General features: G+C 39.5%; 1 protein-coding gene across 1 annotated transcript; it reads right to left on the reverse strand.

Moving 5' to 3' along the window:
* Window positions 1-52342: 52342 nt before the first annotated feature.
* On the reverse strand, window positions 52343-112612 carry LOC142107440 (IgGFc-binding protein-like). Its single transcript, XM_075190874.1, has 33 exons — window positions 112526-112612; window positions 109700-110273; window positions 105733-106328; window positions 102307-102874; window positions 101622-102217; window positions 97966-98530; window positions 97248-97447; window positions 96063-96204; window positions 94521-94852; window positions 91726-92299; window positions 88964-89559; window positions 87621-88188; window positions 86936-87531; window positions 84702-84987; window positions 83705-83904; window positions 82516-82657; window positions 80972-81303; window positions 78009-78582; window positions 75390-75985; window positions 71967-72534; window positions 71282-71877; window positions 68592-68877; window positions 67544-67743; window positions 66615-66756; window positions 63644-63972; window positions 62964-63534; window positions 62224-62822; window positions 59668-60229; window positions 58403-58998; window positions 57377-57947; window positions 56293-56492; window positions 53477-53845; window positions 52343-52633 (listed from the first exon to the last, which is right to left on the reverse strand). The coding sequence occupies exons 1-33, from the start codon at window positions 112610-112612 to the stop codon at window positions 52343-52345; spliced, it is 14004 nt and encodes a 4667-aa protein (XP_075046975.1).
* Window positions 112613-123254: the final 10642 nt, after the last annotated feature.

Consider the following 123254-nt stretch of genomic DNA (forward strand, 5'->3'; position numbering starts at 1 on the left):
ACCAGAGTCAATCTCTGTTGACATCACTGGGAATTAATTGCAATATCAATGTGTAGAAGTACCTCGTCTGTAATGGGGAACATTGTATGAACTTTATAATGAATACTGAGTTAAGATCTTCTTGACTGGAAACTGTTCAATGTCTTCTGCAATCTGCACAACCAACAACGTATTGCAGTTAGCCGTACTTTCCTGCTCTCCTGAATGTCCTGGAGATTCCCAAAATTTGGAAGTCTCCTGGACTACTGGACAACCGGGCCTCCCTCCCGGATCACACCCAAGTCACTATTGAAGTGCGTGAAGGTGGGATTTGATGATGAAAGCATCATGATAGCAAGTCAGGTTTTGGTCAGTAGTCATTTTGGGCCCTAAAAATAGTCTTTTCGAATTCAAGCATGTCTGGGCATCTTTAGTTGAGAGACTGAGGAAATAAGTAAGGACTACAGCTGACCACAAACTGTGCCCAAGAGCAAAACAATATGATCCTGCCATTTGAGTGGATCAACATAGAGCATAGTTGAGCAGAACACCATATACATAGGCAGATAGTGGTTATCTAGATTCGATTTAGATATATGGGCATGCCTGATAATGACTGAAATTTATTTTAAGCCCATCGCTCTTGGACACCAAACGCATTTTTGTTCCCCATGCACAGTAATATCAGGTCAGTTTGATGATATCTCTGCAAGTGTCGCCAAACTTTGGAAGAAAGAATAAGTGGAGTAACGTGAATCCGTGGGCTGTAAACAAGCTGAGGTTCATCTCAAAATATATGATCTTGCATAGAGGCAGAAATAGTGAGCTGTGGGCCTCGGTGCAGGGAGGTGGGGAGGAGGGAACTGGGGCCCACTTAAAACTTTTGACCAATTAGAAAATGATCCATTTATCACAACTCTCTGTTCCCTATTCTCTAACCAGTTTTTGATCCAAGTACAAATGTTGTTTCCTAGACCCAGTTCCTTTATTTTGTAAACAAACCTCTTGTGTGCCACTGTATCAAAGGCCTTTGCAAAATCTAAGTAGACCACATCTACTGTGCTGCCCTGGTCTAAGTTCCCACTAACTTCCTCGTAGAAACTAATTCGATTAGTTTGACATGACCTATCCCTCCCAAATCCATACTGATTCCTACTAACAATCTTATGGTGCATCAAGTAATCATGAATACTATCCCTAAATATACCTTCCAGTAGTTTCCCCACGATTGATGTCAGGCTTACTGGTCTATAATTCCCTGGTTGTGATCTCGTCCCCTTTTTAAACAACGGCGCCACATCTGCTATTCACCAATCCTTTGGTACTGAGCTTGATGAGATTGAAGTTATGAAAAATTAAGAATAGCGATCTAGCTATTTCCGAGTTTAGCTCCCTAAGGACCCCTGGGTGTATGCCATTTGGAGCTGGAGCTTTATTTATCTTAATATTCTTCAGTCGCCTTTGGACTTCTTCCTCTGTCAGCCAAGTATTAATTTATGGTACGGTTTCATTTCCATTTTTAGTTATTATTCCTACAATTTGTTCTTCTCTAGTAAATACTGAAGAAATGAAAGTGTTTAATACCTCTGCTTTCTCCTTCGTATCATTTATCAATTCTCCCATCTCTCTTCTTAGGGGTTCTATATTGTCTTTTTTAATCCTTTTGCCATTTATATACTTAAAATACTTTTTGGGGTTTGCCTTACTTTCTTTTGCAACTTGTTTTTCATTTTCTAATTTAGACAATCTAATTTCCTTTTTGCATGTTTTATTACATTCCTTGTACCTACGGAAGGACTCCACAGACCCTTCAGATTTAAACAATTTAAATACACGCTTGTTACTTTGCATTTCTTCCCATACCTTTTTATTTAGCCACATTGGTTTAGACTTAATTCTTTTACATTTATTTCCCATAGGAATGACCTTATACGTGTATGTTTCCAAGAATATTTTAAAGACAGCCCACTTTTCTTCTGTATTTTTTACTTCAAAAATTTTGTCCCAGTCTATGCACTTTATTGACTCCTTTAGCATATTAAAATTTGCCTTTCTAAAGTTTAAAGTCCTAATTGATCCCTTATACCATTGCTTCTGGAAACTAATTTCAAATGAGACCATATTATGATCACTGTTTCCCAAGTGTTCCCTTACTTGAATATTTGATATTACGTCTACATTATTTGTTATTACTAGGTCCAGTATAGTCCGGTTCCTAGGTGGTTCCTCTACGAATTGGGACATGTAATGGTCTTTTAGCATGCTCAGAAACCTATTTCCCCTAGCAGGTCTCAGTACTCCAATCAATGTCCGGATAATTAAAATCCCCCATAATTAAAATTTGTCCTAGTTGTGTAGCCTTTTCAATTTGCTGTAGAAGTTGGGCTTTCTCAATCATACTAATATCTGGCAGTTTATAGCATATCCTTATCAGCAACTTCCCTGAACTTTTTCCTCTCCTGGATATTTCCACCCACAATTCCCCTATATTATCACCAATATTCTCGTAAATAACTTCCTGAATACTTGGTTTTAATTCTGGCTTAATATAAAGACATACTCCTCCTCCCCTTTTATTTACCCTATTCCTGCTGAAGAGAGTATGCCCCTCCAAGTTGACTGTCCAGTCGTGTGTATTATCCCACCAGGTCTCCGTAATACCTATAATATTATACTGCTCATTCATTGATACTAGTTCTAACTCCCCCATTTTACCTGTCAGGCTTCTTGCATTTGCAACCATACACATAAGTCTATTGCCTCCCTTAGGTATTTCTTTTTGCTTTGAAAAGGGCCTCTCCTTATCGGCTATGATTCCCTGTCCCCCCTCTCCACCCCCTTGACTCTTGTTAAATTCCTCCTTACTACTCACAATATCCAGCCCATAAATACTTGCTTCCCCCCCCCCCCCGAAGCCTAGTTTAAAATCTCCTCCAACCTTCTAACCATCGTCTCCCCTACCACTGCAGCCCCCTCCTCATTCAGGTGCAATCCATCACGACAATAAAGATAGGTCCCTGTGTATCACATGTCCGGCCTCACTCTCTTCAAGAGAAACCTCCCACCCACTATTGTTTATGATCAATCTGCCCTGTGCCCGAAGAGTTTTAAGCAAATTCTTTCCCCATCGCCACAGAGCAGGCACAGTTGGTAGGAAGGCACTGCGATCAGCGGCTGGGTCATACGGTTGTTATCACTGATTGGCCGTAGGGCACTGCCCCCTTTGAGGAATACGACTCTTGATCCTTTATAGGGAGAATCCCTTGGCTTTCTATAAGGCTCGCCACTGTGAGTCTAAAGGGGGTGTAGGTACCTGATGCCAGATTTAACACCGGCCAGGCGGTTAATAATTTCTTCCGTGTTAAGTGGAGTTAGGCCATTAGCCGTCCATGCTTGGTTCAGACTCCACTTGGTTTAGCTGTCCCATAGTGCACTTTCTCCGCCACATTATAATCTTAATAAACTGTGAGCTTCTTTGCCACCCATACAAGTCTCTGTGTATTTATTATGAATTGTGTTAAGTTAAGTTTAGAGATGAGCGGGTTTGGATTATCGCAATCCGAGCCCACCCGAACAGTGCGGATCCGACAGTGATCCGAGCACTGTTCGGGTATTTCCGGCGGTAAGAAACACTGAAAGTGATGCTCTGACTCCAAATCCCGCCGTCGGATCTCGCGACACTCGGATTCTATAAATTCCCCGCTTGCCGCCGCCATCTTCAGTCGGGCTAAGATCAGGGAAGAGGGAGGTTGGTTTTTTTTAGTGCTGCTGTGTCCTGTCACTCTGTCCTGCTGAGTCCAGTGGTGCTTTGTCCTGTGCTTTGTCCTGCTGAGTCCAGTGGTGCTTTGTCCTGTGCTCTGTCCTGCTGAGTCCAGTGGTGCTTTGTCCAGTGCTCTGTCCTGCTGAGTCCAGTGGTGCTGTGTCCTGTGCTCTGTCCTGCTGAGTCCAGTGGTGCTGTGTCCTGTGCTTTGTCCTGCTAAGTCCATTGTTATTAAAAATTTATAAAAAAATTATAAAAAAATAAAAAAAAAATATAAAAAAATTATACAAAAATAATAAAAAAAATTATAAAAAAAACTCTAAAAAAAATTCTACTGCAATATATAAATACGTTCACTATTCCTGCTGTCCAGAAATATTAGTACTGCAATATTTAACTACGTTCACTGTTCCTGCAGTCCAGAAATATTAGTACCAGAGATTAAACTACGTTCACTGTTACTGCAGTCCAGAAATATTAGTACCAGAGATTAAACTACGTTCACTGTTCCTGCAGTCCAGAAATATTAGTACCAGAGATTAAACTACGTTCACTGTTCCTGATTGGTTTGTTAAAGTGCGAATGTCCTATTTCAACAACATCAGGGTGGGTGGGAGGGCCCAAGGACAATTCCATCTTGCACCTCTAGCAAACTCTTGCAAACTGCCATCCTGTCTGCCACTGCAGTGCCACTCCTAGATGGGCCACGTGTTTGTGCCGCCCACTTGTGTCGCTTAGCTTAGACATCCAGCTACCTCGGTGCAACCTTTTGGACTAAAAACAATATTGTGAGGTGTGAGGTGTTCAGAATAGACTGGAAATTAGTGGAAATGAATGTTATTGAGGTTAATAATAGTGTAGGAGTAAAAAAAAAAAAAAAAATATGGATTTTAGCACTTTTTATGCTTTTTTTTTTTAAAAAAAAAACAGAACCCAAAACCCAAAATCAGAACCAAAACCTTTAGTGGGGTGTTTTGGCAAAACCAATCAGAACCCAAAACCTCAAGCTCATCAGAACCCAAAACCCAAAACATGAAAAGTGGCCGGTGCACACCCCTAGTTAAGTGTAAAAAAGTAAATGCGATAAAAGAAAAATGTTGAATTTTTGGTATAAAAGTAAACAGAAAAACAAGTCTACAACCTTCTAAAATACTGTATGTTATATAATGTATAACAATCTTGCATAAAGCTGCATTTGATATATTTGGTCATACAGTCCCACAATCTCTTAAAAAAATAAAGTGATTGCAGAGGTCAGTTTATTATTAGCAAATATATTATTTGTGCTTATTGATCACTGGTTCGCTCTTGCACTTACACAGGTCAAAAGAATCATCATTTATCCTGGGGCTGAGAGGAAAGAATACATCATTTATAAAAGTGCGGCACAGCTTTCACCATTACTAGCCAACTTTTTATGTTTGGTTGGGCAGCTAGATGAGCACAAACAATTCAAAGTCATCTACTTGTGGTTCAATATCTGATGAGAAACAAGAACGAGTGAAAGGTCTTTCCCATGATTCCATTATATGAAGACACATGGGCCTGATTAGGACGTAAATTGCTTGCACGAAAGCCCGGGTCTCAGGAAACATTTCCAGTTCAATCTGGGTATCAGAACGCTGTGACTATACTTAAGGTGGTGCATGCAGACAGAATAGTCTGCAGGATATGCGCCATGCATGCTGCCATATGTGCAATATAAAGGCACATCAGAATGCATGGAAAAAAAATATTAACTACATTAACAACTCATAATACTATAATAGAAATAAATTTATATATATATAAAAAAAAATTAAATACATATATCAGGATGTTCCTAATGCGTACTGTACATAAAATGCATTTTAGAGTTTCTCTTACTTGCAAACACATGTTCTGGCCTGCGCACACTCCAGTCATCACTATCAGCCTGTAGCTGCCACAAGTGATACGGATAAAAACAGTTGCCCAGAGTTTGAATTGATGAATGTGCGCGCGACTAACCTTGGCGCACCCTTACTGTACATTGTCTATGAGCGTCCGCCACTTCCCTCCCCCCATTGCGCCCTTCAAGTCGTAGGCAGTTGAAACCGTCATTGCGTTTGTACATGAGCTTCGTGCAATTGCGTTCACTGATCGTAGATTTAGTTTTTGAGCACGGGCAGAGCCATTTCAAGCAAGATACGACAAGTTGCTTACGTCCGAAAGATGAATCAGGCCCTCAATGTACAGTGAAACAGGGGACACTTGAATGGTTTTAAAGATAAACAGTTTTACAACCTTTATAGCACACGCATGGTTAGTAGTCATATGTTGCTCTTGTTTTCTGCAATTCTTTTTACTATTCTATTGATGATGTTAGCAACTAACTCCTAATTACTAATAATGAATATTAATCTCAACTCAATACTGACAAATCTCTGAATTATTTGAAATAAAAAATCTAGTGTATATATATATATACAAGTTAACCCGTGCATGATACTCATGCATTCTAGTCAAATCAAGCTACTTGAGGTCTTAAAAAGGTTCTTGTCATGCATTTGGGCCTAGCCCAGGCCTCCTCAGGGGAAGAGCGTTACTTCCCGACGCAAGCGGCCTTTTTAATGTGTGTTCATGAGGTAAAATTACCTCACGAAAATGAGTTTGAGCCCTCAACTCGTAAATTTAGCCTTTACTACCCCTCCCACGGGGGGAAGGGGGGATGATGGAAGTTAACTGACTTGACTATTCTAATTTTTTTGTCAAATAATGTCAGTATACCAATTTTCAGGTCAATTGGATGAGCCCTTTCTGAGAAAATAGTTTTTTCCACACACACACACACACACTAACGCACGCCTCTACACATGTGTGTTCATGAGGTAAAATTACCGCACGAAAATGAGTTTGAGCCCTACCAAATTTCAGCCCTTTTTGAATTTTTTTCCCCACACACACTAAGAATTTAGTAGGTCAGTGTATAACTCCGCCCAGCAGGTGGCGCTGCAACTTGGTTTTTTTTCCACACACACACAGACAGACGCCACTAAGCATTTATATATTAGATATATATATATATATATATATATTTATTTATATATAACAGTAACTGTCAGGCATAAACTTTCAGTAAACACCTTATTGTTAATATTAGCCTTTATTTATAGGGAGCCAAAAATCTTCCGCAGCGCCGTACAGAGACAGACATAAGACCATACAGGGTAGAAACAGTACCGAATATTAAACAAATACTACCAGAATTTCAAACACTCCAAACATAGCTTGAATAGTGAAGTAGGAGCAGAAGACGGGGTAGAGAAACCAGAGGGAAGAGGGCCCTGTTCATAAAAGCTTACATCCTAGAGGGAGGGCAAACAGACAGGAGGCACCAAGGGAGTTAGAGGAGGGGATCAAGTGCAAGAGAGGGGTGGGGGGAGAGAGGTTAAGGTAATCAAGTATGGATAGAAGATTATTTGGATGATTGGTAGGCTTCAAGGAAGAGATGAGTTTTGAGTGCCTGTTTGAATGAGCCCAAATTAGATGACAGTCAGTTGGAGCAAGGGAGTTTGTTCCAATGAAGAGGGGCAGCCTGAGAGAAGTCTTGGATTCTGGAGTGGAATGAGTTGATCAGGGTGGAGGAGAGGCGGCGGTCATTGGCAGACCACTGGGAACGAGATGGAGTGTGAATGGTGAGGTTAGAAATGTAAGTGGCAGCGGAGTAGAAGAGGGCCTTGTAGGTGAGTGTGAGGAGTTTGAAAAGGAATCTGGGAAAGAGAGCCAGTGAAGGGCGAGACAGAGAGAGGCGGCAGAAGAGGAATGGCGGAAGAGCAAGATGAGTCTTGCAACCTCGTTGAGTATAGACCTGAGGGGTGAGGTGGGAGCGGGGAAGGTCAGTGAGAAGAAGATTACAGTAATCAGTAAGGAAAATGATGAGAGCATGGATGATGTTTTTGGTGGCATACTGGGATAGGAAGCGTCAGATGCGGGCGATGTTACGAAGTTGGAAGCGACATGTTTAACACATATAAGGATGAAGAAAATACACTTAGTCCCACTGTTCTTATTATTACTTTTAAGTCATGTCAACGATATGGAGTCTTACAAATTTTACTGTGTAAACAGATAACAGCTAAACTGATCAATATGCTGCATGTTATCCAGTGAACTTAAGCTATTTTCCACATTGAAATCATACTCTAGGGCAGTCATGGCCATACTGGCATATTTTAAGGGCCGCACATTACCTTTACTTTCAAAAATTCAAAAACACCCACAAAATGACCTTGTCACATCCATCATTCATCCCAAAATGCCCCCCGATGCCCCTCACTTTTCCCAAAATTTCACCACATGCCACAAAACGCTCCCACAAGCACTCAAAGCTCCACTTCCAATAACATACCCGAACATGCCACTCAGACCTCTCCATATGCCAGTCAGACCACTTCCCGTGCCACTCATAACTTCCCAGATGCCCCACACATGCCACTCAGACCTCTGGTGGTGTTGTGTCAAATTTCTTTTTATCTTTCATTTATAAGGCACCACAAAGGCTCCGCAGCACCGCACATGACATATACAGAAAACTGTGACCCATGATACAGAAAGAACAAAACATAAAGAATAAAAAACACAAAAACACACACAGGTATCATGGTAATGCAAATCAAATTATTTCTGGGACTATGTGTGAAAGTGATTGTAGAAATCAGCCAGAAGTATGCTGAAGCTAAGAAAACAGGGCTAGGGAAGTAGGCCAAGAGGTACAGAGGGTGATGGAATAGTAGAAGGAGAACACAAGCAAAGAGGGCCCTGCTCTTGAGAGCTGACATCCTAAAGAAAAGGGGGAGACACAAATAGGGTGGTACTAACTGTGGGAGAGAGCCGGGACAAGGGAGTTAGGAGGAGGACTGATAGACTTGAATAAAGAAATGAGTCTTGAGGGCACGCTTGAAGCCTTTGAGAGTAGATGCTAACCTGAGGGAACATGGAAGATAGCTCCACAGCTGAGGAGCAGCCCGGGCAAAATCCTGGAGACGGGAGTGAGAAGAGGTGATCAGTGAAGTAGTGAGGCGGCGGTCACACGCAAAGCAGAGGGGGTGGCTAGGAGTGTAGGTAGAGATGAGATTGGAGATGTAGGGAGAGGAGTATTGTATAAGAGCTTTAAAGGTGAGGGTAAGGAGTTTAAATTTAATTCTGTAGGCCATGGGGAGCCAATGTAGTGACTGTTGGAGGGAGACAGCAGAGATAGAGTGGCGGGAGAGAAAAATTAGTTGGTCTTGGGTCCTGTGGGCAAATGGAGGGGGGTGAGGAAAAGTGAAGGTTATGGACTTCATCTGCAGACACCGGAGTGATTGAAGAGAAGAAGGGTGAGCTAGCAAGAGGGGAGGGAAGGGAGGGGAGAGAAGAGATAGCAGCCGCAGAGGAGGATGGTAAGGAGGACAGAGTGGGCAGGTAAGAGGGAGAGGGTGGGGTAATAACGGACTGCTGGGAGATGTCATGACGTATAGACTCAATCTTGGAGGTGAAGTTGGTAACAATGTCGACAGCAGAGAGCGTGGGGAGGGGAAGTGGGAGAGGGGGAGGGGAGAGGAGGGAGTGGAAGGTGACAACAAACCGATGGCCGTTGGAGGATTGGGAAGAAATGAGAGCTTTAAAGAAGAATTTTTGGAGAGAGATAGGGCCGAACTGTAAGAGGCAAGTATGAACTTGAAGTGGAGGAAGTCAGCATGAGTGCGTGATTTTCTCCAGGGCCGTTCTGCACTGCGGGAGCATGTTTGAATCGGGTAAGTTTTGAGTGCCACGGTTGTGGCAGGGACCGACGAAGCTTGATGGTGACAGCCATGGCGACAGAGTCAAGTGCAGTGGTAAAATGAGACAGCCTCATTGGGGCAAGAAAGAGTGGTGATGGGGGAGAGGAGCGAGCCCAGGGAGGAGGAGCTAGTGGTAGGATCAACTGTGTCAAGATTACGCCTGGTGAGAATAACCTTATGGGATGGGGACGGTGAGAGGGGCGGAGAGACGCAAAAAGAGAGGAAATGGTGGTCAGAGAGAGGAAAAGGTGAATTAATGAGGTCGACATAGTACCGACGTCTCAAAAACCAGATCAACGGAGTGGCCAATGCGGTGGGAAGGAGAGGAGGTCCATTGAGAGAGACCTTGGGAGGAGGAGAGTGAGAGAAGTTTAGAGGCAGCATGGTCTGAGGGATTGTCTATAGGGATATTAAAGTCCCCCAAGATGAGGGAGGGAAGGTCAAAGGAGAAAAAGTGAGGGAGCCAGGTGGCAATGTGATCAAGTAATTTGGAGACAGGACCAGGAGGACATAGATAACAGCAACACGGAGGTGGACTGGGGGCAATAGGTGGATAGAGTGTACCTCAAAGGAGGAAAAAGAGAGAGAGGGTTCAGGGGGAAGAACCCGAAAAGAGCAGCAGAAGGAGAGAAATATGCCGACACCACCACCTTGCCGGTCCCCAGGTCTGGGTGTGTGGGAGAAGGACAAGCCCCTGAAAGAGAGAACAGCAGGAAAGGTAGTGTCTTCAGGGGATAGCCAGATTTCAGCGATGGCAAGCAGGTTGAAGGATCTAGTGATAAAGAGATAGAGGTCAATTTGTTACAAACTGACCTGGCTTTCCAGAGACCACAGGATAGAGGAAGAGAGGGAAGAGAAGAGATGTGGAAGAGATTGTTGGGGTTGCTCAACTGCAAGTGTTAATATGTTATGGAGCGATGGGCATGAAAGGGAGAGAGGGTTGGAGCAGAAATAAGAGTGGACTTGTTCGCAGACAGGAAACAAGAGGCAGGGGAGCAAGGGGTGGGGGAGAAGTGGAGATGGGGCAGATAAAGGGGTTTATGAATGGGAGAGGTAGAAGGTAGAAGTGACGGGGGAGATGGAAGGTAGGAGCAGACTGACACTGAGAGAAAAGCAGTGGAGGGGACGAGAGGGAAAGAGTGTGAGTGGGGAACAGGAGGAGAGAGGGAAAGATGGTGGAGTCAGATCAGGGGCACAGAGGGGGGAGTGAGGAGGAGAAGGAATAGTTTTCTTTGCCCTCCTTTAAAATGATGCCACAATTAGTTTTAGATACTTCCCACTCATACAGTCTTGAATCAGGCTGCACAAACCTCTGGTCACCTTCTCTGAGCAGTCACATGAACCGTCTCTAACTATTGATACTAATTCTTCAAGGAAACATAGTGCAACAATCAGTATGTGAAAAAGAGAATATGACTGTGTTTTGGCACCACTAAGACATGAGTTGCGGGTGGTTATTGTAAATGTAAGCAATGTATTAATACATAAAACATCTTGGCTCACAGTTTCCAGATATAAATTGGTTTATACTGTGAATTCAGTCCATTGTTCAATTGCAATAAAGTAACATGTTCTATTCATGATTGCTTGCACCTGTTCCTGCTTTGTATTTCTGTGTCTGATTAAGTAAACACTTACACAAAGACGTCTGCACTAATTATTATGCCTCGCCCCTGCTTTTTTTCATAACTATAAGAGAAAAAGTCCTATACTCCTGATTTCACTACAGTTATAACAAAATATATTGAGGTAGTAGAGGATAGGGTTGCAGAAAAATCTGCTATCATCCATATCTATTACGGGACCTTGAATCCAAGTCGAATCAGTTAGACATAAACCCTTGCGCTCAATCAGTCTCTACACACAAAAGAAAATTTTGAAGCAATTTTTCGCTGCAACAGATTGAATGAAGAGTCTGTAGAGGAATGCAATCTCCACAATATATCATTAGACCAGTACACCGATGACATGGAAAAAATATTTATTGTAGACACATTAAAAAAAGAAAAGAGAGCTACGCACTTGCGCTATCCTTGAAGAAGCCCCTCTTTGTGGGGTGAAACGCGTAGATTATTGGAAACTACTACGTGAACCCTTTGAGAATACTTTCAGATGCAAGAAATGGCTTGAAATACTAATTACCACATCAGCTTAGCTAATTACTACAGCAGCTGAGAAATCTATGTTGCTGAACTTCCTTCTGGCTAGATACAATCTAAGGAACGGGAGATGGAGTAGCATCGACACAAGTGCCGACACTGTAAAGAAGACCAGGAGAAAAGAACTGCCCCGTCTGCCTGTGAACAATCCACAGGAAAAGCCACTGATGGGATGCCAAAACTGTGTGATATCCTTTATGCATTCTGGGCCTGATTCATCAAGAAACGTAAGTGCTGTTACGTGCCGTATGTTGAGTGAAATTGCGCTGTGCAAACTCAGAAATGAACATTATGTCAGTGAACACAAGGACGTGCATTTCAAGTTTGAACACAAATGACACTTTCGACAGCCTATAATTTAAAGGGCAGAACGGGGGAGGGAAGGTGCGTATGCACATAGGCAATGACCAGTAAGGGGGTGCTAAGTTCGATCGTACACACACATTCATCCGATTCAAGCTCTGGACATCTCTCAGGTACAAGTTACAGGGCAGATGCCAGAACATGTGTTTGCAATTAAAAAAAATGGTAAGAAATTTTTCTTGTAATGTATTTTAACAATGATTACAGTATAAAAATGTGTTAATGTATTTAATATTTATTTTCTATGCATTCTGATGGGATATACATATATGCATTGCGCGTATCCTGCAGTGCGCTGTCTGTCTACATGCGGAAAGCACCTTATAGCCAGAATGTACTTATACCGTATTCAAATGGAAACGTTTCTTGAGATGCACTTGTACTTAAATATGGGCGTACAGCCATGCAATGTCCATCCGTTTTTTTTTTTAGAAAACGCAAATCGCATTAACTTGCGTTCCTTGATGAATTCGGCCCTCTATGTCTAAGTGCAACACCCATAAGTATCAATATTTTTGAAATATTGATAGACCTTTTACCATGATTGATTGGATCTAAAATACCACTAATACTTCACTAGGACTACACACTTATGTATACATGATTGAACTGATTGTCAGACCCATGCTGTCACATTTTGGAACCTTTTCTAGGATTGCAATCAGTCTTCGTGATTCTCTGATATACATATGATCATATTGCGATTTTTTTTATGTGATATCTTTTGATCTTGTATTTTTATACTGTTTATTGCAATTAATTACAAAGCCAATTAAACCTTTGTTTGACCTGGTGCCCATCAGGGGCTGGCTGGGCTGTGGAGCTGCTGAGTCGAGTCTTGCCCACCAGGCTAAAATTTGCCAGCCCTCCCCTGGTGTCCATGCAAAGAACTGTATGTCAGGGGCTACTGTCATTTTCTTATACCATTGACAAGGCGGTTTACTACTAATTTCTTAATTGGGCTGTCCTTGTTAAAGGAGAAATTAATCTATTTCGGCCATATGAAACTAGTACAGCTCAGTCCTACTGTCCTTGTCACCCAAAACTTGTGGCTCAATTCACTTTCTGAGCCAAGGGAGCAGGAGTGAGGAGCAATTTGACATTTTATAACGCTCATAGGACTAGACCTCAATCTTATTCTAGCTTCTGTTTTGCCCAAAATCTGAAGTTGCGGTTAAAACTTTTAAAAAAAAAAAGAAAAAAGAAAAAAAATAGGGCAATGGAATTGCTCAAAGTAATTTGAGAAAACACAAGGAAGAAAAACGGTGATAAGCATAATGTTCTCAGGATTACTTGTCTTTAATTCTGTGCATTGATTTAGCTTCAAGCTCCGATAAAGACCAGGTCAGGAAACAATTAACAAAAGCTTCATATATCATGCGGCGCTATTGAAATTAATTAAACAATCAATTAAAAAGTTCAGTGAAAGGAATATCTGCGCTGTGACAAAGAGGGTGTAGCTGGAACTTCAAGAATGTATTCTTAACACTAGGAAACCTATTGGTTGAAGCTGTCTATATAATAAAACTACAGAGAGGAAAGTATATTCTGAGGACGCAGCTAGTGCTGGTAAGTTCCAAAATAATTCTACTGCAATGCTCTTCGTAGCATGATGGTTATATTCTCCAGTAAACTTAATGCACATGTACAATTTAAACACTGATTCCGAGAGCAAAAAACTTGCATCGATTTATCTATCTATCTATCTATCTATCTATCTCATATCTATCTATCTATCTATCTATCTATCTATCTATCTATCTATCTATCTTTCTCATATCTATCTATCTATCTATCTATCTATCTATCTATCTATCTATCTATCTCATGTATATATATTTATCTGATATCTTTCTTTCTTTCTATTTATCTATCTCATATCTATCTATCTATCTCATATCTATCTATCTATCTATCTATCTATCTATGTATCCATCTATCTATCTCATATATATATGTCTATCTATCTATCTATCTATCTATCTATCTATCTATCTATCTATCTATCTATCTCATATCTAGCTATCTATCTATCTCATGTATATCTATTTATCTGATATCTATCTATCTGTCTATCTATATATCTATCTATCTTACTATCTATCTATCTATCTTTCTATCTATCTCATGTATATCTATTTATCTCATGTATATCTATTTATCTGATATCTATCTATCTATCTATCTATCTATCTATCTATCTCATGTATATCTATTTATCTGATATCTATATATCTATTTATCTGATATCTATCTATCTATCTATCTATCCATCTATCTATCTCATATCTATCTATCTATCTATCTATCTATCTATCTATCTATCTATCTATATATCCATCTCATATCTATCTATCAATCTATCTATCTCATATCTATCTATCTATCTATCTATCTATCTCATATCTATCTATCTATATATCTATCTCATATCTATCTATCTGTCTATCTCATATCTATATGTCTATCTCATATCTATCTATCTCATATCTATCTATCTATCTTATATCTATCTATCTATCTATCTATCTATCTATCTCATATCTATCTATCTATCTATCTATCTATCTATCTGTCTATCTATCTATCTATCTATCTATCTATCTATCTATCTATCTATCTATCCATCTCATGTCTATCTATCTATCTATCTATCTATCTATCTATCTATCTATCTATCTATCTATCTATCTCATGTATATCTATTTATCTGATATCTATCTATCTATCTATCTATCTATCTATATAATAATAATAATAATAATAATAATAATAATAATAATAATAATAAAGGCACATTTTCTTTACCACATATATTTTATTCCCTCTGGATAATGTAGTTATTTTTCCTTGTAGGTCCCTAGACTAATAGTTTCCACTATAACTTTGTAACTTTACTTTAATCAGACCGTTACTTTAGTTCTGTGTCTAATTCTACAATGATATAGAGCAATATAATTATAAAGTCTTGCACAATTCCCACAAGTGCCTGCTTGAACTTAAAAGATATAAACCGAGACGTAAATCTAAAAATAAAAACCTACAGTTTAAACAATGGTTCAATCTCTCCTTTTATTTGCTGGAGGTTGTATCTATTGTTTTACTACTTTTTCATTTATGTCAGGTTTTTATTGTGTTTTGTGTTTCGCTATGTGACCTAATTTATTTCTCTCTTTCCTATTCCCTCTGTTTTATTTTGCCTCTCTTCTTAGCAATAATAATCTATATATTCTTCTTAAAGTTGACCCAAGCTTTGCTTCTTTCAATATTAGGTGTTATTTCCAAAATGACACCCAGCACCTTGTCTCCTCTTCTGATTTGCGCAGTGTACATAGCAGGTGAGTCCTTTACTTCTTATTATAGAACAAATGCTGCTTTTACATTTTATGCAACCATGTTTATTGTTGTTTATTGCAGAAAACTAATTAATTTCCTTAGAAGGTAAAGTTGAGGAGTCCTCATACTTAGACTAAAGAAATATTTGCAACTAGCTTTAGATCCACTCAAAAAAATGCAAGTATCACAAATTTAATTAATCCCTTTGGCAACTGAAAAATCCTCTTAAATACATTTTAGTAAAGGTCATATTTATTGTTATTCACAAAAACAAGGTCCATTGTCTACCAGTAAAAAAAAGAAAATCGCCAAGCCAATGTGTGATGGGTAGAACAAGCTTGTTTTTCAACGACCGCACATTTAAGTAATATTCTCATCCATCCAGCTCAATGTCGCTTTCGGACACTTTTTCTACGTGGGAGGTCATTATAGTCACTAAATAGCTGTAAATTTAATGGGATGAATTCTAATGTAGGAACATAGATTACATTTACATGATTTTTGAGCTGTTAACTATTTTGTATCAAATAATTTTTTTTTTTTATAAAATTCAAAACTAAAACACAGTAATGGTTTTAGAACCAAAACCGATACATGGGAAACATGGGAGCATCTCTTTTAAAGAAACATCTGTGTTTTGTACGTCGGTCGAAATGGGTGAAGGAATTGACTTTGATGCAGTATTCCGGCAAAAAGTTTGCAAGTACACTATTGTACTTATGGTAAAGTTTACATTTTCAAGTTGTTTTTTTAACCAAAAAATATTCAAAATAGATGTAAATTAATCACGGCAGAATAAAGTATTATAGATATTTGTATGCATGGCATTAATATATTGAAAAATACCAAATAATTATTTCCTTCCTGCTATAGTTAATAAGTAGATTAAAAAGGTAAATTCTGAAACAATTTTGAAGTAGCAATGCCTGTCAAAGCAATTAAGATACATTCCAATATTGAAATCAAACCGTTTTAATGTACTCATTTTATGAATCCATCTGACTTCATTTAAACAAATACTTTTAAGCAAATTATCCCCATTTCTTCCCCATGTGTGTGTGAAATATAAAAAAAAGAACTAAAAAAATTTAAAGATCCCAATTTAAAAAAGATCTTTTCGAAATGTCACAAGATAAGTTGGAAAATTTTGGTTGGCCAGGACAATTGTATCGACGTGTGTGTGGACGACTGAATGATCTTAATTAAGCAATCTTTTTTCTAAGTGCGCTCAATATACCAAGCTTATCCAATGCTTCAAAAGAAAAAAAGATAATTAGATAGTTTAGCTTCGTGAGTTAGAGTTGAGCAAAATCACGCCGGAATTTATAACGAACTAAGTTTCGCAGCAGAGGGGGTCGTTTCGTACATCTACAAAGTCCTAGATGTGTAATCTTTGAGTTTACGCTTTTTTATGTCATCCCTCACTCTATTTGTAAATTTGTGTTTCAAGGAATTTATAGCCTATGAATATAGCTGGGATGACGATGGTTAATTCACACCAATTGTTAGGGCTGGGATAAAGCTGGGAACACTTATCGCCAAATTCTGCGGTGAAACATGCAAAATTTTGTGTACAAATGCAGCGTATCAAATAAGCAAAGAACCTGCTTCAAATCTAGTCTTCAAATTTAGTCCTCGAAATATACTTATTTTCATCACTCTTCATTGCTATATAAGCATTCCTAATTAGCTGATTCCTAAGCTTGGCGTAGAGGCATAACAAAGTATAAAACCCCCAATCGGACACTTACAAACCCATGCTGGGTTCTGGGGCTATCAATAAATATTCTGCAAATAGGCAATAAACTCTTAGCATGTAATTACATTCAAATGTTATTTATATTTATTCTTATAATACATTTATATTTATAAAGTAATACATTATAATATAACATAATATACATTAAGATATAATGATTACGCTATGATAAAAATGAAGTGGTGTTTTCTGCTTAAAAGCATCATCCATAATCTGATCTCATTTTTATACCTGTAATGTGACTTATTTTTGTTGCGTGCCTGCCTATACTACAAGACATATGCAGGCCTCAATAAAACCAAAAACTTGGATACAATTGTTAAACATGGTATAAAAGTGCGTCAAAAAAAATAAAAAATGTTAAACCTTCCGCGGACTTTGGATTACTGAGAAAAACTGAAAAGCAGTAGTTTAGCTAAAAATATTCCACAAAATAAAATAAAATTTTAGACAGAGCGCCTCATGTAGAACTGAAAGCATTTGACGTAAGAAACTTTTTTGGGGGGACCCTACTCTTTTCTTCTGTTCTTCCCCACCAAAATTTCTGCTTTCAATCTAGACTATGAGTGCTTTTTTTTTGGTGTTGGGGGGAAGGCACATTATTTTTTTTTTCATTTTTATTTTCATTTTTTAAACACTAGCAAGGTCATCATCAGCAGCACATATCTTGCACCAGGAGTCGAACAACCGCAACTTATACTCCTCCTGACAGGTGTTATCTAAGTGTTATTCCACCTCTGAATGTCCCGTAATCACGTTAACACGCAATTTCTGTACTTGTCCTATGCTCGTCCGCCTCTTCACTTCTTGTTCCCCCCTCTGTAAGCGCACACGGTAGTTAATCTAAGATACGCCAATATCTGCATTAGGACTTACGCATTGTTGTGCACATGCGCAGTATGTAAATGCGTATTTTATACAATGTTTCCAACTCCAACTTCCCAGAAGTGACATAGGAAACCTCTTGGGTCATTTAATTAATAGTGTCAATATTCTCTTTTTTACTTTTCCAAGTCAACTATTATTGCTGTGTCATGACTGAATTAGATTTATTGGGGTATATTGTAATATATCTTTATGTTTTATAAAGCTATAGTTTTTAATATGTATTTTAATACATTAATGTAAATAGCAAATAAAGCTCAATAAACCATTTTAGAGAGCAAAGGTTGCCTGGTCCAAAGCAGGACCCACAGTCACAATAAACAGTGTGTACCTCCAATATACGTTATACATTAACATATCCTTAGACTTTAGAACAAAAATAAATAGTTTTTGGATAATTCCAAATCCAGATGTGATTTATATCCCTGGACTAGGACCAAATGTAATTACGTGTGGATAGTTTAATATATTCTAACTTTATAACATACCGCCATATGTGATAGTAAATATTTACAAAGAAAAGTCTAAATTATACTTGTTTATAACATGCAGCCCCTAATTTGTGTAAATGTATTCAAATCATGCCCTAATCTAAATCACCTATGTCAAATTTCCACTTATGCATTTAAATGTTGAAAAACGTCTGATTAGTTTTAGATGTTTTCTTTATTTAGTAATACGTGTTACTTTGAGTCATAGTTCAGAGGCTGAAGTAGATTATATTATTGATATCTACAACATATATATATATATATATATATATCATAAATATAAATATCTTAACTACTTTAAACACTTAAATAACTTATACACATGGGGCCTGATTCATTAAGGATCTTAAATTCAGAAGTTTCTTATTTAAGTCTCCGGGACAAAACCATGTTACAATGCAAGGGGTGCAAATTAGTATTCTGTTTTGCACATAAGTTAAATACTGTCTGTTTTTTCATGTAGCACACAAATACTTGATAGCTTATTTGTACACTGAAATTTAAAGTTGATATTTGTGTGCTACATGAAAAAACAGTCAGTATTTAACTTATGTGCAAAACAGAATACTAATTTGCACCCCTTGGATTGTAACATGGTTTTGTCCAGGAGACTTAAATAAGAAACTAAGAAACTTATTAATTTAAGTTCCTTAATGAATCAGGCCCATGTACTGTAAAGTATTAAAAGGGATATAGTCATACTTTGTAAAATGATTGTTAATCAAGGTCATATAAACTCAAAGCTGTTAATTTGTTTCGTAGGTATTACTTTTTCCCAACAAACTGGCCAGGAATTCATTACTGCTTTCCTTCAAAACTCAGATTCTTCCTTGACTAATGATGGCCACTTTCAACTTGTTATCACTGCTTACGCCCAAACCTCTGCCAAAGTGTCGCTGAATAAGAGAGGCGCCAAATGGTCTTTCAAACTTAAAAATGGTGAATCACGTACAGTAAATTTGCCTGCAGATATTGAAATGATTGGTTCTGGTTACTTTGATTCCTCCATCCTAGTAAACTCTACCCATGATATCTCGGTAACGGCTATCAGTTCAAAAACAAATTCTGCTGCTCGCATTTTGGTGCTTCCAGTAGACCAGTTGGACAGTGACTACTACATTGTAACTCCAAGTGAAGAAACTAATCAAAACTTGAAGGAATTTGCAGTAGTAAATTATGACTTGCCATCTAAAGTTCATATCCATGTAAAAGACTGGGTCACATATAATGGAATTAACTACACATCCAATTATCCACTTACTGTAGATCTCAGCCCCTTTCAGATCTTTCAGTTGCAAAGCCCAACAGATCTATCAGGAACGAGGGTGTTCTCAAAGAATCTGATAGCTGTGCTGAGTGGAAACACTTGCTCTTGGAAAAACAATCGGTGTGGCCATATCTATGAACAGCTACTTCCTGTGTCCAGCTGGGGAAAAGAATTTTATGTGTCTCCGATACCCTTCCAGTATGGTGCCGATACTGCGTATGTAACAGCTTCCCAAAACACACAAGTCAATTACATGTCACGCATTAAAAATGGCACCGCAGTAATTCGTAGAGGGCAATTTTTAATCTTTCGTGTCCGCCATAATTCACCATTGAAAATCTCGGCAAATGCTCCTGTCCAAGTTATGTTTTATTGCACTGGGGGCACCACTCAGCAATTTCTTTTTGATCCTTTTTTTGTTGAGCTTCCAGACACTTCTAAATATTGCACCAAGTACCAAGTCCATGGCCTTGAAGGCTTCACTAATGCAGTGCTGATTACAGCCAAGACAGCTTTTACTGCTGGTATTAAATTCAATAAGATGAGTCTTCAAAATATTCAGTGGAAAAATATTTATGGAACAAAATACTCCTATGCTCTGTATCGCTATCGGCAACAATCCAGATATCACATTGTAAGTCATCCCAGATCCATGCTCTCGGTGTTAAGTGTTGGAGTTTCACACCAAAATAGCTACGGACTATCTGGAGTTTGTTTGACACGTAAGTTACTTAGTTTTTATCTTTGAATTAAAAGTAAAAGCGGTTAAGGGTATAAGTAATATAGACCCAACATCTTGCTCCCATGATTAACGTGGTACATAAATGTAGTAGAACAAGATATTAGGAGAAAGGATTGCATTAATGAAGAGGGTCATACTAGTGGAAGTAGGTTGGACTTTGTAATGACTTTTTACTGTTTAAAGCATGTACATTTCATGGAGAATCAACTAACCCGCACATAAACTGTATGTATGTACATATTTGTTTTATGACGCTGTTTTAAAGACTGAAAAGTAGACATGCACCTTGAGATGGGCTTTGCTGGACAATTTCGGCCCATGGCATGTTTTTAAAATAGAAAGAACTCATAAATAATCACATATTCACTTTCTACAATGTGAGAAATTAAGTGATGCCTGGAAAGTGGACAATAATCATGAAAATGTGCTGTACACTAATATGACCATTTGGCTATAGCGTTTCATGATCATGTGAAGAATGGTGGTGAAGTAAAGAAAGCAAAGGAATAACTGATTATTGAAGCTGTAATGACAATAAACAATTACTATAATATGACGTCAAAATTGGTGTTGGATAAGATCAATAATTCTATTAAACTTTTTTTCTGTAAATCAGGTAATAGCTCTTGTGCAAATAAGAATTGTAGGCAACAAGAATCTTGCCAAATGATCCACGGAAAGGCAGCATGTATACCCGACAGTGAAGCTATCTGCCAAGTTTGGGGTGACTCACATTACCAAACCTTTGATAGACTCAGCTTTGATTTTCAAGGAACTTGTTCTTACACGGTAGCCAAAACTTGTGCGAGAATCGGAGTCGGGCCTGATCCTTCATTACCAGAGTTTATTGTTGAGGCAAACTATGAAAATCGCGGATCTCACCAAAGTTCTTATATTGGAATGGTGACTGTGCACATAAATGATTACAACATCACCATGGTACAGTCTGAATTTGGCTATGTCAGGGTGAGTAATCTTCTACATTCAGAAAAGATCATACAAAATATCTAAAAACAGATTGCTTTTATCAACCAACCAAACCTGACTGTCACTGTTGCATAATTCCATGATCAGTTGTATAAAAGAAATCACAGTCACCTGTTCTTTATAGGTAATGTATTTTTTTTTTTTAAATCCTTTTAGGTAAACAATGTCCGATGGGCACTTCCCATTTTATTAGATAATGGAATGACAATCATCACAATGACAGGTTTTCATGCATTGCTAGAGACCAGCTTCATTCGAATTCGATACGACTGGAACATGTTCCTGTTCATCAAGATTCCCAGCAGCTTCTCCGACAATGTCTGCGGTTTATGTGGCAACTACAATGGTAACAAAGACGATGACTGGGAGGGGATCGATGGAACACAGGTCACTGATTTGGTGCAATTCGCTCAAAGTTGGAAAGTCTCGGATGAGTACCCCACTTGTTGTGATGACTGCTGTGGAGTGTGTAACCCTGGTCCCCCTGATGTTGGTGAACAATATAACGATACTGGATCATGTGGAATTATAAGGTAAAAGACAACTTAGAGCTACGTTGATCCTCCAAATATTCTCTGTGGTCCCCTAATCCCTGATTACTTTGGCGATATATTTACTTAAAGCTGTCCACATGCAATGATATATTGTTGGAGATTATTGGCCAGTCCATAGCTCAATAACAGTCGATCAGATAATTACTTTGCATGTTCGCAAATGAGGATATAAGATACCAGCTAATGACCTTTATGTCCAGTCACCTGTTGTCTACACTAACTGGTCTCAGGAATGGTCCAAACACTCAATCTGGGTGACGAACGACTCTTCGTTGATTACAGACGTATGAGATTTTATAAATGAATTTCACTTCCTGTCAGGCCTTTATTTAAACTTTAAAATTTAATCGAAGCAGCTTTTGCAAATGTCATCCTAATAATTCACCATGGGATAGCTGATCCTCTAAACAATAGGCTTTGAAAGTACAGTAGAGAGACCATTGCTGAGGGATAATTAAGACCATTGACTTACAAACAAATGTCATCAACATTAGCCATGATGATATGGTGAAATTAAGGAAAGCAGGTTACATTTTTTATTGCATAGAGGAAAAGACCAGAAATATAATTCTCCAGCAATTTGTCCTAGAACCCTTAAAAATGTTACAAGGTTAAGGACGTGAGTCATGTTGTAGACTCAACCTGGAAAACTTATTTCATTGTATTTCTCTGTGCTCAGAACAGTTTTTTTTATACTAAATGTAAATTAGTTTTTTTTTTTTTTTGTGCAGCAGTGGTTCAGGGGGAGAGAAGTTGTCACTTTTTAGAGATATGAAATAAATATTAGTTCGTTCACCTTCATATGATGCAAAAATAAGTACATATATTTATTTTGTTTATTGAAAAATTATTAAAATCATTCCATTATGTCACATTTTTATTATTATTATACCTTATATATAAGGCGCATCAAATGCTCCACCATGCCGTAAAAATGGGTATACACAATCACAATCTTACACGATACACAAGCAGCTATGAATATTACGCTAACTACACACTACATAATTACACAATGCATTACGTGCATTACGACTGAGTGAATTCCAACAGGTACCATGCTTTGTGCACAAAACTTGGTTGTTCCGAATTCTTAAAAAATGAGAGGTTGGTGCAGGAGATGCTGTCTGTCGCCAGTAAAATTTCTGGGCTTTTTCGGCATTCAACTGCATGTAGATCATCATGGCAGCTACTAAGAAAATGTCACCAACTGAAGCAAGAGGGTATGTGGTCGACGGCTAGACATTCATTTTGTTGACATTGATAAAGTTGAGAACATTAGGTTGACAATTCACATGCAGACAGTATTATATGGTTAGGGTTAGAGTTAGGGTACGGGTTAGGGATATTATTGTCAACCAAAATATACTGTCTACATTAGAATCGTCAACCTAACATTAATGCCTATATTTGAATTGTCAACCTAATAATACCGTCAATGTCCTTATTGTCAACTTTTCAACCCTGTCTATATTATGGTATATAAATATGACCATATAAATGTTGATCATGTAACTGTCAAACACATGTTTCACACCCAGCAAGAGGTAGTAACGAGGTGAATTCCACACTTTATGTGCTTCTGCTATTTTCCAAAACTATTTCAGTTGTGGGGTTGGAAATCTTCTTTTCTAAAATTACCATCAGTCATTGTTCTGCCTTTATGTTTTAAAAGTATCCTTTACCTTATTAAACAGCCATCCTGTCTGCCACTGCTGTGTCACAATGTTTCATAGGGGTTGTATCTTGTATTGAACTACTCTGTCACTAACTTTAGCCAGCCAGCCAGCTCGCTGCAGTCTGTGGCCAAAATTGGTGAAAATTTTGATAGCTGTGAAGTGATCATTAGAAAATAGATGGTAAATGACTGTAAATGAATGTTAATGATATAAATACTAATGTAGGAACAAAAACAGCTCAAAATTGCATGATTTTACCCATTTATCATAATTTTTAACGGAACCCAGATCCAAGACCAAAACCTAAACATGAGGTACTGCGCATATCTCTAAGTTCCACTACTGGTCCCAGCTATCTGTGCCAGTCCATTGCTACATGTGCTATTATTATTATTATTATTATTATTATTATTACATTATTATAATAATAATAATTTATTATTAATAATAATATTATCCTTTTCTATATAGCACCAATCACATTATGCAGCACTGTACAGAGAACATGTTTCATTCAGATCAGTCCTTGTTCCATTGGAGCTTACATTCTAAATTCTATACCACACACACTCTAGGGTCCATTTTTCAGAAGCCAATTAACCTGCCAGTATGTTTTTGGACTGTGGGATAAAACAGAATCGCATGATCACCCAGAGGAAATCCATATTCATGGCTGCCAGGGCATCCTAGTGCTTGTAGAACTACAAGCGCCAGCATGCCCTGGCATCTAAGGACCCCTAGAACCTAGAGTGCCACTTAGGAAAATACACACACACCTTAGAAAAAGACCTTTAATTTAAATAAATATATCCCGCCAATCCCTCATTCTCCACTTTATTATGCTCCAAAATCAAAATGCAGTTTCTTATTTGTCCTTCTTTTATCTTTTCCATAGGTTAAAAAAATAAAAATAACACTGTAAGATGAAGAGAACTTACTCCTTGAGGTGCCTGTTCAATGCTTGTTGTAGGTAGAATTGATAACCACTAGGTGAGCATAGAATCCTACTATTTGCATGGCTGATCAAGTGGAATTATTGCAGACACATACCAAAAATAAACAAAAAGCGATATTGCAACCAAATCATCATCATCATCACCATTTATTTATATAGCACCACTGATTCCGCAGCGTTGTACAGAGAACTCAGTCACATCAGTCCCTGCCCCATTGGAGCTAACAGTCTAAATCCCCTAACACACACACACACACAGACAGAGAGAGAGACAGACTAGGGTCAATTTTGATAGCAGCCAATTAACCTACTAGTATGTTTTTGGAGTGTGGGAGGAAACCAGAGCACCCGGAGGAAACCTACACAAACACGGGGAGAACATACAAACTCCACACAGATAAGGCCATGGTCAGAATTGACCCATGACCCTAGCGCTGTGAGGCAGAAGTGCTAACCACTAAGCCACCGTGTTCTTGGCTTGCAGCGGTTAACAAAGGGAACTATCAATCACCAAATACAATGAGGCATATAAACAGAATAAAATGACTGTCATTTGTAATGATGACTAGGGTTGGTCACCGTGAGCGTCGTCCATAGATATTATGTTCTCCTAATAGCTTTGTAAATCCCCTTATTCATTGATAAACCTACATTATTTTTTTATATATATTGCACAAGGCAATGGCCTAGGACTTAGACAAAGAATAAGACCACAGCAAGCACAGTTAAATAAAACAAAGAGTGACTAAACTCAAGGTCAGTCCACAAAATGCCCCAGCAACCTCAAATCTATTAACAGGTCTTATTAAACTCCTGGGGGTAAATGTATCAAGCTGAGAGTTTTCCGGCAGGTTTGATAAACCAATCAGATTCTAGCTATCATTTATGTAGTACATTCTACAAAATGATAGCTAGAATCTGATTGGTTTCTATAGGCAACATCTCAACTTTTCAAACCCTTTGGAAAACTCTCAGCTTGATACATTTACCCCCTGGTGGTTGGGAGCACACTATTGCTGGGCTTGTCAGGTTGTGGAAGACAGACACAGAATAGAGAGACATTGCACATAACAATAGAACAGGGAAAGAGCCAAGCCTAAGGAGCAACCACTAACGCCCATAGGCCCTGGGCTCGATCCGAACCAGGACTTTAGAGTAGAAAAGCATGGTGTTGAGTAAGATGTATCTATTTGCTACTATCTTTATGTTTTATGCCTTACAAGAGCATAGAGATATGTATTGCCAATGTTAGTTGGACATTCTAAAGTCACCGTATTTGCACACAATGTATAAATGTAATCAAGAATAGAATGTGAAAGGAGCATTTTCCATATAAAATGTAATCCTGGGGGTGTAAATATATCTGTTGTTTAACCCTTTACAAATCCAATGGTCTTAATGGAATTGGTCTTAATGGAAATAACAAATAAGTCATGTGAATAGATGGCTGCAACTTGATATAATATAGATACAATACTAATGAATTGAGTGCTATCAGCTGGAGAGGTCAATGCACAAACAGCTAAGCCGAAGCGGCTAGTTTGGGCTGCCGATGGTCATCATCATCATCAACATCTATATGTGCTATAGCTCACCAGTACCTGCAAGAGATACACCTCCTAAGAGGTGTAGCTGGAGATATATAAACAACTAATTATGTAGCACTTACATAAACCCTGACTTCCTCTTCTCTGCCCACGCCTGACGCCTTCTGTTCAGTATCTACAGAAAAATGTATGATAAGCAAAAACCTATATATGGATGGACACATTATTGGTGCACAGGTTTGGTAAGAAATTGTGTATCATATGAAAAAAATAAATTAAATTGGAATACTGTAAGTGAGGTCCAAATTCTGGACACCTTTAGTTCTACACGTAATTTAGAGTTATGCTTGGACTTATCCCGCTCTCAATTCTAAATAGATTTACATATTTGAAATTTGCCCCCCAACCCCGCAGTGCAAAAAGGTTCAAAATTTCACCCTCTAGATGCATTTACTATTAACTCTCTATGGAGCACATAAGTACTTTTAGCCAAACAATTTTGGAATGAGAGGTTCTTATCCATGAGGGCGGTAAACCAATGCATCTAAAATAGATACAAAAGATTAGATTTAATAATGATGTGGAGAGGAGAACGATTGGATTCATGGTGTTAGCTAATTGTTATGTTTTGAAAGTAATAATAATAATAATAATAATAATAATAATTATATACAGGTATGAGATTCATTATCAGGAATGTTTTATATGTTTTATATATTTGTTTTATTTTGTTGTTTTGAACAGCCAGGACTATGGACCCTTCCATATGTGTTACTTGTCCACTGATCCCACAATATTTTTGCAAAACTGTGTCAATGACATGCTCAAAATTGGAGGGTACAAGAAAGTTCTATGCGAGGACGTGTCTGTGTACTTACTGGCATGTCAGATCCAAGGGGTTCAAGTGGAAGGCTGGAGATCAAGCGTTGGCTGTGGTATGTCTGCAAAAATATATAAAAACTAGAATGAAGCACAGTCGCATGGGTTATGGTTATGGTGATATTCAAACACACAAAAATAACATATTTCCTAAAGATAGTCCTGGTGTTGACTCCCAGTCATGATAAATGCATGACAAAAGTTCGGCTGAAACAAGCAGGACTTAGGATGAAAGAATTTAGCTTTAAAAGGCCAGAAAGTCATTTTTTTTTAACTCTTTTCATCATGTGCATTTTGAACTGGACCCCCAAAACGTAGGTGTCTCCCTATTTCTAGGATCAGTTTCCAGCTTCTGCATATGCACCTATGTGTGCAGCAGGACTACAAAAGTCAATGCATGCCCAGATATTTGCACTTTTGCAAATGTTCTTCTTCTGGGCCTAAGTTGGTGCTTTGCAAATAGTTGGGTGTGAGAAGATGGGAGTTATGTAACGGGAAAAAAAGCAGTGTTGTGGGAGAACGTCAAATTTAGGCAATCAGCAGGTCTTGGGGGCTCACTTGTGTAACAAAGTAGGATTAATTTCTATTCTTTATTCAGAGACAAAATAAAATGCACAATATTGTACAACTAATATCGTACCCAAATAGAGGGTTGCAAATGTATTAAGCTAACTTATGTGGGGGAAGATAAGTGGGGTTGTATGGAATAGGTAAGATAGCAACAACTATAACACTAGCAATAAATATTAAAATTATTGAAAACAAAAAAAATAATTAACATAGACAGGTGCTGGAAAAAGGGGGAAGTTGTGTACACACCTCTTAAATTTGCTAGAGGGAAATTCAGCCAAGTCACAAAGAGTTGGAGTCAGAAGCAACAATTGCAATCTTTGTACATGTTGGGGATCTATTCCCTGCCTTTCTATTGGTTATACTGGATAGAAGTGCAGGTACATGGCATTATTTCCCGATTACTGTTCCATCCAATAGAAACACCAACATACTCATCCAATCAAATGGCTGACACTGTATCTTCTGTTTAACTTTCTATATATAATAAACTAAAATTACCTCAATAACACATAGACAACATCAATATCATGTTTTTGATTCTACAGTATATATATATATATATATATATATATATATCTACTATATAAATGCCTAGTGGCATGTGTGGAAAAAAAAACAAGCTGCAGCGCCACCTGCTGGGCAGAGTTATACACTGACCTATATATTTCTTGAAGGAGAAGTGACAGTTGGGAGTGGTTGGTGGTTGCCAGGAGTGACAGTGGGGAGTTTTTAACACCTTAAGCAGCTTGATGAAGGATGTGGCGATGAAGATGAAGGATGAGGTGATGGAGAAAAATGATGAGGTGGTGACATGTGGACAAAACCACGTTAAAAAAGGGCGCTTGCGTCGGGAAGTAACGCTCTTCCCCTGAGGAGGCCTGGGCTAGGCCCAAATGCATGACAAAAACCTTTTTAACACCTTAAGTAGCTTGATTTGACTAGAATGCATGAGTATCATGCACGGGTTAACTTGTATATATATTTATATATATATATATATATATATATATATATATATATATATATATATAGCGTTGTTCCACTTTTACTGCTACACCTTAAAGATCTGCAACCTCAGAGGGATCCTGCCTAAAAAAAACAAAGAGAAAGATTAGAGTATAAATAGAGGAGTGCATTTGAGGAAATATTGAGTGCTTCTCAAATTTTAGTGGTGCATATATTACATAACAAAGGCAACATTTTTGAAATAAGGATTCAATTCAGAAAAGTCCAACTGTTATTCCAAAAGAAGATATCCCCCATATGAGTATAGTCTAAGAATAGCGACAAATCCATAGAAACTAGAATGGAGTAGTATTTTCGATAACTCTGGTTTAATAATATAAGTTAAAAAGCCTTTAGAATGAATAAAAGTGTATAGCTTAAAATACAGCAATGACTCGCGAAGGTTAAAGCTGAAGTCAATGCAGTAGCTGAACGTTGAGTCAATAATACGTCTTTCTCAGTATCGGTACAGGAAGCCCTCTGTGTTTCATATGTGCTATAATCCTTTGGCAGTATTATAGAGAGGAAGAAGGCTGAAAGGCGCGTAATCTATTCATTTACATGTATAGCAGATGAAATTATTAAGTGCTGGTCAAGGACCGGTTTACATCGGGACTTGACCTGGCTTTTCAGCATTGGGTATAAAAAGTAATCCTCACCGTTATTATGATCATGGCAGTTGGAAAATTTGGTGATATGCAGAGTATATTCATCATCATCATCATCATTTATTTAAATTGAATAAATAACAGGTTCTGGGCGCTGATCAGTGTGAGATATATGGCAGGATGGATGAGTGAATTAGGATATAATAGATGTTTATTGTAACATGGTTTGCATGAAACACATTCCGGCCGGAAAAAATATTGTGCATGCAATGCACTACATAGTGTAATAAAGGCACATGGTAACACAAATGTATCACAAAAATTGAATAAAATATTGATATATATCACAAAAAAGGAGGTCACAAAAATGGTATATTTGTGTGTATACAGGAGCTCAAAAGTAACGGATAACAGTGGAAAAACAAATGAAGGTAAAATCACGGAGAAAAGACAGTCCTGGCTTAACATAAAGCCCGCTATGTAGGCAATGAGCCCTTGTGGATATAGCGTTAATGATTGAGAATGTTGTCCAAAGAACCAATGTGTATCCAAAGGGTTAAACAAAAGTCCAGGGTGACTTACATATTTTCGTTCAACAGAGAAGGTTTGTTCGCGGGGCGAGGATTCCTCCTAGGATGCGGCAGCGTCTCTTGTCCCTCGGTTGTGGATTTGAGAGAATCGCAGGCACGCAGCCTGTGTATACAACGGAGGTGGCGTGTGTAACGTATGCACGCTCTCTTTGATTCGCGCCCAACAAAAACCTGATAAGATGATTCAGATGAATGAATGAAAATCTAGCATGCTAGATGATCCTTAGCTGGAAGAGTGATGTCGCTATGTATCCAACGCGTTTCGCTCGTGGCTAGAATGCCGGTGAGCTTCCTCAGGGACACACCATCCCTGAGGAAGCTCACCGGCATTCTAGCCACGAGCGAAACGCGTTGGATACATAGCGACATCACTCTTCCAGCTAAGGATCATCTAGCATGCTAGATTTTCATTCATTCATCTGAATCATCTTATCAGGTTTTTGTTGGGCGCGAATCAAAGAGAGCGTGCATACGTTACACACGCCACCTCCGTTGTATACACAGGCTGCGTGCCTGCGATTCTCTCAAATCCACAACCGAGGGACAAGAGACGCTGCCGCATCCTAGGAGGAATCCTCGCCCCGCGAACAAACCTTCTCTGTTGAACGAAAATATGTAAGTCACCCTGGACTTTTGTTTAACCCTTTGGATACACATTGGTTCTTTGGACAACATTCTCAATCATTAACGCTATATCCACAAGGGCTCATTGCCTACATAGCGGGCTTTATGTTAAGCCAGGACTGTCTTTTCTCCGTGATTTTACCTTCATTTGTTTTTCCACTGTTATCCGTTACTTTTGAGCTCCTGTATACACACAAATATACCATTTTTGTGACCTCCTTTTTTGTGATATATATCAATATTTTATTCAATTTTTGTGATACATTTGTGTTACCATGTGCCTTTATTACACTATGTAGTGCATTGCATGCACAATATTTTTTCCGGCCGGAATGTGTTTCATGCAAACCATGTTACAATAAACATCTATTATATCCTAATTCACTCATCCATCCTGCCATATATCTCACACTGATCAGCGCCCAGAACCTGTTATTTATTCAATTTAAACCCTGTTTCCCCTTGGGAGGGTAGGGATTCCCTCCTACACATTTTCAGGTTCGTCTATTGGCTGCTTCACATATCTAGAGGTAGCGCAACCCACCCTATCTGTCTATCATCATTTATTTATTTATATAGCGCCAGCAGATTCCGTAGCGCTTTACCATTAGGAATAAACAGTAATATAACAATACTGGGTAATACATACAGACAGAGCCGTAAGAGGGCCCTGCTCGCAAGCTTACAATCTTTGGGATAAAAAGAACATCAACAACTTGAACGCTCCTGGACAAGAATATATATGAAAAATTATATGTAAAAAATTAATAATGAAAAGATCTGTAGTTCGTCGAGACCCTACTCAAGGGTGCCAGCCTTGTATAGGATCAAAAAAAGAAAGTACAATGTGGATGCGCTAAACATAACAGATCACATATAAGAAATATTTTATAATAACCTTGATTATAGTAGCAGTAATAGCAAAAAGATCTCACCCCACTGTTTGCACCTCTGTGAACCAGAGGCGTATGACGTCCATCTAATACTTATTTGGGACCCCCGTCTCCAGCATCACACAGAGGTGCAAACAGTGGGGTGAGATCTTTTTGCTATTACCGCTATTATATTTATTTCAATTCTTACTTTATGCACATGTGCAGGATTGGAGACATTTATACAAGGTGTACTGGTCATACACCTTGTCACTTTTTTTTTTATTATGATAATATCCCATTACAGTTGATACACTGCTTAATCGGATATTTTACTTTTTTAGAGTTTGTATATACAACTGCATTAAGTGCATTAAGTATATGCGATACAGTTTTATATTGTGCATATTGTATATATATTTTATTCCTATATTGCAATAAACTGATTCGGATACAACCAAGCCCGCTATCAATCATGGTTATTATTATAAAATATTTCTTATATATGATCTATTACGTTTGGCACACCCACATTGTTCTTTCTTTTTTACAATCTATGGGACAATGGGTTGATACATGAGGGTAAGTGCTACATCATATTGAATATTTGTCCAGGTAGAATGCAAAGGATGCAAAGCATTTAGTGGGCTGTGTGATCAGTCGCACAACAATGTCGTTCAAAGGGTTGTTGTCTTGTGTTAGCTGTGAAGAGGGCAATAATAGGGTAACCTAGGGAGATTAAGAGGGTGGTAGAGGAATATTATAAGTTTGCTGAAGAGGTGGGTTTTCAGAGAATGCTTGAAATATATACCTTAATTGTGTGGTTCAAAACCTGCCCCCCCCACCCAAAAAAACAGATCCCATAACAGAAAAGTCTTGGACCAACTGAGGAATGGGCTGTAATTGGAGAGCTAGGCCGCTTTGGTTTGAATGCAGTGTTGTTATAAATATTCAGGAATATGTCTTGCTAAACAAAACTTATTCCAGCTATTGAATCACTCCTTTAATATAACGCAAGGCAAATTGTCATTTTGAAGGTTAAAAAAAAAAAGATTTGTAGCGTAAATATGTTTAATTATGTTTAATCTCATTTTAATGTTTTATTTCTTTTTTTTTTCTAAGATATTGAATGTCCAGAAAATAGCCGATATAATCCATGTGGAGATCCATGCCCTGAAACCTGTGGCGGGACCTCACCATCATGTGACCAGCAGCTGCCATGCATAGAGAGCTGTGAGTGTAACCCTGGTTTTGTGTTACATGAAGATAAGTGTATCAATCAGACAAACTGTGGAAGCTTCTGCGACGGTCGCTACTACCCTTCCAGTGAGACATTTTGGGCGGACGAGAGTTGTACACAGAAGTGCAGCTGTGATCCAGACTCGGAGACAGTCCAGTGTGTGGACTACACGTGCCAAGCAGGGGAAGCTTGTGAAGTAAGAAACGGTATTATAGACTGTTATCCAGTTGACTACAAGCAATGCTCTCTATTTGGAGAATCACACTACACTACATTTGACAGCCTACAGTACGACTTCCACGGCACATGCAGATATCAGCTATCGGGTTTATGCGATCAGAGTCGTGGACTAATAGATTTCAGCGTCGAGGTCTCCATCTTGAGCCGAGGTAACCGAGATATCTCCTACACCAGATCTGTGTTGGTAACAGTGTACGGCATTGAGATCCTGCTCACCAGAGAGGAGCCAAGCAAAGCTATGGTAAACATATTTCTCCACATTCCTGTATTTAAAGCTTATGTTTCCACAATAGCCCTTAAAGAAGAGACTCTAGAACAATTATTATCAAATCTGCCCCAGGCCTCACCAGCAGGCCATTTATCATTGACGTCTTCTTCTTCCACATCGGAATGTTGGAGGAGATCCACAAACCAAAGGATAGGTTTAAGAACTAAAGTTAAATTATTAATTGTGAGCCATGAATTGGGAAATAAAGATGGGTTGATCCATTCAACCAATTATGAAATTAGGACAAATTTAAAACCAGCCACCCAAGGCTATCACCACGGCTAACCATCACTGATGGAAGTTTTAAAGAGAACAAGTACAACAGGTCATCGAGCCCTTTCCTAAAGTGTGCTCTTAGCAAAAATGATAGCTGTAGAAATGATGCCTTTCAAGTTTGTTTAATCGCCATGATGGCTTGCGCAGAAACGAGCTGGCAAATGCATAGTCCCTATTAGTTTTCAAACATAACTCTATATGACAACACTAAATAACCCCAAAAGCTGTAACTTTAATCACTCTGCCTAGCTTTCAGATTGTAGATGAATGATTGGAAGGAGTCATTCAGTAAAACATTTTTACTCTAATTTGCAAATTTTGAGCAGAAATTTGTACAAAATCACAATAAAAAAGAATTTCTGATCCCTCATATAATCCTATCTTGAAGCTTAATTATCTAACACAACCTTTTCCATGATTAAGAATAGATCAATAGTCAAAAAAGTATAAAGATGATTACAGACACACCGATGACTTACACGTAGGCAAGGACAGGGGTTTTACCTTGTACTTTTTTTTATTTTTTAAATTCCTTAAATACGTAGCTTAAAAAGGACATGTCTATTTTTTAAAAATGGTTTGACATTGGACCTTGTGTACTATGGGGCTAATTTACAGTTTTTTTGATTCCCATACTGTGCATGCCTCCCTCAAATGAGTAAACCATACTTTCAAACTTTTTATACCTACCCTCCGGGAGTTCGTGGGGAGGCAAACTGTGAGGATGGAAGGGAATGGGATGCGGGGAATCCCATCCTTTTGGCCCCAACTCTGCAACGCAATGATGATAAAACATCATTTTGACTCAGGGGAGGGGGCAAAAATGAAGCAATTCACTGCAAATTAAGTCATAGATGCTCCCACCCTCCCCGCTTCACTAGGAAGTCAGCAGGATGGGAGAGAATGGCCAACTCTCCCAGGAGTTCGGGAGACCACCCTAGAATTCGGGAGTCTCCTGGAAATTCCGGGAGAGTGGGCAAGTATGGTGTACGCATACGTCCATAAAAATATTTCTGCATATCACTGACTTCACATGCTTGGAGAGGGGCAACAAGGGTGGGAAGGGGCAACCGGTGCCTCAGTACAGTAAGAGTGTGTACCCCTAATTGCGTGCAACAATACCCAGTGATGCAGGCAGCTACCCCTTACAATCCCTCTGTGTTCATGAGACAGGTTGTAAAATAGGAGAAAGCTACCCAGAATTGATCAGGACGGTCATAACCGGACCAAAACTGGAAACATCACCGTCTATTTTGGGCCCTGGCCAAGATGTTAGCTTCAAACATAAAAATAAACATGTTAGTTTTACATTATTGTCCTTCATGATGAAGGTGATGATGATGACCATGTTAATTATCCTGAAACTTAAGCTGCCCCTGATGATAATTAAAAAGTGCAAACTGTAAATTATAATTCATTGTCACTTAATGTTTTTAATAATTCCACTGGAAATTACAGACAGAAAGATTAGGCAAGAACAGAAGAGGATTTAGGACTTTAAAGGACTTGTTTTTTCTCTTCTTCAGAATTAGAAGAAATGGAACCAGAGATATATTATTTCTTATTCTTCCATTTCAGTTACTGGTGGAAAAAAATTCAAAATAGTCCGTTTGGGCATATAACTAAATCTAATTCAGAGGGAAAATGTTAACAAACGATCTTTAAATAGAAGAAAACAGAATCTCAAGCAATTTTTTCTCTTTTTTCTTAAATGGCCCCAGATTGGAAGGATCTTCAGTAGGATCTGATTATTTATAACACAATGAAATACTTAGTATTCCTTAAAGATTAAAAATATATAGCTATATTAAAACATGGTTTTAAGCAATGAGGTGGCAGCAAAAGAACAGACATTCTTTATGATGCCAATTATATTATTAACACTACTTCGTAAAATCATTCCAGGGCCAATCTTGCCATCATAGGGACCAAGAATTTTCAGATGAAGAGTCTTTATTTTGGATACATGGTGCAATTTTGAGGTTCCTAAGTACATTAACCCGCCAACTTTATCGTATTACAGTGGTAGCACAGCAGGGTTAAGAGAAAATTACAATATTGGTGGGTCATGCGACCGGCATTCGATAACACCAGAGTGGGGAAAAAATCAGGATGCTTGCTTGTTTTTCTAACAGATTTTAACTTTTATTTTCTGTTTCTCAAATTTTTGTTCCAGGTAAATGACATGTTAGTCAACCTTCCCTACAATTGGAATGTGGACCAAGTTCAACTATTTGTGCAGGGGTGGGACGTAGTCATTCTGACAAACTTTAGTCTTAAGGTGACGTTTGACAGGGACAGTCGAATCACGGTTACACTTCCACAGTCTTACACTGGCGCTGTTTGCGGGCTCTGTGGCAATTATAATGGCATCAAGACGGATGAAATGACGACTAAGAATGGTGCAATCGCAAGAAAAATTACTGCTTTTGGAAACAGTTGGAGAACGGCGGACAAACCTGCAGGGTGTAGAGAAGAGGAGCCCGTTGCTTGTCCAACGTTAAAAACGTTGGAACAAAATCAAAGGAGAAGCTTGGCTGATTGTGGGATTATTCTAAAAAGGGATGGCCCTTTCCGAGATTGTCATAGTTTTGTAAACCCCGAGCCCTACTTCCAGGACTGCCTGCACGATTTCTGTGTTTTCTTTGCAAGGGAAGATGTCTTCTGCAAAGTCATTGAAGCCTATGCTGCTGCTTGCCAAGTAGCCAATGGGACTCTGCATGGATGGAGGAGAAACAATTTCTGCAGTAAGTACAATTCTTTCTTAAGCTATTTCTATTGATCGTCCTGGTATAAGGTTAAAGGAAAAACCTGGTGAAACACCCACCAGTGACCCCTTTTCTGAGCGTCAAATAAAACGAAACAGTTGTAGAAATTAATTTTACGGTACCCAAAATCTTCTCATGCATCCATCCTGATTCAGAATTTTGAAAAAAAAATAAAAAATTATTTTGAGTTAAACATTTCTAACATCCAAATCAGTACAGTCCTGGGAACACTGGATGAAATAGAACCCCAATTATTTAAGACAGATGTGCAAATATCCAGATGCCATTTATATTATATAAATACTCTAGCACAGTGGTTCTCAAACTGATCTGCGGGTTCCCTGGTTGCTGGGGCGATCTCACAGGAGTGCTGTGGACAGGGCCGGTGATAAGCAAGGCGGGGGACTACTTGGTAATTATTTTGGCTTAGGGGTGTCTTGAAAAAATTATGGAGAGCCTAAGGGCACCTTGAACTGAGAAAGTTTGGAATCCACAGCCCGTGCATGTAAAGAAAAATTATAATCAAATTATAATCTAATCAGCAGTCGAAGTGGGCTGGTGGTATACGATGATAGATATATATATATATATATATATATATACACGTTCTGCTTTTATAGAACATATTATTATTATTATATCATTCTAATATGATACTTTTTTGTCTTCCCTTCAGAGGCTTGGTGCCCGGATAACAGTTACTATGCACTATGCTCCCGAGGTTGTGCCAAGACCTGCAGCCATCTAAGATGCCCATACGATACTGATAACAGCTGCAGAGAGGGTTGCGTTTGTAAAGATGGCTTCCTCCTCGACGGCGACCAATGTGTGCCATTGTCTCAATGTGGCTGTCTCTACGAGGGCATTTACTACAAAACCATTGAAATATTCTATCCCACCTCAGACTGCGAGAAGAAATGCCTTTGCCAACCTGGAGGTTGGGTGAAGTGTTACCCACATGTCTGCATGGCTGATGAGGTCTGCCAGTTACAGGATGGAGTCCGAAAATGCCAAGGAACTGAACCGGCTATGTGCTCGGTGACCGGCAGCTCCCTCTATCAAACCTTTGATGGAGTTACCTATCATTTCCACGGCGACTGCACCTACCTACTGACCAAACTCTGCTCCCCAGACAACTCTGTGCCTCCCATATATTCTGTTTATTTGACCGTCGGTGCGCCTAAGAAAGTTACGTTTTTTGTAAACGGCGTTAAGATCGTCATGACTCAAGGGAGAAGTGGGACAGTTCAGGTAAATGAAAGTTAATAATAAAGGAATATGTCATTTATTCTGTGCTTCCAATAAGGTAATTCCAAGTGTCCCTTTCAGAAACATTTAAATGGCACAGTGGCTCAGTGGTTAGCACTTCTGCCTCACATGGTTAAAACCAGTGCTTTCTTCTGATATTACCCTACAGTACTCACTAACCACGACATTTTTTTTAAATTAATTTATAATTCACAAGTACACGTGAGTACCGGACCGGTACCTTTTTACATGAGTAGTGGTACCTGTTTCTCATTGGAAGAAAAAGCACAGAATAAAAACATTGCCTCTTTATATGTAAAGAAACGGGTTGTCTAGGTAACTGTTTTAAACGCAGAAAGAGACTCTTGTAATTACTCATCTTTCTTTATATAGTACAATGACTACCCTTAGGGCCTGATTCATTAAGGGAAGTAAAGCAAATAAGGAAGTAAATTTACTCCTGGACAACCATGTTACAATACAAGGGGTGCAAATTATTTCATTATTTTGCACATAAGATAAATACTGTCTGTTTCTTCATGTAGCACACAAATACTTTATAGCTTTACAGGGGTAAACACACACGATTTGTAGAGGGGGGGTTTCCACACCACGCCACCAGTGGGCGTGACCAGCATGCATGGGGGCATGGCTATAATTTTAGATAGTGCTTGGCTGCTCTCCAACTCTTCCCATCCCCATAATATACATGGGCAATGCTGCGTGCACTACTGTTAGGTGCACGCAGCTCTCCCTTTTCAAGCAGGGGGGCAGGGTCCAGCCACCTCAATTATACAGTGCCCCAGGCTTGGATGGGGGTTTCCAGGCACTAGGAACCCCCCCCCCTCGGTTTGCCTATGCTTTATTTTTAAAGTGAAATTTAAAGTTGATCTAAGATATGCCCTACCCCAACTTTAACTATCTGTCCCCACATTTTATATTTACCTCCCCCTCCAATGCAACATGGTTTTTGCCAAGATGCAAATTTACTCCTTTTTTTTTTTTGCTTTGCTTTCCTTAATGAATCCGGCCCTTTGTGTTTTTAGATGTAAAAATAGAACAGAAAAAGGTGTCATTTTAAAATTGCAAACATTGTTTATGAGGGGCAGCCTCACAAAACATGACATATCCGTCTCATCAGGCAAGAGTTACCTAAAGGACTTAAAACATAGCTTTTGATGTCACAGGTACTTTCTTACACATCTATGATGTCAAGAATTCAACACTAGTTCCAAAGGGAAATCAGAGAATGGAAAATGTTGCAGGCGATAAAAAAAATAATGAAGACACATTTTCTGCTTTAAGTTTCACAGGATTGAATTCTCTATGGGAAAATTAAAAAGAAAAATATATTGGGAAAATTTAAAAGAGGCTTTAATGCGAGGCATCCCAAACCTCTTGTAATTCTGTGACACAAAAATCACGTACTGTACCCTGACGTTTGAAACGTATTTTCCTGTGTTACGATTTTAATAGCAGCCTTGTTCTCCTCTGTATAAGATATGCTTTATCTATTTTAACAAGGTGCAGGAGGGAAACATTCTACAAAGGAAGAGAAGTATTAGAACACGAGGACATGCACTGACACTGGGGGGAAGTAGGTTCAGAGGCAGAAAGGGTAGTGGATAAGTGGAATAGCCTCCCATCAGAGGTGGTAGAGGCTGATACAGTAGATTTAAACATGCTTGGGATAGATATGAGGATATCCTTACAAAGAATAAAGCATCAACTAGGCTTTTGAGGTTAACATAGGTAAAAAATGAAAATGGGCAGACTAGATGGGCCAAGAGGTTCTTATGTGAGTGTGTTATGTCTGTCTACCTTATCCTATACATTAATAAAGTTATCACCATCATCATTTATTTATATAGCGCCACTAATTCTGCAGCGCTGTACAGAGAACTCATTCACATCAGTCCCTGCCCCATTGGAGCTTACAGTCTAAATTCCCTAACACAGACAGACAGAGACTAGGGTCAATTTGATAGCAGCCAATTAACCCACTAGTATGTTTTTGGAGTGTGGGAGGAAACCGGAGCACCCGGAGGAAACTCACGCAAACACGGGGAGAACACACAAACTCCACACAGATAAGGCCATGGCCGGGAATTAAACCCATGACCCCAGTGCTTTGAGGCAGAAGTGCTAACCACTGAGACACCGTGCTGCCTATTTGCTGCTCAAAAATCCATGCAAGCTCATTTCTGATAAAATCATTACATCATAGGTTTGTGACATTACTGTGCAATACATTACTTGAAAAACTATGTCTGGAATATGTTGACATCGGTCTTCCCTTGACCTCTGCAAGAGAAGGCAATGATTATTAACATTTTACAGTTTCACAAGTGAAACAAACTCCTAAAGTAATCTTATTCTGTCTTTTAGGTGAATGATGACCCATTTAACCTGCCAATTAATCTGAGAGACCAAGGCGTCTGGGTTAGCCAGAGTGGTTCAAGCATAGTGTTGAGCACCGATTGTGGACTTGAAGTGACTTATGACTTGGGCTCTCAGGTCATCATAGAGCTTTCCAATGACTATCAAGGAATGGTTTGTGGCCTGTGTGGTAATTACAATGGTAATACTACGGATGAATACCAGTTTCCTGACGGATCTCAGGCGACCAATGTAATTGCGTTTGGGGAATCCTGGAAGAATAACAGTTTGGGACCGGTGTGCCGGAGCCAATGCCAGAGTGGATTTTGCCCAACATGTGCTCAAAAAAACTTGTATACAGGGAAAAACTCCTGCGGTCTGTTACTGGCAAATGACGGGTTGTTTAGCGCTTGTCACAGCCGTGTAGACCCCCAGGAGTATTTTAACAATTGTTTGCGTGAACTTTGCCTAGCGCGAGGTAACGCAAAAGTCTTGTGCAACAGTCTTCAGAATTACGCGACTATTTGCAAGCACGTTGGCGTTGCCGGGATCAAGTGGAGGAGCAACACCTTTTGCCGTAAGTTGGGGGATAATGTTGAAGCTGTCTGTTGCTCAAAACTGTAATAGAGCATGCCTTTGCTCAGCTTGCATTTGCATGGCAATTTAAATGCACTATAGGAATGCAAAAAGAACATTTCTTCCGGGTGCTTTTCCTGAGCTATGTTGGTGTTGAGCTTATTATTGACAAACAATACTAAGAAAAGTGAATTCATCCCTCGCCTCGAATATTATAAAATAATTTTACCTTTTTATTATTATTATTATCTTTGACTTATAAGGCGCCACAAAGGGTCCGCAGCGCCGAACATTACATATACAGAAAACAGAACCAAGACACAACATGATACAAAAATATATACAAACACGGTAACAAGGTAAAGCAAATCAGATTATATCTGACAGATAGTGAAAGTGATGGTAGAAATCAGCGAGAAGAAGACCAAAGCTTAAGAAAACAGGGCTAGCGAAGCAGCCAAGAGGTACAGAAGGCGATGGAATAGTAGAAGGAGCACACAAGGAAAGAGGGCCCTGCTCATGAGAGCTTACATTCTAAAGGGAAGGGGGAGACACAAATAGGGTGGTACTAACTGGGGGAGAGAGCCAGGACAAGGGAGTTAGGAGGAGGACTGATAGACTTGAATAAAGAAATGAGTCTTAAGGGTACGCTTGAAGCCTTTGAGAGTAGATGCTAACCTGATGGAACGTGGAAGATCGTTCCACAGCTGGGGAGCAGCCCGGGCAAAGTCCTGAAGACGAGCATGAGAGGAGGTGATCAGTGAGGTAGTGAGGCGGTGGTCACAGGCAGAGCGAGGGGGCGGGTAGGAGTGTAGGTAGAGATGAGATTGGACATGTAGGGAGGGGAAGATTGAATAAGAGCTTTAAAAGTGAGGGTGAGGAGTTTAAATTTAATTCTGTAGGGTATGGGGAGCCAATGTAGTGACTGTTGGAGGGTGACTGAGTGCTTCTGTTAATGGAAATCTGTTCTCCCAGGTTTGGACTGTCCGCCTAACAGTCACTATAAAGTCTGTACTGATACCTGCACCAACACCTGTGCCAGAATTACAACTCCGATCCCTTGCTCCAGTGTCTGCCCAGAAGGATGCCAGTGTGATGAAGGTTATTACAACGACAAAGACAAATGTGTTTCCCTTGACAAGTGTGGATGTTTCATTGAAGGCAGATATTACATGGTAAGCAGAACTGCAGCACATCAACACATATGTAAAATGGTTTGCAGTGAAACTAAAGAGTTGTCCGGACTGCCAGTAGAGAGGTACATTAAGCTTATCCGTGGCTACAGGAAGCGGTTGATAGCAGTTGATTTGTCCAAAGGCTATGCTTCCAAATAGTAGAAAGTCAATGAGCTTTACCATATTCTTTCATTTGCTGATTTAAAAAGATACACAGTGATATTAGAGAGAGAATTGTGGAGCCCAAATCATCATCATCATCACCATTTATTTATATAGCACCACTAATTCTGCAGCGCTGTACAGAGAACTCATTCACATCAGTCCCTGCCCCATCGGGGCTTACAGTCTAAATTCCCTAATACACACACACACAGACAGACAGAGACACAGAGACAGACTAGGGTTAATTTTGTTAGCAGCCAATTAACCTACCAGTATGTTTTTTTGGGGATTGTGGGAGGAAACCGGAGCACCCGGAGGAAACCCACGCAAACATGGGGAGAACATACAAACTCCTCACAGATAAGGCCATGGTTGGGAATTGAACTCATGTCCCCAGCGCTGTAAATGGAAGTGCTAACCACTGAGCCATATTTGATTTTAACTTATGTTTCAAGAAAAGTGTGAGTTATTTGAAAACAAAAAGAAGTGCAACATTTGTACCCACAACCACCGTATATATTCACACTACACGGCAAAAAAGTGCGTGGACGCTCAAAACATCATTTCCGTATGTGCGTTCCAAAACCAATGGAATTAATATAGATTTGCACAATATAATTAAGACTAAAGAGGTGACGGATAAACTGAGAAAAAATAAAAAAATTCTGCAAGGAAAGATAATAGGATAATACAAAACTAATGTGGTTATGTTGAAAGTTAGAAAAAAGTTAAAATAGATCATTGCGGACTCAACTTAATAAGGGCCAAATCACCTTTTAAGTATTGTATATTTATTTTATCTTACTCAAATCCTGTTTCACTCTCTTTTCTGCCTGGTTGATGCAAACTGTTTTTTATGTTTTTATATTCTACTGTCATGAGGTTAGAATAATGGACAATTTAAACATCTTCCTATTATCCTATTCACAGTTAAACGAGGCTTTTCTGGATGACGGCTGCCAGCATTCCTGTACGTGCCATCTAGGGAATGTCGTAACATGTAAGCCCTACAGCTGCCCGCCCAAGACCACGTGCCAGATGAGATTTGACATGACCTACATGTGTGAGCAGGCATAACCATAACCCCCAGAAATAAATCAGTGTATGATAATAATATGTAGATCTATGTTTATTGCAATAAAAGGTGGTTCCTTTCAAATAAATTAAAATTATTTTGTGAGTTGTTGTTTTTTTCTTCTATCAGACAACAGAATTGTTTCCACACAAAGAGCTTGAAGGGCCTGAATCATTAGTGATCTTATCTGCTGTTTTTTTTGCTTATCTTAAGCAAATCCACTCTGTGCATGCCCAGGAAAGGGAGATAAGAAGCAAAATCCACTGCGTAAGTGAAGAATTTCTTAAGTTAAGATGAAAATCTATCTTAACTTCACTCTTATCTCCCCGTTTCTTCTTAAAATAAGCATCTTAACTTTTGCACAAGATAAGATCACCAATGAATCAGGCCCGAAATTTGCAAATAAAAATGATATGCAAATATAAAACACAAAAAGATGGATAGGGGAATTAAAGAATTGTGCTGTGCTGCACAAAGGAAGGGAATGTAGACTAAAAGTGAGTATTAAAGTGATTGCGTTAGAACGCCACTATAAGAACACTTACAAAAAATATCAGATAATGAGGAACCTATTAACATATTGGACAACAAGGAGCCTATTAACATATCGGATGGCAAAAATCCTATTAAGGCAGCAGAGTGTCTGGAAAGACAGCAAACTCTGTTGCTTATAGTTGTTGTTTTAAGTTAGAACATTTTGGGGTATATTTACTAATCTGCGGGTTTGAAAAAGTGGAGATGTTGCCTATAGCAACCAATCAGATTCTAGCTGTCATTTTGCAGAATGTACTTAATAAATGACAGCTAGAATCTGATTGGTTGCTATAGTCAACATCTCCACTTAATTTAGTAAATATACCCCTTTGTGTCGTTTTGTATTAATCATGTGTACTCTTCCACCATAAATCCACGATTGTTATTTAGACATTGTCTTCTCTTTGGGTATTTACTTTCATCTTAGGGGTACTTAGGGCCTGATTAATCAACGCACGTATTCTGAGAGCAAGGTGCATTTGTTTAAAGACACACGTACATCGACTCTGTGTACTCCTGAGTTCAGCAAGAAACGGATCTGAAAGTGTGTACGCAGATGAATTCAGGTGTAGGTCTGCTGTGTACCACTACACAAGAAGCTGCAGGATACGTCCACAACCTATGTGGAGTATACATTGCAAAAATGTGAAAAAAAAATATTGAGTTAATGTCACCTGTTAAAAATATAGCCATTAATGTTAAAACAGTAATAAAACAACATGTTTGAAATACATTTATTAGTATGTTGTTAATGTCTACGGAACATAAAATACATTTTTACAGTTGCTTGTGATTGCAAACACATGTTATAGCATGTATACAAGACTGTCATCACTACTAAGCAGGACTTAGACAAACCCTGTAGCTGGAGCAAGAAATACAGCTGAAAAACAAGTAACTTTGAGATGCCCAGAGCCAGGGCCGTCTCTTCCATTGGGCACGATGGGCAGGTGCCCGGGGGCCCTGCAGGCAAGGGGGGCCCATCCGAATCCTAATTTTTTTTTTTAATTACTTACCTTGCGGCCACATCAGCGGTGATCCGGCTCCCTCCTTGGTCCCCTCTTCCGTGCTGTGCTCGCAGTAAATGCTGGGCGTGGCGCCCAGCATTCACTGAAGCCACAGCACGGAAGAGGGCAGAAGAGACTCAGCGGAGCGGAAAAAAGAAGAGGATCGGACTTAAGGTAAGTTAAAGGGGGCCCCTATATATATATATATATATATATATATATATATATATATATATATATATGTAAAAAAAAAGTGATTATATATATAATCACGTTTTTTTTACATACATATATTTTTTTTTACACACACACACACACACACACACTATTTATATATATATATATATATATTTTTTTAGGGGCCCGGTACACTGCATTGTCCGGGGGCCCATAAAAAAGTTAAGGTGGCCCTGCCCAGAGCTGGATTTGAGCATGGCTGCGTGCTCCTGAGTTTGGTACGCCCTTACTGCAAATTGACTATGGGCAGACATCCCTTTTCCATCCTGCTCACTCCCCAAATTTGTAGGCTGCAGTAAGTGTCCTCTGTGTTCGAAGACAGAACAGACATGGTTTCATTTACAGACGTATGAACTGGAGTGATTTTGCGTACGATACGCTCAGAATCAGCATTGAAGAATCAGGCCCTTAAAGTATTCAGGATATTTTCAGTTTTTTGAAGGACAGCTATTAAAATTAGAGATGCTCAGGCTCAGTTCCCCAAGAACCGAACATACCCAAACTTAGCAGATCCGAGTACCGAGCTGAGTCGGCTCGGTACTTTCGCGCGCCCTCGGGACACAGAAGGGGTAGCACAGTTGTTGGCTGTCTCTAGTACAGTTGGGCAGCGTCATAGGTAGAAAAGAAAGAGGAGGGGTAGCAGTGTTCTTCAAAGTCTACAGTGCCATTCAGGAGAGCTCCATTGCTCCATTGCTAATTGTCATTGCTGAAATAAAAATAATAGGTCTGGCAGACTTGGTCTTCTAAATCTGCAGTCACATTGTACTGTGTTATATAGGTAACATACAAAGAGGAGAGCTCCATTGCTCCATTGCTAATTGTCATTGCTGAAATAGAAATAATGGGTCTGGCAGGCTTGGTCTTCTAAATCTGCAGTCACATTGTACTGTGTTATATAGGTAACATACAAAGAGGAGAGCTCCATTGCTCCATTGCTAATTGTCATTGCTGAAATAGAAATAATGGGTCTGGCAGGCTTGGTCTTCTAAATCTGCAGTCTTTGTTTGAAAGTGTATGAAAATAATATTATGACCTGTGAGGTTGTGAGGTCTAAATTGACTGCAAATGACTTGAAATTAGTGTTATTGAGATTAATAATAATGTAGGGGGGAAAAAAAGCAAAAATATGTGATTTTATATAAAAAATAAAATAAAATAGGGATTTTAGAAAAAATCTGGATCCAAAACCAAAACATGCGCCCAAAAGTAATGAAACTGATTTGAGCGAAAGATGAACAAATAGTAGTGTAGCAGTAACAATAGTAAAGACATTGTAATTATTTATCAGAAACTACACAGGGTAAATTCACTGTAAAATGTTAAATCACATCAACTCATTACTATATGAAGGCTACATACAAGGCTTTAAGTGACCATGCAATAGGCAAGTTGCATGTTCTGTAGGAAGTGTTTGTTTCATTTACTCTTTATAAATGACTTTACCGGAGATAAAGAGTTTACAAAGCAAGATGGCTGCAGCTCAGAGGAGAGGAAAAGTCCTATGGATTAAGGGCATTCCTTGTAAATTCGAAGTGGGCTCAGAGATGCACCACATTTTGTGGAACAGTGCAGAAACAAGATACCGTATATACTCGTGTATAAGCCGAGTTTTTCAGCACATTTTTGTATGCTGAAAAAGGCCACTCGGCTTATACACGGGTGAACTTACCTGGTGTCCGGTCCCTCGGCTGTTAACTTCTGCATTGGAACGCATATTCGTTCCAATAACAGGAAGTTCGGCATTTGGAACGCAAACTTGCGTTCCAAATGCCGAACTTCCTGTTGTTGGAACGCACATGCGTTCCACTGCGGGGTAAGCCTAGCATCTCTCAATCTATTTCCTGATTGAGAAAGTCCACAAGGGGTGGACGAATCTCGTTGCTGTGTTCCAAGTCACCAGCATATTGCTGCATACTCCTGTGACCAACTTCCACACTCACCTGATGAACGGAGATCCAGTCCGCTAAGATCGCTGATGTGTTATATCATCCATGGACTTGCTAGGAACCCTTTCTGCGGTAGTGAGTTTCTACAGACTTTTTCTCAGGTGCGCACCTGTTTCATCTTCCGGACACCGGATTCCATTGCCGCCACGTTGTCAGCGCAAGTATGGAGGCACTTATGCGGGACCACAATCCCTATGAAGATTTGTAAGTGTGCCCTGCATTTCTTGCATTTTTAGTTTGATGTCTTTTTCCTCCAGTTTGACTGTCACACTGTTATTTTATTGATCCACCATATACTGCCCAGCTATACAGACCTATCATTGGGCATAATATATAGATCCTTTACATCGTTGGATCAAATTGAAGTCAGTCTCAATTTCACTCATGTCATCATTGTTATTAGGCAGTGCTATCTTTCCATCATCTCTCCATATATGGTTCATGTCGTGTCAATCACCTATGACAGACCCCATTTCATTCAAGTCCTTGATGCATTCAGTATTGTGGTTTATTGTTATGTTCTATATGTTTGAATAAATTTTATGTCATTTTCAAGAGATCATTCATGTGATTATCTCTGTTGGAATTGTTCAATTACAACACACTTGGGTGATTAACTCTCAGCGCTGTATCTGTAAATTAGCGCTGTTTTAAACCTAGGCTTATACTCGAGTCAATAAGTTTTCCCAGTTTTATGTGGTAAAATTAGGTGCCTCGGCTTATATTTGGGTCGACTTATACTCGAGTATATACGGTATTCTTTTGCTGAGAGAGATTTATGAAGTGACATAGATGGGTTTGGAAGACGCATATTAATGGTGTTATGAGCGTCTAGTTGTTGTCCAATAATGATTGTCCACTTCCAGTGATGTGATTCCAAAGCACAATTTGATTTACTAGCAAAACGTAGCAGAGTAACAAGTGAGAATAAAATAAGCACAGTACATATGATACACGATACATACGCTGCATCCGCTGCGCTCTGCTGGATCCAGCTACAGTTGTTCAGTCCTGAAGACTGTGGTCAGTGTGACTGACTAGCTGATTCCAGGGAGCAGTATAAATACATTTCGTGTTACAGTAAATACAATACAGGTAACTTGGTAAGTTTCCATAGGTTCAGACTTCAGGAAGGTCCAGTGTAATGAAGTCCATAGGTCAGTTCAAACAATCCCCTCCAAGGGTGGGGGTCAGCTTTCCAAGGGTGGGAGTCAGCTCTCCAGATGATGAATACTAATTTTCCCACCAAGAACTAGTTTAAACTGGTCTATTAGCATTACACAGACAATATCATTCTATTAATTTATACCCTATCATCGATATCTAGCGCACGCAATGTGCGATCTTTTCGGCGAATGAACTGGACAACTGCGGATAAATAGGGGAATAGAATGATACCAAACATGACATGCTTCCCGTGACCTGAACTTTAAATATCACTAAAGTGTACATATAACCATATAATATATAACTATAAACCAAATAACATCTGCTCATAAACAACTGTGGATTGGAACTATTATAAATATGAAATATATGTATATATGAATGTATAAGTGCGAGTGTATGCGTGCATGACTTAGGCAATTTTATTTATTGTATTTTAATTTAATTACATTTATAAACACCCATCAGTTCAAACTGTATAAATCTGCATGCTTAACCCTCAAAGACTATACAGGAGACTGAACAATTCTGCATGTCTAACCCTCAACTAGTAACAGTGGAGATTGCAGCCAGTATTTAACTTATGTGCAAAATAATAAACTAATTTGCACCCCTTGCATTGTAACATGGTTTTGTCCAGGAGAATTTTTTTTCTTTCCTTAAAGAATCAGGCCCATAGTGTTTATCATGTTTCCATATTAAGTCTTAAATCTCTTTATTTACAGGCTCATGAGATTAAGGGCTAGATTTACTAAGCTGCGGGTTTCAAAAAGTGGGGATGTTGCCTATAGCAACCAATCAGCTTCTAGCTGTCAGTTTGTAGAAGGTACTAAATAAATGAAAGCTAGAATCTGATTGGTTGCTATAGGCAACACCCCCACTTTTTCAAACCTGCAGCTTAGTAAATTTAGCCCTAAGAGTTTAAATAAGAGAGGGTGATTGGTTAGAGATAAACTCTGTGTCCGTGAGAATGACGTGAAAATTATAAAATTGAACCAATAAATATTATGTATTTAAATCTTCTATTCAACTGGATTAATTTGAAAAATACATTTGTGTGATCATACTAAAAATGTATCAATTTATATATATCTTAATACATAATCAAAATTACATATATTATGTGAAATAAAGAAATACAGTATACCGTGATATTTAAAGTTGTGTAATCAGTTTGTCTGTAAATGAATCATATAAGTGATTATGTGACTTAATGTGACTCATGAAGTATAAGTGAGAACTGTTGATTACTAGTGATGAATAAATTGTTAATCAATGATTTTTGTGCATCTCCGTCCAAGTGTCAAGATTTAAATAAAGTGATTTTGCAACCAAAATACATGTATTCCTTTCCGAAAAAACAATTATATGTTTGTTCAGTAATTATATTACACTCACTAGCTTGTATCCATCTGTGATGGCAAACAATTGCAAAAGAAAAATCAAGATAAAACATTTTTAAAATCATCATAATAAACATTTTTTTAAAGAGATTTCTCAGAATTTCGACTGTAAACTTGAACAAATCAGAATTGTAGAAATAACCATAAATTGTTATACTATTAAAATAATCAGTAGTGTAAATACTGACACTGGTCTGGCTGGTCTATTTTAGAGGTGATCATAGAATTTGTAGCATTAAATTAAAAATCAATTTCTGTAACTTACAGAGATATGCAAAATATATGTTAAAATAATGTAAAATAATCGCTTTGAGATTATCTAATCTTGGTGGCTAGTGTGCTACACTGGCTCATGGCTAATGATTATTGTACAATATTAATCATTTCCTTGATGACGAATGTCCTTTCTTTATGTACATAGTGTAAACATATACCACATGGGGTCCCACATCTGATTTTTCACCATTGCTATTATTGACATAAAGACTAAATGCACCCCATTTCCTGTCTAGCGCTCAACTCTTAATTTCAGATCAAAATAAATTAATTTCAAAAGCGTCATCCAAAAATATGTGACGTGACCTGGAAGTCATGTACTAATTAAGGTGTAGGGCTATCTAGTTTTGTAGTATGATGCTGAAAAGTTAACGAATTATCAATATACTTTTGCAGCCATAAAACAGAGGCCCTGAAACATAGGAGCTGACAGAATGTGTCGGGAAATTAGGAACTTGAAGAGTGTGTCAGGAACAAAGGATTTGCTGAAAAAGTGCTAACAGTAATAAGAGACATTACACTCTTAGATACAATAACATGCCATGAAAACATATTGGAACAAGATTAGTTTATTATTATTAATGACATTTCACCCATGCTACATGACTGGAATATAATCAATAAAAAAATCGTTAAGGTGGATTCTTAACAAAATAAGCCATCTCTACTGGTCACCTTCTATAGAGAACTTTTATAACTCTGGAAATTAACCTGTATGGGCCCATATCTGACCTTCCCATAAACAAAAGTAATGGAAGAGGGTTATTTTTATAATTTGCCTTCCATTTAGGCTAGCACATATTATAAAAGTGTTACACTAAGTTGTCTTACTGCAATAACCACATAGGAATTCCCTTCAGCAAATGGGCAGATAGATACTGGGATATGAAATAAACATTGCCCAAATTAAAAAGGATGACCTTCTTTCAAAAACAATGGAGTTTATTCTGGAGACTTCATCTTGTCATTGTTAGTAATTTGTATAAGTCAACTTATTAAAATGTGATAGCACAAGGAAAAATTGTTGTGCTAAAGTAATTTGCAAATAATGTTCAAAGGACCAAACAAAACATTATAATCCACAAATAGTTTTAATCATTACACATTTAGACATTTAAAATTTGCTGATAATTTTAGAAACCTAATAATGTCTGATCACTGAATGACTTCTAAAATTTAATGGTTTATAAATGTATCTTGTTTGATTGTGTACGTAGAACCCTTGGGTGGTATGGAAAAGGAGAAAATATTTATTTGATTGAAGAAAACGTGAAAGTATTTTGATAGTGTCAATACGTAAAGTTGATTCATGGATATAGGTAGACAAAGTGCATTCACGTTTAAACTTTGGTTTTCAAATCATCACTAAAAATAAACAAATAAAATAACATCAGTGTTTTGTAATATAAATTATTGACACTGCTTTTTGTTTATTTTATTAACTTGCCATTATATATTTCTAGAATTAGCATATGATAGTAGTTCAACTGTCATACTAAAAATTAAGATCAAGAGAACTTTTGCCCTTCTGCTTAATAGAAGGCTTCTGTCCTCCCTGAATTCTCCTTAGGGACACATCATTACTGCTCAAAATCCCCATCAGTCAGTCCTAAGAGTGAGTGGCATTCCGGGAGTTGGAGCCAGAAGCGAGAGCCCACTTGGGATACATCTTTCGCTTCACTGCATTAGTGAGAAAATTATAGGGGGCCTTCCACTTATCCTACACCTCTCATGTCTCTTCACTGTTGCAGACAACAGGGAATATTATCCCAGTTGGCAGCACGGTGGCTTAGTGGTTAGCACTTCTGCCTCACAGCAATGGGTTCATGAGTTCAATTCCCGACCATGGCCTTATCTGTGAGGAGTTTGTATGTTCTCCCCTTGTTTGCGTGTATTTCCTCCGGGTGTTTCGATTTCCTCCCACACTCCAAAAACATACTGGTAGGTAAATTGACTGCTAACAAATTGACCCTAGTCCGTGTCTGTCTGTCTGTCTGTGTGTGTGTTAGGGAATTTAGACTGTAAGCCCCAATTGGGCAGGGACTGATGTGAGTGAGTTCTCTGTACAGCGCTGCGGAATTAGTGGCGCTATATAAATAAATAGTAGTAATAATAATAATAATACTACTGTCAAGTTCACTCCATTGGCTGTGATTTAGCTAGTTAGTAAGCAGGGATATTGGGAATCTTGTTCATCTTTTCACACGCATCACTAGTTAGACAGCAGGGTATTTGGCTACCCTAAGAGAGTCATAGTTACCCCCGCCATTTACCCACATTTCATTGAATTTCTTCACGTTGACATTCAGAGCACTAGGCAGAAAACATATTGTGTTCGCCATGCTTTGTTTTAATCAGACAGAAGGATTCCCCCGGTCCGACCCGCCAATCAATAAGTAAAACGTCAGAGCTGTTGCTAAGCGCTGCTGAAAGTGATTGAGAAAAGAACTGCTCACGAGCCCCAGAATAATAAATAGCTGCAAAAGCCTTGAATAAAATTTGGAAAGAAAAGATAAACTAAGATAAACAGTTATATCTTCTAGTTCCATTTAATTTTGTTTTCAAAAATGATTCATCTGGCAAAAGTGGGTGAGACCTGTATCTATCTTGTACTAGTGAAACACTTACTATAATGATATCAGTGGCGCACGCAGGGGGGTTTCTGGGTCTCCAGAAACCCCCCCCCTCCGCTAAAAAGTGCCCTACTGTAGTATACAGCAGCCGCGGCGCTGTCTAAGAAGCGTCCGCGGCGGTGCTGTATTGTATACAGCACCGCTGCGGACGCTTCTTTGACAGCGCCGCGGCTGCTGTATACTACAGTGCAGCCAAAACGGCGCTGCCGCGCATGCGCGGCAGGTCTCTAGATTTTATTTTTTTTCCGGGGGCGGGGGAAACCCCCCCTGACAAATCCTCCGTGCGCCCCTGGATATTACAATAGCATTATAAACGGTGGTAACTATTTTATAACTCACCAGCTAGACAAGTCAATTCCTTTCCAGGATGTGATAAGCTGTGTGATGTCGCTGGCTTGCTTTCCATTGGGCATCAGAAGATCATCTTCCCCTAGGCTATTAAAATTTCCGCAGGCTCCACATAGATCACCCGGTATCAGGTTACTGACACTTAATTTCAATAACCCGTCACGACTGAGCTCTGCTCTCATATATTGACCAATCTGCACAATAATATTTCCGCTGTGATCACTGGCTGATAACATGTCAGACAACGTAACTGGGAGTGATGTTAACCATCCGTTCACCTAACATAAATTGATGATAAAATGATTATTACATTTCAGCTGTTTCTATGTATGCTTAAAAGGTGCATTATATTTAATACCATATACTAGTAAATGAATGCTATCATCTAAAAAGCATGATTATATGATGTAGTAGAAGGAGAGCTACACATAAGTTCTGCAAAATCCACTGTTTTGGATGAGTAAATGAGTTACCCTGTCGAGCTGATTACTTCAAAAAATTGTTCCAGCTCACAAAAGTGATTATATATTATGAATGTGCCCTCGATCCTGGCAATAAGTATCAGTGTTTATCAGCGATACAAAAATTCAGCTGCCCTGAATACTCAATTCCCCCGACTATCTTATGACGTCACCTCGGCAGATTCCTTCATTTGGCTGCATTTTTGGCTCATGCATATAGAGTGGAACTGAAAGTCCAGGGGGTAAATGTATCAAGCTGCGAGTTTCCAACGGGTGGAGATGTTGCCTACAGCAACCAATCAGATTCTAGCTGTCCTTTTATAGAAAGTATTACTGCAAATTGGAACTTAAAGCATAACATCTTACATCCAGCAATCTGCTAAGCAACCAACTTTTGGGTTAGATCTCAATTTTAATTAGGGCTATTCTGTGTTGTGAGCATAGAGTAGTATAGAAAGGGGGATATGAAAAAAATCAATTTAGTGGATTAAACCATTTAATGAGTAACTGCCATTAGATAAAGGAGGTCTATAAAAAGTAAAAATAAAATAAATAAAAAGGAGAACTGTTTAACTTTGAAATCAGATTAATGTCTCTTTGTGACAATATATCTTATATTAAACCTCAATCTTTCAGCAAAGGAACATTTTAGTAACTTACCCAGACACTAGCTTCCTTGGATATGGTCACAATTGCATTTACTAGGAAGATATGGAGCCTGTTGACAGACTGGGTATTTGTTCCACAACCTTGAACATCTGCCAGTACCCTGAACCAGGCTTTATCCTTGTTGATACACAGTGTGGCCAACACGAAAGGACCCGATGGAACAGGTGCTCCTGATATACCATCGAAAGTTTCAAACTTTGAGTCTAACAGACAATCTGCTTCTTTCTTGTTGCAATTCCGCACTCCATAACGCAATATGCATACCTCATTACTCTTACATGAAACTGAGATGCAGATCACTCCTCCAAATTGGCACTTGAATTTCTGGCTACAGTCAACATTGACATAGGACTCCCCTTCCTGAAAGAGGAAACATTAGGGATATTGTACAGACAATGTGAAAGTAATTTACAAAAGTAAAGTGCTGTTTTGTGACATAATTATTATTATTATTATTATTATTATTATTAATAATAATAATAATAACCTTTATTTATGGCACAGTGCCGTACAGAGGGTAAACAACAAGACAGTACATGGTATAACCATACAATACAGTAAAAAAAATAACACTACAACTACTGGAGTACAAGGGGTATATTTAGCGCAGGATGAACTCTTTGCCCATTAACATGGATGCAACTAACAGGTATAAAGCCACTGACAGAGGTTCAAAGACAATGGAGGAGTGGATTCAATGGACAGAGAGCCCAGGGAGGAGGTGCGCAGTGTAGTCGGAGAGCAAAAGTTATAGGTAATGAGAACAGGAGGGAAGAGGACCCTGCTCACTAGAGATTACAATCTAAAGGGAAAGGGGTGGACAAACAGTTGACACATGGGGGTTGACATAATGCTCCTATTTTTTTGTTATAGGGTAAAGCATGGAAGCGGGGCTTGAAGGTGGAAACTGAAAGGGTGCAATATTTTGCACATTTTGATGGAAGGAGATAGTGGAGTTGGACAGGGAATGAAGGCACTTATTCTTGTGCCCATAATAATTTGTGCAACAAGGTTATTTAAATGATATTAAAGCGTAAGGAAGGAGAATTTTTGGAGAGCGCTCCCTGTTTACCAAAAAAAAATCTCACATTTGTCTTAGAATATTCTTAATATGTCTCGTTCAAGACAATGAATACTGTAGGAAATATTTTGGGGTAATATGACATGAAGACAAGAATCATTTAAAGCGTTAACATGAGCCTTGACTAAATAACCCATTTTATTTGGGATGCAACTGGAGTTGCCTGAATTATTAGAACCGGTTCCAATATTCTATTCTATTGAATTTGACTGATGTGAGGTGGTCAATGATGTCACATTGGCAGAGAGGTGAAGTGGTATGAGGAGAGAGCAGTGACCCATTGACTTGTGATCTGTGAGTACTTTGCTAGTCACATAAGCGAGGACAGTCTTGATGGCGTGTAGAGGGCTGCAGATTCTCAAGAAGTGAGTGAGAGGAGAGAATGTGAGATAGGCAGTTGTAAACAAGCAGCAGAAGTCGTTTGGAATCAAAGAGGAAGAGAGATATGTGGAGATAGTTGGAGAATGAGAGGTAGGGTCGCGAGAGGTATAGGTTGAGATAGGTGCAGACAAACATTGGGGGAGGAACCAAAGAGTTGGGAGCAAATGGGGTCAAGAGAACAGAATGAGAGAGAAGAGAAACTTGACGACTTCACCCACAGTAATGAGAGAGAAAGAGCTGAAGGTTTGTATGGAAACAGAGGAGAAGGTTCTTGCTGGAATGAGTTGATTTTACCTTTGAAGCAAGTTGGAGAAGTGATAAGATGGAGGTATATGGTGAGGTGGACAGAGAATTTAATTAAAGATGGTAAAGGAAGAGAAAGGTTTGCACATGACAATCTCAGAGTCAGAACTGGAGAAACTCGAGGGCCATGTACTATCAGCCATACTAGCCTGATGTGCTTACTTGGAGCTCCGTGTTTAGAAAGTAGAGCCCCTTACAATCTGTGAGTTCCCCCGCTCTATGACCTCCAACCATAACTGTTCTCCTTACACCTCACTAATTAATTTGGAGAGCTTAGTGCCCACCTTCAACCACCTGGGAGAGATCCTTAGGCTTGATTTCAAAATGTTCCCCAGAGCAATTTTCAAAATATTGCTCATCTCTAGTCCTGTGTTTTAGAGTTTTGTCTCAATACTTTTTTGTCCATTGAAATGTCCCTATTTTTTTCAATATTGACAAACTATGCAGTAAAATTTCCTTTTTATGTGTCTTAGATGCAATAATTGGCACATATTCTGATTGTCTGTCCTTTATAAATTTACATTTCTGAAATAGTAAAATGTAATAAATTGTGTTATAATAAAATTGACTAAACATGGCATGATCTGAATTGTAGCATTCTAAGGCATTATCATGTGGGCTGTGATTATATTTACTGACTTAACAGCAGAGTGTCCTTGGAAACTATGAAAATTCTGGCAACTTTGCCTATGGAGCAGATCAGGTTAGGTTCTACATTGTGGAAGCCGGATCCCCACAGCACAGAGAAAGGGGGTCCCGGGAGAGTGACCTCAACTGCTATGTGTGTTGGTAAGTACTTTGAAAAAGTTGCAATAACTAAAAGTGTCCTTTGACCATCTTCCCGGTGAGCATTTTCACTGGATGGCGTAGAACTTTGAAAACTGTGGCAACAAAGTTCTGCACATTGTAGGGCTTGCTTTCGAAACACGATTATTTTATATGTTCATATTTAAATGTTATATCTGTAAGGCAGCAGATAGTACTATATTGTTGGGAAAGTGGGGGTGGGGGGGGGGTGTAGATAATAGAAAAAGATCCTTACTCCCAGATATCTTCCTTCAAAGACACAGCCACACTTATTCATCTTGACACAAGCGCCTTCATCAAACAGGAAACCAATGTCACATTCACATCCTTCAAAGCATCTTTCGGAACATCTTGCTTCAGCTGATAACGTATAGCAGGTGTTGTCGCAGGTTCTGGTGCAAAGCTCATAGTGGCTGTTTTCTGGGCAGGTCATAGCTAAAAGGGAAAATTAGTACAAATATTTCATTAATGATGTACAGAAAGGAACCCGACTGAAATAAGCCCAGAACGTGATTTATTGTGGTGGAACTAAACATGACTCGTGCAAGAATACTGCTTGTTATCACTGTGACACAGATACAACAGGAAAAAAGAGCCACTTGGTATAATGTAATATTAATATCTCTCTAAGGACTATCCAATCATTCTCAATATTACAACAACAACCTCATTATCTTCTTTAATTTTGCTAATTGAAAACAAATTTTAGGAGAAATCAAAAACATTCTGATTTAAAGTTTTAAAATCTGGTACAAGGTTAGACAACTCTTTTAGTCATTCTGTGGATCCCTCACTCCTTTCGCAGTCGTAGATCATTAAAGAACTTGGCTGGCAACTGTAGCCATTATCATTAGGAATCTGAAGCAAAATGCAATCAGCACAGTCCAAAGAGAAACCTCAGCAAAATCAATAGTGCGAAGGAAAGATATTTACGCAACAGAAAGGTGGAAGGTAAAGAAACCCATTAAAATAACAATCATGTGAGTGCCATTTATGTCTAGTACTAACATACAAAATGTTATGTTGTTACAGCTTTAACCAACACACCCTACAATGGCGTCAGTATGGAACTGACAGATCTAGAGTACTTGGAAGACTTGTTTAAATGTCTAAATCAGATACTGTCACCATCTGCTATGGAACTTCAAAGTCTTGTTTGCCCAACAAGCATTTGTCAAGCAAAGTCTTTTGGAACAGCAAGTTAGGCTTATCAAACCTGGACTAAACTAATGCTTTGATGAAGTCCACCTCTGTGTTTCTAATAGTTGCAACTTTACATGTTTACTATGTTCCTTAAATAATGCTTATGTAAGACTTACGACAAAAGGTAGACGTTCTCCATTGCTTGACATTGATTCCTGCATTGTGACAGGCAGCAGTGTAAGCCTGCAAACTCTTGCACAAAATGTTGTCCTCCCCTTTTAGCACAGCAGCATCATAAGTGCAGAAGTCAAAATAATTTGAAGGTTTGACCATGGAGTGGCATTCCTTAAATGGTCCATCAGTATCGGTCATCATACCACAATTATTACTATTCTTGTATGGGCTCAGGTCAACATCTTTCAAATCAGGGCAGTTTTTCTTACAACCATCGCTGCAATCTACACCAGCAACATCCACTTTCCAGGCAGCCCCAAACTCGTCTGCATCACTAACAACTGTGGTGTCAGGAAGCTGGAAGTCATCCTTGGGATCTTTATTAAAGTTGCCACAGAGACCGCCGATTTTGCCAGAATAGGTGCCAGGAACTTTGAGGATCACATGATAAATAGTGTCATACAAAACCGTAAGACCAAAGTCAGTTTGTAGCATTATGTTACTGCCCTCTTGATTTACTGAAATTCTTCCATTTAGAAGAGTTAACGGGAGATAATTGACTTCTCCATTGACCTGTCAATTTGAAGCATTGATGATAAATAGTACATACAGTATGTATGGGGAATTTCAATGTATTCTCAAAGGGGTGTTCCACATTTAGCAATTACATTTTTTATTTTTCTGTTTCTCCTTTGTGCTTTGTAGCTATGAGTTTATATGATTATTCAGAGTTTGTTTTTTGCATTGCCCTGGGATACAAAATAAAGCTGTTTTCTCTTGCATACAATACAGAACAGAGCTGTGTTGTATTCCAGAGCAATGAGACAACTTTGCCTAATGATGTACAGTAAATGCAATGCTGAAAAACACAGGAAGAAGCCAGGAAAGTAATTTATTTAGTCAAAGCTCCAATGTTTAAGCCAATTAGTTAAACATATCGGAAGGTGGAAACCACTATTAACTGCTATTGAAATCTATTTTATACTATAAACCTATTTTTGTTAAAAAAAACAATGTTTGAGACTAACCTTCACTCTCCACATCATTCCTTGTTCAATGGCCACTAAGTAGTTGTATACAGATACCACAACCAGCCTGGTCAGAGACACTTCCAGATTTTTGTATCGGTTGTTTGCCACCATGACAGAAAACGATACTAGCCCCGGATCATTTACCACTGTTTTTGCGAATATGTATGTGCACGTGCCCTGGAAGTCATAGCTACGGCCATCAAATGTAATAAAGTGTGGATCTCCGGTAGCCACACACTGAGCATATTCACGTGCAAAACATCCAAGGACACCGTTGCTCACTTTGCACTCCTCAGTAGGATTGCAGGGCTCATTTTTGCAGTTGACATTACCGTCATCTCCACACTGGCACTTCTGGATGCACAGAGCATTTGGGAAGAAGATTTCGTCCTTTTGGTAATATCGGTCAAGATGGACACACCCACACTGGGCAATGGGGACACATTTGTCCCCACTTAGGATAAACCCAGAGTCACAATAACAGCCTTCCTTACAAGGGGAGTTGCAGCCCGTTGGTGAGGAGAGATCTCGACAGGTGACGGGACAGGCGTTTTCACATAGCGCATAGTGACTGTTTGGAGGGCATGAGGGAGCTAGTGAGACAAAGTAATTTAGAACAATCATTCAGGATAGTTGATTAATGTGATATTAGATGCAAGATACTAGTTGTGAATATACATTCATTTCACATCATTCAACAAACATATGACATGGCTTTGATCGCATCTACATAGAAATCTCCATCCAGGTGGGATCTGGTCCACATTCTGCTGCAGTAATGCATCTCCCAGTAGTCTCAATTTAAAAGTTTGGAATCTTTTTCCCCTAATCTGAACCAACAATTCCATGCCCCAATCACAAAGGCACCCGTCCACATTCCATCTGTTTTACGCACTATATTTTTTTGGTTTCATACTGAAACTAATTCTGGAGCCTGACCTATTAGTTATTTACACAACAGGAGATGAATTCAGGGTCTGCTTCACACATATAAATCTTTATACACACGTAAATTATTCCCAGATTGAAAAAGAAAATGTTTTGGTTGACATGACCCAGTGATAATTTATTACTTTGCTGCTTATATATTGACTTCATTCTATAGTCCTTTGTGAAGAGAAGAATGAGATAAGAACTAGGCAGTACAGCGTCATAAGCCGCATGGGAGCAAAAAAGGGCATATTACAGTGAAGAGCTTGAAAACAGAGAACAAATGTACTTATAGAAAATAAACACAGAAATAATAAGTGCATTGCACTTACGACAGAAGTTGTTGGATCTCCATTCTTGAAGTTTGACTCCAACAGCCTGGCAAGCATGAACATAGTTACTGATGGAGCTACAGAATGATGACGGATGACCTTGATAAAAACATGCATCAAAAGTGCAATCTTCAAAAAAAGGATCTGGATTAACAACCAAGAGACACTGGCTGAATGGCCCATTGCGGTTCTTGAGTTGCCCACAATAATTCTCACCAACATAGTTTTGCATTTGAGCTGGCAAACACTCCATACAGTTCTTGGTACACTTTGCTGAACAGCCAGGCAAATCTGCTACTTTCCAGCTGTCGCCAAACTGATCTGCACTTGTCAATTTGCCATTTACCATTAAGTCATCATTCGGATCTTTGTTGTAATTGCCACATAGACCAGTGACACCATTGGAATAAGAACTAGGCACAGTCACTGCCATGTTACTGTTCCAATCAAAAGTAACAGTGACACCAAATATTGTTTTTATAACACCAATATTTCCACTGATATATGCCACAACTTTATTACCCTGGTAGAAGAATGGTAGAGAACTGACAATTCCATTGATCTGAAAAATGTGAACAGAAATTAGACAGATTAATTTTATGTAAACCTGCAAACATACTGTATGGTTATTTATAAGTACAAATATTTATTTATTTACAGTAAAATATGCATTCATTTGTTTAAAACAAGTTGGATGTATAAAATTTTATGTCACCTTTAGTTTTCCCAATTTATTTTGAACGGAATCCTCACATCACAACTCTGTGCTGTTGGGAGACCCTGCTCCATCCAACAACTAACTCTCAGTCTGTGTTTTGTACTTTGACTCCGTTACCCATTTTGTGTCATGCCACTGTCTCTGTCATATGCAGCCCTGTCCTGGCTAACATAATCACACATGGGGATAGGTCACTGACTCCCTCTAGATCTGCTGACTCAAATAATCAGTACCGCTGTGAGCTTCCTGATGATCTGATTCGCTACAGGTTGTTCTAAACCTGACAACTTTAAAACTGAGGACACCCATGATGTGCAAGAGAGGAAGACTGAATACAAAAAAGTGCTCAGACTCTAGTCAAGAGTACACAGCAACTGATTTTTTTATGAAAGGTAAATAGTTTAAAACAACAGTAATAGAAGTAAGTTTATTGCTTATAACAACCACCTTTGCAAATCTTGCATTATCTAAAGCTGGGTACACACTACACTGTTTTCGTCCAATAATCGGCTCAAACAGCTGACATACGACCGCTTGTTCAAAAGTCGGGTCAGTGTGTGCAGTGACACGATGGTCGAAAGTCTGCCCAAATGGACGATTATCGCCTCATTTGGTTGGTCGTACCGTTTAATATTTTCAGTCCAATCTCGTTTCCGCTGTGTAGTGTGTATAAACTTCCGACCGAACCACAACAGTGAGTACAAAATTACAGTCATTGCTCACGACAACATGGCTGTAAATAGTCGCTAAAGGGACCTCCGCTCTTCCCTTTATCGTCCTAAACAAGGCTAGTGTGTATGCAGTCCATGGACCGAGCGATCGGACCATCGATCGCATGTAAAATTGCTCGGCATAAAAAGTTGGTCGAAATTTCTGTAGTGTGTACCCAGCTTAAAGCACACAGTGCCGTAACAAGTAAGGGAAGAGTCAAGGACTTGCAGAGACCATCAAAGGAACAAAACGAAAATGTAAGGCTGTGTATGGAAAGGCTTATTGCTGACATGCCCTGTAATTTCTTCAGATACATGTTATCTTAGGAGTGAAATTTTCATAGTTAAAGCATAAAGGTAACATTTATAAAGTGGGTTTGCACAATTGCTCCCCCCACACACATTACAGCACTATATACAACTGAAGTTACAGCATACATCTTCATGTTCTGTTCTAATCGTAACTCATACAGGACAAAAAGTATAAAATACAAACCATAGTTTGCCATTTATTCTTTCTGTGATATTACTGGCTCAGCACCATGTATACAGCCTCTACAGAACAGTTCTGTTACACTAGCCCTGGTCTGAAGAGCAAATATTATGCTGTAAAACTTTATTTTTCTATAAACACGTCCATTTTTCATTTATATCATCTAGCTTAATAATACAAAAGGTTTTCATACGGTTTAATGTCAAAAAGTGTTGTTTTGAAGTGCTTTTATAAAGTTTCAAAATGTTCTATGAAGTATAAAAAGACTGGGAAGATATCTATAGAGGTAACGATGGGTAATGTGACTCTAGTTCCGAATTAAGCTAAACATTTTATAATGTTTTGAAATCTAAAGATTCAAATGTCCTACACAGCCCTTAATGAAAAAGAAACTGTCCCTGCAGACTACACAGTAATACATGTGAGGAACAACATTCTTCCACTGTACCCATGGAAATCCATTCCACTGAGGGTTGAGGTTATATGGATAATCTTGCACTTCATTTACTAGTGACATTTCATTGTGGACCTGACATATTCAGAAGAGAGATCTCCTGTAAGAATAACACACATAAAAGCTTTTGGAACATTAGTGAGAAGCTCAAGTTAGACTTAAATAGAAATATTGTGCGTACCAGGATACGACGTGGATAATCCCTGCTGAGGGTCAGAACCAAGTTATAGACTTCTACAATGACCACTTTGGTATGAGACACAGCTTTGTTCCCACGGTTGTTGTTCTGAACTTTCACAGTAAATTTCGGCAATGAACGGTCTTCTGAAGTCACACCAACCATCTGATAAAGGCATGTCCCCATGAAGTCAAATCTCTTGCCATCAAAAGTGGTGTAGTGAGGATCTCCAGTACTAGAGCAGGTGGAGTAACGTAGGGGTTGGCACCCACGTATTCCGTTGACTATTGCACACTGCTCCTCGGCCTTGCATCTGTTTTCATTGCAAACCACGATGCGAAGACTTGAGTCACACTTGCAGAGCACGGTGCATTTAGAATCATACCAAAACGTCTCATCAGGTTTGTAGTAGACACCAGTGAAAAGACAACCACAACTTTCTACAGGCACACATTTATCACCACTAAGAAAAAATTTGTCATTGCATTGGCAGGTCTCCACGCAGTTGTCGGAGCACTGAGATGGGGCAGTAGGATTAGTACAAGTAATTGGACAAGGATTTCCACAGGACTCATAATGACTGTTTTCGGGACATGGTAAACCTATAAAAAAAATAATATATACAGACATTTAATAACATTCATTTTAATTCATACATTTGGCATTCACAATTTTGAAGTCAACTGAATAGAAAGACCCATCAATAAGTATGTTAATATTTTGGATGTTGTTTGGTTACTTACTACATCCAGAAGGTGTCCTCCAGTCATAGATTTTAATTCCTCGCTTTCTGCAAATACTAGCATAAGCACTAAGTGCTTGACATAGGAATTGCTTAGCTCCACCATTAATGCAGACATCGTACAAGCAGTTCTCCAAGAAGGTTTGTGAATCAACTTGTGAATAACACTCTCTGAATGGCCCATTGATTTTGCTGATGAGACCACATTGTTTGTCATCTTTGTATTGGCTTTTTTGGCTGTTATCACAGTTTGGAAAATTGATAACATTGGAGTCAAAGCATAAAGGATCGTCATCTTTGACTTTCCAACTAGTGGCCCATTCGGCGATGGAATTGACTGGTCTATTGTCTACGGTGATCTTTTCATCTTTGTCATTTCGGTTAAAGTTGCCACAAAGTCCTCCGGTTAGACCATAATAGCTGCTAGGGAGAGTGACTGTAGCATACCAATTGTACTCATAGGACACTTGAAGGCCAAAATCTGTGCTAATTACAGCAAAGACGCCACTGATACTTGCTGAGATCTTTCCAGATAACAGTGTTACCGGTAGACTGGTGATAATATCATTTACCTACAAGAGAAGAGAGCTTGTGGAATTAACTAAGAATAAGATAATTGTACAGTTTTTTGTTATTTTTGATAGCTTTAAAATTAACCATTTTTATTTTAGCAAAACATACCCTAATTTTGCCATACTCATCCTTTACAATGGACATCTTGTAGCCATATACGTAGATGCTGACAGTTCTGACATATGACACAACCGTGTTTCCTCTGTTGCCATTTTTATCTTCTACTTTAAATCGCACCAAGCTGTCATCATCTCCGGTGTAACTAGCTAGGATATACGTACATGTGCCCTGGAAGTCATAACTGTACTGATCAAAGGTGACATAATGTGGATCTCCCCATAACCAACAGGTACCATAGAAATTTGGCACACAAACCGAATTCCCATCTTTTATTTTGCAAGTTTCTTGTGTCTTGCATTTAATGGATTTGCAAGGGTCTGTAAGAAAATAACATATCTTAATAGCAAAGACATCTGTAACTTTCATGGTACTATAAATTATCTAGGAAAGAGACATATATATTTTACTAAGAAATGTTATCATCCTATGAACTCATTTGCAAAGGGTAGTTATCGATGTAATTCACTGCAATGGGGATTAACCCACATATACATATTTCACTCAACAAAATCACTGCAATCGTACTGTATTTCAAACACTATTGGAATTTTCTCTTTTGTTTTTACAACAGAAAGTGAATTAACTCACGATAAAGTAATAAAACACTTTAGTTTTCAATGGAAACTGTCAATAGGGGTTTTATTGAGTAGTTTTAAACTATATCAGTTACTGTTTTTGAGATAATGAAAGAAGCCCTTTGTTGTGTTGACTTCAGGCAAGAGATTCTCACCAATAGAAATACAAAGCAATAGCAAGTTTAAAATACTTACCTGTCTAGTGTTTTATTAGGCATGCTCATGGCCAGTTCCATCTTTTCTACAAGTCCTACTGAGATGTGAATGGCCATGGACATCTGGGCAGAAACAGTACATTGCTCCTTTAAGTGATATATGGCATGTCCAAGCTTGCGATCTTGTGGTGCCCGGTATAAGTTGTTGTTTTCTAATCTGGGTCCTATTATTGTGATAGACTCTTAATGATCTTCAACTGTGATCTTTGTGCCTGTTTGTGCTTTGTGTATGACTTGGCCTATCTCATCCTCATCATCATCTATTTATTTATATTGCGCCTCTAATTCCACAATGCTTGTACAGAGAACTCACTCACATCAGTTCCTGCCCCATTTGAGCTTACAGTCTAAATTCCCTAACACAAACACACACACATAGACCAAGAGAGACTGAGGTCAATTTAATAGCAGCCAATTAACCTACCAGTATGTTTTTGGAGCGTGGGATAAAACCGGAGCACCTGTAGGAATCCCGCGCAAACATGGGGAGAACATACAAACGCCACACAGATAAAGCCATGGTCAAGACTCAAACTCATAACCTCATTGCTGTAAGGCAGAAGTGCTAACCACTGAGCCACCATGCTATCTGACCTCTCCTGCATGTTCATTTGTTGCCTGTTCTAGTTGTATTGGTCAGTGTCTGCAGACATGCAAGCTAATGAGTATTGGTGAACAGATTTACTTCTAGGAACTGTAAAAGTTGAAGACCACATCTACCCTGGTTATAGAGGTTGACCTACTGATGTCACTGATGAAAGACAAAGAGAAAAAATAATATATCACACCTCATTTAGAGTTGCATAAGTACAACATTTAGTCATACAGTTCTGATTTGTTTTACTTTACTTTAAGTTTTTGCTAAGTTTAAATTGCAACTCCCTCTGCATGCAGATGACTGAAGTGCAGTAAATGAGTGCACATGTGTGTGTGGCACACCCAATAGAGATGCAGGCTATTTTAAGTGGGCCGCGTCTCCAGTTATGCTCGGTAGCAGTCTTGAGTGTGATTGACCTCTGGTTAAAGATGATGATCATTAGCATGTATTCTTGCAATGTTTAAAAAAAAAAAAAAAAGATTAAATATATAAATTAACTAAATGTATCAATGAACTTTACTGATAGAATCAATTTCATTCACACCCTACATGGGTTTATACACAAGTAACCAATTAAAGCACCTTTTATTTAATCTTGTAACCAATCAGAGCCTGTCACTCATATTGCGGCACTTACAGGACTGTCTATGAGGGTTTTTATTGCATCATTGGAGAAGATAAGAAGACGGGAGAAAGGAGGATTAAGAAGGAAGAAGGAAAGATTTAGGAGTGCAATAAAGAGGACAACAAGGGTATGGTGATTGTTTATTTAAATTAAATGACTTCTACACAGTGATTGTGTGGCTATTTTTTAGTACTTTATTATGTGGAACTACAAGTTCCAACGGGCCCTATATGCCAAGGCATGCTGGTGCTTGTAGCTCTCCAAGCACCAGTATCTTTGGACAGCCATGCGTATGCTGGCATTTGCAGTTCTACATGCATACCCAAGCCTTTAATGGAATGGAGAGATGTCAAAGAGATGAAAACAACAAATTTGTTTGATTCAGAATCTGTTACATTTTCTGATTCTGAAGTCCAACTGTTGAACTGAGTCCTGTGAAGTTTACTCATAGCTGATTTTAAGTGTCAAGTATCAGCAAAGGTCTGGAAAAATCTTTACAAAGTGTCAGAGAAATGTTAGTGTCGCAGAAGATGGCTAAGGACTCAATACATCATTCACCAAGTGTATCGCACCAACAATGTGATTATTCTCGTGACACATTAAAACGTGTGTAAATGCAATTGACGGCATATCCCATCTAAACTGTTATTTTGAATAACTGACTGAAATACCCCTTGAATCTATCAGATGCATACCTGGGGTACATGTACTACAGGTTGAGAAATCCCACTTTAGACAGATACAATCTATTTGCTGATTGATTGATGGTTCAGTACAAATGTTGCACCTAAATGCATTGTTAGCAAATAAGCCTTAGACAGTCATCAAACCAACTCCATGTTTATATTTTGACTTTTTCACTCTTTTCCTAGCAGTATAAAAAGTTGGCTAATAATGATCTACAACACTATAGCACAGACAAAATAATTATGATGGTAATTTGTACCTTTATTGGCACAAGTGAGAACATCATATATGAGTTGGCATGTTTCATCTGTGACACAGCTGGTTTCTTTGCAAGTAAGGACACCCTTTGAATTACAGGTACAGTCTTTTTTGCAGTCGTTGGATAAAATAGTTTCCTTTGGCTGTAAAATAAAAAACAATAATTAAAATGGAACGCAGCTACTGGATGCTACTGAAGAGTGAAATACAGTTTGTGCAAACCAAATAGAGCTTCAATGCTGTCACTAATGTCCACTCTCATGAGAAGTCTCTTCACCTAGAAGTGTCCCTAGGTGTAGATAAGTCACCAGGGGGGGCCCAACCTCTTACCAATTCAACCGCCCTTTCCTTGAATAAAACAATAAGATTTTTCCCCTAAGATCCTGCTCAGTCATTTTTGACTGAAATTGGTCATGACAGCGATAGGACTATTAGACGGTCATTACACTCCACACAGCAAGAAGTATGCTTAAAAATGGGCCATCTCCACCCCTTTATCGTGTCAATAATTCTGGTCTGCTAAGCTAGGTGCACCGGTGTGCCTATTCTGTGCCATTGTTGGAACGCCCCCAGCTCCTCCCATTGGATGGTGGTGGGGTGGAGAGGGCACCTATTATTATTCAGAAGGGAGGGGAGTTAGGGCAGACTTTGGGGATTTCTTATTTTGAAAAACCAGATGTGACTTTTAAAAATAGGGCAAATTATATAAAATTGTTCATGTAGAATATATATTTTGTTTATCAAGTTAACCTGTAAAATATTTGGTTTAATTTGTCTGGCTACACTAGACTGCTAGAAAGATGTTATCTGATTGGTCATTCTAGGTTACAGCACAAAACTGAAAATGATGGATATTTGTGGCAAAAGACAGGATTATTTGGAAGCTGTGGCGCTTTATGTAAAGGAAACAAAAATATCAGGTACACCCACTTTATAGTATCTGCCATCTTCAAAGCAACCACACTTGTCTATTGATACACAGTTCGTTCCATCAAAAAGATAGCCGTCATCACACTCACAGCCCTCGGAACAGTTGGCAGGACATTTGACTGGGTCATTGATACTGGCACAGGATGTAGAGCAGACGTCAGCGCAAATCGAGTAGTGACTATTGGGTGGACAGCGGAAAGCTAGTTTGGAGAAAGATAAAAGACACAATCATTGAACGTAATTTAATTGAATTGATTAACCTATACTCTATACCTCCCCCTCAAGGTAGTTACTTAGGGTTTGTTCACCATGGTGCTTGTTTGTGAGTTTCACATGTGACCGCGAATGAAGATGTGAGATGAGAACCTACACTTAGATCTGGCTCAATAGAGAGTTAAATGTGGGGAATATTAATCTTTTACTCTTGTTTGAGAAATGTTCAGATTACCCAATGCAGACACACATACATTCATTTGACTACACTTTTAAAATCCAATCAAGGTACACACATTGCCTACTTGCAGAAAAATAAGCTGTGTTCGAATCCCCTATGATTAGGCAACTTACAGAACTCTTTTAAAAACACTTGGAGTATTCCTTTACATTATTCTGTTTTTCCATTGTCTGTTACTTGTAATTTTGTAAAGTACCCTGTACACTGGTAGCACTGAATCAATACACAATATATATATATATATATATATATATATATATATATATATATATATATATATATATATAATATTGTTGTGTCTGTCTTACTTACGACAGAATGCTTCAGTCCTCCATGGTTGAATGGCGATCCCAGCTGCTTGGCATTCGGCAACATAACTTTGAATATATTGACATAGGATTACTGGATCCCCAAGACTGGTACACAGGTCAGATATACAGCTATCGTAAGTGTCAGGATTGAATTGTTTCTGACAAGAACTTAATGAATTGGAATTTTTTAAGAATCCACAATAAAAATTAGACATGAAATTATTTTTTTTATTATTATCACAGTCTGGGCATGGATCATTGGCGCCACCACATCCATCGTTACAAGTTTCACCAGGAATTTTCCAATCTGCGCCAAAGGTGCGGGCATCTGGAGCTAAGTTGTTGTTGCGTAGCTTGAAATCATCTGTTTTTATACCATTGTAATTGCCACACAGTCCACCCAACTGTCCCTTGTAATTCCCTGGTACTGTGACTACCACATTAGAAGTAAGATCATAGCTGACTTGAAGACCAAAGTCTGTGCTGACAATAACTCTGCTGCCTTGCTGATAAGCTCTGATCTTGCCACCTTCCAATGTTAATGGGAGGTTGTAGAAGGGGCCATTGACCTAGATATTGAAATGGAAAGAGAATGTGCACATGCAATTATAATTAATAAAATGAAAAACATTGATATAATAAATTCATATTGATAGATTGAATGCAGAAAATAAAATAAACTGTATATCTAATATTATTATTATTATTATTATTATTATTATTATTATTATTATTATATTTTACTTAGAAGGCTGTTAAGGTGTTACCAAGTTGGGGAGTGAAGGAGTTGGAAGGGCATGCTTGAAGTTTAGGAGAGTAGAGGCTAACCTGATAGGGCATGGGGAGGTCATTCCACAGGTGGGTTGCAGCCCAGGTGAAGGTGGGAGTGGGAAGAGGTAATCAGTATGATAGAGTGGTGATGGTCATTGGCAGACCAAAAGGGGCTTCAAGGAATGTGGGTAGAGATGAGTTTGAAGATGGGGGTTGGTTGAGAGCTTTGTGGGTGAGGGTAAGGAGTTTAAATTTATTTATGTAAACCACAATGAACCAATGTAGCGAATGGCAGAGATGGACGGCAGAGATAAAGCGACGGGAGAGAAAAATAAGGCGTGTAGCTACACTACAGATAGACATGAGAGGGACAATGCGGGAGTGGGGAATGCCAGGGAGAAGGAGGTTACAGTAATCAAGGTGAGAGATTACAGGGGATTAAATAATGAGGAGTGAATGTGAGGTTTGAAGGAGAGGGAGCAGTCAAGGATGATTCATATGCAGCGGACTTGACAGTTAGGAAAGAGAGTTGTGTTATCAGCAGAAAGAGGTGAGAGGTGAGGGAGCCCTGGAGTGGGAAGAATATTATTTCTCAAATATTGAGTTTAAGAAAGCACCAAGATGAGATGGCTGAGACACAGGACACATGAGATATGAGTGAAGGGGAGATGTCAGGGGAGGAAAGATAGATCTGAGTGTCAATAGTATACAGATGATACAGGAGGCCAAATGATTTGCTAAGGTCACCAAGGGAGGAGGTATGCAGCGAGAAGAGCAGGGGACTAAGAATGGATCCTTAATGGACTCTGACAAATAAAGGAAGAATGGAGGAGGTGGAGCTAGAAACAGAATCTAAAGAGGAGTGGTTTGTTGAGGTAAGAAGAAAATCAAAAGTCTACAGTGTCACAAAGGCTTATAGATTGAAGAGCTTGTAAATTGGAGTGAGTGGGCAATGGTATCAAAGACAGCAGAGGGGTTGAAAAAGGATAAAAAGGCTGAAGTGTCCCTCCGATTTAGCGAAATTTAGTGACCTTAGTGAGGGTAGTTTCAATTGGGTAAAGGAAGTGAAATCCAGAGGTTAAGGAGATAGTGAGATTATATATATATATATATATATATATATATATATATATATATATATATATATATATATATGTAAATATATATATATCTCTCCTGTTTTTAAAATTGTGGATGGATTGTATTTACTGACACTAGAGTTCTATTGTCCCCTTTTTGAGTTTCCTGAAGAGTTGTCTCTTGCCCTTCAAGTTGAGTTGCAACAGGGTTGTGACCACAATTGAAACAGGATATTACCCCTTTGCATTCACCTTTAATAAGATCTTAATTGACAACATTGATTTTTCTTTCAAGCAAGACTTTGTAATTAAGTCAATATTATGTTGGAAATGAGGTGCCTACCACACAGGGCCTGAGACTGAAGTGACAGGAGTATGGCCTGTAGAAGGGCTTTGGCTCAGTGGTTAGCATTTCTGCCTCACAGCACTGGGGTCATGAGTTCGATTCCCGACTATGGCCTTATCTGTGTGGAGTTTGTATGTTCTCTCCGTGTTTGCGTGGGTTTCTTCCGGGTGCTCTGGTTTCCTCCCACACTCCAAAACATACTGATGGTTAATTGGCTGCTATTAAATTGCACTTAGCATCTCTCGGTCTGAGTATGAGTAAAGGAAGATCTAGGGTAGCCCTGGACAATCTGTGGCTCTCAAGGTGTTATCAAACTATAAGTCATAGCATACCCTAACAGATATTAGCTGGCAAAGGATGCTGGGGCTTGTAGTTTCACAACACCTGTAGAGAGATAGGGTGTCCAGGTCTGACTTAAGGAATAACTATCCCTGTACTGTAATGTGACTTTATTGCCACACAATGGAGCATGTACAGGATTGTTTGGGGATCAACTGTTAGAAACAGTCATACAGAAAGGTAGAGCCAATATTGCCCTTATCTTTAAAGTAAATTATGGAATGGTTTAGTCAAGGTTAATTGACAAAATTGAATGATAATAAATTTACAGTTATATTAAAAACAAAAACAATAATGTATTAAAATGGAATAACAAATATGCAAACTGCAAACATTGGGAGATGACTTAAAATTGACAAAAAATTGTAGGTGAAAAGTGTTATAAAATTATGTAAACAAGCAACGTGGGCTTAATCATTAGTCCCATGTCAGACATACCTTGATTTTACCATTCACGTTATATTGAAGAATTAAGATATATCCATAAACTTCAATAGAAACCAGATTGATAAGAGCAACCAATTCAGAAAGGCCTTTTCCTTTCTTCACATTGATGACAAACTGTTCCAAATTAGAATTAGTTATGATCGTCTTGGTGAGCGTGTAGGTGCAGGTTCCTTGGAATTGGAAGGACTGACGATCGAATGACATGTAGTAGGAAGCACCTACTGCAGAGCAAGTTGCAGAACCCATTGGGTAACATTTTCTGACCCCTTCCAGGACATTACACTCTGTATTGACTTCGCAGGTGAAAGACTTGCACTCAACCTGCCCAGACTCAGTACATTCACATTGTTGTTTGCACAGCTCATCGGAGAAGAATATTTCACCTGACTTGTAATATACACCCCCATAAGTGCAGCCACACTGATTAACAGGTACACAACCATCTCCACTACGAATAAATCCATCATCACAGAAACAACCCTCAGAACATAAAGTGTTACAACCCACAGGAGGAGAAAGACTGAAGCATGTTGGAGAACATCCAGTTGCACACAACTCATAGTGGCTGCTGTTATCACATTTAGGGCCTGCAAAGTGGAGAAAGAACTTTAATGCACTATAGTGTAAAATAATTTCAAATGATACAAGATGTAAGATATGAAGATATTACACTTACTGCAGAATGTGTCAGTTCTCCATTTGTTAACAACGTTACCAGCTGCTTGACAAGAAGTGACATAGCTGGCTATGATCTTACACACAATATCCTCTCTGTCATTGTAGAAGCAAGCGTCAAACACACAGTCCTGAAAGCTTCCTTCGGGATCTATGTTCTGATGACAATCACGGAAAGGTCCATCTTTGTCGACTAGCATGCCACATCCCGTTTTAATAGCTCTGTAGACATTAGCCATCTCTGCCAGTTTAGGGCAGTTTGCCTTATCATCATCCGAACATCCAGGTGTGTCTTTTACTTTCCAGCTTTTCCCGAAGATTGCTGGACCTCCAGCCTCACTGCCATCCTTCATTACAAATTCATTTTTCTTATTACCATCAAACGTGCCACAAAGACCACACAGAGCTCCTGCATATGCCTGTGGAACTGTGACTGAAATTCGACTATCCCAGTTGAAGGATATTCTTAAACCAAATATTGTCTGAAGTATGACATTAGAGCCCTGCCTGTCGATAGACATCTTACCATTGTCAGGATAGAAAGGCAGGTTCATCAAAACCCCATTCAGCTGGAAGAAGGATGGTAAAAAAAAAAAGTCATTATAACAGGATTTTTTCAGATGTGTTTTTCATCAGTGAAATGGTTTTCAACCACTGCTATAAAAACAATCTATTACCATAATTTTAACTTAAATTGAGATATATTTCATTAAACAAAAGCACTTTCATATTATCATTCGCCAATCTTTGGGTTCTGAGCCAAAACATGGATCACCATGTTTTTTTGGAAAGGGTTCTGTGATGGGTCTGTGCATGTACCTGATGGTAACCATTCCTCTCCTTGTCACGGCTCCAGTCCCTTTAGCTTCTTACCTTGTATGGGGCATTGTAGTATCTAATTTACTTGGAGTGGGGCGCTGTGGTGTGAAATCTTAGACCGGTGCAGCATTCCCTAGCCCATTACCCAAAAAAGCTAACGGCTGCAACCTCTCCATATCATGGGCTGCCACTCAGTGTGGGGGTGCTGCAGTGAAAGTAAAAACACAGAATGACTGACGCTATTTGCTATTTAGCAAACTGATTGGAGGTCAGATGCGAAGTGCTCTAAATAAGCAACTCCCCCCTCTGCCTGGTTGTTATTCCACGAATACAGACAGCTTGTTCCGTTAACCACCTTTGCAGCCATGTAGAATTGTAGGTGTTCAAACCAATTGCACAGCATTTAAACAGCTTACCTCAAATGTTTTATTTACTAAGAAAAATGTTGATGGAGAACTCCACTTGCCTACTGATAAGCATTTGCCCTCCTCTATCCTGATCATAAATAAGCCCTTAAATAAAAGCAGGAAGCACCTGAATGGACTTGGGATGTGGAACTGGGTAATATTCCTTACAATTATGAACTACAAGTGGAACCTGATTGGTCCACTATGTCCCCTATCTAACCAGGTGCCACTTTCAGTATCCTCTATTTGTTGACAACTATTTGAATATTAATTGCAGATTCTAATCATGCAGCACTTACTGGTCTCATAAAATAGTAGTTACTAAGTGTTGCTTATCCAAACCTCCCAACAATTATTAACTTTTATTTGGGACATACTGTGCGGTCCCTTAACATGGAGGTATGGCCGCATCATATTGGAGTTGTGCCACATCACCCCAGAAACACCAGGTCAAACCAAACCTCCTTCTCCATCCCCTAAAATTACCCCTTTAATGCTGCATATACCTGGTATGCATGGCAATAAAAGGACATCATTTAGTGGAACATATCTCTAACATGTCCCAGAATCTGAATAAAAGTCTTTATACATGGGACAGTGTGACATTTCCCTCTAATCAGCAATCTTCCACCTAAATCAGGACAGTTGGGAGGCATGACTTACATGCAATAAGATAAGCAAGTGTCCCAGGGGAGAGACTCACATGAGACTTGTTCCTGGGCACCCAAAGCTCTTTGATGCGCGTAGGGAGCGAAGGCTAGCCTGATGGTCCAATCCCACAGAAGAGCTACTGTAGTAGAAATTGCTGAAAAATTAATGCTGGCTATGATAGAAAGGTGTCAGAACACACAGTGCATCGCAGTTTGCTATGTATGAGGCTGTGTAGCTGCAGACCGGTCAAAGTGCCCATGCTGACACCCCATCGCCTAAAGTGCCTATTGTGGGCATGTGAGCACCAGAACAAGACCATGGAGAAATGAAAGAAGGTGTTCTGGTCTGATGGATCACATTTTCTTTCACATTATGTAGATGGCCGTGTGTGTGTGTGCATCGATTACCTGGGGAAGTCATGGCACCAAGATGCACTATGGGAAGAAGGCAAGCCGGCAGAGGCAGTGTGATACTCTGGACAATGTTCTGCTGGGATCCTTGGGTCCTTGCATTCACGCACCACCTACCTAAACATTGATGTAGACCAAGTTTACCCTTCATGGAAAAGGTATTCCCTGATGGCAGTGACCTCTTTCAGCAGGATAATGCGCCCTGCCACACTGCAAAAATTGTTCAGGAATGGTTTATGGAACATGACAAAGAGTTCAAGGTGTAAATTTGGCCTAAATTCCCCAGATCTCAATCCGATTGAGCAACTGCGGGATGTGCTGGAAAACCAAGTCCAAGGCTTGGAGGTCTCAGCTCACAATTTACAGGACTTTAGGGTTCTGCTGCTAAAGTCTTGGTATCAGATACCACAGGACATCTTCAGAAGTCTTGTGGAGTCCATGCCTTGACGGATCACAGCTGTTTTTTGGCGACACGAGGGGAATTTCATTAATTTTGTTTGTCAGTGGTTTTAATGTTTTGGCTTAACTGTGTATATTCCTGCTGAGGAGCTTACTTGGTAATTATAAGTTAATGGTACAATTCTCCAGTCACTTTTTAGGAGACATTTTGTTACATTTCAGAGAACAGGTGGTTTGTAAACTGTTGGTGTTTGGAAATACAACATTGAATGTCACCTCTGACATAAAGTGTTATGTGTTATTCAACATCACAATGAAAGGCTGTAAGTTAATTTTACCATTTTCCTTGGTTTGTTTCTTTATGCCGCTGTTAAGGATTTCAAATTATGCACAGTGTGATGGACTACCATGGCAACCTCAGTCATACGGCACATGAGTAGTGAAGCTTTGGAAAACCCCTCTGAGCTCTTTCTGCTCTGTGTACGGTATATTCTTCTCCCTCTACATGGCATGCAAAGAATTAAACTGGCAGTCATATTTTGCACCATGCAGAGAGATTTTGAAAAGGAAATCACGATTTGTACTGGGACAGACTCATGTATAAAATATATTTAACTTTCTAAGTGAATAACAAATTATGTAAATCTTTACTGTGGGATTGCTGTTTTAATAATCTTTATTTTGATCTATTGTTTTATTTATAGAATTTTTAAACTATGACAACGTTGAAGAACTAACCTCAATCTTGCCCGGATTCTGGCGCCTGATATTTATGCTGAGACCATATACATCTGTTTTGAATCCAGAGGTGTAAGCAACCAGTTTGTTGGCTCTATTTTCATTCTCAACATAGATCTGGAAGTCCACCAGATCTCCGGCATTCTTGCAGACTCCTGAAAACAGGTAGATGCATGTCCCCTGGAAGTTATAGTTAAGATTGTCATAGGTGGTATAATGGGGATCACCTGAAGCTGTGCATGTACCATAGGATTTGGGGTAACAGTCCTGGATGCCGCTGATCACTGAACAAATTTCGCTAGGCTTGCACTGATAACTTTTACAGTCCACAGTCTTGGTGGCGGCGTTGCACGTGCACAGCTTCTCACACTTAGTGTCGCCATAAAACTTTTCATTTAAGGCATAAAGTTTCCCCTCAAAGATGCAGCCACAATTTTCCTTTGGTATACATTTTCCTCCATCAAGCACAAACCCACTGTTACACTGACAGTTTTCCACACATAATGAAGAACAAGATGAGGGTAGGGCTGCATTGTTACACGTCAGAGGACAGTCACCACATAGCTTGTACTGACTGTTGGCAGGGCACTGCATAGCTGAGAATGGGACAAAAAAAAAGTTAAATAATAAAAGAGCTTGTACTTAAATTTTTTCCCATGAAGTTTATGATATGAAGAAAGTTTTATATGTGATCTTAAAAATGATTGTATATGTCATAGAGGTGGATGAAATGTACTATATTGATATTGCTTTAATTAGATAACGACTGCATGCTTTCATATTACTATGATTTTATATCATGTGCCCCTTACTTGAATTGATAAATGAAAACATATTATTTGTTTTACTCTACACGGCACTGTATAACCTGTTTTAAGAGAGATCATTATTAGAACTCCCGTTTGGGAACTTTTGAAAATCTAGAACTGATGTTAGTATAAAATACCAAATTCTAACTTATCACATGTATGAGTAGAGGCCTCATATGTGGAGATTTGAAGGCGCACTAAACCCCTACATTGAACTTGTCAGATATGGACCATGAATGTAACATGTTGTCTGTTAACCCAACATTCCACTGTTATAAAGTATTAACTTCCCACTCCATAGAAGCCCCTCCCACAGCTTAAGGTCCGACTGAGATATGATGAAGGTGCTGGTCAAAAAGCTGATGGTGCAATGCTTTGAAATATATTATTCATCTTACTGTTACATAACTTTTCATACCCATAAATGGCAGACACTGGCTTTACTTGTTTTGAAAATATGTACTTTACATTTTTCTGACAATAATATCACTATCATTTTGTTTTTTTTCTATTCTGTTTCTTTGAAGTGGGAAAAAGAAAATACATGGTGCTTTTTTTTTTAATTTAAATTGGCCAATGTTCTCGATTAATGTATAATTAATAATAATAATAATAATAATAATAATAATAATTATTATTATAATAATATTATTATATTATTTGGGGGTTGCATGGTCCCTGTATTATTTTTTATTTTGTTAGGATTAAAAAGTAGCCTTCCAAGTGCAAGTTATTTAAAATATATATAGTAAATAAAGTATAAAAAAGTTGTATTTTAAACTTAAATTTATTTAAATTAATAAAGTTTATTTTTCTTATTTTTTATTTATATGGAGGCCAGTGTACCTCAGCAGCACTACAATGCTGCTTTCACTTGAGCTTCTGCTTTCTAATCTTTACTGTCTACCTGATGGGAGGATTCATTTACAGACCGGCATTTTGGCATTGGAAATAAAGTTGGTCAAGTGAAAGAAGAGGTGCAATGCTAGCAAAACCATGTTAAACTGCAGGGGGAGGAGGGGAGATTGCATTTGGATAAAGCATCGCAACTTGGTTTGTCTAGGTACAAATTTACACGTTTTGGGGGTCTTTACACCCTCTATAGTTTTATAAAAAATAAAAAAAATGATTGTCTGGCAACAATAGAGAAAGCCGCTGTTTTCCAGATGCTTTTCAGACGTACAATGGTTACCTCGAATACAACACCTTCTGAGACCTGGGTATCAGCTTAAATAACAGGCCTTAGGATGCCGACTGCATACACAGAAGAGCAGAGAAGTACTGGATGATGCATGAAGAGTGTTTTATACAGGAAAATTCTGCCCAGGAGACTGCCTCAGTTCAATTAAAGTGCCTAATTTTTGTGAAGGTGAGAGACATAACATCTGAGATATTGTATCAGTAAGTGGTTGATCCTTTCTATCTGCCTGTAGCTTTGAGGGTGATATGGTGAAGAAAAACTTATGCCAAGTGTAGAATAGAATGACCTCCAAAATTGTACAATAAATTGAGATCCTCTGTTGGCCTTAAAATATTATGGGCGAACAATGAGGCAAGGTTGTTTGAGGATGGCATGCCGGAAGAGGAGTAAAAAGTAAAATGGGTCATCTTACTAAAACAGTCCACTACCCCTGTTTGGTAGTAAAACCATTAGAATAGGATAGGTTCCCAATAAAATTCATTGAGATGGATGACCAGAGCTTATCTGGAATAGGAAGTGGTACAAGATATAATCAAATAGTAATAATGCTCACAGCAAGCTGTTTATATATCACATCATAGACACGAGAGAGATAAGACTTAAACTTACGACATCCGGTCAGCTGTCTCCATTCTTCAATCCGGATTTTGTTTCCTTGGCAAAATAAGGCATAAGTTGCTAGGTTTTGGCACAGAATTTGTTTGGACCCTCCATTTAGACATACATCATACACACAGTTGTCTACATAGATTTGCGGGTCGATTTTGGAATGGCACTGACGGAATGGACCATTGTTTGATTCAGATATTCTTCCACACCATGTGTTACTTGCATACATTTTCCGAAGATTCTCAGGGCAAACTTTACACTCCCCATTGCAATTGTGCCAACACAACTTGTCTCCATCCTCCACTCTCCAACTTTTGCCAAAATCAGCCAAATTATTTTCCTGAGGGCCAGCTGGTGTAGCTAGGTCATCTGCAGGATTCTCATTGTAGTAACCACACATTCCACAAACATTTTCATAGTAGCTGCTGGAAATATATATATATAGAGAGGAGTTCCAGTCATAGAAGACCAATAAGGTGAAGTCAGTCACAATTGTGAGGAAAATGCCAGCCTGGTAGAGCTTAACCCGACCATTGTTAAGTGTCACTGGGAGGCGTTGACGTTGATTATTTAGCTGGAAGGAGTAATATGGTTAAATAACGAGAACATATTATTGCATAAAACAACTTTCAAAGAATGCAATGAATGCTGAGGCAAGTTAGTGAGTACAGGTATATACACTGGTCCACTTTAAGACGCACACGTGCACTCCACTCTTGTAAAATCCTTTTGCAAGCTGGTGTGTCCTGGTGTGTGGAAAGATGAAAACGTCTCCTCCCCTCTACCACATGAATCATTGCCAGATCCATTCCACACTGACCTCTTACTCCCCCCCTCAGTTCTTCATATGCCATCTAACACTCTCTTCAGTTATTAAAAAAAAATCCCTTCCCACAGGTGCCAGATGTCTAACAATAATATCCCACCCTCCCTATCTCAATCTCCATGTCATGTTCCCTGCCTTGTACCCTCTTTCCTCTCTCTCCTGCTCACACCTTTAATAACTCCTCTCCAACGTCTCTTTCTCCCGCAACTCACCATGTGTCCTTTCCTCCTGTCTCTGGGGAGGAGATCCATTCTCTTCTCTCTTATAGAAACTATCCCTCTCACCATCTTCATCCCTTGCTTGCGGCTTGGCATACCTTACAAAACAAGCTTTTCTTTGGACACAATTTATGTCTGATTTTGACATAAATTACATGCAACTTTAATCATTTTTTAGCATTATCCTCTTCGACCTGCTAATTGCAAATTGGGATGTACTGGTTTTCTTCCCTAATTTCTCCCTGTCCCATCATTTCCCCTCCCTTAACCTTCCTTTTTGGTAAGTCCAACCTCTACCACTGTTTTCCCTAATATAACCTAAAAATGGGTCTTTACTCACTGTACATAATTATAAAGAGACGTGCTAGGCTCTTTGTTTGTGACCAACCTTATTTAGTTGTATTTCAATGGTTTGTCTTTGTATCTCTGTATATTTTTTATACCCATGAGTAAAAAAAAATATTTAAAAAAATAACTTAGTACATCTCTACATATTAATTTTTCCTAATGTTGGTTTTATTATTCTATGAAAAAATAAAGGTTTATAATGTATTGTTCAACTAAACATTTAATGGAATGTATCAGAAGAAAAGTAAAACCTTAATATATTTATACCATGAGCAAATTTAATTTTTAAATAAAGTTTACTGTGTGACCTCTTGTTAATTGTCTTGCCCTATTGTATTCCTTTACAGGAATAAAAGCCTTCTTTCAGTTTAATAAATAAACCAAAAACACACATCTCCTAGCGCTTAACAGACTATGGTTCAGAACACAATTAGCTGCGGGAGTCTACAATCTCCCCAAGAGATAAAAAAAATGTACAAATATATTTTTGACTATAAACATTTCTACTCCATTAATCTGGATCAGAATTAGGTTTGTGGGATATAGTCCTGTCTAAGGAGGAATGCTATGCATTATCTAATGATGAACCTATAAGGACATAATAACCTATCTGGAAACATCTATATCTTTCCTTTTTTAGTAGTATTTACATTACAATATTAGGCAACTAATTGTGTATAAATAATAGGCATCAAACTGATTATATGAGTATTTGCTTTATGGTGTTTTAATTAGTGATGGTGTACTACTGCAATAAATTTATTGATTTAGTTTATCCGCGACATACATTTTTGTTTTGTGGTTCACAATTCACAGCTGCAATTTGGTTTGTTCATTTCTTCCTGTTTTAGGTTGCCAGCAGTCTGCAACAACGTCATGCACTCAATTATGCAAGCTGTCACGCAAGAGAACTACCCTCTGAGGCAAATCTACAACACTTATGTACTGTGAACAATTGCACTGTTTGTCCCATCTAGGCTTCTTTTTCACCAACCATACCTCTTCTTACCCTGGGACACAGCTCTACTAGAGCACATGTTATGCTACTAGGTGCTGAGGGAGGGTGTTACTTTGCCATGTGTGTACTTGTTTTCTCATGAGAGCAGAGAGTAAGTTGCAAGTAAAAACTTTTACCTCCACCTCATTCAGCACTGTTTGCTGATCTGTGTACATTGCATGGACATTACGTGACTGCAATCAAAGAGCTTTAAGTAGCTAGAATGTAAGTTATGCATTAATTTATTTTGGTTATGTGCATGGAAAGTTTGATTTAAATCTTACAACAACTCTACTAATAGCTATCAATATCTGAATATTTGTAATGTCATCTGCAAGGTCTATACAAACTAGGATTTACATTTAAATCTATCTATGTATTATTAGCCTAAGCTATGCTGTATTTTCTTTTAGTCTCTTGTATGGCATTTATGAATTTATGCCTGCCAACAGTTCCCTCTATTGAGAAAAAAGGCTACAATGCTACAAGATAGTGTCATACAGTGACAGGCTTTTCTATATAGCAAATAATTGTAACTGTATATACATAGGTGTCTGCAATAGCAAAAACTTACCCGTACAAAGCCATATTCATACCTCACCAGAGATATTACAAAATCATACACCTGGATGTTCACAAAACTGACATAGGAAACTTGAGTGTTCCCACGATTCTCATTCTTGGCCTCAATATTGAATTTTGTGAGGCCGCCGTCTTTACCACAAGTCTTGGCAATGGTATAAGTACAGGTGCCTTGGAAGTTGTAGGTTTTCCCATCAAAAGTCCGATAATGGGGGTCACCAACTGCGTAGCAATAGACTTCAGATCTTGGGACACATATGGGATTTTTATTTGATATTTGGCAACTTTCTCTAGATCGGCATTTTATGGAGTCACAAGGATTAACTGAGGAAGACACATAAAGATAGTTAGCAAAATTATCATCCTAGGGGACCAATACAGTTTTAAGCAATGTGCCGCTTCCAGAATTGAAGCCAAGGTAACATCACAGATGTTTCCTCACACCCCAAAGAGGTGTGCAGGAAAATCCACAATGATGGGGTTTAGATTTAGTTCTTCATCGGTAGTATGAGAACGGGATTGCCATACCAGGTTTTCCATGTATCACATGGAGGATTCACAGTGCTGGTTGTTCTATATCAGCTAATCACTCCGTTACCTGGATCGCATACCTGTATCACTGTATTATATTACAGCTATATTGAATTAAACTTTACTTTGAATTGCAAGTTCCTATCTAAAAAGAGTGACTATATTGAAAATTGGAGATTGTCTATTTAGGATGCGATTTGGCTGCACATTATTACCGTGGATTAGATGGAGATTATTTGCATCACTATTTCATCCCTAATAAAGGTTTTTAGACATTATTGGCCTGATATATTAAAGAGTGTAAAGCAAAAAAAGGAGTAACTTTGCGACTTGGAAACATCATGTTGCGTTGGAAGGGGAGGTAAATTTAAAATGTGGGGACAGATTTATAGCTGGGGTGGGGTATCTCCTAGATCAACTTTATATTTCACTGTAAATATATAAAGCTATCAAGTATTTGCGTGCTACATGAAAAACAGGCACTATTTAAGTTATGTACAAAATAATAAACTAATTTGCTCCCCTTGCATTGTAACAGGGTTTGTCCAGGAGCAAAGTTACTCCTCTTTGTTTGACTCTGAATTTGATACATTTTCTGGTTGTGAAGCAGTGGCGGAACTACCATTGGTACAACAGGTGCGTTGCATCGGGGCCAATGGAGATAATGGGGCCCGCTGCTTGGAGAACTACATCATCGACCCTTATATTAAAGTTTACCAATTACCCTCTACTGCATACCACCTTATATCACGTACACCCTTAAGAATGTACATTGATTTCAAGTACATCCAAATGTGTAATCAATTATTTATATATTTAAGTAGTTTTTAAAAATACCCCAATTGATTTCAAATATAGTTCAATACAAATTTTACACCTAATGTTGGAAAATTAGCCCTAGAGCCGGGAACTAAGTCATTCTTTTCTTAACAGTACAGACAGTGGATTAACAATGATCTACAGCAGACATAGCACAAACAAAAGAAATATAATGGTAATTTGTACCTTTGCTGACACAGGTAAAAACACCATTTACTAGTTGGCATGTTTCATCTTTGGCACAGCTGGTTTCTTTACAAGTCACAACACCCTTTGGATTACAGGTACAGACATTTGTGCAGTCATTGGATAGAATAGCTTCCTGTAGCTGTAAAATAAAAAACAAAACTTAAAATGGAATACAGCTACTGAATACTACTGAAGAGTAAAATACAATTTGAGCAAACCAAATAGAGCTTCAATGCTGTCCCTGGGGGCAGCATTTCATTGATAAATTGTGTCCATGATTGTGAGTTCTAGGTGTTCTTTTAGTGTTGCCTTATCCCTGATAGGGAATGCAGCACAGGTATGGCATGACGATGGAGGTAGGTTACAGGGAACTAATCTGGACCATGAAAATGGAAAAATCTGCTCTGTCAGCAATATGGCATGGGAGGAGGATACCAAAACTCCAGATACAAACTAGATAAAATTAATACAAAATTCAAAATATATATAATATATAACATCTCCTGGCTGATGTTTTGGTGCGACACTTACCACCCTGACACGAGCACATTTACATACCCTGAATTTACACCACAAAATGTCTGGCACAGTAAATTTCAACTTTCATAAGAAGTCTCTCCTAAAATACTGCTACTTTTTTTATTTTTTTTTACTAAAATTGGTCATGAGAGTGATGGGTCTACTAGGCTGTCATTACTACATGTGGCGCTCTGCAAAGCAAGAAATGTACTTAAAATTGGGCCATCTCCACTCTTTTATCACATGCCAATGATTCTGCCGCTAAACTCGGCGTACCGGTGCGCCCAATTGTGTTCTATTATAGGAACGCCCTTCACTCTTCCCAGTTCCTCCCATTGGATGGTAGTGGAGTGGGGAGGGACCCTAATACTTTTGGAAAGGGAGGGGAGTTAGGGAAGTTTTTTGAGATTTGTTATGTTGAAAAACCACATGTGACTTTAAAAGATATTATAGAAAATTGTTAATTTAGAATATATTATCTGTATATTACTTTAGTCTGACTACACAAGACTACTAAAAAGATGTTATCTGATTGGTTGCTCTAGCTCATAGCAAATAATTGCTCATTTATTGAAATAGAAAATTATGGATATTTGTGGCAAAATAGAGGAATGTATAAAAGTTGTTACGCTTAATGATAATTCAAAAAAAAATCATGTACACCCACCTTGTAGTATCTGCCACCATTAAAGCAACCACACTTGTCTATTGAAACACAGTCCGTTCCATCAAAAAGGTAGCCGTCATCACATTCACAGCCCTCGGAACAGATGGCAGGACATTTGACTGGGTCATTGATACTGGCACAGGATGTAGAGCAGACGTCAGCGCAAATCGAGTAGTGACTATTGGGTGGACAGCGGAAAGCTAATTTGGAGAATGATAAAAGACAAAAACAATGAACGGAATATAATTCAAATGATTAATCTATAGTCTATACTTTCCCCTCAAGGTAGTTAGTTAGGGATTGTTAACCCTGGTGCTTTATGTGAGTTCCACATGTGACGGCTACTGATAATGTGAGATGAAAACCTACACTTAGATATGGCTCAATAGAGAGTTAAATATGGGGAATATTAATGATTTACTGTTGTTTCAGAAATGTTCAGATTACCCAATTTTAGACCCCAATAGATTGTAAGCTTTTCAGCAAGGCCTTCTACCTCTTTGCCTTTTTTCCCCAGTTTGTTTATTATATATGACGATTTCAACACGCGTACATTCATTTAAATACATTTTTAAAGATTAAAAGGTGGGAGTATTCCTTTGCATTATTTTGTTCTTCCCTTATCTGTTACTTGTAATCTTGTAAAGTACTCTGTACACTGATGACACTGAATCAATAAACTATATATATAATATATTGTTGTGTCTGTCTTACTTACGACAGTCCTCATTCCTCCATGGTTGAATGGTGATCCCAGCTGCTTGGCATTCTGCAACATAACTTTGAATATATTGACATAGTATCTTTAGATCCCCATTACCGGTACACAAGTCAGATATACAGCTACTGTAAGTGTCAGGATTGATTTGTTTCTGACAAGAACTTAATGAATTGGAATTTTTTAAGAATCCACAATAAGAATTAGACATGTAACTATTTTTTTGATTATTATCACAGTCTGGGCATGGATCATTGGCGCTACCACATCCATCGTTACAATCTTCACCAGGAATTTTCCAATCTGCGCCAAAGGTGCGGGCATCTGGAGCTAAGTTGTTGTTGCGTAGCTTGAAATCATCTGTTTTTATCCCATTGTAATTTCCACACAGTCCACCCAACTGTCCCTTGTAATTCCCTGGTACTGTGACTACCACATTAGAAGTAAGATCATAGCTGACTTGAAGACCAAAGTCTGTGCTGATAATTACTCTGCTTCCTTGCTGATAAGCTCTGATCTTGCCACCTTCCAATGTTAATGGGAGGTTGTAGAAAGAGCCATTGACCTAGGTGTTAAAATGGAAAGACAATGTGGATATGCAATTATAATTAATAAAATGAAAAACATGGATATACCAAATAAATATTGAATTATATAGCTTAACTAAATGTATAAAGACAATAAAATCTGTATCTAATATTATTATTATTATTATTATTATTATTATTATTATTATCTTTTACTTAGAATGCTGGTAAGGTGACCAAGCTGGGGAGTGAGGGAGTTTAAAAAGCATGGTTGAAGTTTAGTAAAGTAGAGGCTAACCTGAGAGGGCATGGGAGGTCATTGCACAGGTGAGTTGCAGCCTAGGTGAAGCCTTGCAGGTGGAAGTGGAAAGAGGTAATCAGTATGGAAGTGATGTGATGGTCCTTGGAGGACAAATGAGTTAATGAGGTCACCAAGGCAGGAGGTGTAGAAAGAGATGAGCAGGGGGCCAAGAACTGATCTTTAGGGTACTCCAACAGAAAAAAGGGGGGGGAGGTGGAGCCAGATGCAGAGACTGAAAAGGAGTAGTTGGTGAGGAAAGAGAAAAACCAGGTGAGGACAGTGTCACAGAGGCCTATAGATTGGAGAGTTTGCAAAAGGAGGGAGTGGTCAACCATATCGAAGGCAGCAGAGACGTTGAGAAGAAAAAGATGGTAGAAGTGTCCCTTGGATTTATTGAAGATAAGGTCGTTAGTTACCATAGTGAGGGCACTTTTGGGGGAATAGAGGGAGTGAAATCCAGATTGGAGTTGGTCAAGGAGAGCATGAGATTATATATATACATATATATATATATATATATATATATATATATATACATATATATATATATATATATATATATATATATATATATATAATCTTCTGTTTCTGGAAGTTGCAGATGGGTTGTATTTACTGATACATACATTCTGTTGCCCCCTTTTTTAATTTCCATGATGAATTGTCTCTTGTCCTTCAAGTTGTGGTGGAACAAGGTTGTGACCACAAGTGACTCAAGAAGTCACCCCTTTGCATTCACCTTTAATAAGATCTTAATTGACAAAAGTGACTTTTTTCCAAAACAAGATTATTTAAGTAGTCAATATTATGTAGGAAATGAGGTGCCTACCACAAAAGGCCTGAAACTGAAGTGACAAAAGTAAGGCCTATAGAGGGGCTGTGACATAAAGATTGCGGGCTATTACCTCCTGGTGATTTGGAACACGCAGAGTTCTTTTCAAGGCTCTGTAGATCAGAACATGAGAGATTGTGCCGAGAGAGTGGAATGCTGGTTTTAAAACGATTTATAACTTGATAAATTGCAAAAAACTGATGGTATTAAGGGTTTATGAAAGTGAGTTGCTGATTAAGACAAATATCCTAACATTCTTAATTAATCATCATTTGTTCCTGTATCTATGTAACATTCACCATAGCAGAGTTTTCAAACTGAGTATGAGTAAAGGAAAACCTAAGGTAGCCCTGGACAATCTGTGACTCTCAATTTGTTGTGAAACTACAAGTCACCGAATATCCTAACAGATATTGCTTGGCTATCAGCTGACAAAGGATGTTGGGGCTTGTAGTTTCACAACACCTGTAGAGAGATAGGGTGTCCAGGTCTGACCTGAGGAATAACTATCCGTGTACTGTAATGTGTCCTTATTGCCACACAATGCAACATGGACAGGGTTGTTTGGGGATCAATTTTTAGAAAAAGTCATACCGAAAGGTAGAGCCAATATTGTCCTTATCTTTAAAGTAAATTATAGAATGGTTTAGCTAAGGTTAATAGACAAAAATAGAATCCTAATAAATTAACAGTTATATTAAAATTTAACTTAAATAAAGTGAACATTAAAGTGAAATAACAAACATGTGAACAATAGGAGAAGACGTAAAATTGACAATTGTAGGTGTAAACTGTTATATAATTATGTAAACATACAACGTGGGCTTAATCAGTAGTCCCATGTCAGACATACCTTAATTTTACCATTTACGTTGTATTGAAGAATTAAGATATATCCATAAACTTCAACAGAAACCAGACTGATAAGAGCAACCCATTCTGAAAGCCCTTTTTCTTTTTTTGCATTGATGACAAACTCTTTCAAATTAGAATTAGTTGTGATCGTCTTAGTGAGCGTGTAGGTGCAGGTTCCTTGGAATTGGAAGGACTGACCATCGAATGACATGTAGTAGGAAGCGCCTGTTGCAGAGCAATTTGCAGAACCCATTGGGTAACATTTTCTCACCCCATCCATGACTTTACACTCTGTATTGACTTCGCAGGTGAAAGACTTGCACTCAATCTGCCCAGACTCAGTACATTCACATTGTTGTTTGCACAGGTCATCAGAGAAGAATTTTTCACCTGACTTGTAATATACACCCCCATAAGTGCAGCCACACTGATTAACAGGTACACAACCATCTCCACTACGAATAAATCCATCATCACAGAAACAACCCTCAGAACATAAAGTGTTACAACCCACAGGAGGAGAAAGACTGAAGCATGTTGGAGAACATCCAGTTGCACACAACTCATAGTGGCTGCTGTTATCACATTTAGGGCCTGCAAAGTGGAGAAAGAACTTTAATGCACTATAGTGTAAAATAATTTCAAATGATACAAGATGTAAGATATGAAGATATTACACTTACTGCAGAATGTGTCAGTTCTCCATTTGTTAACAACTTTACCAGCAGCTTGACAAGAAGTGACATAGCTGGCTATGATCTTACACACAATATCCTCTCTGTCATTGTAGAAGCAAGCGTCAAACACACAGTCCTGAAAGCTTCCTTCGGGATCTATGTTCTGATGACAATCACGGAAAGGTCCATCTTTGTCGACTAGCATGCCACATCCCATTTTACTAGCTCTGTAGACATTAGCCATCTCTGCCAGTTTAGGGCAGTTTGCCTTATCATCATCCGAACATCCAGGTGTGTCTTTTACTTTCCAGCTTTTCCCAAAGATTGCTGGACCTCCAGCATCACTGCCATCCTTCATTACAAATTCATTTTTCTTATTACCATCAAACGTGCCACAAAGACCACACAGAGCTCCTGCATATGCTTGTGGGACTGTGACTGAAATTCGACTATCCCAGTTGAAGGATATTCTTAAACCAAATATTGTCTGAAGTATGATATTAGAGCCCTGTCTGTCGATAGACATCTTACCATTGTCAGGATAGAAAGGCAGGTTCGTCAAAATCCCATTCAGCTGGAAGAAGAATGGTAACAAGTTTTTATTTACCATTAAAGCATATTTTTCTAAATGTATTTTTCAAAAGTATGATATTATTAAGCTATTGCCATCATGTTTGCGTTAGTCAAACGTCATGAAATAAAAAAAGGTTATTTCATATCATGATGTCTCAATCTTTCAGTTATGTGTCAAAACAGTGACCACTATGTCATTTTAGGAAGGGTGATCTTCTGACCTATTGTTTAAAGTGTTTGGTTTTATATTCTGTTGTTTTAATGTAAGAAAGGTAAGATAGCATTGGATCTTTTATTCTCCCCCTTGCCTGTGTGATTTCTGAACCTAAGGCGGGGGGGGAAGGGGGCAACCTAGTGAACTTCACGTCTAAAAACCCGGTATCCTCACATTAGTTATGGAATAAAAGATGGGTGAAAAAACTTCAGAGACATAATTTGTATCACATTCCCCAAAAATTAAAAGGGACCAGTGTTATATTGTAACATGTACATATAAATAAATTATATTATTTCCTACCGTATTGATCGATTACAGTTCTACAATTTCTTATTATTATGAAACTTTTTAAAATTTCTGAACACAGGTGATTCATAAAATATGGATACATGAAGTCACTTATTAGGATCAATCCGACTCTCCTGGAGACAGATGCTTCTATAAGAGGTACTTAACGTTATATAAAGGGAAAAAGTAAACCTATGTGGTTTGCTGCTTTATTTTGATCTTGTGTTTTATTTATAGAATGTTTCAGCTATGGCAATGTTGAAGAACTAACCTCAATCTTGCCTGGATTCTGGCGCCTGATTATTATGCTGAGACCATATACATCTGTTTTGAATCCAGAGGTGTAAGCAACCAGTTTGTTGGCTCTATTTTCATTCTCAACATAGATCTGGAAGTCCACCAGATCTCCGGCATTCTTGCAGACTCCTGAAAACAGGTAGGTGCATGTCCCCTGGAAGTTATAGTTAAGATTGTCATAGGTGGTATAATGGGGATCACCTGAAGCTGTGCATGTACCATAGGATTTGGGGTAACAGTCCTGGATGCCACTGATCACTGAACACATTTCGTTAGGCTTGCACTGATAACTTTTACAGTCCACAGTCTTGGTGGCGGCGTTGCACGTGCACAGCTTCTCACACTTAGTGTCGCCATAAAACTTTTCACTTAAGGCATAAAGTTTCCCCTCAAAGATGCATCCACAATTTTCCTTTGGTATACATTTTCCTCCATCAAGCACAAACCCACTGTTACACTGACAGGTTTCTACACACAATGAAGAACAAGATGAGGGTAGGGCTGCATTGTTACATGTCAGAGGACAGTCACCACATAGCTTGTACTGACTGTTGGCAGGGCACTGCAAAGCTGAGAACGGGACAAAAAAAAGTTAAATAATAAAAGAGCTTGTACTTAAATTTTTTCCCATGAAGTTTATGATATGAAGAAAGTTTTATATGTGATCTCAAAAATGATTGTATATGTCATAGAGGTGGATGAAATGTACTATATTGATATTGCTTCAATTAGATAACGACTGCATGCTGTCATATTACTATGATTTTATATCATGTGCCCTTTACTTGAATTGATAAATGAAAACATATTATTTGTTTTACTCTACACGGCACAGGCACTGTTTTCAGAGACATCATTATTAGAACTCCCGTTTGGGAACTTTTGAAAATCTAGAACTGATGTTAATATTAAATACCAAATTCTAACTTTTCACATGTATGAGTAGAGGCCTCATATGTGGAGATTTCAAGGCGCACTAAACCCCTACATTGAAATTGTCAGATATGGACCATGATTGTAACATGTTGTCTGTTAACCTAACATTCCACTGTTATAAAGTATTAACTGCCCACTCCGCTGCAGACCACCAAAGCCCCTCCCACAGCTTAGGGTCCGACTGAGATATGATTAAGGTGCTGGTCAAAAAGCTGATGGTGCAATGCTTTGAAATATATTATTCATCTTACTGTTACATAACTTTTCATACCTATAAATGGCAGACACTGGCTTTACTTGTTTTCAAAATATGTACTTTACTTTTTTCTGACAATAATATCACTATCATTTAGTTTTTTTTCTATTCTGTTTCTTTGAAGTGAGAAAAAAAGGGAAAAAGAAAATACATGCTGCTTTTTTTAATTTAAATTGGACAATGTTCTCGAATAATATATAATTAATAATAAAAATAATAATTATAATAATATTATATTATTTGGGGGTTGCATGGTCCCTGTATTATTTTTTTATTTTGTTAGGATTAAAAAGTAGCCTTCCAAGTGCAAGTTATTTAAAATATATATAGTAAATAAAGTATAAAAAAGTTGTATTTTAAACTTAAATTTATTTAAATTAATAAAGTTTATTTTTTTAATTTTTTATTTATATGGAGGCCAGTGTACCTCACCAGCGCTACACTGCTGCTTCCACTTGAGCTTCTGCCTTCTAATCTTTACTGTCTACCTGATGGGATGATTCATTTACAGACCGGCATTTTGGCATTTAAAAAAAAAGTTGGTCAAGTGAAAGAAGAGGCGCAATGCTAGCAAAACCATGTTTAACTGCAGGGGGAGGAGGGGAGATTGAATTTGGATAAAGCATCGCAACTTGGTTTGTCTAAGTACAAATTTACACCTTTTGGGGGTCTTTAAACCCTCTATGGTTTTTGTAAAAAATAAAAAAAATGATTATGTGGCAACAAAAGAGAAATCCGCTGCTTTTCAGACGTACAATGGTTACCTCGAACACAACACCTGGGTATCAGCTTAAATAACAGGCCTTAGGATGTTGACCACATGCACAGAAGAGCAGAGAAGTACCGGATGATGCATGAAGAGTGTTTTATACAGGAAAATTCTGCCCAGGAGAGTGCCTCAGTTCAATTAAAGTGCCTAATTTTTGTGAAGGTGAGAGACATAACATCTGAGATATTGTATCAGTAAGTGGTTTATCCGTTCTATCTGCCTGTAGCTTTGAGGGTGATATGGTGAAGAAAAACTTATGCCAAGTGTAGAACAGAATGACCTCCAAGATTGTACAATAAATTGAGATCCTCTGTTGGCCTTAAAATATTATGGACGAACAATGAGGCAAGGTTGTTTGAGGATGACATGCCAGGAAGAGGAGTAAAAAGTAAAATGGGTCATCTTACTAAAACAGTCCACTACCCCTGTTTGGTAGTAAAACCATTGGAATGGGATAGGTTCCCAATAAAATTCATTGAGATGGATGACCAGAGCTTATCTGGAATAGGAAGTGGTATAAGAGATTCAATGAGTTTCCCTCTAAGACTCTTGTTTGGGGCACAATCAGGTAAAGTCATGACAAAATCTCTTGCATCTTTCCTAGTCATAGGCCAGCACATCAAACAAGATAATATGCAAATAGTTTTAGCAACACCTGGAAAGTTAAATAATTGGCATTCTTACTGAACAAGATATAATCAAATAGTAATAATGCTCACAGCAAGCTGTTTATATATCACATCATAGACACGAGAGAGATAAGACTTAAACTTACGACATCCGGTCAGCTGTCTCCATTCTTCAATCCGGATTTTGTTTCCTTGGCAAAATAAGGCATAAGTTGCTAGGTTTTGGCACAGAATTTGTTTGGACCCTCCATTTAGACATACATCATACACACAGTTGTCTACATAGATTTGCGGGTCGATTTTGGAATGGCACTGACGGAATGGACCATTGTTTGATTCAGATATTCTTCCACACCATGTGTTACTTGCATACATTTTCCGAAAATTCTCAGGGCAAACTTTACACTCCCCATTGCAATTGTGCCAACACAACTTGTCTCCATCCTCCACTCTCCAACTTTTGCCAAAATCAGCCAAATTATTTGCCTGAGGGCCATCTGGTGTAGCTAAGTCATCTGCAGGATTCTCATTGTAGTAACCACACATTCCACAAACATTTTCATAGTAGCTGCTGGAAATATATATATATAGAGAGGAGTTCCAGTCATAGAAGACCAATAAGGTGAAGTCAGTCACAATTGTGAGGAAAATGCCAGCCTGGTAGAGCTTAACCCGACCATTGTTAAGTGTCACTGGGAGGCGTTGACGTTGATTATTTAGCTGGAAGGAGTAATATGGTTAAATAACGAGAACATATTATTGCATAAAACAACTTTCAAAGAATGCAATGAATGCTGAGGCAAGTTAGTGAGTACAGGTATATACACTGGTCCACTTTAAGATGCACACGTGCTCTCCACTCTTGTGAAATCCTTTTGCAAGCTAGTGTGTTCTGGTATGTGGAAAGATGAAAACGTCTCCTCCCCTCTACCACATGAATCATTGCCAGATCCATTCCACACTGACCTCTTCCTCCCCCCCTCAGTTCTTCATATGCCATCTCACACTCTCTTCAGTTATTAAAAAAAAAATCCCTTCCCTCAGGTGCCAGATGTCTAACAATAATATCCCACCCTCCCTATCTCAATCCCCATGTCATGTTCCCTGTCTTGTACCCTCTTTCCTCTCTCTCCTGCTCACACCTTTAATAACTCCTCTCCAACATCTCTTTCTCCCCCAACTCACCATGTGTCCTTTCCTCCTGTCTCTGGGGATGAGATCCATTCTCTTTTCTCTTATAGAAACTATCCCTCTCACCATCTTCATCCCTTGCTTGCGGCTTGGCATACCTTACAAAACAAGCTTTTCTTTGGACACAATTTATGTCCGATTTTGACATAAATTACATGCAACTTTAATCATTTTTTAGCATTATCCTCTTCGACCTGCTAATTGCAAATTGGGATGTACTGGTTTTCTTCCCTAATTTCTCCCCTGTCCCATCATTTCCCCTCCCTTAACCTTCCTTTTTGGTAAGTCCAACCTCTACCACTGTTTTCCCTAATATAACCTAATTAATTTTTCCTAATGTTGGTTTTATTATTCTATCAAAAAATAAAGGTTTATAATGTATTGTTCAACTAAACATTAAATGGAATGTATCAGAAGCAAAATAAAACCTTAATATATTTATACCATGAGCAAATTTAATTTTTAAATAAAGTTTACTGTGTGACCTCTTGTTAATTGTCTTGCCCTATTGTATTCCTTTACAGAAATAATAGCCTTCTTCCAGTTTAATAAATAAACTAAAAACACACACTATCTCCTGGTGCTTAACAGACTATGGTTCAGAACACAATTAGCTGCGGGAGTCTACAATCTCCCCAAGAGATAAAAAAAATGTACAAATATATTTTTGTCTATAAACATTTCTACTCCATTAATCTGGATCAGAATTAGGTTTGTGGGATATAGTCCTGCCTAAGCAGGAATGCTATGCATTATCTAATGATGAACCTATATGGACATAATAACCTATCTGGAAACACCTATATCTTTCCTTTTTTAGTAGTATTTACATTACAATATTAGGCAACTAATTGTGTATAAATAATAGGCATCAAATTGATTATATGAGTATTTGTTTTATGGTGTTTTAATTAGTGATGGTGTACTACTGCAATAAATTGATTAATTTAGTTTATCCGCGACATACATTTTTGTTTTGTGGTTCACAATTCACAGCTGCAATTTGGTTTGTTCATTTCTTCCTGTTTTAGGTTGCCAGCAGTCTGCAACAACGTCATGCACTCAATTATGCAAGCTGTCAAGCAAGAGAACTACCCTCTGAGGCAAATCTACAACACTTATGTACTGTGAACAATTGCACTGTTTCTCCCATCTAGGCTTCTTTTTCACTAACCATACCTCTTCTTACCCTGGGACACAGCTCTACTAGAGCACATGTTATGCTACTAGGTGCTGAGGGAGGGTGTTACTTTGCCATGTGTGTACTTGTGTCTCATGAGAGCAGAGAGTAAGTTGCAAGTGAAAACTTTTACCTCCACCTCCTTCAGCACTGTTTGCTGATCTGTGAACATTGCATGGACATTATGTGACTGCAAACAAAGAGCTTTAAGTAGCTAGAACGTAAGTTATGCATTCATTTATTTTGGTTATGTGCATGGAAAGTTTGATATAAATTTTACAACAACTCTACTAATGGCTATCAATATCTGAATATTTGTAATGTCACCTGCAAGGTCTATACAAACTAGGATTTACATTAAAATCTATCTATGTATTATTAGCCTAAACTATGCTGTATTTTCTTTTAGTCTCTTGTGTGGCATTTATGAATTTATGCCTGCCAACAGTTCCCTCTATTGAGAAAAAAGGCTACAATGCTACAAGATAGTGTCATACAGTGACAGGCTTTTCTATATAGCAAATAATTGTAACTGTATATACATAGGTGTCTGCAATAGCAAAAACTTACCCGTACAAAGCCATATTCATACCTCACCAGAGATATTACAAAATCATACACCTGGATGTTCACAAAACTGACATAGGAAACTTGAGTGTTTCCACGATTCTCATTCTTGGCCTCAATATTGAATTTTGTAAGGCCGCCGTCTTTACCACAAGTCTTGGCAATGGTATAAGTACAGGTGCCTTGGAAGTTGTAGGTTTTCCCATCAAAAGTCCGATAATGGGGGTCACCAACTGCGTAGCAATAGACTTCAGATATTGGGACACATATGGGATTTTTATTTGATATTTGGCAACTTTCTCTAGATCGGCATTTTATGGAGTCACAAGGATTAACTGAGGAAGACACATAAAGATAGTTAGCAAAATTATCATCCTAGAGGACCAATACAGTTTTAAGCAATGTGACGCTTCCAGAATTGAAGCCAAGGTAACATCACAGATGTTTCCTCGCGCCCCAGTGAGGTGTGCAGGAAAATCCACAATGCTGGGGTTTAGATTTAGTTCTTCATCGGTAGTATGAGAACAGGATTGCCATACCAGGTTTTCCATGTATCACATGGAGGATTCACAGTGCTGGTTGTTCTATATCAGCTAATCACTCCGTTACCTGGATCGCATACCTGTATCACTGTATTATATTACAGCTATATTGAATTAAACTTTACTTTGAATTGCAAGTTCCTATCGAAAAAGAGTGACTATATTGAAAATTGGAGATTGTCTATTTAGGATGCGATTTGACTGCACATTATTACCGTGGATTAGATGGAGATTATTTGCATCACTATTTCATCCCTAATAGAGGTTTTTAGACATTATGGGCCTGATACATTAAAGAGTGTAAAGCAAAAAAAGGAGAAACTTTGCGACTTGGCAAAATCATGTTGCGTTGGAAGGGGAGGTAAATTTAAAATGTGGGGACAGATTTATAGCTGGGGTGGGGTATCTCCTAGATCAACTTTATATTTCACTGTAAATATAAAGCTATCAAGTATTTGCGTGCTACATGAAAAACAGGCAATATTTAAGTTATGTACAAAATAATAAACTAATTTGCTCCCCTTGCATTGTAACAGGGTTTGTCCAGGAGCAAAGTTACTCCTCTTTGTTTGAATTTGAATTTGATACATTTTCTGGTTGTGAAGCAGTGGCGGAACTACCATTGGTGCAACAGGTGCGTTGCATCGGGGCCAATGGAGATAATGGGGCCCGCTGCATGGAGAACTACATCATCGACCCTTATATTAAAGTTAACCAATTACCCTCTATTGCATACCACCTTATATCACGTACACTCTTAAGAATGTACATTGATTCCAAGTACACCCAAATGTGTAATCAATTATTTATATATTTAAGTAGTTTTTAAAAATACCCCAATTGATATGAAATATAGTTCAATTCAAATTTTACACCTAATGTTGGAAAATTAGCCCTAGAGCCGGGAACTAAGTCATTCTTTTCTTAACAGTACAGACAGTGGATTAACAATGATCTACAGCAGACATAGCACAAACAAAAGAAATATAATGGTAATTTGTACCTTTGCTGACACAGGTAAAAACACCATTTACTAGTTGGCATGTTTCATCTTTGGCACAGCTGGTTTCTTTACACATCACGACACCCTTTGGATTACAGGTACAAACATTTGTGCAGTCATTGGATAGAATAGCTTCCTGTAGCTGTAAAATAAAAAACAAAACTTAAAATGGAATACAGCTACTGAATACTACTGAAGAGTAAAATACAATTTGAGCAAACCAAATAGAGCTTCAATGCTGTCACTGGGAGCAGCATTTCATTGATAAATTGTGTCCATGATTGTGAGTTCTAGGTGTTCTTTTAGTGTTGCCTTATCCCTGATAGGGAATGCAGCACAGGTATGGCATGACGATGGAGGTAGGTTACAGGGAACTAATCTGGACCCTGAAAATGGAACAATCTGCTCTGTCAGCAATATGGCATGAGAGGAGGATACCAAAACTCCAGATACAAACTGGATAAAATTAATACAAAATTCAAAATATATATCATATATAACATCTCCTGGCTGATGTTTTGGTGCGACACTTACTACCCTGACATGAGCACATTTACATACCCTGAATTTACACCACAAAATGTCTGGCACAGTTAATTTCAACTTTCATAAGAAGTCTCTCCTAAAATACTACTATTTTTTTTTTTTTTCTAAAATTGGTCATGAGAGTGATGGGTCTACTAGGCTGTCATTACTACATGTGGCGCTCTGCAAAGCAAGAAATGTACTTAAAATTGGGCAATCTCCACTCTTTTATCACATGCCAATGATTCTGCTGCTAAACTCGGCGTACCGGTGTGCCCAGTTGTGTGCTATTATAGGAACGCCCTTCACTCTTCCCAGTTCCTCCCATTGGATGGTAGTGGAGTGGGGAGGGACCCTACTACTTTTGGGAACTGAGGGAAGTTAGGGAAGTTTTTTGATATTTGTTATGTTGAAAAACCACATGTGACTTTAAAAGATATTATATAAAATTGTTAATTTAGAATATATTGTTTGTATATTACTTTAGTCTGACTACACAAGACTACTAAAAAGATGTTATCTGATTGGTTGCTCTAGCTCATAGCAAAGAATTGCTCATTTATTGAAATAGAAAATTATGTATATTTGTGTCAAAATACAGGAATGTATAAAAGTTGTTACGCTTTATGTTAATTCAAAAAAACAATCATGTACACCCACCTTGTAGTATCTGCCACCATTAAAGCAACCACACTTGTCTATTGAAACACAGTCCGTTCCATCAAAAAGGTAGCCGTCATCACATTCACAGCCCTCGGAACAGATGGCAGGACATTTGACTGGGTCATTGATACTGGCACAGGATGTAGAGCAGACGTCAGCACAAATCGAGTAGTGACTATTGGGTGGACAGCGGAAAGCTAATTTGGAGAATGATAAAAGACAAAAAAAATGAACGGAATATAATTCAAATGATTAATCTATAGTCTATACTTTCCCCTCAAGGTAGTTAGTTAGGGATTGTTAACCCTGGTGCTTTATGTGAGTTGAACATGTGACGGCAACTGATAATGTGAGATGAAAACCTACACTTAGATATGGCTCAATAGAGAGTTAAATATGGGGAATATTAATGATTTACTGTTGTTTCAGAAATGTTCAGATTACCCAATTTTAGACCCCAATAGATTGTAAGCTTTTCAGCAAGGCCTTCTACCTCTTTGCCTGTTTTACCCAGTTTGTTTATTATATATGAGGATTTCAACACGCGTACATTCTTTTAAATACATTTTTAAAGATTAAAAGGTGGGAGTATTCCTTTGCATTATTTTGTTCTTCCCTTATCTGTTACTTGTAATCTTGTAAAGTACTCTGTACACTGATGGCACTGAATCAATAAACTATATATATAATATATTGTTGTGTCTGTCTTACTTACGACAGTCCTCATTCCTCCATGGTTGAATGGTGATCCCAGCTGCTTGGCATTCTGCAACATAACTTTGAATATATTGACATAGTATCTTTAGATCCCCATTACCGGTACACAAGTCAGATATACAGCTACTGTAAGTGTCAGGATTGATTTGTTTCTGACAAGAACTTAATGAATTGGAATTTTTTAAGAATCCACAATAAGAATTAGACATGTAACTATTTTTTTGATTATTATCACAGTCTTTGCATGGATCATTGGCGCTACCACATCCATCGTTACAAACTTCACCAGGAATTTTCCAATCTGCGCCAAAGATGCGGGCATCTGGAGCTAAATTGTTGTTGCGTAGCTTGAAATCATCTGTTTTTATCCCATTGTAATTTCCACACAGTCCACCCAACTGTCCCTTGTAATTCCCTGGTACTGTGACTACCACATTAGAAGTAAGATCATAGCTGACTTGAAGACCAAAGTCTGTGCTGATAATTACTCTGCTTCCTTGCTGAAAAGCTCTGATCTTGCCACCTTCCAATGTTAATGGGAGGTTGTAGAAAGAGCCATTGACCTAGGTGTTGAAATGGAAAGACAATGTGGATATGCAATTATAATTAATAAAATGAAAAACATGGATATACCAAATAAATATTGAAGTATATAGTTTACCTAAATATATGAAGACAATAAAATCTGTATCTAATATTATTATTATTATTATTATTATTATTATTATTATTATTATTATTATTATATTTTACTTAGAATGCTGGTAAGGTGACCAAGCTGGGGAGTGAGGGAGTTTAAAGAGCATGGTTGAAGTTTAGGAGAGTAGAGGCTAACCTGAGAGGGCATGGGAGGTCATTGCACAGGTGAGTTGCAGCCTAGGTGAAGTCTTGCAGGTGGAATTGGAAAGAGGTAATCAGTATGGAAGTGAGGTGATGGTCCTTGACAAAACAGAAGGGACATCAAGGAGTGTGGATAGAGATTAGGTTGAAGATGTGGTGGGTGGTTGAGAGCTTTGTAGGTGATGGTAAGGAGTTAAAATTTAGCCACAATGAGCCAATGTAGCGACTGGGACAGAGAGACAGCAGAGATAGAGCGACGGTAGAGAAAAAAAAGGTGAGCATCTGCATTACAGATAGACATGAGAGGGACAATGCGGGAGTTGGGAATGCCAGAGAGAACAGTAATAAAGGTGAGAGATTACAAGGGATTGCATAGCGAATGTGAGGTTTGAAGGAGAGGGAGCAGTCGAGGATGACTTATAGGCAGTGGACTTCAGGGACAGAAAAAAGGGTTGTGCTAGCTAGAAAAAGAGAGAGGGGGAGGTGAGGGAGTCCTGGAGGTGGAAAAACACTGTGTTTAAGAAAGCACCAAAATGAGATGGCCGAGAGACAGTACTAAACACGAGACATGAAGGAAGGGGAGAGGATAGGCGAAGAAAGCATACAGGTGGAACTGGAGGACAAATGAGTTAACGAGGTCACCAAGGCAGGAGGTGTAAAAAGAGAAAAGCAGGGGGCCAAGAACTGATCTTTAGGGTACTCCGACAGAAAAAGGGGGGGGGTGGAGCCAGATGCAGAGACTGAAAAGGAGTAGTTGGTGAGGAAAGAGAAAAACCAGGTGAGGACAGTGTCACAGAGGCCTATAGATTGGAGAGTTTGCAAAAGGAGGGAGTGGTCAACCATATCAAAGGCAGCAGAGACGTTGAGAAGAAAAAGATGGTAAAAGTGTCCCTTAGATTTATTGAAGATAAGGTCGTTAGTGAACATAGTGAGGGCACTTTTGGGGGAATAGAGGGAGTGAAATCCAGATTGGAGTTGGTCAAGGAGAGCATGAGATTATATATATACATATATATATATATATATATATATATATATATAATCTTCTGTTTCTGGAAGTTGCAGATGGGTTGTATTTACTGATGCATACTGTCAGGCGCCATCCGCACGGCCGCCTGACTGCCTGACCGCGCGTCTGGTTGCTAGGCAACCAGACGCATCACTTCCGGATCCCCCCTGCCATCTACCCCTCTCTGTATGACGCGCCCCGTTGCTAGGCAACGGGACGCTATGTAGGACTCCCGGCGGCAGGTATGACAGCGCTGCAGCGCTGATGCTGATTGGGTCACCACATTATTTAAACCTCTTCCTGCCCTCTATCAGTGCCAGAGTATCAGGTCTTCCTGTCTCCAGCGTTTGTGTGTACCAGTTGCTGTATTTGTTCCTGTCATTCCTCGTGCTGCTTGTGACCCTTTTGACCCGGACCGTTTGACCACCCCTATTTGGATTCTGCCTTTGTACTGCGCTCCCTGAAAGTTACCGACTCGGCTTGCCTCACCATTCTTCTGGATTTCCCTTTGTACCTCCTCTACCTGAACGTTGCCGAACTGGCCTGTCTGACACCTCCTTGTATCTCGCTGTGGACTCTAGGAAGGACCGCGACCTGCGTGTCCCTGCAGCGGAGTCCATACTTCCTTGCGGGGGTTCCTGGTGAATACCAGGGGCACGTTAGACTCCGCGCCTTCCTCTGAGTTGCGCCAACAACAGCAGGTACCCATTACCAGTCATACACCCACTATCAGTCGTGACACATACATTCTGTTGCCCCCTTTTTTTAGTTTCCATGATGAATTGTCTCTTGTCCTTCAAGTTGTGGTGGAACAAGGTTGCGACCACAAGTGACTCAAGAAGTCACCCCTTTGCATTCACCTTTAATAAGATCTTAATTGACAAAAGTGACTTTTTTCCAAAACAAGATTATTTAAGTAGTCAATATTATGTAGGAAATGAGGTGCCTACCACACAAGGCCTGAGACTGAAGTGACAAAAGTAAGGCCTATAGAGGGGCTGTGACATAAAGATTGCGTGCTATTACCTCCTGGTGACTTGGAACACGCAGAGTTCTTTTCAAGGCTCTGTAGATCAGAACATGAGAGATTGTGCCGAGAGAGTGGAATGCTGGTTTTAAAACGATTTATAACTTGATAAATTGCAAAAAACTGATGGTATTAAGGGTTTATGAAAGTGAGTAGCTGATTAAGACAAATATCCTAACATTCTTAATTAATCATCATTTTTTTCTGTATCTATGTAACATTCACCATAGCAGAGTTTTCAAACTGAGTATGAGTAAATGAAAACCTAAGGTAGCCCTGGACAATCTGTGACTCTCAATTTGTTGTGAGACTACAAGTCACCGAATACACTAACAGATATTGCTTGGCTATCAGCTGACAAAGGATGCTGGGGCTTGTAGTTTCACAACACCTGTAGTCACAGGGTGTCCAGGTCCGACCTAAGGAATAACTATCCGTGTACTGTAATGTGTCCTTATTGCCACACAATGCAACATGGGCATTATTGTTTGGGGATCAATTTTTAGAAAAAAGTCATACAGAAAGGTAGAGCCAATATTATCCTTATCTTTAAAGTAAATTATGGAATGGTTTAGCTAAGGTTAATAGACAAAAATAGAATCCTAATAAATGAACAGTTATATTAAAAGTTAACTTAAATAAAGTGAACATTAAAGTGAAATAACAAACATGTGAACAATGGGAGAAGACGTAAAATTGACAATTGTAGGTGTAAACTGTTATATAATTATGTAAACATACAACGTGGGCTTAATCAGTAGTCCCATGTCAGACATACCTTAATTTTACCATTTACGTTGTATTGAAGAATTAAGATATATCCATAAACTTCAGCAGAAACCAGACTGATAAGAGCAACCAATTCTGAAAGCCCTTTTTCTTTTTTTGCATTGATGACAAACTCTTTCAAATTAGAATTAGTTGTGATCGTCTTAGTGAGCGTGTAGGTGCAGGTTCCTTGAAATTGGAAGGACTGACCATCGAATGACATGTAGTAGGAAGCGCCTGTTGCAGAGCAATTTGCAGAACCCATTGGGTAACATTTTCTGACCCCATCCATGACTTTACACTCTGTATTGACTTCGCAGGTGAAAGACTTGCACTCAACCAGCCCAGACTCAGTACATTCACATTGTTGTTTGCACAGGTCATCGGAGAAGAATTTTTCACCTGACTTGTAATATACACCCCCATAAGTGCAGCCACACTGATTAACAGGTACACAAACATCTCCACTAAGAATAAATCCATCATCACAGAAACAACCCTCAGAACATAAAGTGTTACAACCAACAGGAGTAGAAAGACTGAAGCATGTTGGAGAACATACAGTTGCACACAACTCATAGTGGCTGTTATTATCACATTTAGGGCCTGCAAAATGGAAAAAGAACTTTAATGCACTGTAGTGTAAAATAATTTCAAATGATACAAGATGTAAGATATGAAGATGTTACACTTACTGCAGAATGTGTCAGTTCTCCATTTGTTAACAACTTTACCAGCGGCTTGACAAGAGGTGACATAGCTGGCTATGATCTTACACACAATATCCTCTCTGTCATTGTAGAAGCAAGCGTCAAACACACAGTCCTGAAAGCTTCCTTCGGGATCTATTTTCTCATGACAATCACGGAAAGGTCCATCTTTGTCAACTAGCATGCCACATCCCGTTTTACTAGCTCTGTAGACATTAGCCATCTCTGCCAGTTTAGGGCATTTCGCTTTATCATCATCCGAACATCTAAGCGTGTTTTTTACTTTCCAGCTTTTCCCGAAGATTATTGGACCTCCAGCATCACTGCCATCCTTCATTACAAATTCATTTTTCTTATTACCATCAAAAGTGCCACAAAGACCACATAGAGCTCCTGCATATGCCTGTGGGACTGTGACTGAAATTCGACTATCCCAGTTGAAAGATATTCTTAAACCAAATATTGTCTGAAGTATGACATTAGAGCCCTGCCTGTCGATAGACATCTTACCATTGTCAGGATAGAAAGGCAGGTTCATCAAAATCCCATTCAGCTGGAAGAAGGATGGTAAAAAAAAAAGAAAAGTCATTATAACAGGATTTTGTCAGATGTGTTTTTCATCAGTGAAATGGTTATCAATCACTGCTATAAAAACAATCTACTACCATAATTTTAACTTAAATTGAGATATATTTCATTAAACAAAAGCACTTTCATATTATCATTCGCCAATCTTTGGGTTCTGAGCCAAAACATGGCTCACCATGTTTTTTTGGAAAGGGTTCTGCGATGGGTCTATGCATGTACCCGATGGTAACCATTCCTCTCCTTGTCACGGCTCCCATTTATTTAGCTTCTTACCTTGTATGGGGCATTGTAGTATCTAATTTTCTTGGAGTGGGGCGCTGTGGTGTGACATCTTAGCCCGGTGCCGCATTCCCTAGCCCATTACCCAACAAAGCTAACGGCTGCAACCTCTCCATATCATGGGCTGCCACTCAGTGTGGGGGTGCCGAAGTGAATGTAAAAACACAGAATGACTGACGCTATGGCCAATTTAGCAAACTGATTGGAGGTCAGATGCGAAGTGCTCTAAATAAGCAACTCCCCCCCTCTGCCTGGTTGTTATTCCACGAATACAGACAGCTTGTTCCGTTAACCACCTATGCAGCCATGTAGAATTGTAGGTGTTTAAACCAATTGCACAGCATTTAAACAGCTTACCTCAAATGTTTTATTTACTAAGAAAAATGTTGATGGAGAACCCTACTTGCCTACTGATAAGCATTTGCCCTCCTCTATCCTGATCATAAATAAGCCCTTAAACAAAAGCAGGAAGCATCTGAATGGACTTGGGATGTTGAACTGGGTAACATTCCTTACAATTACGAACTACTAGTGGAACCTGATTGGTCCACTATATCCCCTATCTAACCAGGTGCCACTTTCAGTATCCTCTATCTGTTGACAACTATTTGAATATTAATTGCAGATTCCAATCATGCAGCACTTGCTGGTCTCATAAAATAGTAGTTACTAAGTGTTGCTTATCCAAACCTCCCAACAATTATTAACTTTTATTTGGGACATACTGTGCGGTCCCTTAACATGGAGGTATGGCCGCATCATATTGGAGTTGTGCCACATCACCCCAGAAACACCAGGTCAAACCAAACCTCCTTCCCCATCCCCTAAAATTACCCCTTCAATGCTGCATATACCTGGTATGCATGGCAATAAATGGACATCATTTAGTGGAACATATCTCCAACATGTCCCAGAATCTGAATAAAAGTCTTTATACATGGGACAGTGTGACATTTCCCTCTAATCAGCAATCTTCCACCTAAATCAGGACAGTTGGGAGGCATGACTTACATAATATAAGTTAAGCAAGTGTCCCAGGGGAGAGACTCACATCAGACTTGTTCCTGGGCACCCAAAGCTCATTGATGCGCGTGGGGAGCGAAGGCTAGCCTGATGGTCCAATCCCACAGAAGAGCTACTGTAGTAGAAATTGCTGAAAGATTAATGCTGGCTATGATAGAAAGGTGTCAGAACACACAGTGCATCGCAGTTTGCTATGTATGAGGCTGTGTAGCTGCAGACCGGTCAAAGTGCCCATGTTGACACCCCATCGCCGAAAGTGCCTATAGTGGGCATGTGAGCACCAGAACAAGACCATGGAGCAATGAAAGAAGGTGTTCTGGTCTGATGGATCACATTTTCTTTCACATTATGTGAATGGCCGTGTGTGTGTGCATCGTTTACCTGGGGAAGTCATGGCACCAAGATGCACTATGGGAAGAAGGCAAGCCGGCAGAGGCAGTGTGATACTCTGGACAATGTTCTGCTGGGATCCTTGGGTCCTTGCATTCACGCACCACCTACCTAAACATTGATGTAGACCAAGTTTACCCTTCATGGAAAAGGTATTCCCTGATGGCAGTGACCTCTTTCAGCAGGATAATGCACCCTGCCACACTGCAAAAATTGTTCAGGAATGGTTTATGGAACATGACAAAGAGTTCAAGGTGTTAATTTGGCCTAAATTCCCCAGATCTCAATCCGATTGAGCAACTGCGGGATGTGCTGGAAAACCAAGTACAAGGCTTGGAGGTCTCAGCTCACAATTTACAGGACTTAAGGGATCTGCTGCTAAAGTCTTGGTCTCAGATACCACAGGACATCTTCAGAGGTCTTGTGGAGTCCATGCCTTGACGGATCACAGCTGTTTTTTGGCGACACGAGGGGAATGTCATTAATTTTGTTTGTCAGTGGTTTTAATGTTGTGGCTTAACTGTGTATATTCCTGCTGGGGAGCTCACTAGGTAATTATAAGTTAATGGTACAATTCTCCAGTCACTTTTTAGGAGACATTTTGTTACATTTCAGAGAACAGGTGGTTTGTAAACTGTTGGTCTTTGGAAATACAACATTGAATGTCACCTCTGACATAAAGTGTTATGTGTTATTCAACATCACAATGAAAGGCTGTAAGTTAATTTTACCATTTTCCTTGGTTTGTTTCTTCATGCCACTGTTAAGGATTTCAAATTATGCACAGTGTCATGGACTACCATGGCAACCTCAGTCACACGGCACATGAGAAGGGAAGCTTTGGAAAACCCCTCTGAGCTCTATCTGCTCTGTGTACGGTATATTCTTCTCCCTCTACATGGCATGCAAAGAATTAAACTGGCAGCCATATTTTGCACGATGCAGAGGGATTTTGAAAAGGAAATCATGATTTGTACGGGGACAGACTCATGTATAAAATATATTTAACTTTCTAAGTGAATAACAAGATATGTAAAACTTTGCTGTGGGATTGCTGTTTTAATAATCTTTATTTTGAGCTATTGTTTTATTTATAGAATTTTTAAACTATGACAACGTTGAAGAACTAACCTCAATCTTGCCCGGATTCTGGCGCCTGATCATTATGCTGAGACCATATACATCTGTTTTGAATCCAGAGGTGTAAGCAACCAGGTTGTTGGCTCTATTTTCATTCTCAACATAGATCTGGAAGTCCACCAGATCTCCGGCATTCTTGCAGACTCCTGAAAACAGGTAGGTGCATGTCCCCTGGAAGTTATAGTTAAGATTGTCATAGGTGGTATAATGGGGATCACCTGAAGCTGTGCATGTACCATAGGATTTGGGGTAACAGTCCTGGATGCCGCCGATCACTGAACACATTTCGCTAGGCCTGCACTGATAACTTTTACAGTCCACAGTCTTGGTGGCGGAGTTGCACGTGCACAGCTTCCCACACTTAGTGTCGCCATAAAACTTTTCATTTAAGGCATAAAGTTTCCCCTCAAAGATGCATCCACAATTTCCCTTTGGTATACATTTTCCGCCATCAAGCACAAACCCACTGTTACACTGACAGGTCTCCATACACGATGAAGAAGAAGATGAGGGTATGGCTGCATTGTTACATGTCAGAGGACAGTCACCACATAGCTTGTACTGACTGTTGGCAGGGCACTGCAAAGCTAAGAACGGGACAAATAAGGTTAAAAAAAGTTTTTTCTTTAATGAAGTTTATGGCACAGAAAAAAAAATATATGCATAGTATATGAAACCTCAAAAAGGATTTGATATATTATAGAGATGGATGAAGTGTACTATGTTGTCATTACTGGAATGTGATAAGAGCTTTGTTAACTTGGAATATAATTAATTGCATGCTGTCTGTCATTTGATTTCTTGTGTCCCTTACTTAATAATACCGGTAATACTTTATATATTGTAGCACGAGCATACTATTGCTGAAACACATGCAAACAACTTTTAGCTCTTTACTGAGTTTTATTGTCAGGATGATAAAGATATTTGACACCAATCAGATTCCTCATGCTTTCTTGAACTTCTAAACACTAACTAGACAAAGACTAGCCAGCTTCCCCAACATTGGACTTTCTGAACAATGAAACAAACAAGGTTTTATACATGACACTCCTCCCACAGCCCTAGCTTGACACACCCACTTTCCATTTAAGAGGAAACGCCTATCAGCTGCTCTGTTTGCTCTGACTTCAGAAACACCCTGTCAGTTTACTGTGAGAAAAGACATTTCAAACCATGAAAGTTAAACCAAACTTTAAACTATTATTTGTCACACATTTGTTCTTAACCTGTTTATCTTTAAACTAAGTGCATTGCTGATGGCATGTTTTCTCTGCCATTTGCCAGCTAAATGGCCTCCCTTTTTTTACTGTATATAGTGCCTTTCTCCCAAAAGGGCTCAAAACAGTTTGCTGCAGAAGTTGAGGCAAACTTCAGGGTTTGAGCAGCTGTTATTGTATGAAATCCTTTGCTTCAGTCTCTGCACCCTTGGAGCTTACACACACACTAGGGTCCCTTTTTAGAGAAGTCCGTTAACTTAGTAGCATGATTTTTTATGGTGTGGGAGAAAACCACACAAACACAGGGAGAACATGCAAACTCCACACAGATAAGGTCAGGGTAGCAATTGAACTCATGACATTTGACCCTTCATGCCCCAGTTTGACTGGTTAAGATTAATATTAGTAGTGTAACCCTTAGGTAATATAAATACAAAGAAACTGGTGCAGTACACAAACTGTAGCAAGGTATGTGCCAGATCTTGTATGGGATCCATTTAGAATTTTCTGCAATAAGACTGGGTGCAACAAAATTTTGGTCTCTTAAAGGTATTTTTGATTTTGAGAAATGTGCTTCTTTGAAATGTGTTGCGTTTTGAGTGACACTGCAAACAGAACACATTATACTACCATTAAAGTTAGCAGTAAATTTGGCTAGAAGGGAAAGTTTTGCACCTTAGCAAAACCATATTGAACTGTTGGGGAATGGGGTAAATGTAAATTGTCTTTTTGCACCATTTTGGTGGCACACATTTTGCATGTGCATGTTTACTTTGAGTTGCACATTTGTACTCCTCCTTACCTTAGCAGGCTTGAGATGGCGGCATCCTATGTTCCTCAGATTGGGGAACTAGGCTGTGACATCATAGTCAAGCACCACAAGCCCAGCATGACACCGACATTGAGGAGCAGCAGCCACCAACTTTCACCACCGGCTGGTCCTTCTCAATGTCATTGGCGGGGGCTCCATGTGGGTGTAAAGCAAGGGCATTAAAAAGACTGGAAGAGCGGCATTATGGTAATAATTCAGGAGTTTAGGTGCCCTCCAACCATTGCCACCTTAGACAACCATCTCATTTTGCGTAATGATCGTGTTACCCCTGCTACAAGAGGTCCATTCTGACCCCATGGAATGTTTATATAGTACACCACACTTCTATTGGTAACCACACCTGGCCCCACTTTTCCGTCAACCTAAATATGATTGCAACAGTAAATATGAGCTCAGAGGAGGAAGCATGAGCAAAAAGCCTCACCTACCTGAAATTGCTTGCATAGGTTTAACAGTAACTTCAGGGTTCACAGTCACATATTATCAGCTCTTATTTATTCAACTTATTAGCCTGGGAAGCATTGGTAGTGTGGCAACACAAGAAGGCACATACCCCATTTTTCAGAATGGCACTTACTGTGGGCATTCAAGAAGACTGAGCCCACAGGTTCACAACAGAACTTGTGCTATCCCGCCTGATTTCTGCATTACTCTCCATTTTCCCTTCTAGGTAGATGGGTTTTTACCGGACCAGGTAAGTACCTCTGCACTGATCACGGAGCTGGCCATACTGATCACCATTGATTAGGCAAGGTAAAATTATGGTCAACATTTACAAGTCATTTGTGTAATCATCTATATTAGTCAGAGAAATAGAAGCACTTGCGACTCTGTGAATTTTATCATTATAGCTGGTATATCATTAGTACTAGCTGACTTTATTTAAACTGGTTTAATCCTAGTAATTCAATTGTTAAGTAAGAATTATCAAGGTTAAGTTATTTTTCTGAGGTATGCAAATACATTGACAATATTACATTACTACTGAAGTCTGCTGTCTGCCCTTTAGTCATTATCAGCTGGTTAATGTAAGGTAACAGTACTACTTAATGACTAAATTATTTTAGAAAGAAAACTAGGTGAATTGGATGGAATAGAAATAAAGGACAGTGTCCTCACACCCAAGTCCTGCATATAGTCAGTATGCCACTTGTTTCATAGGAAAGGTTGATCTTATTAATATGTATCTGGCCAAGTTCATTTTCTACTTCCAAATAATATTTTACTTAAATTAATTTCATCCTTCCAGTTTTGTCTTCGGTGTACCAATTAGAGTCAATTCAGGCCATGATCTCTACATTGGTCCTATTGGGACATAGGCTGTTAGTCTGGATGGAACATTGACCAGTGAGGACTGACGCCCAAATCCACAAATGTATTATGTGGGAATCCAATGGGACAGGCAACAGAAGTGGTTGAATCAATAGGGTCATTGAGATACATAAAGGAGTTACTAACTCCATGAGTGTATTTTATGCATGTGGATGGTATATGATTAGAATTTCCTGATTAAATGAATTTCAAAGCAGCTAATAAGACATTTGGACTTGAGATATTTTACTGGGTATCATAATTTTTAGTTACATTTTGTGAGTTCAGGGCGGAGAGCTTGGGAATTGATGCAAAGTCAGTAAGGGTAATGTTTTACTCATGTTTACATAGAACCCCACTAAATTTCAGTTTTAGCACAGGTTCAGTCTTTTACTTTGCTCAGTTTATTGGTCTACATAAATGTTTTCAGTTGAAAATTCTATGAAAAATTAGTTTGTTAAATTAGGAAATACAAAAGTTTTCTGTAAAGTTAAATAATTGGCATTCTTACTGAATAAGATGTAATCAAATAGTGATATTACAGCAAGTTGTTAATAAATCAAATAGAAATTAATGAGATAAGACTTGAACTTACGACATCCGGACAGATTTCTCCATTCATAAATCGGAATATTGTATCTCTGGCAAGCAGAGGCATAAGTTGCTAGGTTTTGGCACAGCAACTGCTTGGATCCTCCATTTAAGCATACATCATACACACAGTTGTCTACATAAATTTTTGGGTTGACTTTGGAATGGCACTGACGGAATGGGCTATTGTTTGCATCGGAAATGCGTCCACACCATGTGTTGCTCTCATATACTTTCCGAAGGTTCTCAGGGCAAACCTTACAGTCCCCATTACAAGTGTTCCAACATGATCTGTCTCCATCCTCCACTTTCCAACTCTTGGCAAAATCAACCAAATTACTTGACTGAGAGGAAGATGGTGTGCCCAGGTCATCTGCAGGATTCTCATTGAAGTAACCACACATTCCACAAACATTTTCAAAGTAACTGCTGGAAATAAATATACGTAGAATGGAGTTCCAGTCATAGTGGACCCTCAAATAGAAGTCAGTCACAATGTAGATGAAGGTGCCAGACTGGTAGAGATTAACCCTGCCATTGTAAAGTGTCAAGGGAAGGCGTTGACGTTGATTGTTCACCTGGAAGATTTAACATAGCTCAATAATGAGAACATAGTATTACATGAAACACGCACCAAACTAAAAAAGCTTTTGAATATTTGACGCAAGTCAGTGAGTACAGGTATTTAAACCATGCAGGCTCCATCAACAATTGCAAAATATTTATATCTATCACCAAGCCATTCAACTGATCAAAAACACTGTACTGAAAGTACAGTTAAGGTTCTATTAAGAGCTGATTTGGCATACAACCTTAACTAGCCCCAATGCAAGAATATGCTAATGCCATTCATAAAATGACGAGTGACATAATTAATGATGTCACTGTTGACACCTCTCTTCCTCCCACATCCTCTTCCTAATTGCCAGGGACATAACTCCCAACCCGGCCCTGTCATATTCCCATTCTTTCCTCTGGCTATTCCTCCTCCATCTGAAACCTGGCCTCCAGCCTGTGCTCCAAAACTCCAGCCAACCTCATCCACACCTTCTCATTTCCCACTCTCCCTTTCTCCTGTGTTCTCTGGAATGCCAGACCTATCTGCATTAAACTCCATTCACAATCTCCATCTCCAATTTCTTCAACTTCCTTTCCATTACTGAAAAAAAGACTCTTATGTTCTGACACCACCACTCCTGCTATTCTCAATTAATGGGGGCTCTCATTTTCCTACACTTCCATATCTGAACGCCGGTGGGAATACTTCTCCCCCCCCACTGTACTTTCTGGGCTTTTCCCTGTCTTCACAATACCTTGATAACTTTGTTGTCTGGCTGCCCCACTTCCTATACTTGTATCGTCCCACCCTTATTCTGGGTGACTTCAATATTCTTATTGATAATGTCAGTAATGCTACTACCAAACTTTTCTCTCTCTCCATTTGTCCTCTCAGTGGACTTTCTCTCTAACCCACTGTAATGGTCACTGCTCTGGTCTGTCTTCTCCCACCTTAGTGCTGTCTCCTACTTTACCAACTCAACCTCTCATTCTCTGACTGTCACCTCCTTTCACTCAGCCTGTCCCCACTTCCTGTTCCTCTCAATCACTTAAATCCACACTCACCAGGTATAATCACATATTTGGCCCTACCATCTTTTCCATATTTGACATTCCCCTCTTCATTAACTAAACTTGCTTGCTGTAATCAGTCTCTCACACCCTACAATTGCACTCTCACCAATGCCCTTAACTTTGCCACCCCAGCCACCACTCTTAGCTTCCCATGATTCAACCACCCACCATGGCACTCCAAACAGACATATTAAATGCAAAAGTGCTCCTACATTGCTGATCATCACTGGAGGAAATCTCACACTGACTTCATCTACTTGAAATTAATTATTCTATCCTATAGCTCTACAATCTCTCTAAACAATTGTCGAAGCTTACAGAAATTGTGAATTGAAATAAGAGCAGCAGGAATGTCTGGATATGCCAGAGCTGAAATAGAGCAATACCAGGAATACACTGGAGTTGATGTTGGAACATATATTAGGAATACACTGGAAGTGATGCTGCAACAGATACCAGAAATACAATGGAAGAACAAATAACAGTAATATACTGGAGATGATGCTGGAACAGAAACCAGAAATGCTCTGGGGAACAGATACAAGGAATATACTGGAGCAAAATGTTCAATGTAGCAGAAGCTAACTTGACTAAAAGATCTGGCACCACTCAGCAGTGCCAGCTGGTTTAAGTAATATGGGGGAAATGAGGGGGTGGAGAACAGCAGCAGCATTCTGTAAAAGGTGAGTGTGCCTGCACCATCATCCAAGATGGCACCTGTTCAGAGCTTGGAGCACTGGGACACCAGATCATTGCCCACTCGGAAGCTCAACCAACAGGACCTGGATAAAGACGGAAGGTGGTTTGCGCTCCCTTGTATCAGTGTTGTGCAAAGAGGGCTGCCTGGGGGTCCAGGATAGTAAGGGATAGTCCCACCCCTTAAACAATATAGCTTGAAAGTAAAAAACTGGGGTCCCATTGGCGCACAAAGAAAGGTGTAGAAATTAGCAATGTAAGACCCTACCTAGTATTTTATTACTGATTGGGTCAGCAATATAACATAAAAACATGCAATGTAAATAAACAGTATCACAAAGCTTGGGTTGCAACCTTGTAAGTAAATCTTATATGACATAAATGTGGATAACCAAGGGAACAGGCATTAAATTATCTTGCACAGGTTATAAATGCAGTAATCTTGCCAAAAGTTGTTGGTTCCTAATTTGGAACTAAAACGTCTGTTATACTAGGGTCTTACATTGCTATTTTCTACACCTTTCTTTGTGCCCCATTTTTTACTTTCAAACAGGACCTGGATGCTTGTACCAGACCCCAGTAAGTACATCGGAGGACCTGGAACATAACATGTCCCCTTTGCCTACAAACTATTCTAAAGCTTGTCTACAACAACCACATCTGGTTCATCTCCTATCGCTCCCTCTTCAATCCACTACAATCTGGCTTTTGTCCTCTCCACTAAACTGAGACTGCCATTACTAAAGTGAAAATCGATTTCTCATCCAAGTGTCACTTCTCATCCTTCTAGACCAGTGTTGGTTAACCTGCGACACTCCAGGTGTTGTGAAACAACAAGTCCCAGCATACCCTTCCAGCAATGAGCTGCTATATATTGACAAAGCATGCTGGGACTTGTAGTTTCACAACACCTGGAGTGTCACAGCTTAGCCAACACTGTTCTAGACCTCTGTGGCTTTTAACACCATGGAACACTCTCTTCGTGACATCATCCCTGGTTCTGCACCTAGAGAATATTTTTATATTTTCATTTGGATAGTATTTATTTCAATGAAACAATTACACTTTTTTTGATCAGTAATTTTTTTATTTGGCACTACAAGTCCCAGCAGTCCTAGGATGCCAGGGAAGTTCTATAAGCATCACCATGCTCTGGCAGTCATAGGTATTTCACTTTTAGCTCTACAAGCATCAGCATACTCAAGCAGTTTATGGCTGTCTGAGCTTGCTAGGAATGCCACAAAAAATGCTGATTTCTTAGGCTGGGTACACACTATAGGGTTATCAGACGATTATCTGGCCAATCATACGATAAACGACTGTTCAGCCCAATATTGCATTAGTGCGCATGCTCCAATGATGAACGTTTAACACTCTAAAGCCCATTGTATCGTTTGATTTGACTTTTAAACCGAACTAAAAAACTCATTCATCGATAGAACAATGTTGTTCCAATTCTGCAATGTGTATGCACTCACGTCTGGCAGTGTCCACAATCTTTTCAGCTGATGGTTATGACAGATGAAGAGCACAGATCTGAAGGTAAATTGTGTTAAGTGTTTTTAGTGTGTACACATGAATCAGCTGCTGAACAAAACATTTTTTTTTTAGACGGTAAAATCGTTAAGGATATTACATCGAGAGAAATTTCGTAGTGTGTACCCAGCCAGCAGCTCACTCTGTGGGGATCGTGGGATATTTTTAGAATCACCCCCTTCTCTTTTTTCCCCACATTTTTTTACTTTTCTTGCCTACAGACAGAGATTACCCCACCTATTTTATTCCTCTCCTTTCTCTCTCAATTCTACAGGCAGCTAAACTATCATCTACACAGAGGTTATTTAATTTTTATGTTATAACCTATCATAAAAATTAGCCACAGAACCTGCAGTGCTGCGCAAGCATGCTCTATTTTTGCAGACTGCGAGCATAAGGGATTTGCCTTTCTAATATGAATGTCCCATTTCCCCACCAGTTGAAGCATGAGGATCAGTCGAACAGGTATCATTATTCTAGGGTCTCCAACTAGTCCCCAGTACCTTGGTGTGTATTTATGCTCCCAACCAAGGTCAGACTCCCTTTATGTCTATGCTGTTTCAGGTCATTGGGTAAGATGCACAAAGACGCATCATTCTAGGTGGAGATTTTAACTTGGCACAAATGATCTCTGCAAATTCTGTGTGTTTCTGAAACCAGCTAAATCTAATTCTGCCATCCTTAATTTGCCTGGATCAGATGGGTTTTGATCCAAGATGCCAGGTTTCAGGCAACACCAACTTTGCAATTCAACTAATATATCAGGTTCAGCAGAACAAATTTCCTACCTTGATTATGGCTGCTGTTACTGAAAATTGCCTTTGGCCATAGAACTCCTGGACTCATGGGGATTCTAAAGGAAATTAATCAATGCTTCTGCTCTTTACCTTAACCACTCCATGACCATCTTGGCTAATTGCAGCACCACTTCTTCCTTTAAAATTTCCAATGGCAATCAACAGGGTATTATTATTATTATTAATCTTTATTTATAGGGCGCCACTAGGTGTCCGTAGCGCCTTACAGGGACAAACAAAATTACAATACGAGGTGAGACAGCACAGAACAGTAAACAATAATCACAGTAACTCAGTGAGCTCAGGGCACAGCTAGAGAGGTGGGGGAGGGGAGAGGGGTAGGTCTGCCAACAGCGGCACCTAGGAAGGAGGGCACGGAAGAGAGGGAGACCCCCAGGGGGAAGAGGAGGGAGCGAGAGGGGATGGGGGAAGGGGGTCCTCGAGGAGGAAGGCTAGGTAGCTGGTGAGCAGAGTTAAAAGTGGTGGAGACAGGAGGAGAGAAGACCCTGCTCAAAGGAGCGTACAATCTAAGGGGTGGAGTAGACTGACAGAGAGACACGGGGGAGAGAAGAAGAGAAGAAGAAATGGAGGATAAGGATAAGGGAAGGGGAATTAAGGGGAAGAGTCAGAAGAAAAGGAAGTTAAGTGGGAGACTGGAAAGCTTTAAAAAAAAGGTGGGTTTTTAAAGCCCGTTTGAAACTGGACAGATTAGGGGAAGTTCTGATGGAGGGAGCTTGTTCCAATGGAAGGGGGCAGCACGGGCGAAGTCTTGGATATGCACGTGGGAGGAGGTGATCAGGGGGGAAGAGAGGCGACGGTCATTGGCCGATCGGAGAGGGCGGGATGGAGCATGAGTAGAGAGGAGGGAGGAGATGTAGGGTACTGTGGAGTTGGCGAGGTCCTTGTATGTAAGAGCTTGAACAAGATTCTGAAGGGAAAGAGGAGCCAGTGAAGGGATTGGTAGAGGGGGGAGACAGAAGAGGAGCGGCGAGAAAGGAAGATGAGCCTAGCGGCTGCGTTAAGTACAGATCGAAGGGGAGCGAGGTGAGAGTGGGGAAGGCCAGTAAGGAGGAGTTTGCAGTAGTCCAAGCAGGAGATGATCAGAGAGTGAATAAGACATTAAGTGGCATCTTGGGAAAGGAAGGGCCGGATGCGAGCAATGTTACGCAGCTGGAATCGGCAGGATTTAGCAAGAGAGAGAATGTGGGGGCCAAAGGAGAGAGAGTAGTCGAGGATGACCCAGAGGCAGCGAAGTTGGGGGACAGGGGAGATAGAGGTGTTGTAGACGGTGATAGAAAGGTCAGAGGGGGGCGAGGTGCGAGGTGGAGGAAAGACTATAAGTTCAGTTTTGGCGAGGTTAAGTTTGAACGAGAGGACATCCAGGAGGAGATGACAGAGAGGCAGGCGGACACCCTAGAGAGGAGGGGAAGGAGAGAGATCGGGAGAGGAGAGGTAAAGTTGAGTGTTGTCAGCGTAGAGATGATAGTTGAGGCCGTAGGAGCTGATGAGTTCACCCAGGGAAGAGGTGTATAGAGAGAAGAGTAAGGGTCCCAAAACAGAGCCCTGAGGGACCCCAACTGGAAGGGTGGACGGGGGGAGAGAGATCCAGAGGTGGTGATGGAGAAGGAACGGTCAGCAAGGTAAGAGGTGAACCAGGACAGGACTGGGCCGGAGAGGCCAAAGGACTGAATGGTGTGGAGGAGGAGGGGGTGGTCGACGGTGTCGAAGGCTGCAGAGAGATCAAGGAGGATGAGAAGGGAGTAGTGGCCCCTGTCTTTAGCCGAGAGGAGATCATTGGTGACTTTAGCCAGGGCAGTTTCAGTGGAGTGGAGGGGGCGGAAACCAGACTGGAGAGGATCGATGAGGGAATTTTCAGAAAGGTAGGAGGAGAGACTCTCAAGAATTTTGGAGGCAAAGGGGAGAAGAGATATGGGCCGATAGTTAGAGGGAGAGGTGGGGTCAAGATTAGGTTTCTTGAGAATGGGGGAAACGAGAGCATGTTTGAAGGAGGAGGGGAAGATGCCGGAGGAGAGGGAGAGATTAAAGAGATGAGCGAGGTGGGAGCAGGTGGTTTTCAGAAAGGTAGGAGGAGAGACGGCTACAGACGAGCCTCTCAAGAATTTTGGAGGCAAAGGGGAGAAGAGATATGGGCCGATAGTTAGAGGGAGAGGTGGGGTCAAGATTAGGTTTCTTGAGAATGGGGGAAACGAGAGCATGTTTGAAGGAGGAGGGGAAGATGCCGGAGGAGAGGGAGAGATTAAAGAGATGAGCGAGGTGGGAGCAGGTGGTGGGGGAAAGGGAGCGAAGAAGGTGGGAGGGGATGGTATCCAGGGGACAGGTAGAGGGGGGGAGGATGAAATGAGAGAGTGGACTTCCTCACCCGTGGTAGGGCGAAAGGAGTGGAGGGCAAGGTGGCAAGGGGGGGAGGACGGAAGAGTGGGGGGGTGGACGAGGGAGTGGAGGAGGAGATTTCAAATCGGTTGGTCTCGATTTTAGAGGAGAAAAAGGAGGCGAAGTCAGAGGCAGTCAGGGAGGAGGGGGTAGGAGGAGGGGGTGGGGCCAGGTGAGTGCTGAAGGTGGCGAAGAGGCGGCGGGGGTTAGAGGATTTGGAAGAGATGAGGGATTTAAAGAAAGATTGTTTAGCGAGTGAGAGGGCAGAGCTGTGGGATGAGAGGATGAATTTGAAGTGGAGGAAGTCAGCCAGGGAGCGGGATTTTCTCCAGTGGCGTTCAGCGGTATGGGAGCATTTTTGCAGGAGGCGGGTAAGTTTGGTGTGCCAGGGTTGGGGTTTGGAGCAGCGAGGGTGGACGGAGTGGGCAGGGGCGACCGCATCCAGAGCAGAGGTGAGGGTGAGATTGTAGAGGGAGACCGCCTGGTTGGGGCAGGACAGGGAGGAAAGGGGAGAAAGGAGAGTATCAAGAGAGGAGGACAGAGTGGCCGGGTCAAGGGCGTCAATGTTGCGTATGGATAGAGTAGGTTTGGGCAGGGGGAGGGGAGCAGGAGAGGAGGAGAGAGAGAAGGAGAGGAGATGGTGATCGGATAGAGGAAAGGGAGAGATGGAGAAGTCAGAGAGATTACATAGGTAGGAGAAGACAAGATCAAGGGAGTGGCCAAGGCAGTGGGTAAAGGAGGAGGTCCATTGGGTAAGACCAAGGGAGGAAGAAAGGGTGAGCAGTTTGCAGGAAGCACGGTCAGAGGGATTGTCAATGGGAAAGTTAAAGTCACCGAGGATGATGGAGGGGAGGTCGGAGGAGAGGTGGTGAGGAAGCCAAGCAGCGAAGTTATCAAGGAAGAGGGAGGTGGGGCCAGGTGGGCGGTAGACGACAGTAACACGGAGATTGATGGGGAAGAAGAGGCGGATGGAGTGGGCTTCAAAGGAGGAGAAGGAGAGGGAGGGTTCAGGGGGAATGACACGAAAAGTACAGGAGGAGGATATGAGGACGCCCACTCCCCCACCTGGGCGGGCACGAGGTCTGGCGGAGTGGGTGAAGGAGAGGCCACCATAGGAGAGGGCAGCGGGGGAGGCGGTGTCAGAGTCGGAGAGCCATGTTTCAGTAAGGGCGGGAAGGTTAAGGGAGGTGGATAAAAAGAGGTCATGGATAGCAATCAGCTTGTTGCGGACTGATCTAGCGTTCCAGAGGGCACAAGAGAAAGGGGGAGAGGAGAAGGGAGAAATGGGGATAAGGTTAGCAAGATGGGCCGAGTGTGGGGGAGGTCTGGGAGGGGCAGGGGAGGTAGGGCGGGGGGAGAGTATGGGTATGGACCGAGAGCGGGGAGGCATAGTAGGGAGAGAGAGGGGGGTGATGGAATGGAGAAGGGCAGAAAAGAGGGTGGACGGAGGATGAAGGGAGACCAAGAGCAAGGGGGGATGAGGTCGGTAGAGAGGCCTAGAAAGATGGAGCCAAAGATAAGGCAAGGAGGGCTAGGAAGAAAAACAGAAATTAGGGTAGGGAAGGCAAGGAGTAACAGAACAATGAGATAAAGGAGATAGAGAATAACAGGTAAGAATACTACCAGGGAGACAATAGCGATATGGGAGACAATGGCAAAATGGAAGACAATGGCAAAATGGAAGACAATGGCAGAATGGAAGACAATGGCAGAATGGAAGGCGAACAAAGTAGGGCGAGGAAGGGATGGACAAAAAATGGAGAAGGACTGTAGTGGGCTAAAGACCAGAGTGGAATGGGAAGGTAGTGTCAAAATGGAGTACAGTAAGCATAAAATAACATTGGAATAAAAATAAAATCAAATGCAGTGAATAAAATACAATAAAATGAACTAAATAAGAGAAGGTAAAGGTGACCAAATGGTAAAGTAGAAATGAGAAAGAAGGTACAGTGAAAAGAGCAATACACTGTAAATGAGATGAAAAATGCAATGAGAAATAGAATGAAAAATACAATGTAACAGGAGAATGGAAGACTAAAGAGAGCAGGTACCAGGCGATGAGGAAGGAGATCGCAGGGAACGAGCGAGTCCAGGCAGATCACGGGTCACAGGTAGTAGTTGGAGGGACAGTGATCTAAGGGAAACCGAGTTCAGGCTGGATGAGAGGTCCGGGGAGTCACAGAGAGCAGGAGACCAGGAGACCCAGAGTCACAAAGAGCAGGAGACCAGGTGATGAAGGACCAGGAGAGCCCAGAGTTCAGGAGGACCAGCGATCAGGAGGGCCAGATGAGACAGCATTGGAACATCAGTGGGAGCAGCAGGACGGGAGACCCAGAAGATGGAGCAGCAGGACGGGAGACTTGGAAGGAGCAGCTGGAATCCACATGCGGAGACCCAGGAGAAGATCATAAGGACCGGAGAGAGCAGCAGCGTCGTCCCGGAGGAGAGTAGAAGAGAGGGCCACAGGACCGGAGACAGCCGGAGGACCAGGACCGGAGGCAGCCGATGAAGGAGCAGCAGCAGAGGACGGAACAGCGTCGTGGAGGCAGAAAGTGGCCACGTGGTCAAGACTGCAGGCGTCCAGCGGAAATGGAGTCAGAAGGGCAGCGGGAGTCGGCAGCAGGAGAGCCAGAAGGCAGCGTGGCAGATGGACCGGCATCAGGTAAGAGCACCACTGAGTGGGCAGGTAGTAAGAGGTGTCTGGGGAGTCAGGTGGACAGCCGGGAAGTTGGCACAGGTCAGGGCGGAGGGGGAGGCCGGAGAGTGATGCCGAAGCCGCGGCCTGGGGTGAGGAGAGTTGCCGGGGAGGGTTAGAACACCCATCAGCCTAGTTCCCCGTCAGCAGCAGTCGTCAGCAGCAGGGGAGGCAGACATCTCCGTGGACAGTGCGGGAGCCAGAGGGGGTTCCTAGCTGGGCTCCGACGGAGGGCAGGAGAGCGTGTAGGACACATCTGACCTGTTCCGCAGCAGGAAGCATCAGAGTATAATGAAACAAATGAGGGGTAACCTATCAACCCCCGTAATCTTTTCCCTAGTTATTAAAACATTAGTGAATATAATAAGATTGAATTCCAATATGTCTGGAATTAGTGCATTTGACATTGACCGCAAGATAGCACTTTATGCATGTGGTGAGCACACCACATGCATAAATAACTTTTTTGTATATTGAGCATATGCTATTGGGTGCTGAAAGTGGGTGTTACTCTGCCTTGTATGTACTTGGTCACTGCTCCCGTGAGACACAAGTTGCAAGTGAAAACTTCTACCTCCACCTCATTCAGCATTGTCTGCTGATCTGGGAACATCATTGCATGGACCTTGCGTGGCCGCAAACAGAGTTTGAACTAGCTAGAATGTATTTTCTATATTCATTTATTTTGGTTATGTGGATGGAAAGTTTAATACAACTCCTTTATCTATACTATCTGAATAATTGTACTTGTCACCAGCTTGGTCTTCCAAAACTAAGAATTATATTCTACTGTATCTACAGTTAGGTCCATATATATTTGGACACCGACAACATTTGTTATTTTAGCTGTTTACCGAAACATATTTAACTTATATATAATGAATATGGGCCTAAAGTGCAGACTATCAGCTTTAATTTGAGAGTATTCACATCCAAATTGAAGGAAGGGTTTAGAATGTACAGCTGTTTAATATGTAGTTCCCTCTGTTTGGATGCCCCAAAAGTAATTGGACAATTTTACTCAAAAGCTGTTTCATGAACAGGTGCGGGCTATTCCTTCATTATTTCTTTATTAAGCAGACAAGACTTGGAGTTGATTCCAAGTGTGGCATTTACATTTGGAAGTGCTGTCAAAGGAGCTCTTATTACAAGTGAAACAGATGATCCTTAGACTGCCAGGGGCAAACGCAGGATTCGATGAGGGGGCTTTCCACGCCACGATACCAGTGGGCGTGACCAGAATGTGTAGGGGCGTGGCTACAAACACACATGGGTCAAACACACAGACACGTAAATTGTCCCATACACAGACAAGCACAGACTCACATATACACAAACACGTAGACATGTAAACTGCTACATACACAGTTAAGCACAGGCACACACATACACAAACACACACAGGATCAAACACACAGACATGTAAACTGTCATATAAACAGACAAACACAGACTGACACACATACACAAACACACACAGGATCAAACACAGATATGTAAACTGCCATATACACAGATATGTAAACTGCCATACACACAGACTCACACATACACAAACACACACACAGGATCAAACACACATACATGTAAGCTGTCATACACATACACACACACACACACACACACACACACACACACACATTCTTACCTTCTTCTGCTGCCTCCTGCATTACACCCATGCTGGCTGTGTGGGAGGAAAGGGCGGAGCCAAACTGCCGGCAGAAAGCTGTGCTCACACAGCAGGGGACTAACGATCCTCCCAAGCTACAAGCAATAGTGGCTGATCCCGGGAGAGGGGCTAGCCACTGTAAGCATACAGCATCCCAGGTAGGACAGGGGTTTCTGGGGACTAGGAAACCCCCCCTGGGTGCGCCCCTGACTGCACAAAACAAATATAATACATCAGAGAAAACTGGACCCTTAGGAGTAGCTTAATTAACAGTTTTGTACATTCTGAGAAGAAAAAAACACATTGGTGAGCTCAGCACTACAAAATGTCCAGAAGGTCCATGGAAGACAACATTGGTGGATGACTGCAGGATCCTTTCCATGGTAAAGAATAACCCTCTCACAACATCAAGCAAAGTGAAGAACACTCTTCAGGACATAAACTTGGATAATGATATGCCTATCATAAAGAGAAGACTTCATGAGAGCAAATACAGAGGGTTCACCACAAGATGCAAACCATTCATAAGCCTCAAGAATAGAAAGGTCCGATATAGACTTTGCCAAAAGAATCTAAAAAAAGCCAGCCTAGTTTTGGAACAGCATTCTTTGGACACATGAAACGAATATAAACCTGTACCAGAATGATGGGAAGAAAAAAGTATGGGAAAGGCTTGGAATGGCTCAGGATCTGAAGCATACCAAATCTGTAAAACACGGTGGAGGCAATGTCATGTCATGGACGTACTTGGCTTTGAAAAGACACTAGGTCACTAGTGTTTATAGATAAGACAGAAGGCAGAAGCAGCTGGATGAATTCTGAAGTGTATATAGATAACATGTCTGGTCAGATTCAGATCACAGATGGACAATTACCAAAAACATACTGCAAAAGCAACCCTTTTTTAAGGCAAAGAAGTGGAATGTTCTGCAATGGCCGAGTCAATCACCTGATCTTAACGCGATCGAGCATTTCACTTGCTGAAGACAAAAACAATGGCAGAAAGACCCACAAACAACCAAAAACCGCTGCAGTAGAGGCCTGGCAGAGCATATCAAAGGAGGAAGCCCAGCATGTGGTGATGGCAATAGGTTCCAGACTTCAGGTAGTCATTGCCTGCCAATGATTTGCAACAAACTATTAAAAACGAACATTTTATTTATCATTATTTGTCCAATTGCATTTGAGCCCCTGAAAATAGCGGACAGTGCGTAAAAATAGTTACAATTCCTAAATGTTTCATCTGATATTTTTGTTCAACTCCTTCAATTAAAGCTGAAAGTCTGCACTTCATTTGCATCTATTGTTTAATTTCAAATTCATTGTGGTATATAGAGCAAAAATTATGATTGTCACTGCATAAATATTTCCGGACCTAGCTGTATGTATTAGCTGTATGTATTAGCATTAGAATAAGCATTAGAATTGTATCACATCTATGAATTCATGCATGCCAGCAATTCACTCTACTGATCCTGCAATACTACAATATAACAGTGATAGGCTTTTCTATATGGCAAATTATTCTAACTATATATATATGGGTTCCTGCAATAGCAAAAACTTACCCGTACGAAGCCATATTCATACCTCACCAGAGATATTAGGCAATCATACACCTGGATGGTCACAAAACTGACATAAGAAACTTTAGTGTTTCCACGATTCTCATTCTTGGCCTGAATATTGAATCCTGTGAGGCTGCTGTCTTTACCACAACTCTTGGCTATGGTATAAGTACAGGTGCCTTGGAAGTCGTAGTATTTCCCATCGAAAGTCCGATAATGGGGGTCACCAGTTACATAGCAATAGGCGTCAAACAGTGGGTAACATTTGGGCTTTCCGCTTGACATCTCACATGTTTCTCTAGCTCGACATTTTACAGAGTCACAAGGTAACATGGAATTAGCTGAGGAAGAAACATTAAGATAGTTAGCGAACATATAAATCCTGTGGTTAAATGTATCAAGCTGCAAATTTCGGGTGGGTATGAAAAGTGGAGTTGCCTATAGCAAACAATCATATTCTAGCTGTCATTTTGTAAAAATGCACTAAATAAATAACTAGAATCTTGTTGCTATAGGCAACATCTCCACTTTTCAAACCTGCCGGAAACTCGCAGCTGGATACATTTGCCCCCTGG

Source organism: Mixophyes fleayi, chromosome 11 (genome assembly GCF_038048845.1).
Source record: "Mixophyes fleayi isolate aMixFle1 chromosome 11, aMixFle1.hap1, whole genome shotgun sequence".
Classification (NCBI taxonomy): Eukaryota; Metazoa; Chordata; class Amphibia; order Anura; family Limnodynastidae; genus Mixophyes; species Mixophyes fleayi.

Excerpts from the sequence above, each read along its gene's own strand:
- LOC142107440 (XM_075190874.1), bottom strand. The coding sequence starts at position 112,612 with ATGTACTTACTGGGGTCTGGTACAAGCATCCAGGTCCTGTTTGAAAGT. Across the intron at positions 102,218-102,306 it reads GAGAACTGACACATTCTGCA|GCCCTAAATGTGATAATAAC; the intron begins GTAAGTGTAACA and ends TCCATTTTGCAG. Across the intron at positions 62,823-62,963 it reads GAGGACACCTTCTGGATGTA|GTTTACCATGTCCCGAAAAC; the intron begins GTAAGTAACCAA and ends TTTTTTTTATAG.